The following is a 122,436-nucleotide window of genomic DNA, read 5'->3' on the forward strand; positions in this document are numbered from 1 at the left end:
TTTAAAATAAAAAAGAATGTTTTCTTTAGTGAGCCCTTTCTGTAGGATCCTGCAGTTTTGACATGATAATGTGAATCAAAAAAGGTTTTACTTTTGAACACATCCACATCAAGAGTCATCTTATTACCACTTGGGTCAAAATAAGAGAAGGGATTTGTTAAATATGAAAATATCAGATTTACAGGCTGTCTGCCTATAAATCAATAAATCAATAAACTGATTCTACATCCTGGCGGGCTCATCTTTGAGGAGTGGTCATTGTGACACAGATTCACCATCAACCTGATATAAGTTCAAACCTGAGGTAGGTCAGTTATGTAATTGTTATCAAAGGAACAATTAATAACGTATTGAGTTTATGGTGTGCTTATTAGACACCATTGAAAGGTTTACGATCAAGGAGCGGAGAGAGTCCTCACCGCACAGATAAAATCTTAACGTTAAACTTTCAACGGCACGGAACATTCAAAGATCAGTGTGACGTAAGAGATGATCCAACTCACACTATTGTCAGCTCCAGGAGGTCCGAAGGTACAGGACGCCTGTTCAACTAAGTGCCATTTAATCATTTTTCTGAACACCATGTCAACTTCGTGTTGGTTTGTAGCTTGATTTAGCCTGAATACTGTCTAATACTGCGTATTTCTCGCTTTTGCCACTACAACAGCAATGACCCATTAAATTACAGACTCCATCGAAGCTGTGAAGAAGTGTTATGGTATAATTTGCAAGGTGGATCCCCAGCCAGTCAAATTGGTTTATTCAGTGTGTAAAAGTACAAAAGCTACCAAAGCTCATTCCAGATCATTGCTCGTTGAAGAAATTCCTACGGCCTTCTGAGTTTTCGTGGCAAAGCAACATACGTTCATGGCTGAAGGTTCACCTCAGCCTTTGCAAAGTCTTGAATATTCAGTACTGCAAACAGAAAGCAGGACAAATGGAAATTTCCAAAATAAATGACACATGGCGCTTAAAGAAGTGGTTCAGGCACAGACACACACACACACACTTGTATTACTTGTTTCACTATCTTTTATTAATAAATATCTATAGATTTTACAAATATGGCTGAAGGAAAAACACTGGTCTTGACCTGAGTTGACTCTGATCATGTACAGAAACACACTGCTGGGTTACATTGTTTCTATACCATAATTTATATCTTATCACCTCTCGTTATTCTAAACTGTACTTATCTTATCCTTCTCTGCCCCAATCAGATGCTTATAATAATGTCCTGATTTTACGTCCTTCCTACACACAATGACAGTCAGCGATATGATGTATATAAGATGTCGCACATTGCTTTGGTTCAAATCTGAGATCCTGAGGTAAGTCTGAACTTTTCTCTTATGCCGAGACTTTAAATGTTTCCGTTGCGCATTAAAAGCTCTCCGGTAACCAAGATATTGCACGCCAAAACTGTATATTATTTAAAAAGAGAAATGTGGAAGTATATTTTTGACTTTTCAGAGAACAGTTGATCACCATGATGTGCTGGAACACTGTGAACTAACAATATTTAAGGAAATCTAGAACATATGTGGTTCTAGGTTAAAGGGTTAAACCTATAGATGGTTTCCTAAAAAAATGTTTCTTTTTTCTCAATACATTTTCTATACTGGTGTTTGTCTAGAAAAAAAAAATTAAGAAGAAGACATCGTGAACTTTGACTTCAAGATGACCAAGTTCACCCTCCTGGCAGGTAAAATATGCTTTTATCATCAATCAAGAAAGATATGATCGTACCAATATGAATCCAGTTGGCAGACGTTACCAAGGAAACATGATGATATACTGCATCTTTAATCCTCAAGTGAGGCCTGACTTCAGTAGAGTCGGACTCTTGAACATGAAGACTCACTAATTCCGAAATAGCAGTCATCCGCTAGTATTCCACTTTGTTTAAACTGACACACACAACACTCCTTAGTGCTAAATCGGACAATATTGGACTTAACAACAGTCTATCACTGCCACTTTGAACAAACTGTTTAAAAGTCAGTATTAGAGTCCAATCTGCTGAGCTTGAGTTTTCTTTCAATATCCTCCTGAGGGTTTTCCAAGTCTTCATCATTCTTCACTAAAGCTGTCCAATCAAACTATTTTACTCAGTAAACGCCACTAAATGCCTTGTCTGTCAATCAAGTTTTTATGTCTCTTTGTTATTACATGTCTCCTGTGCGAGGACCCTGTATATTTATAACTTGAATTTGTCACTCGTCTTCATGAATGTGTTCTCTTCAGCCCACAGTGCTGAGCGTTTACCTCTTGTTTTTTGTCATTGTGTCTCTTCAGGCCTGTGCCTGGTGATGTGCCAGCTTGGTAAATGACTTTTCATGAGTTATTTTGTTCCTATGTTACAAAATTCTCTTATTATTTCTGCAGAACTGCTGGAAACATTGACTTTATCCCTGCTTTTTACTCTCATCAATCTGTAGCTACTGCTTCCCAGATGGTTTGCTACTTCACCAACTGGTCCCAGTACAGACCTGGAACAGGCAAATTCATGCCCGAGGATGTTGACCCCTTCATGTGCACTCACCTGATTTATGCTTTCTCCATAATAAACACCCAAAACGAGTTGGTGACATACGAATGGAATGACGAAACCCTTTACAAGTCATTCAATAACCTGAAGAGCAAGTGAGAACCTTTTACTAATATCGTCATAGATGTTGAGAGAGGTGCTTTGGTCGAATCTTGGATTTACATCATTTCAGCAAAGATTCTTGGCTCTGTTCAACTTTTCCATGTACAATATCATGTGCATATCAATAATTGACCTAAAGATATCTGTCACATAAAGGAACCCGGGTTTGATGACTCTGCTGGCAGTCGGTGGATGGAACTTTGGCTCAGCACAGTAAGAACCGCATCACTCTCTAACACACCTAATGTTGAGTATGAAAATGGTAATAAGCTCATCATTTGCATTAAATGGTAAAAAGGCGTTAACTTATTAGCTTCTCATAAGTTCAGCTTTAGATACTTAACATGTGTTCCACAGGTTCACCATCATGGTGTCCACTCCCGCCAACCGTCAGACATTCATTCAGTCTTCCATCAAATTGCTGAGGACCCATGGATTTGATGGTCTGGATCTGGACTGGGAGTACCCCGGATCCCGTGGAAGTCCCCCAGAAGACAAACAGAGGTTCACTCTGCTCTGCAAGGTGGATTATGAACTTGTGGCATCTATCATTTATAAAATTGTGTCTTAGAAAGTGTCTTATCGATCGTGTATGATTTGCAGGAGCTTGCTGAAGCCTTTGCTGCAGAGGCAAAGGCCACAGGCCAGCCTCAACTCTTGCTTACGGCAGCAGTGCCTGCAGGAAAAGGAAACATCGACGGAGGATATGAGATAGCGAAGCTTGCCAAGTACGATATCCGAGTTTTACACTGTGATTTTGATCCTGGTTGCCACGCCAGCTACTCTTTATCGATATTTCTGATGCATTTACAGATATCTGGACTTCGTCAATGTGATGACCTATGACTTCCACGGAGCTTGGGAACGATTCACTGGACACAATAGCCCACTATACCGTGGTGCACATGACAGTGGCGACCTCATCTATTTTAACACTGTAAGTAATGTGGGGATCTTTCACTGCGCCACTGCACCACGGCGCCATTGGTTGGTTTATTACAGAATCATCACATAAGAATTATCTGGGATATTTATGTTTGGAGCTGCGGGCATAAGGTTGGTCAGCGCTTGCCAGGGCAACAACCTGGTGGACCCCAGCAGTGAGGGATTCTGTCAAACTGAAAAAGGATCTATCGGGCCTTTTTGGCCTGTGGGGCTTCAGAGGTAGTTGACGGGTACCAGCAGGCCAAGCGGCATGCGGCTTCAGTGGTCGCCAAGGCAAGGAGTTCAGGGAGGCCATGTAAAACGATTTCCGGCGGACGTCGAGGAGATTCTGGTCCACCATCCAGCGGCTCAGGTGGGGGAAGCAGTTCTCCGTCGACACTGTGCACATTGGGAGCAGGGTGCTGCTGACTCCAAAAATTGTAGATCGGTAACAGGAATACTTCCGAGACCTCCTAAATCCCATCGAAATTCCTTCCAATGAGGAAGCAGGGCCAGGGGACTGTGGAGCGGACACACCTATTTCCGGGACTGAAGTTCCCGGAGCTTTAAGGCTCTGGATGCGTGGATCATTTCATGGATGTCGGGGACAGTGCCACTAGACTGGCAGATTCTTTTTATCAAGGGGGATTGGAGGGTGTGCTCCAGCTACAGGGGGATCACATTCCTCAGCCTCCCTTGCATGGGAGTTTGCCAGTCTATATATGTTTTGTGGATCAGGAGAAGGCATTCGACCGTGGACCACGGGCAATCCTGTGGGGGGTACTCCGGGAGTTTGGGGTACCGAACCCCGTTATACAGGCTGTTCGGCCCCTATATGATTGGTGTTGGAGCTTGGTCTGTATTACCAGTTGTAGATTGCACCTATTTCCAGTGAGCACATACAAGGTCTACAGTTACATCTTGTACTGACGTAAAGGTAGACGACTGGAAAAGAGGATATTGCACTTAATACCAAAATACAAAGTGCAAAGTACACTTTCAGTTCAATGCATTCTTTTTTTTCCTCTTTTTGGACAGGAATCTTTTTTCCTAAATCATTCTTTAATACAGCTTCTGAGAACTCAAAATATGTTATTTGGACTCACTGTCACCACTTGTTTTTTCCCCATTATTTATAATTTGGTTATATTGTAAACTTAAGTAATGGAATGACCTTTTGGAGCTTTATAAAAGTTTAGGTTTTAGTGTATGCTATGAAGTTTCCAAGTTTCTCTTGTAGGGCTCTAAGACGGGGGTCCCCTGTCCCCGGTCCCTGGACCAGTACCAGTCCGCAGATCATTTGGTACCAGTCCACAAAGAAAATCTTTTCTGGTACAAATTAGTTTTTTCATTAGACCTTCCGGATCTTATTTTGATAAACGATTGTTTACGCCTTCGCCTTACTGCTGCACTTAACTCTGTCGTGCCATTTCACACATCAACTTCCACAAGCCAGCCCTCGAAAAAATGAGCCAAAAGAAAGCTGCATTTAAAAGAAGATATCTAGATTCCCACCTAAGTTACAGGTTCATCGCAACAGGTGATAGACAAGCTCTGCACCCACTATGTATTATTTGTGGTGAACGGCTAGCCAGTCAGGCTAGCCAGGCTAGCCAGTGTAACCCTTGAAACTGGTTAGCGACATTCAGACAAAATACTAAGCGTTAAAAGACAATGTCTTGCAATTTTGTTGAAAGAAAAAATCTTCAACTTGAAGAACAAAAGCAGTTTTTGAGGGTCTCCACTTCAGCAAATGTGTCTGCCCTGAAAGCGTCATTCCTAGTTGCAGACCACATTACTAAAGCTTAGAAGCCTTTTACTGTTGGGGAAGAATTGATTCCGCCTGCTACGAAGGACATTTGTAAAGGTTTTTATTATTTAAACCCCCGCGCCTCTAACTGATCCTCGGAAATCTTTCCATGCATAAAAACTGGTTCCCTGGTACAAAAAAAGTTTGGGACCGCAGCTTTAAGAGACTTCTGTATTTCTATGCCAGGACTTTGCCATGAGGTACTGGAGAGACAACGGCACCCCCCTGGAGAAGCTGAGGATGGGTTTCGCAGCCTATGGTCGTGCCTTCCGGTTGGCATCATCAAACACTGGAGTCGGGGCCCCGGTCAGCGGCCCCGCATCTGCTAAACCCTTCACACGAGAAGCTGGGATCATGTCTTACTATGAGGTAAAATTGTAGCATGATGAAAACTCAAACAGTTTTATAGAAAGGCTGGGATAATGCAATAATGTTATGAATTTAATCTGGTCTCTTAGATATGCACTGTCTTAAAAGAAGCCACAGTTCAGTGGATTGATGACCAGAAAGTTCCCTACGCCAGCATGAACAATGAATGGGTGGGATTCGACAATAGAGAGAGCTACGAAACCAAGGTGGGTTACACTCCATGAAGAAATCGATAATTAGATCACGGACTGGAATTCAAAGTCCTGAACTTTTAGGGAACTACAAACTTGATCTGTCCTGTCCCTCTTTTTTTTTTTTTTTTTTTTTTTTTTTTTTCAAACCAAAGGTCCAATACATGAAGGACATGAAGTATGGCGGAGCCTTTGTGTGGGCATTGGATCTAGATGACTTTAAAGGACACTTCTGTGGACAGGGAAGCTATCCTTTACTGTCACATCTACGCAAACTACTTGATAATGGTAAGTGTTTGTTTTTGCTTTTTTTTAATAAACAGACATATTTCATAGTGAGGGTCACAATGTAAAGTTAAAAATTCCGCTTAGAAGATACCTCACTTACAGTAATGGAGGACTTTTAGCAATTTCAATCCCTTGACTGAAGTTCTACATGCAGAGGGGAAGCCCCACACGACTAGCTTTATTTTTTTCAAACTCTTCTTGTCGTGATGGTTCATCCATCATCCGAGAGGCTTCTTCAGACAGGTGAAAATAAATTCAAAATCCAGAACAACTTGGGTCGTCCCCTGGCGCTCCTCCTTGTGAGGCATGCCTGGAACACCTCACCATGGCGGCATCCTGAGACACCTCATCTGACTTCTATCAACTCAGAGGAGCAGAGACTCTACTCTGAGCCCCTTCAGGTTGGCTGAGCTTCTCAAAGAGAAAAAAGAAAGAGCCCGGATACCCTGCTACGTGAACTCTTTTCGGCCACTGAGTCCAACCCTCAATGGAAACAAATCCAATTTAACGGCTACAATACAGACCAAGCTGTGAGAAGGACCAAGCAGCCCATATTAGGGGGGTACCCCATAATTCGCCAGACCGCCTCAAAGGACTTCCAGAGAGAAATAGTTTAATGCCCCTTTCAGGTGCACAAAGTGTGGAATAGTTGGGGATCTGAGGTACAATAACAAACCTCTCCATGACCCCTGAGTAGACGTTATCAGGGAGGCTGAGGACTGTGAGCCCCCCCGTAGTTGGAAGACACCCTTCAGAGACAGGAGAGCCCAACCTCAGTCCCTAGGATCTGCTTCCTCATTGCAAGACATATTGGTCAGACTGAGGAAAATTTCAAAAAGTTGGTGGTGGAGGATGTCGGTCAGACCTGGCAGACATAACGCGAGGGTCTGATGGGAACTTCTGGCAGAGTCCCCCTATTAGAAGGAGTTTCAGCTCCCACCTCCAGCAGAGCTACAACCACATCCCGAGGGAAGCAGGAGACACTGAGATCCAGAAGGAGCAGTGTGGTTTTCATCCTGGTCATCCATCACAGTGAAGTCAAAGGACCGCCAGATGTGTCATGTTTTGAAGTTTCAATGTGATTTATCCCTTCATTTGCAGGCACACCTCCACAGCCAGCAACCTCAACCACCAAACCCGTTGTTACGACGCAAGCACCAGTTGAACCACTTGAAACCACAAAAGCACCACCTGTTACGGCAGCCCCCATTCCTGTTGATTCCACACCAGCACCAAGCACCACCACCACGACCAAAAGACCATACCCAGGACATGGAATCTGCAAAAATCAGCCTGATGGCATTTATGCCAACCCCGAAGACAACAGCAGCTTCTATATATGCGCAGGAGGCCGACCTTACCTGAGGATGTGTGGCGTTGGAACTGTCTTCGATGACAAATGCAAATGCTGCACCTGGCCAAGGGAAGTGACAGGTTAGGGTTTGGGGGAGTTATAAAACAGCCAATATTGGGACAGTGGTTCATTTGCGTGGGTTAATATATGACCTAAAAGGATGAAGTAGATATCTTGAACAACAAAATGGTTTTATTTGACCCCAGCTATTCTTTCCTCATTGGTAGACAGGGCTTATTTATTGAACAATATCAGTATAAGTAGTTCCTTTGCACATCATGAATCTGGAAGTCCATCATGAAAGTGGTTGGCCGTGAGTTCAATCATCTGACCCATTTGGGAAGATTCTTAATGGTAAAATGACATATTCATAAGTACATTTTAAATGAAAAACACAAGCTATTTATGAGTTTTCCAGCTAAAAATTTGTTTTGTAAATATGATCTTCGGTAAAGATTGAAAATAATAGACCATGTAAACTGAATTAGAGAGCATTATTGACACCAGCCTCGACATGAATGGAACTTTGAATAAAAAGCTGATCCTGTAATTTTTGTCAATTTATTTGTCAGTTATTGAGACCAGCAATAGAATTGTAAGATAGATTTTACATTACAGTACAAGTCTTAATGTTAATTTCTCAACACAGCAACAGGAGTTGAATGTAACAGCCGCTGCTTCTTTGTGCTCTTTTTAGCTGGATCATGGATCATTAAGATCATGTTTCTATGGTGACAGCAGACCCTACAAAATATTCTGCGTGGTTCCGATATGCTCCATTTTACTTAAGTAAGGGTGTTAACAGTGTAAGAGATATCTATTTTCCTTCTGCTGACTCAGTCCCACTCTGTACACAAAGTGCCACGAGGATACTTTACATGAAGAAGGGGTCACGTGGGGGAAAACATTATAGCTGCTTGTTTGTCTGAGCCACTCATTGAGCCAGACATTATTTCAGCCACAACAACTTATTCCACCAGCGCTTGATGTCCATCTCACTCTGGGAGCATTTGTCTCTCCTTCAGTTCTGGAGTGATATAAAAGGTGGTGCAGTATTTTACCATTTAGATCAGTCTAATTTTTCAAAGGTCAAAGGACAGAGGAAGGTTGCCTATCTTTTTTCTCTCAGCTGGGCCAGGGCCCAAATAGCGGTAAATTTGTTTTCTTCAACTACTGTGCACAGAACTAGAAACGGGAGTCACCCAAAATAGTTGTGAATCCAGCCATAACAAAAAGGCTATTCTCAAAGGCTTGGCTGCCAAGTTTATCCAAGTATTTTATTTTATTTTATTTTATTTTATTTTATTTTATTTTATTTTATTTTATTTTATTCTATTTTACTTTTGTCACTGATTAAAAACTGAAGCAATATAAAAAGGAGTGACCAAAAAGGTATGTGGCTAATTCAGATAAGGTGAAGTTAAGATTCACAACTGTAATTAACATATTGTGACTGTTTAATGTGCATGCTATTTTTTCCAGAAATGCTTAGAGGTCATGCTTGCAAAAGGAGGGCAAGATAAGATTTGGATCTGCTATCATTAGACTATCTTTGTTTACATGGCAGAGTCTTCCAAGAGCACAGGTCGCAAAGGTTTAGATGGCTTTGTATGTCTTTTCCTGTCCCATTTATGTGCTGTTTACTTCTTTAAAAAAGTGGGTCACATTAACTTCTTAACTCTTTTCTATGAAACTCTAGAATGGTGTTGCGCTCTGGAAACTTAGCTCAATCGATTTCCCTATGGGTGACGAGACAGTCAAATTAAAATGTACATGTAAAAGCAACATTTTCAAGGTGGAGCGTTCCCTCAGATTCCCTGCCAATGTTAAATGCAGTGCGAAATTAAGCAAAACTGCAATCTGAATTGATACTTGAAAAACACAGAGAGATTTCTGAAGAATGAGTAACTTTAAAAAAAAAAATTCAAATGCATGTTTTGTAAAAAAAAAAAAATCACACAAATCCATCCATCCATCTATCTTAGTCGCCAGTCAATACAGAGACAGACAACCATTTGCGCTCTCATTCCATTCATCCCAATATTTTCCAATTAACCTGCTGCATGTTTTCGGACTGTGGGAGGAAACCAGAGAACCCAGAGAAAACACAGGGAGAGCATGCAAACTCCACACAGAAGGTACCCTTGTCAGAATCGAACCAGGGTCCTTCGAGATGTGAGGCCGAAGCCAAAACTGGATAACTCCCCCTAATTTGCATATACAGGTGGTCCTCACTTCACGATGTACTTGGTTAACGACGACTCTGAGTTACAACGGTCTTTATGATAAAATTAAAATCGATTCGGAAAGCACTGGCAGGGAAGTTGTGACTGATTACGTATTGCACATGTTTACCAGCGCTTCTAATTGCCCTATATTCATGCAAATATAACATTACATTACATTACATTACATTACATTGCATTTGGCAGACGCTTTTATCCAAAGCGACTTACAATAGAGGACATAGGGACTGCAAATACACTTGCAAATACACGATGCACAGGAAATATAAACATTAAAAGATATATATGTATGCAATTACTCTACGGTAGTGCGGTAGAAATGCAAGTGTTTTGTTGAACGACAAAATCGCTTAATGATTGACTCCTTGGAACATAACCCCGTCGTAAGTAAGGACTACCTGTATTGTTTAATGCTGTTTAGGTGTGAGTGTGTCACTTAGGTTGCCCTAGATTTAACCATTTCCAGCTTCAGATGGGTATTTGCATTGAGAGTTGATTTCAGGTCAATGCATTTAAAACGATTTTACTATATTACTCACAAAACCAGTTATTTGATACACATAAGGTAGCCTCAGCTGGTTTGAAAGTGTAACCAGAGCAGTGAACATGATCTGAGGGGTTTAGAGAGAAAATCCTGACGCCCTAGTTGACGCAATTCGCCCTCTGTCATGTTGACAGTCCCACCTTCGGAAAATACAAATATAGAACACTTACTTTTGTAAGAAACGTCGGATTATGTGTGTAATGAAAACCTGCAATCATACATAATCAAGGGCAACAAAAAAAAACAGGAATATTCATTATTAGGTTGGAGGGTTGGTCGTAGTCGGTGGAGCCTCTGTCGCTACAAATCGGTCTGATTCCAGGCTTCTCCTGTTGGGTGACACTGAACCACCACTTTTCTCTGATGGTTAACACCTTGCATGGCAACGCTGCCACCATCGGTGTGTGAGTGTGTGCATGATTGGGTGAATGCAATCCTGTGTAAATCTGAAGTGGGACCATTTACCGGAGCGCTGCAACGAAATGTCAATTCCAACCATTGCTCAGCAGCTACTCTAAGAGCTACATCTATAAATCCTAATACTGTAGTTTGGGGCATTGGGGGAGTCGAAGCCTGTCCCAGCTGTCATTAGGTGATAGGTGAGGTTCACCTTGGACCAAGCAATCGCAGGAGCTACAGAGAGCTATTCAGCCACTCACACTTCTGGAACTTTATATTTCAGTGACATCATGAAATCCGCTTCAATAGCATTCACATGCGGTCTTAACGGGACATGATGTTTTTATTGGCCCCGTCTGCTATAGTGTAAATAGAAAACAGTATTTATACCCCTCTTTTATATCGTTACTCACATGAAGTCAACCTTTGTCTGTTGTGCTAAAGAAAAGCAGGCATGTGGATTTCAAAAGAGGGCGTTCTCCAAAACATCAGATCTGCCCGAGCCAAGAATATATTGGACTATATCAGAATAAATGGATAGATAAAAAATGAATAGAAAAATTCCACGCTAACGGTTGGATGGTGTTGATTTGGTTTCATTTTGACAATCGTGACCTTTCAGGTTACCTTTCCTGCGAAAACATCTCGATCCATTCGAGGGAGTTAATTTAAATTAGGGCGTCATCGGAAAAATGGGACATGCCATCTCTGCAGATCAAACAACACTCATCTGAGACAAACTATCTTGTGTTCTTACTGATAAAGCAGTGTGTGTCATAAAGGATGCATTCAAATATTCTCCTTTTACTGCATCTGCAACAGGTCTCTATCTTCTCTTTCCATATACTTCAGGTCAGGGGTGTCAGAACAGTACAGTTTCAGTTCAGAGAAAAAAGATAAAGGGGAAATATGATAAATGCAAAAAACCCGTAAAATGTCAGTTGATCATGGAGCGATGTGAACTGCTCATTCTAAATAAAGTTGACATCAGCTGATTTTGATTTGTTTACAGCAATGTGAACTTGTGTGTGCAAAACAAAAATGTATATAGAATCAAGAATCAAGATTTATTTGTCATTGCGAAGGCACAGTAATGCAGCCTCAGGGCGACACGGGCCAGTGTCTCGCTGAGCCAGCCCTAAGATTGGATAAATGCAGAGGGTGGCGTCAGGAAGGGCATCCGGTGTAAAGTTTTTGCAAAAACCAAACATGCAAAACAATCAGTCGAGGCCCGGGTTAACAGCGACCGCCATTGGTAACGATGATCTACAGGGTATCAATGGAAACCGGGCTACTGAAGGCCAAAGAAGGAGAGGGGGAGGGTGTGTTCGGAAGCAGAGAGAGATGAGGAAAGGCAAAAGTCTGAGACTGAGAGTAGGATTTTGAATATCCGGACCATGACAGGAAAAGGTGGTCGACATGATGTAGAGAAGGAAGGATATACAGGACTGTATCAGAAAATTAGAATATTGTGATTAAGTTCTTTTACAAAGCAAAAATTTCATACATTCTGGATTCATTATAAATCAACTGAAATATTGCAAGCCTTTTATTATTTTAATATTGCTGATTATGGCTTATATCTTAAGAAAACTCAAATATCGTATCTCAAAATATAAGAATATCATGAAAAAGTTATTTTTGTTCTTTTTAATTGCATTACAGAAGATAAAGAACTTTATCACAATATTCTAATTTTCTGAGACAGTCCTGTACTGTGTGTCCAGGATACCAAGTGGAAAGGTAGTAAGGCTAGAAGCTTAGGAGCAGGTTTCTGTATTGCTTTACTGTAAATGTTTCACAGATCCATTCAGACGCACGTTTGATTTTTGATTCGACTAACCTCATCTATATTAATTAATTTATATTAATATTCACTGAATATTCTTACACTTTCTGTTCCAGAGACGCCTCTCAGCCATGTTAAGCTCAATCTGTTTCTAAGTATATCAAGTGAACCAAAGTATCAGCACATTCAAACTGATAAGTTCATGACATTGCAAGATTATTCACGCTGTTATATAAACACAGGGTCTAATATCCTTTTGGAAGTGAGATAATTTAGTGTGGGATCATCAGGAATCAAAGAATAGGCTTTTCTTCAGATGCTTCCCGAAGATATGTTTATAATCATATCTCCAGTAGCATCTGAGAAAGAGCCTCATTTTTCGCTTTAAACATCATGCAAAATAAATCATCTTTTCTTGACAGTGCATTTTTTGGTGTGCGGATTTTCTCAAAAGTCTACTAAGTCAAACTTTTTTTTGATCCAGCACCCATCCCTATCTGGGCAGGGGGATTTGTGTGTGTTTTTCCTTTCTAACTCTTTGACAAGTCAGTTTAACGTACCCCGGGCGTGCAAACCCGAATAATCCCATCCAGCCCCGTGCTTTATCTCCAAGTGTAGGACATCTTGATGGTCAATGGTCACCGCAGGCATGATAAGACAATCCCGACTGTTAATGTTGAACAGGAACGCTTCAAGCTGTTCCTCACTTATTTCACAAACCACTACATATTCTGATCAGTTTTCAAAAAAAAAGAAGGAATTTCTTTTTATTCAACAACCTTATTGTAACCAGATGAGTTTCAATAAAGAAGTAAAGTATTCATTTGTTCTAATAATAATCATAAATAATTAACTGACTCCCTTCTGGTGGTTTTCAACTCGCTCTTTTTATCTTGACATATCCTGTGATATTATATAACAGGAATATAAATATGTTATCTAACCATATTGTATGTCGCTGAGAATGTACGCTACTGTATAATTTACTTTTATAAAACTAATACACACACTAGTTTGTGGCTTCAGATTGGGACGGTTGCCTGTAAAACCAGGTTCTGACCCGAGTAAATTATTGTCCATATGCTTTAAACGCAGTGTGTTCTTATCACATGAATATTCATGATGTTTATCACTCCGCCGCTATCGATAACACTGATAGAACAACTAGTGCTGTACACTGTATAAAAGGCTCGACCATGCAGCCGTTTTTTGGTCTTCCATCCGATCCAAGGGTGAGTATGCGTCTGTAACAGCAACCTGCCGCTGATGACATACATCTGGATTATGTCGTGAGACTATTTAAATGTGCCGCTTCTTCTTGTTCGACAGTTGTCAAAGCAACACGTGAAAAAGTGAGGTCAAGATGACGCGTCTCACAATCCTTGCAGGTATGACAAGAATTTATCTCGCTTTTATTTTCAAACGGTAATGTTAAACATCAACGAATTTCATTGCGTACCTGAGTTTTTGAGACCTTTCCACAAGGTGATGGATTGATGGACAACTGCAGTGCACTCACGATCCTCTTGGCCGAGGACAATATGCTTTTAATTTTACCGGAATACTTTGGTCTTAATTTGAAAATAAGAAAGTTATGAAACTGCACTTACTACTGCAGTTTAAACTCAGTCATATTCAGTCCTATTCATATCACCCTTCATGCCATCCGCATCATGTATATAACTACGCACTATTGTCTGTCTATGTATTTAAACTAAAAAAAACCTTTACATGCTCCGAGCCGGGAGCTCTCATTGCAAAATTTCACTGAGAAATCAATAGGAATACTTTTGTGAAATTATTCTGGAGACATTGAAAAAAACGGAAGGCATGTATAGAAGATGCTGTGAATAACAAATATCAAATAAATATTCAGGAGGCATAGAATACTCACCTAAACTCAAAATTGTATTATTTTGTTAGAATGTCCAGCAAACACTCCTGTTTCAAATTCTATGCAATTTCGATAAATAACTAGATTTCAGAGACCGGGGTTCGATGGGGGCAGATGATTCACGGTGGTGAGCCCTGAAGGGAGCGGAGAGGGAAATAAATCTATTTGTGTTTTTGTTTGTTCATTTATTTTTCATGTAAGGATAACGCGTCTCTTTGGCCATTATCAGTAAACAAAGGCTCCTCTGACTCCTCCCTTTCTGTATTTCTCAGGTTTATGCCTGGTGTTTTGCCAGCTAGGTAAGTTTGCATAATATGACATCAAGCAGACCATTTCATTTCACTTACATACCACTTTGTCACAACTTTTTGTCAATTATTCTTTTGCACCCACAGCCTCTGCCAACCAGATGGTGTGTTACTTCACTAACTGGTCCCAGTACAGACCTGGTCAGGGGAAATTCATGCCACAAGATGTGGACCCCTTCCTGTGTACCACTCTGATCTATGCTTTCTCCATGATCAACCATAATAATGAAATCGTCACATTCGAGTGGAATGACGAGGTCCTGTACAAATCTTTCAACAGCTTAAAGAACAGGTGAGTGAAGATCACGAGAAACCCAACTTGGGTTTCCCTTAGGTTACCTAAGCACAGCCCGGAACGGATCAAGATGCCTCGAAGTGTTTGCTTAAATAAGGAAAGAATGATGAAAAAATGCGATTATTATGTTATTTGCATTCACGCTCAGTCTTTTTCTGTGGTTTCCAGGAACCCCCACCTGAAGACGCTGTTGGCTGTAGGTGGATGGAACTTTGGATCGCAGCAGTGAGTCACATTTGAAAGAATATAGAAGGAAATTTCACTTTCCCTGACTGAGTTTGAGGGTTGGGAATAACACTATCTAATCAGCAGCGTTCTACAACCATCTCCATGGGCTGATAATAAAAAAAACATGACGGTTTTGCCTTTAACTGACAGCTCGGAGTTTTTTAGCAAATACAGAGGCAAAAGTCGTCCGTTTAAGGAGCATCATTTGGATGACTAATGCATGAAAAAAGCCAATGCACAACTCAATTTCTGTTTTTTATTTGGTTTTTAAACATATAAATTAATAAAAAAAACACAATGGTGCAATTTCAGAGTTGGATGTCTTCATACCCTTCCTTCTTGGCCAATAACAGCAGGGAAAGGTTTCAGCCCTCTTGCAACCCTGAGTGCAGAATAAGCTGCATAGATACCAAATTAAAGAATGACTGAAATGCATGCAAGTGAATTGTCTGACAAAAGCGACTCAAGACAGTTTGATCTATTTCTTCTGATGATCATGGAAAATGTTTAGTATTAACAATGTGAACATTTAATGAGGAACTATGGCAACATTGAGGTTCAGTCAATCATTCAAGTCCCATCCTTCTTTCCCAACCTGCCTCTTAACTCACTGGCTTTTCTTTCCATTTAAACGTTTTCCCAGGTTCTCCATCATGGTGTCCAATCCTGCCAACCGTCAGGCATTCATCCAGTCCACCATCAGATTCCTGAGGACTTATGGATTCGATGGTCTGGATCTGGACTGGGAATACCCCGGCGCTCGAGGAAGTCCCCCAGAGGATAAACAGAGGTTCACTGTGCTCGTCAGGGTGGGTATACATGTATTTTAGTTGTATTTTGGATGACATTGCTCTTAAATCTTGGCCTCTTTCTCTTCATTTATAAAAACGGCTGCACACAGATGTGACTGGTTGGAACTAAAGCCAGTCAGAACCATGGAAAGGGCAGCATGTTGATGAGAAATACTACCAAAAACCATATGCCTTTAATTAGTCAATATTTGTAGAGACATATCCATTTTGTATTGTTTGCATCTGTATTTTTGTATCTGTATTTTTTTAGCCAGCAAACATCTCTGTTTGTTACTCCTCAGTGTTTTCGACTCAAACCTTTTCTGTCGACGTTAAATCCACAATTTTGGTGGGTTGCTATGCAACCCGAGCTGCTCCATTGGTTACACCTGCTATTTTTTAATTCATACCCACAGGAAATCGTCACTGCCTACAAAGCTGAGGCTGCTGCTTCCGGAAAGCCGCAGCTGATGCTGACTGCTGCTGTGGCTGCAGGGAAGGGAACCATCGACGGCGGATATGAAATTGCAGAGATTGCCAAGTGAGTGCAGCGCCTGCGGATTATTCTCAAGAGAATCACGACACACTGGGTTTACACACACAAATGAAACTCAGCATTGTGGTGACATACATCCTACACGGCGTATCATTTCCCCAACAATTGGTACACGATATTACATTTTCCTCACTCATGCATTTCAAGCAACCCACATCCAACCAGAGCTCTCTGTTAACAATGGAGTTATTATACGGTTAACATACTAATCCAGATAACGGTTTATAGAGAACCTAAACAGAAGTCACCTTAGGAGACAGTATTGGAACCCAGATGTGTAAGTGTAGGCCATCTGAATTGATAGAGGTATAAGCCAAGCGTTGGCCTCTATTATGGATTTAAGTGATACTCCTGGGTTTGTCTACCCCGCAGAGAGATGGACTTCATCAATGTGATGACTTACGACTTCCACGGGACATGGGAGCAGTTCACTGGGCACAACAGCCCTCTGTATCGTGGCTCACAGGACTTCGGTGACCTCATCTACTTTAACACTGTAGGTAGCATTGGGGCAAATATTAACATGGAAAATATTTTGACAGAGAACCCGGCTTCACCTTTTCCATGTAATTTTGTAGGACTTTGCCATGAAGTACTGGAGGGACAACGGCGCCCCCGTGGAGAAGCTGAGGATGGGTTTCGCCACTTATGGTCGTGGATTCCGCTTGACATCAACAAGTTCTGTGGTGGGGTCTCCGGCCAACGGCCCTGCATCCGCTGGACCGTTCACACGAGAAGCTGGGGTCATGTCATACTATGAGGTAGAAATGCTTTATCTATTTCAGAGACATCCAAGGCCCCAGGGATGTGAAAATCAGTGCAAACCCTCTGTTCTCATCCCTGATTCAGATCTGCAACTTCTTGAACGGCGCCACTGTTGGATGGATTGAGGACCAGAAAGTTCCCTATGCCACCAAAAACAATGAGTGGGTGGGATTTGACAACAAGCAGAGCTATGAGATCAAGGTACCTAGAGCACCAACTGAGTTTGTTTTTTTAGCACATTCGCTCTGTTTCCAAGGTAACAACCCAAATTTCTCTTCTTTTTTTACCTAAAAGGTGCGCTACCTGAAGGAGCATAACTTTGGCGGCGCCTTCGTGTGGGCCCTGGACCTGGATGACTTTGCAGGACGATTCTGCGGGGAGGGTCCGCACCCACTGATGGCTCATCTTCGCAACCTTCTGAATATTGGTAAGCAACATTTATATTTTGAAAGAGTGACCTGCTTCTTTGTGGAACTTTCTCATAGTTCTGGAGACTAAAGCTAATTCAATAATCAGTCATAACAGTGACCTCAATGAGGGCCTGCGAGATATGTGAGAATTCAATTCTACCTTGAGGTACATGAAAGTTGATCCAGTCCTGTGGATCAAACATGCATGACCAAAGTGGTTTCTTATAATTGAAATGACAAACGTTAACTAGATTTAAACACCAAACAAACGTATTTGGAGTTTGCCACAAGAACTACAGCGTTTGATTTCTAACACAAATGCATTTAAGATACTAAGCATGGAAAAATCTTGTTTAGTGTAAGTTGATCAATGACCTACATATAATCCATTTTTAGACACCCAGTTTTGCACTTATGTAATTTAATGTATCAGCAGAGTATCTACATACATGAAGGTACATGTGAGGGGTAGATGGTTTGGTGTCAGTCAGTATAAAACAAGAAGTAGCACTAAAACACTTTCTATACTTATGTTGTCTGGCCCAGTGGTTATAATCTAATTGATGATTTACACAAGCATTCAAAGATATTCACTTCTGTGCTTCGATCAGTAACATACATTTCCCATCCATCGACCAAATATAGAGCTACCGCCACTTCCCCCAACTACAACCCGCGAACCCGGTGCGAACACCACCAAAAGTCCAACCACTACCACCACCACCACCACCCATGCACCAGGAAGCGGCTTCTGCAATGGCAAACCCGATGGCTTGTACGCCAAGCCTGACAGCAAGATTAACTTCTACATGTGCGCTGCGGGCCTCACCTACGTCAGACCCTGCGGTACCGGAACTGTCTTCCAAGAAAGCTGCATGTGCTGCACCTGGCCATGAGCGTCGAGACAAGAAACAATCTAATGTGAATGTCATCTATCAAAATACTTGTGTGTCTTTGAGTATACTGTGTTTACAATCATTCACATCAATGTGTTTGTGACTATGGTTGTATAGATAACATTTTGTTATCAGTTTTAATATAGTTATTGATGGTTGTTATATTTAATATAGGTATAGTATTTTGGTACAAAGTTTTAATTTTTTCTGTACGTATCTCAACACTGTATAACCAATCTCTTGATTTTTTTTTTTAAAGTACAAAAGCAAACAAAAGATACAGGGCATATAATATCAGTGGGATGGATAGTAATAATAGGTTTACAAATTCTCAAGGATCTTGTAACATCTTTGTGACTCAGGCCGAGGTTAAGAAGTTGCACTTGTGATTTCCTGGCAATGAACACGTTTACTTCAGCGTTACAGTCATGGAAGGATGCCGTGGTTACATGGTTTGGCAAAATGAGTGCTTTCACAGTGTCTGCAAATAAATAGGATAGATACAAAAATAAAAAGCCATAATGAGGTCACCCAACTTTTCCGCACAATGTTCGGTATGTCAGCATGGGTGGGCGCGTTCAGGCATCCTAGCATGTTACACGGCATGAATTTGTTGTAAATTTGCGAAGTCAACCTATAGATAATTTTTAGAAAATTTATAAAAAATGTTAAAAATATTTTGCTTTTTTTTCGCTCTCTCGATCATATCTCATCTGTTTGGTGCCGACTCTTATCATCGCTTTTGTGACCGTCAGGAGACGCACGGGAGAACTAGAGTTTTTGCCGGATTTGTATGCTGGCCCTCTTACAAAGGACTCTAATCTTTCTGTTTGTTTATTGATTACGACAATAGAAAGAGTGTCGGTTGAAAATGTATTAAAAAATTATGTTTAAACAAACTTTTATTGAGTGAAACAAGTCTTCGAAATTCCAGCTGCCCGTGGGGCACATAGCTGTCCAAAGTTAAAAAATCACCAATCCTCCCTATCTTAACTCATCATGTGTACAAAGCACACCTGTTCAAGGATTCTGTTTCTTACAATCACTAAAGACCAAAGAGCTTTCAAATGCTGTTGATATATACTCTCAGTTCCTCTTTCTGAACTCTGCTTAGTGAGTTAGTGACATTGCAACAGCGTGATGACCAATCACGTATTACTTTATAAGCCACTCCCGAACAGAAAGCAAACATTGTGACATGTGGTCTCCCATTGTTCTGACCCCTGTTCTGTTTGTTATTGGTTGTGGTCCTGGGAATGCCGTCTTCCTCTTCTTCTTCTCCTTTCGGATTTTCCTTTCAGGGGTCACCACAGCAAATCAACATTCTCCATCCAACTTTGTCCTCTGTATCCTCCTCTCTCACACCAACTACCTTCATATCCTTGAATGCAGTAATGTACCGAAATCTTGGTCCTGCAATGTCGCCCCCAGCTCAACAGGGTACATGCACAGCCCCACCTTAGGTTTGCCGTGATTCAGAGAAGGCTTGGGAAAAACTCGAGCTGCTTGGCATCGACTCGACTTGCAGTGTTTGGGGGATAAAAAAAATACGAGTGCAAGCCGAAGAAGACAGGGTGGGTATACATGTATTTTAGTTGTATTTTGGATGACATTGCTCTTGAATCTTGGCCTCTTTCTCTTCATTTATAAAAACGGCTGCACACAGATGTGACTGGTTGGAACTAAAGCCAGTCAGAACCATGAAAGGGGCAGCATGTTGATGAGAAATACTACCAGAAACCATATGCCTTTAATTAGTCAATATTTGTAGAAACATATCCATTTTGTATTGTTTGCATCTGTATTTTTGTATCTGTATTTTTTTAGCCAGCAAACATCTCTGTTTGTTACTCCTCAGTGTTTTCGACTCAAACCTTTTCTGTCGATGTTAAATCCACAATTTTGGTGGGTTGCTATGCAACCCGAGCTGCTCCATTGGTTACACCTGCTATTTTTTAATTCATACCCACAGGAAATCGTCACTGCCTACAAAGCTGAGGCTGCTGCTTCCGGAAAGCCGCAGCTGATGCTGACTGCTGCTGTGGCTGCAGGGAAGGGAACCATCGACGGCGGATATGAAATTGCAGAGATTGCCAAGTGAGCGCAGCGCCTACGGATTATTCTCAAGAGAATCACGACACACTGGGTTTACACACACAAATGAAACTCAACATTGTGGTGACATACATCCTACACGGCGTATCATTTCCCCAACAATTGGTACACAATATTACATTTTCCTCACTCATGCATTTCAAGCAACCCACATCCAACCAGAGCTCTCTGTTAACAATGGAGTTATTATACGGTTAACATACTAATCCAGATAACGGTTTATAGAGAACCTAAACAGAAGTCACCTTAGGAGACAGTATTGGAACCCAGATGTGTAAGTGTAGGCCATCTGAATTGATAGAGGTATAAGCCAAGCGTTGGCCTCTATTATGGATTTAAGTGATACTCCTGGGTTTGTCTACCCCGCAGAGAGATGGACTTCATCAATGTGATGACTTACGACTTCCACGGGACATGGGAGCAGTTCACTGGGCACAACAGCCCTCTGTATCGTGGCTCACAGGACTTCGGTGACCTCATCTACTTTAACACTGTAGGTAGCATTGGGGCAAATATTAACATGGAAAATATTTTGACAGAGAACCCGGCTTCACCTTTTCCATGTAATTTTGTAGGACTTTGCCATGAAGTACTGGAGGGACAACGGCGCCCCCGTGGAGAAGCTGAGGATGGGTTTCGCCACTTATGGTCGTGGATTCCGCTTGACATCAACAAGTTCTGTGGTGGGGTCTCCGGCCAACGGCCCTGCATCCGCTGGACCGTTCACACGAGAAGCTGGGGTCATGTCATACTATGAGGTAGAAATGCTTTATCTATTTCAGAGACATCCAAGGCCCCAGGGATGTGAAAATCAGTGCAAACCCTCTGTTCTCATCCCTGATTCAGATCTGCAACTTCTTGAACGGCGCCACTGTTGGATGGATTGAGGACCAGAAAGTTCCCTATGCCACCAAAAACAATGAGTGGGTGGGATTTGACAACAAGCAGAGCTATGAGATCAAGGTACCTAGAGCACCAACTGAGTTTGTTTTTTTAGCACATTCGCTCTGTTTCCAAGGTAACAACCCAAATTTCTCTTCTTTTTTTACCTAAAAGGTGCGCTACCTGAAGGAGCATAACTTTGGCGGCGCCTTCGTGTGGGCCCTGGACCTGGATGACTTTGCAGGACGATTCTGCGGGGAGGGTCCGCACCCACTGATGGCTCATCTTCGCAACCTTCTGAATATTGGTAAGCAACATTTATATTTTGAAAGAGTGACCTGCTTCTTTGTGGAACTTTCTCATAGTTCTGGAGACTAAAGCTAATTCAATAATCAGTCATAACAGTGACCTCAATGAGGGCCTGCGAGATATGTGAGAATTCAATTCTACCTTGAGGTACATGAAAGTTGATCCAGTCCTGTGGATCAAACATGCATGACCAAAGTGGTTTCTTATAATTGAAATGACAAACGTTAACTAGATTTAAACACCAAACAAACGTATTTGGAGTTTGCCACAAGAACTACAGCGTTTGATTTCTAACACAAATGCATTTAAGATACTAAGCATGGAAAAATCTTGTTTAGTGTAAGTTGATCAATGACCTACATATAATCCATTTTTAGACACCCAGTTTTGCACTTATGTAATTTAATGTATCAGCAGAGTATCTACATACATGAAGGTACATGTGAGGGGTAGATGGTTTGGTGTCAGTCAGTATAAAACAAGAAGTAGCACTAAAACACTTTCTATACTTATGTTGTCTGGCCCAGTGGTTATAATCTAATTGATGATTTACACAAGCATTCAAAGATATTCACTTCTGTGCTTCGATCAGTAACATACATTTCCCATCCATCGACCAAATATAGAGCTACCGCCACTTCCCCCAACTACAACCCGCGAACCCGGTGCGAACACCACCAAAAGTCCAACCACTACCACCACCACCACCACCCATGCACCAGGAAGCGGCTTCTGCAATGGCAAACCCGATGGCTTGTACGCCAAGCCTGACAGCAAGATTAACTTCTACATGTGCGCTGCGGGCCTCACCTACGTCAGACCCTGCGGTACCGGAACTGTCTTCCAAGAAAGCTGCATGTGCTGCACCTGGCCATGAGCGTCGAGACAAGAAACAATCTAATGTGAATGTCATCTATCAAAATACTTGTGTGTCTTTGAGTATACTGTGTTTACAATCATTCACATCAATGTGTTTGTGACTATGGTTGTATAGATAACATTTTGTTATCAGTTTTAATATAGTTATTGATGGTTGTTATATTTAATATAGGTATAGTATTTTGGTACAAAGTTTTAATTTTTTCTGTACGTATCTCAACACTGTATAACCAATCTCTTGATTTTTTTTTTAAAGTACAAAAGCAAACAAAAGATACAGGGCATATAATATCAGTGGGATGGATAGTAATAATAGGTTTACAAATTCTCAAGGATCTTGTAACATCTTTGTGACTCAGGCCGAGGTTAAGAAGTTGCACTTGTGATTTCCTGGCAATGAACACGTTTACTTCAGCGTTACAGTCATGGAAGGATGCCGTGGTTACAGGGTTTGGCAAAATGAGTGCTTTCACAATGTCTACAAATAAATAGGATAGACACAAAAATAAAAAGCCATAATGAGGTCACCCAACTTTTCCGCACAATGTTCGGTATGTCAGCATGGGTGGGCGCGTTCAGGCGTCCTAGCATGTTACACGGCATGAATTTGTTGTAAATTTGCGAAGTCAACCTATAGATAATTTTTAGAAAATTTTTAGAAAATGTTAAAAATATTTTGCTTTTTTTTCGCTCTCTCGATCATATCTCATCTGTTTGGTGCCGACTCTTATCATCGCTTTTGTGACCGTCAGGAGACGCACGGGAGAACTAGAGTTTTTGCCGGATTTGTATGCTGGCCCTCTTACAAAGGACTCTAATCTTTCTGTTTGTTTATTGATTACGACAATAGAAAGAGTGTCGGTTGAAAATGTATTAAAAAATTATGTTTAAACAAACTTTTATTGAGTGAAACAAGTCTTCGAAATTCTAGCTGCCCGTGGGGCACATAGCTGTCCAAAGTTAAAAAATCACCAATCCTCCCTATCTTAACTCATCACGTGTACAAAGCACACCTGTTCAAGGATTCTGTTTCTTACAATCACTAAAGACCAAAGAGCTTTCAAATGCTGTTGATATATACTCTCAGTTCCTCTTTCTGAACTCTGCTTAGTGAGTTGGTGACATTGCAACAGCGTGATGACCAATCACGTATTACTTTATAAGCCACTCCCGAACAGAAAGCAAACATTGTGACATGTGGTCTCCCATTGTTCTGACCCCTGTTCTGTTTGTTATTGGTTGTGGTCCTGGGAATGCCGTCTTCCTCTTCTTCTTCTCCTTTCGGATTTTCCTTTCAGGGGTTGCCACAGCAAATCAACATTCTCCATCCAACTTTGTCCTCTGTATCCTCCTCTCTCACACCAACTACCTTCATATCCTTGAATGCAGTAATGTACCGAAATCTTGGTCCTGCAATGTCGCCCCCTGCTCAACAGGGCACATGCACAGCCCCACCTTAGGTTTGCCGTGATTCAGAGAAGGCTTGGGAAAAACTCGAGCTGCTTGGCATCGACTCGACTTGCAGTGTTTGGGGGATAAAAAAAAATACGAGTGCAAGCCGAAGAAGACCTTCCCCAAAGTCAAGCATTGGGGTGGAAACGTTATGAGTTTGGGGGGTTTTCTGCAAATGGTACAGGATGACTTCACTGCATTGGGGGGCCAATGAATGGAGCCTTGCACCGTAAAATCGTGGATGAAAACCTCTCCAAAACTGTCGACCTTTAAATCCGATTTAATCGCACAGTTGAAATGGATTACTTTAGATTAATCACTATTATGACTCATACATTCTCAATTGTGTTTCATTTTGTTGGGGCTAAAAGAATCATGTCAGAAGGCAATATCTATACAAATATAAGATTAAAAGGATATTTTTCACATGACAATCTGCTCTCTCAGGAGAGCATAAACAATCCTAAATGGATTTGCCGCATTTTCATGACATTCGGGGATTCATGCACATCTTGATAGATATGTGATCGCAAGAAACAATGAGAATTTGAATTTGTGCGGATTCATAGATATGACAGGAATCACTTCCAACAGGCTTTGAATTATAATAATATCCCAGCAGTAAATGTAAGATTGAATTATTAGGCATATTTTCAAAACACCGTATCCGCAAGGATAGCAGCGGAAAACCTAAACCGTCCCTTAAGTAACAACATCCTTATTTTTCTACAAAGCTCCCAGAGGAAGATAGGGGGATTTACGAGGCTCATTCCCACTCGACAGGATGGGACGTGATTGAAAGCTGAGATCTCGGATTGAGGCTCGCAGCCTCAATTCTCATATGAGGACATATGAGGTCTCATCTCGGCATTCCGTATATTTTTCATGGCTTGCACCATCGGATTAAAAACCAAAGAACTGGATATCAACTAGTTAGTGTCACTCATTTGAATTTAACAAAAGGACTTGTTTGAGCACGCTTGATATAAATCATGTAACCGAGGAGAGCCGATGCAGGTGTTTTGTTTTCCTCTCTCTCCCTGGATCCTGTTGTCTATGCTGTTTATCCTGAAAAACTGCAGGCCGCTCCCACCGCTCCCCACCCCCGAGGGGGAAAAACACTTCAGTCCGACACACCTTTTGTCTCGAGAGTCTAAATCTGTCAATCACTGCAAATGGTGTGATATTATCATGACCTGGCTGGATATTAAAAATACAGCCACGGCTAGGATTTGAGTTACAGGTACCTCGGGTGTCGAGCCAAACGAAATCGGAGCACAAAAATTGATCTCGCTCTCGTGTCATTCTTATTAAAAGAAAGCGGAAAAAAATCCTCGATCGTAATTTTCATTCTTACAGATGAAGTTATTTTCCTCCGGCATGAGAAAGATTGGCGATGAACTTGAGTGTTCAACTGGAAATTTAATTCAGTTACATTTGCCAGTATACCAATATGGCATATTTGGGGAAGTGTTAAAATGAACATGCGATTGAAAACGCTATTGATCCAGATGCAGAACCTCTTTTTACCTTAAAGGTATGGGAATTTACAGACGAGCTATTTGGACGAATCCAAAATATATAATTCAAAATATCCAGATATTTTAAGTACACTAAAATTATTTTTTTCATTTATTAACTGTCATTTCTGAATGCAAACCAATTGCTGTTATTACATAACAACAAGGCAAAGGTAACCCCACCTGGACCTCTCAGGTCTATTTCAGGTTCAGGTTCACGGCTGAAAGACCACGCCTTGTGACTCGCGGCACTATGGGAGTTCATGTGTGTGTGTGTGATGTCACACACTCGTAGCGTGTGTGAGCCGGTTGCATCTTTTTCGGTTGTGTCACACTAGCGGACATGCCAAGGAGCATCAGCAGCTGCCATGAATGCAGGAATTTCAATTATAACCGGTGAATGATGACTTTTTATCAGTTTTGTCTTTGACTTTAATATATAAGGCCTATCATAACAATTTGACTTTTTATGTTTTACAGTGGTTTTGCAACTCATTATTCAAACCTGTGAGTAACACACTTTGAAAATATCACAGTTAAAGTGATGCTGCTCTGCAACCAGTATTTATTTACTTTTCTTTTATCTCTGATGCAGCAACCATGACGACACTGGTGTGCTACTTTAGTAACTGGTCGCAGTACAGAGGGGGTGCCGGGAGATTTCTGCCCGCAGACGTGGACCCCCTGCTGTGCTCTCACCTGGTTTACGCCTTCGCCGTGATCAACCACGACCATGAGATCTCAGAGTCCGAGTGGAACGAGGCAAACCTCTATGTCTCAGTCACCGAGCTCAAGAAGAGGTAACAGTAAGGCCAAGTGACTTATCATAATGTCTATGTAGGTTTGAAAAACACATTTTGAATTCAGGAGGACGCTGCAATCGTCCTAATGTTTTTATAGTTTCATATTTATTAATAATGTTATTTGTTAAGGAATTTTTATCTTTTTTTCAAAGTGGTTCCATAGATTGACTTCTTTCACTGATACAGCCATTTGTTTTACATTTGTTTCCTGTTTTTTGTTAAACATAGCTCACCTTAGCTCATATTAAACAACTAAGATCTGAAACATCTTCTGGACACAATCTGAAACTATTATTTACTTGAGACATAATTAGAGCACTTTTAAAGTCCATCAGATAGCTGGACTTTAGGGTCTATTACATTTAAGGGGATTCATTTTTTGTTGGTTCATAATAATCGGCCCTGCTGATTCTCCTTATTTGTCTTTTGAAATTTGAAAAGTAATTTCTTCATGATCCTCAGCTGACATCTTGACTGAAGAAATGTCTTTTTAAGGTTTTTCACAGGATTGTAATTCCCTTCCTAGTTACTTTCTTGTTTATTTCTCATCATCTTATCATGTTTTTGCAAGTATCTGATCACAAATCTTGATCTGAATTTTTTTTGGAGACATCATTATTTTTTTACAAAAAGGATATTAAAACAAACATCTTTTTATTATTTTATTTTATCTGTTATATTTTAGCAACACTTTGCCTCCATCAATCACTCTCCGGTTTCTTGACACTTTCATTGGCTCCGGCCTGAAGGTGTTGCTGTCAGTCAGCGAGGAGAACACTGGACCAAGGTGAGTAAAAATACATTACATACTGCTAGTCTGAAAATATACAGAACACTGAATAAAAATACATTTGTGAATTTCAGATCAAATGCATTTCAAAGCCATTTTTAAACCTTTTTTTTATTTCCTTATATTCTTTGGAAAGGAAGGAGGAGATTCCTGTTGTGGGCTCTATTTTCTGCCTGGCAAAAATCCTAAACAGGCCAAACAGGATGTCCAAATCCAAACTCAAATTATGAAGAAACGTCCTGAGCTTAATCCTGTGCGAGAAGAGGTCGGGATCAGCTATCATGATAATGTGATCAGTCAGGACTGACACATATATACAGAGTTTTTAACCTGTGAACAAAAGGGATGGTCTGTTCAGGCTATTTTTCCTGAAGGGCGATGTTGTTTGTCTTGTGTGTCGGTGTTGCCATAACCCACCTTTTAAAAAAATAGATTTCCTTCCTTGTCACAGTGGCAACCACAAATCCGTGTCACAAGATCACCTACCTCTCAAAGGGCACAGGATCTGTACTTTTTTTTTTTTTCTCAAAATGATTTCCCAAGCATTAGGATGACACTTTGAACCAGGCAGTCGGACCAGGGGTCTAACTATCTACTTTCTTGATTCTTTGACAAATTAATGAAAAGCCACTACTTTTTCTGGGTTATGTGAAATTTTAAATTCTGCCCCATACTTACTGACATGACTGGCTGTAAAAAGGAAATGAGTGATTTTGAAAGAACGTGGTATGACTGACAAATACACCATGCTTATTCTGAACATCGTCCACTGTAGATTTTCCGCAATGGCATCCAATCCGGCAACCCGTGGAAAGTTTATACAATCCTCCATCAAATTTCTGAGAACTTATGGTTTTGACGGCCTGGATCTAGACTTGGACCATCCTGGATCCCGTGGAAATCCTCCGGAGGACAAAAACAGCTTCACCCTTCTGTGCCAGGTACATAGGAAGATGATTATCAGCATCCTACTCATTAATGGCTTTCCTGTTTATTTATTTGTTATCAGCACAACAGGAGGATTGCTTTAACAGGGATTGTAGCTGGATTAGAAAAGTGAAATAGTTTATCATACTTGATCAAGCAATCTTTGAAATACTATAATGATCTCTTTGATGATTTATTACTACTATCACCAGGAGGTGCTGACAGTTCAATGGTAATACCTGAAATTCCAAAATCAAATCATTAAAATGAACAAAACTTGTGGAAAATCCTGTGACAAAATCAAACCTAAATAAAATTATGTAAATGTCCTGCATGTATAAGAATTTGACTGGATGTTGGGGGTGAAACCCTTATGAGACAAAGGACAAATTCATTATTTCACAAAAATTAGACTCCTTAATTAAATCAAAACTCAGATTCTTCTTGACAGCTTCAGACCCCTGGCTCTATGGTTCCCCTGGAACATGCATGTGGCAAAATACCTGATATAGCGTGATTTTCCTTTAAAAAATGTAAGTTTACATTTGTCACTGAGAATATCTGTGACGTTCCAGGAGCTTCGGGTGGCCTACGAGTCCGAGAGCGCAGGACAGAAGAGCTCTCGTCTGATTATCTCCGCTGCTGTGACACCCCAAACAAACGCACCTGATGCAAGATACGAAATCCCTGAGATGGCAAAGTTAGTGCCCAGTTCACAGTATTCTCTGCTATCAGATGGCAGTTGTCGTCACATTCTCAATATAGATCTCAATACACATCGCATGTGTATTTGCTGTGTTTCGTTAAGGTACCTGGACTTCATTAGCGTAAAGGCATTTGACCTCCATGGAGGTCAAGACAGAGTGACCGCCCACCACAGCCCGCTCTATAGCAGAGACAGTGCCAACATTGTAATTATCCGTTCCTCATTTGTGATACTGGTCAAGTATGATCCTAATTTAAATCAAAATTTATTGATGTTGTTGATGTCAAAGTCAAAGTCAGTTTTATTGTCAATTTCTATGCATGTACTTGACATACAGGGGGAATCTAGAAAACTTTTCTCACAATCCCAGAGAGGTAGAGGTTTTTTTTGTGTACAGTTTAGTGCAAAGGTTAGTAAGCAGTGCCAGAATGGTATATGCTACAATAGCAGCATGAAGGTTTTCTCAGAGTAAAGTAGCAGTAGTGCACGGTTACTCAGACACAGGGTTTATTTTACTGTCCAGTTACACTAAACTATTCAAGTGCTGACCCCCTTCAGATGAGACTTCAAGTATCCCTATATTGTTAAATCCACATTATGCTTTTTGGTTTGTTTTTCCCTATGTTTCTATCCAATAAGCATCATGTCATGCAGTACTGGCTGGAGAAAGGTGCTCCCCCAGGGAAGTTGCTGCTTGGTTTCCCCCTCCATGCCCGTTCCTTCACCCTCTCCACCACAGCAACAGGTCTAGGGGCTCCGATCACCGGCCCCGCCGTCCCGGGGCCCTACACCCAACAGATTGGCCTCTGGTCTTACTATGAGGTAAAAGTCATGCGTTCAACAGTCACGGATGAACAGCTGAGACCCAGAAAGATTAGCATCTTTTTGCTGCCAATAAATTTTATAAACAGAATAGTTTTGTTTATGAAAAAAATTGGCGTGATCAGGATTTGCTCCAGAACTAAAACCCGAGAAAGGCTTCATTCTTTTGGAATGAGGCAGATTCACTTGAATATTTTGACCTCTTTCGGGCAGAATATAATCAAAATATCCCCCGCACATTTATGTGTTTTTGAGAACAAGGGGTCTTATCTTATCTTATCTTATCTTATCTTATCTTATTTTATCTTATTTTATCTTATCTTATCTTATCTTATCTTATCTTATCTTATCTTATCTTATCTTATCTTATCTTATCTTAGATGAGCCATCCTGCCATGGAAACCAAGATCACTGACATCATAGTCTGTCAGTTGATAAATCAAAATTTGGTCCCAAACTAGACATGTGTAATATTCCCAAAAATAGATAATGTTTGGGTTTTAATGGAGGCCCTCGCCTCAGCTGTTTGATTGTTATGAGGTTTGGTATGACCTACAACAGCAAATACAGAGAGATGGGACTGACCGGGATTTATCCGTGCATCTTTTCCAGACATGCGCTTTCCTGCAGGGCACCTCGGTTGAGTGGACGGACAGTCAGAAAGTTCCTTTTGCTGCCAAAGGCAATCAATGGGTCGGATTTGATAATCAGAGGAGCTACGATGCCAAAGTATGAACGAGCCTTCAAATGTCGGGAGGGTCAGATACTCTGTCCAGATTCTCTTTATCAGTGAGCTCTGCATTCCAGGTGGACTATCTGAAGAGCAGGCAACTGGGAGGGGCTGCTGTCTTTACGATGGATATGGACGATTTCTCTGGAAAGTTCTGTCGGCAGGGCAAATTTCCACTGATATCGCATCTTAAACGTAAACTCGACGGTGAGAGAACCCCAACTCAAAAGTGTTTTGGGCAATAACAGAATACAACCTTGAGTGGAATTAAAGTGGTCTACTTCAGTTGTTTGGATACTGGTAGGATTCGATGAATCCTGTGGAATTCGTCAAAACCAATAATCTGTTAACGAGTCAAAAAAAAAAAATACACACAGAATCAGTTGTGTTAGGACTGAATCACAATTAAGGCATCCTCAACAAGACGTCAAATAGTTGATTATTTTCATGTCATTGAACATTATTGCACAAAGGTAGTTGACTTTCAGACAAATCCTCAAGAAATGTTTGCTATCTTTCTCCAATATGAGTGTTTTCTTGTAAGTATTAAAGTATACTTTAACGTATATCATGACAATAAGTAATGGCTGAAAGTCCATTTTGACCACAGTGTTTTGGTTGCCTGTATCTTTTGAGTATATCCGTCATATTTTGCAAATCACTTTGCCATGTTGGATTTAATAGTGCTACATAAACTGATCAGTTTATCATTACTTGAGTCACCCTTTGCCCCCAGCAAAACTTAATGGAAAGTATGCATCATCATCAGTTCTATAATTCCCTTCCATAATGAGTAATAAAGGATTACTTCACTTTGTTGTTCGTTATCTAAATCTTTGCTGTTTTGTTTTGTCTAGAGTGGGCAATACAGAAAACAACCACTGCTGTGCCTCCAGCCACAATCTCTGCCACGGAAGACACACAACACCCACCGGTCCATGTGACCACAGCCAGCATTGGCGTGGTGGCAACAGCCAGCAGCTGCATCCAAAACATCACCATTGTGTATCCGCGGAGTGACTTCTGTTCACGCAGAGATGATGGACTGTACACAAAATCGGACAACCCGCAGACTTTCTACAGGTGCAAGCGTGGAAGGACGTACATCACAAGATGCCACAGTCCGCGTCACAGCAGTGCAGTGCAAATGAAATTGTCAAACTATGCATGGATTTTGAGCTCTGTGGTCAACATTTTAACCTTTTTTTATTTTCTTTGAATGGTGTGTGATTTTACTTGATCTCAAATACCCCCCCCCCCCAAAAAAAATAAAAAAAATAAAAAAAATAATAATAATTTAAGAAAATTAAAATAAAGCTCAGTTTTAGTATGGTAGAAACCTTATCTCATTATGGAACAATAAAAAGTGTGACTCTTTTCAGTATGATATTAAAAATTAAAACAGCTATCATCTGAGAGAATTTGATCAGATATTTCATGTATATGACTTGATTTTGACATCAAATCACGTTTAAAATAAGCGAAACAAATTATTATTTGAAAGGACTCAGTGATGGGTTATTCTGGCGTGGCAATTTGGCCACTAAGCTAATCTATAAGTTGTTTACAACTTCAGTTGTAACTTACAACTTCACAGTGTTTAAAGATGATGCTTAATGGTGGTAGTGGACAGTGAGTAATATTCATTTAGCTACATTTACATAGTTTAACACATTTGTTTTGAAACTCGTTGTTCAAGCATAACAATACAACCCCCTTTTTACATCTTAATTTGTTCTATAAAATTTGACCATTTACATTTGATCGTGAAATAAGTTATGAAATAAGTTTTTAAAAATGGTTCATAGAGTCGTTTGGGGAAAAATACGTAACAGAGAGAAGAAAAGAAACATAAACAATGAAAAAAATCAAGAACTGGAGGAATTAAGTAAATATATAAGTGAATGAATTAATATAGAAATATATATGAATGAACGAAGGATGATTGAATACATGCATAGTTTACATACGTTTGAGTTTAACGCACATATCGATATTTCTGGGAAATGTAGTCTTATTGGAATCTTGACCGTTTAAAAAAACCCTCCAATCGTATATTGAGCACTACATTTCCCACAAATCATAGCGTCAAACTTCCTGAATATGCGACACGAAGTGTCACTGTTGTACTGGCCGGATCTCAGGTGTGAGGAAAACAGCTCCAAGCGACGACCTTTACATATGCTATCGTTTATTTGTGCGTCAGAAATTCCTAACCCATCTCTTTTATCGCAGTGAATCAACGGCGGCTTGCGTCGCTCTCGATCCAAGAAGGAGCTCAGACCTAGCTAGTAGTCGTTAGCAAGTGCTCGAGTTGTTTACAATCACCCCCCCGACTCCCACCCCACGATGTATACGTTATTTTCAGGTTTATATAAGTACATGTTCCAAAAGGACGAATACTGCGTGTTGATCCTTGGACTGGATAACGCCGGAAAAACCGTAGGTGATATTTAAAAAAACGCTTTATTCCACACTGACAGTGTTACTGGCTGTGTCCTGTTGCTGCTTGCCTTCAGTACCCTTGTTTTTCATCACACATTCACAGTGTTTGGAGCTCCATTTTTTAACACAAAATATTCCAGCTATCTTGAAAACTTAAATGTATTCAGAACTGGATTCTTTGCTGTTTTGTTCACTGTACATTTGTACAGTGGGGCTAGGCACTGTGTAAATATACTTTTGTGATCTACTTTAAAATTCCAGATACAGGCAGGTCAACTCTGTGTTTTAATAATTCTGTTTTTCTATCAGCCTTAGGAAAGAAAAAAATCGAGCTATTCCCTGAAAAATCACCAGCTGAATTAATTTTAAAACAGTGCTTTAAATAGATCGTAGTTTCAAATCAAAACGACATTTGGGAGTAAAGACACAGGAGTTACTTTAAAACTAGAAATAAATTATAGAAAATTACCATGGGGCAGAAGAAGTACTTGCTTTGATTTTTATTTTAACTTGATAACTTGATGATTTGATTTAATTTCATATGTATAAGATTTGTAAGCCATGCAGTGATAAACAGTATATCTGTGTCAAAGATATCCAATTTTCCCTGGCCTTTTTTTTTTTTTTTTTCACTTCACTTTTGTCCCTGCTATTTTTGTCTCACTTTCATCACATTGTATCACTCTCAAAAGTCAGATAAACTAGTTCCACTTACCCACTACTATCCCTCTTACGTTTCTGCAGACCTTTCTTGAGCAAACCAAAACAAAGTTCAGCAAGAACTATAAGGGAATGAATTTATCAAAGATCACAACCACCGTTGGCTTGAACAGTAAGTGACCCTGTTCTTAAGGAGAGTTCTGGATGTTGTTTGTTTGCTTTTTCTCTCAATGAAGTCACAAGGTGGTGATAGTATGTGCAATGATGCGTTCAGCACCACATCCTGTATTGTATCTGCTGGCTCTGCTGGCTTGTATCTGGTGGATTAACCTGGGCGTGTAAAGAGCTTTTTTTTTAAAGTTTCTACCGCCTGTTTCCCATCTCAAAGTTGGTACGATAGATGTGGGCAAGGCTCGTCTGATGTTCTGGGATCTTGGAGGCCAAGAGGAGCTCCAGTCTCTGTGGGATAAGGTGAGTATAAACCAACATGGGTGTAACATCCTTCTAGATCAGGGATGGGCAAACTGCGGCAGGAGAACAGGAGATTATTTCATTTTTGGAGCTGTTTGAGAATTTTGCTGAGCTGAATGACACAGATCGGGTTTGTGATTTAGCATGGTGATTTTCAACCAGTGTGCCATGAGAGATCATTGATTGTCGTAGAGGTCAATGTTAAGAGTTAGTGCTGTGCGACAGTGGCAGTTTGGGATCACAATGGACTATTTTGTACGCTTATATACAAACATTGAGAAACGGGCAATTTTTTGGAGAAAAAACACAAAAGTAAACGAGAGAGCCCTCAAAGCTAGCTACCTTGTTGCTGAACTCGTAGCTAAATCAAAAAAGTCCCACACTGTTGCAGAAAAATTAATACTGCCAGCATGTCAAGCTTGAGCAAGAGCTTCGTGTGTCTTTTTACCATTACTGCCAGGATATCCATGGTGTGTTTATCGAAACAGCCCCCGTCTCACACTTAGTATAAATACATTAAAAGCTATATTATTAACAATATGTATTATATGCACTGTGTTAGAGTGTCATTTTGTGTCATTTTGGTTGGTGGTGTGCTCCAGGATTTTGCAAATGTAAAAAAGTGCCACGGCTCAAAATAGGTTGAAAATAGCCTTAAATGTGAACATACTGACACACATGAATGAGCAAGACATGAAGCTACAAGGAAAACACTGGTTTGTCCATGAAATGCAAGCAAATGCCAGAACCTTCAAAACCAAGCCAGTTTTATTTTCAAAGCAAATGTCAGATAAGTCTGATATGTACAGTTTACAAATGAGTTTTTTTTTTTTATATGTACCACATCTTGTGCTGACCCGGCCCATCTGTCATATTTAAAAATTCAATGTGGCCCCTGAGCCAAAAAGTTAGCCCACCCCTGTTCTAGATGCTCATGTGCTGGAAACACAAAATTCTTATCTGCTCTTTTACCATTTGACTCTGCAAGATCAACTTAAAATTGGAAAACATGAGGTTTTTTTTTCTGACTGAGATCAGAGCATAAGCACAAAGTAAATAAATATATTAAAAAACATCATTTGTATATTGAGAAAAGCCCCCAAAATTGCCCCCAATTACTAAAAAAAGGATTTGAACTAGATTCGGACAGAAAAGACATGTCTTGTTGAATTAAAACTCCATGCACAGAGAGACCTTACAAAGGTCTTTACAGAGTGCAAGCAGTCTACAAAGTAATGAGCATAATATTGGGGGAAAGCAGAGGTTTTGAATGCAAGGTCAGTTGGGCGGGTTGGACGTGAGATAAGAGAACATGGGAATCAGTGCTACTTTAAGAGTCTCTCCCTACATAGCAAAAACTTTTAGTCCTTGAGATCTGAATGTATATTTAACAGAAATACAGATGGCGAGGGCTACATGATGTGAATTAGGCTTAGATGATAAGAAAAATCTACTTTGCAACCACTTGGAAAATATTTAATAACATAGAACTTCCCCTAAGGGTGTAATTACCGAAATAAACTAATGAGAAATCAGTTAGCAAGAAAACTGACTGATTTTGCAAACATTAGCAGATAAAAAACAATGTATTAGTATTATGTAAAAAAAAAACAAACAACTTGAACAACTTGGCTCTGAAAACCCTTCATGTGGCATGGATAGCAGAGTGGAACCAAGAAGACATGCGGTGTTATTTATTTTTCAGTACTATGCTGAATCGCACGGCGTCATCTATGTGATCGACTCAACCGACGAAGACCGGCTCTCAGAATCCAAGGAGGCTTTCGGTGAGTTGCAGTGGTCGCCCTCTGTTGCAGTGCCTCTCGACCAATGACAGCTTGGATAAGCCGCAGTTCCTGATCCCTGGCTTTCAGTCTAGTTTGAATGACAGGTGGCAATTCACAAGAAGTACAGTCATTGTACTGGTTGGAAGATGTACAATCCGAAAGCCTGGCAACTTACTTTTTTCAGCCTTTTTGAAGGAGAAAAAGATCTATAAATTTTAGGCTGTATTGTTATTCAATATTAATATTGGTTTTCCCAGAATTATTTTATGTCATATAAATGCTAGTTATTATGAGTGATGTGTTTTTGTTGAGAGGTGGTAGGTGAATTTTTTTCAAAATAATTTTGAAAATCACTTTAAAAGCACACTTTGCACAAATAATGTAACTTTCATGTCCCACAGAGAAAATGATCAGCAGTGAGGCGTTAGAAGGCGTCCCGCTCCTGGTGCTAGCCAACAAGCAGGACGTACCGGTATGTCGACACGCACCTTCACCACAACACGCAGCGGCCAACATCTGCATGCCTCAAGCACCCCAAGCCCGAGTTACAAGGATAATTTAAGCATTTTCAAAAGATACCTACAATGAAAACAGAGAAGATTTGAAAGTATGCCAGTGATAAAGATGTTACTCGTGCAATATGAGACAGAGATGTGCTGATCAGCCGGGTCATCGGTGGCAACACTCCTCCCATCATTGATCTCTGTTGTCAAAACTTACCAGCAAAGAGATGTTGGGGCTTAGTTTTTTATGTTTGAGCTAATATTTAAGCAGCTTCTCCATCTCCATCAGTATTCTTGTACACAGAGTTTGTGACCGGCCAAAGATACTTGACTATTTGCTCTTTGCGACGTTCGTCAATTTGACTCATTTTCATTGCCATTGTGCCACGTGTCTGCTATATCTTACAGAGCTGTCTCTCGGTGCCGGACATCAAAACAGCTTTCAGCGACTGTGCGCCCAAGATCGGCAAGAGGGATTGTTTAGTACAGCCTTGTACTGCCCTCACAGGGTAAGTGCCAGTTTATTGGTATTAAAGGATAAATTGCCTCAAGACTATCAAATGGGGGGGGCAGCTTTTTTAAATAGCATGAAACGGACAGACAGTCTTGTGGCTGGAGACTTGGCTGAATGATCTCTGAAAAGCTCTCGGCTCTGCAGGGACGGAGTGAATGAGGGCATCGAATGGATGGTGAAGTGCGTGATCAGAAACATTCACCGGCCTCCCAGGCAGAAGGACATCACATAAGGAGGACATCATTGCTGACTTCACCCCGAGGACGTCCCTTTGTTGACCCTCTCGTGTTTGTTTACTCCGAACACTACACGACCCCTGCCTCAAGGACAGGACTTTTTCTATCACTACACAAAAACAGATGCGTTGGGATCGAGGGGGCAGCGCTCAAGACTTTTTTGGAAAACAAAAACTATCCCTTTGATGTGATTTCACTCCTGTTTGAGTTCTCATTTTCAAGGCTGCAGCTGACTGCTGCCTCAGTAGAGTACAGAAACTTTGCCCATGTGAGTAAAGGTGTTTGCCACAGCAGCACTTTGAACAGCCCAAATTTCTCAATGTTTTTTTTCTCCCAGCAGCCACTCAGTTGAGAGAACCTTAACTAGTGCTTTTACAATGGCAGCTGCGGGTAAAGTAGAGGGGAAAAAAAAAAAAAAAACTTTAAGGTGACAGTGCTCCTCAAGTTGCAGCACCAGTTCAACCTCCTCAGCGGAGATCAGGTTCATATAATTGAGACTCCTATGCATTTCATTAACCATTTGATTGGCAGTTTGATAACTTCCATCATTGATCTGGGGAAACTGAAAAATTAGTTTGAGGTGCAAAATAGAAGGATGTGACCTGAAGGAGTCGTGAGAATCACTTGGCCTGTCTGAAAAGTTACGTCTACAAAACCCAGTAGGATGTGCCTGACACAAGATTTCAGTCCACATTGCTTTCCCCTCATTGTAGCAGAACTGTGTTCTAATACTTGGGGGGGGGGGGGGTCACAGTCCTTCAAGGTCAGACAGCACTTACTGAAGAGCCAGAGACAAGTTAAAGCCCTAGGCTTAAAAAGTTAAACCACCAGGATCTGAATTCCATGTTTGGGTGCCTTTGTATTTAAAATAAATATAGAATGGGTTTTCAGTTACCTGGTGGACCTTATTCCACCTTTACAGAATAGAAATGAGACTTGGGTGGCCGAATATGAAGTTTTACCTCAAACAAACAAAAATTGTAAATCTGTGTCCTGCGCAGGGACTGTTGAGGAATCCGAAATTGAGTTTGTCGCAGCAGTGTTGAATGCGCCTTTACTGGTTTGACAACTTGATTTGATGACCTCTGACCTCCCCCCCCCCCCCCCAGTTCTTAATGTTAAACTGGCAAGGAATGAACCAAACTAACCACTGCTTTAAGCTTCAACTCCCATGGAATTAAATGGAAAAAAAAAAGTTTCAAGGTCTTTATTGAATCCAGTCACCTTCATGATAAGCCACCTAGTACTGGAGTTGCTGATGAAACAAAAAAAAAAAAAAAAAAAGTTGTAAATATCAATATTTAAAGTGTAATTCAGATGTGAAATGCCTTACCTGGTGACCTGCAGCAGTCTCTTCCCCCTCAGGAGCAGCATCTTGAGAAGCACTGTATGGCACATAGTGGTCATCGTACCAGTGGTCCTTCCCCCTCTCATAGCGGCTGCCGTAGATGGTGAAGAGGCCTGGAGGATACTGGCCATTCAGGAGCTTGTAGTTATAAGGGTAGTAGCCCCACTGGAAACCTGGGCTGGACTCCTGCAGAGGTTTGACATTTTGCAGAGATTTGAGGAGTAGGCCTTCGTCTTCGGTCTCACGCTGACTATGTCCCTGCTCATAAACATCCTCGTAGTGAGTCAACTCCCCAGCTAGATACTCTGGTTCAGTTGAACTTTGGCCCTCCGGTAGCACCACCCTGCTTTCCTCTCCCCTCTCGGAGAGGCTGGAAGGAGCAACAACCCAGCCAATATCTGGGGAGAAAGGAAATGTGAGTAACCAAAGCAAGAATTTGTCCACTTTGGTTTTGTGGACAGAATCTGAGTTACCTCTTTCAGCTTCAGGCTGGAAAGCCGTTGCCAAGGGTGTCAAGCTGGCCAGGTCTGGATTTCCAAAAGTCCTTTTGTAGCTCCATCGCATTGGCCGGTTAGTGATAGGTGGGCCTGGTGTGACTTGTTTGTTAGGGTCAGCAGCTTGTTGACCTCCTCCCCCCACAAGAGAAAATGTAAAGTTCAGATGGGTGTTTGCACTTTAGATCTACCCTTCCATGGCACGCAAGAAGAAACTCAAACTGCCAAATTGTGGCCAAAACACTTAATGATTTGGACTGTAATAATGAACCATGAATAAGGAGCAGGTGTAGCTCAGCGTGTCGAGTGGGCGTTCCTCCAATCAGGACTGTTGGCAGATCTTTCTCCAGCTTCTGTCTGGACGTGACGTTGCCCATGGGCAAGACCCTGAACCCCCCTCCCCCGTGCTCCAGATGGCCTGGTTAGCTGCTCCACTGCAGTCAGTGTGAGTGAATGCGAGCCAGTGTAAAGTACTTAGGAATCACCAGGTGACAAATGCATCAAGTAAAATAGGCACTTATGCATTGATGTTACACTCAGCTTTCAGTCTTAAAGTCAAAAATCTGTTTTATACAGATTATTAACAGCAGTTCTACACATTGGGTTCCGAAAACCTCAATGTTTTGAGGAACTTCCCACTGAAGATCACGACTGTTTACCTTGCTTCACAGGTGCTCCACAGATCTGCACGATCAGCAAAGAAAAGAGCAGAGCCCTAGAAGGTCAAAGAAAGAAATTAAAAAAAAAAAAAAAAAAAGTTGTCAAAGAGCCGTCAAACTACTTACCCTGAGAGTAAACTGGAAGTCTTCATGTTGTAAGTTGGCAGTAAAGTGATGGGATGGAGTGAAGGGTTAAATAAGGTCAGCTTCAGCCAATTGGAAACTTGTACGTTAATGGCCTGCAGCTGCCACCGAAGGACTCCCACTCTATGGGCAGTGTTCAAGAGGGTTCGTTGCACCAGTGAGGAAAATCATAGTAAAAGCTTGATCCTGAGACTATCTGTAAAGGTAATATTATTCTCCGGTAAAAATTTTTACACATCTAAATGCCTAAGAATTTGGAGCGTTTGTTTTTTTGTTGTCATCCAAACAGACAGATCAGAATTTGTCATTTTGAGTCACATTTCTTGCCATGTCAGAGAAAACAGAAATCATACACAAGCCAAACTTTTTGCTTATCTTTGATCGTGTCTAGAGCTATTCTGCGCATCCTAAATGTTCTCAATGGTGGCAGACCTGCTTGTCACAAGTTAGCTGTGAAAAGGTGGCTAAAGGAAATAAATGACTAGTTTGTGTCAAGCATGGGAACTGCAGTGGATGATGCCATGATGCAAATGCATTTAAAAGATCCCGTGTCAAGTTTATATTTTTGTTTTTTTCGGAAGCTTCCGAGGGACAGAGTCTTTTCCCAATGCTGAGTTTAAATGTCCCAAACTCGAAAGCCACGTTATCCCTTCTGTAACATATGGGTATTGGATTTACACCTAAAAAGGCTATGACACCCAAAAGGAGGAAAAAGACATTTTTACACACCAAGGCAGCCAAAAACTAGATGATAGATAGCAGTGGATACATGGCCCCATGGTGTTTGTCCTTAGCGTATGACAATGATTTATGAGGGGACAAAATTTAGATGGAGTCAAAAACACTACAGTAAGGGGAGACAGAAAGTAATGTGCAAAGTGGCATAATAGTTTCTTGTTTAATGTGACTTCACAACTCAATAGCCTCGGGACATTGGAGCCACCCAGGCTCCAACACAGAAACCATAGCACCATCACACACTAGACCTCCCTTGGCTTGACAGCTCCAACTCGCTTTTGTTCGCTATAACAGTGACATCTGTCAAGTAGTGATCAGACACCAGAACTTATACGGGTTTTGTTTGTATATTGCAGAGAATGTAGTCTAAATAGTGACTGCACAGTGGTTGTTGGCATTCCAACCTGACAATAAAATGTCTGAATGGCCTCTCTCCTGTCATCTCCGTTGGTAGGTTACTTAAAATCTCAAGTGTACGTTTCCCCATGTTACCAATATTAGGTGGGATCAGCTTTAGCCAACCCCCGCAATAGAACGCATGATGCTGCAACCTTCATAGTTCACTTTTTAGGAAAATGAAGGAAATAAAGTATTGGAGTTTATTATTTCAAGATCGAGTTTATACTTATTGTAAAGACAGGTGACGATGACACAAAACAAGGCTTTTGGAAGAAACGATTCATATCAAAGTATAGCGACAGCGCTGAGGGGATGTACATTGAGTTTGTAAAGACAACTGAATGTCATAAATTCCGATTGAAAGCGATGATAATTGTTGTTTTAAGATGGAAATTGTTGAAGAAAAAGTAGAAGACAGTTTGGAGATCATACACACTGGGTCCAGTAATGCTGTGGAATGAGTCTACAAAGTTCTGTTCCTGGTTTAGAATGTCCCTCATGACATCAATGGGGTTTGGTTAAAAATCCGTAAGACAGGCTTTAAGGTGATATAGCTGTTGCTGTGGTGGGATGGCACACAGTCCGTATCAAGCTGTGATGTCATAAAGAGCAGGCCAGATGAACCAAAAGTTGTGATGTCATAAAACACATGAAACTGTATTAGACCACGATAACACCCAAAACCGATAGATTCGCCTTCACCGGTGAAACCTAAACCATTAAGACAGATTAGCCATGCATCCACTGATGTACGTCAGCAGTCTGTGGCTGCTCTACTCGGCCGTGGTGCAGAAAGGAGCCCCATCAGTGGATGGTGTCCCTCGTAGAGAACTGCTCTACCATGGTAAGTGTTTTCCGTTCGACTTCACAATGATCAAGTGGCGTTTGGACTGTCGAGGAAAGGAAAGACTTTATTGTGTTCACACCTTTTAGGGGATAATGCTCGCCTGTTTCATGAGGAAGGCGTTTCCAACTACACCGCCCTGCTGCTGAGGGAGGACCTGGGCCTGCTAATAGTCGGTGCCAGGGACGCAGTGTATGCACTTGATCTTGTTGATATCTCCAAGAAAATTGCATCTGTAAGGACACCTCTGTGAGAGAAGTTGAAAGGAGTCTCCTTGGAATCATAAAATCACGCATTTCACATATTTCTAATGTTTTCCAGGTGCAGTGGGGAGTGACACAACAGATTTACCTTTCGTGTGAAACGAAAACGGAACAAGTTGAGGTGAGTACATTGAAATATTCAGTCCCGATTTATTGCGCCATTCAAAATGGAATGCAAAGCAAACAAAGCGGGATTTCGAATGCTTGTGCAGGTCTGCCGGAACTACATCAAACTCCTACACAAGATCCAGGACAACAAGATGTACGTGTGTGGAACCAGTGCTTTTAATCCGCAGTGTGATTATTTGGTGAGTCAAAGTCAGATTATATTCCACATGACATCAGCTGGTGATGTCTACCGGGTTTGTATCACTAATAGGTAACTTTCTGTGCAGTTGTATTCAGATGGCCGATTGACTCTAGAGAAGAACATAGAGACCGGGGTTGGGAAATGCCCATTCGATCCTTTCCAGGGATACGCCTCCATCATGGTTGGTGAGTTACATAAAGGAGAGATGATGGAAGATTTATGTAGATATATGTATATATAAAATCCATTCTGTGTGTATCATTTGCTTCTGTCTTTCTAGAAAACCACATGTACTCTGCTACTACCCCAAACTTCTTGGGTACTGTCTTTGCTCTGATACGTAGCTCCATACCAAGGAAATCAGATTTTGTCCCGTTATCAACTGAACATGGCCAGCACTGGTTTTACGGTAAGATGTGATATTTTTTTCCAAGGTTTGTTATTCATGCGCAATTTACTTTCTGAGCTGATTCAAGGCAAAGATTTGTGAGAACATGAAGCAAAAGGCTCTTGATTTTACAATCTCATTGCCAGAACCGGAATTTGTGTCCTTGAGTTACGTCCCAGAAAGCGTCGACAATGATGGAGACGACGACAAGGTTTACCTGTTCTTCCGTGAGAAACCTGTTGAAGATAACTGCTTTGACAGTGTTGTTTCTCGCGTGGCCCGAGTCTGCAGGGTGAGACGAACCATAATGCCTCCATTCTTTTGTGACATGTGGATGAGAATTCATTGATGATGGAGATCTTGTTTTGTTTTTTTTTTCCTTTTTGATCGTACTTGTAATTTCTATTCACTTTTGGCTTCATCCACGAGTCATCTGACGTCCTATTGTTCTCACAGGGAGATCTTGGAGGCAGATTTATGCTTCAGAGACGATGGACAACTTTTCTCAAAGCCAGGCTGGACTGTCCAGTGCTAAAATACTTTGTACCATATATTATCCAGGATGCTTTCCTCCAATGTGACCCCCAGGAACCCAAGAAGCTGTGTTTGTTCTATGCCATCTTCACACCCCAGTTGTAAGTTTTGATTTAAAAAAAGTTTTTCTTTTTGTGTTTAACGCCACGCAACTTGTTCCAACATCTTTTGCGCGTTTGCATTTCAGCGGCGTATCGGACCAATCTGCCGTGTGTGTTTTCAAATTGTCCGACATTAACAAAGTGTTCGACGAGAGTATGTACATCATGTTGTTAGCAACGGGAGACGCAGAGGAAAAGTGGGTGAGAAATTTCAAAGATGTCCCCGTGCCCCGGCCTGGAGCTGTAAGTCCCTCCATTTAGTGTCATTGTTTAAGAAAGAAAAAGTCAAAGTACTTCTAAATGACATTTTTAATTGGTTTGTCTCGCTTCTCTCCCTCGCTTCCTCCATCAGTGTATAAACAACGAGGCTCGTAAGCTGGGCATAAATCTGACTTTAGACATCCCAGCAAGTAACCTCGCATATCTCAAGAATTCACCCCTAATGGCCGACGTCATCGAGCCAGTAGGACTTGCACCGTTGTTAACGCAAAGAGGGGTGATGTTCACACGGATCGTAGTCACCCAGGTGCTGGCTGTGGATGGCAAAAAATACCACGTCATGTTCATAGGCACAGGTGTGTGGATGCAGTGCTTTACTGAAACAGGCTGCGGGCATCGCGTAGCTACAGCTAATTTGGTTTTGATATTCACTTTACCACATCAACAGCTTTTGGCCATATCTCTGTATTTTTCTATTGAAACAGAGGATGGTGCCGTCGTTAAAGCCGTGACCGACGGAGGAGAGACGTTCATCATAGAGCATGTTCAACTGTTCGAGTCCCCGGTGAAAATCAACAATCTGATATACTCCAGTGTCACGGTAATGGTCAGATTTTATAGCCAAAGCATGACATTTTATGTTCAATCAAGCGATTTTTCATGTTATATCACAGTGGACCATCGTCATTGCATTTACTGTTGATCATCCAAAATGTACAGGGTCAGATTTATGCAGCCTCCGATAACGGCGTAGCACAGATGCCAGTGGCCACCTGTGGGAGGTCCTCCTCATGTCTGGATTGTGTTCTATCCAGAGATCCCTATTGTGGGTGGGACAGAGATGAAGGGAAATGTAAAGCCCTTTCTAGCGCAGTAAGGTAGGGTCACAGTCCCAACATGTCCATAAGTAGATAGTGACACCAATCAAAATGTTAATTTCATCATCGATCGCTGTCTCTTGCAGAGAACTGATCCAAAGTGTGCGTGATGGAAATGCAACTCTGTGCCCTGAAGCTGGTGAGTTACATGCTGACACACAAACATGCATGTTTGAACACCACACACGTTTACAGATCAATTCTTTCATTCTTCGATCGTTTCTTAAAATCTCCTTAAACTCGTGCGAGTCCAAACAGAAGTACGTCGTCTAAGCAGACGTGAAAGACGGCTGTTCTGCTTTCAGACCCCGTGACTCCTGTCAGTCAATTCACCTCCACTGGTGAGATGCTGAAACTGGACTGTTTCCCACCCAGCAACCTGGCAAACACCAGCTGGGAGCACAACGGGCAGGCCATAAGCTCGCCGCGCCACGTGGTTCAACAAGATGGGCTGCTGATCCTCTACACCCTGGAGTCCGACACTGGCCGATACCGCTGCCTATCAATGGAGCGCACAAAAAGTAACTGGTACACATCCACCATTGCAGAATATCAGGTCACTGTGTCTCCTGCAATTTTCACCAGAAATTGCACAGCACCTGCTCCCAAGGCTCAGCATAATACGTCTGTGGAGAGCAGCCTTAAGGTTCTTGTTTTACTGCTGGCAGTTTTTCTCGGAATTTGGACTTGGAACTTTTACAAAGGCTACATACTTTTGCCCTGCAGAAAAAGGCCCCCCGTCAATGAGCCCGTTTTGCCCCAGACATAAATGAGAGTAACTTGCGCCGTGGCGTACTGAGGCCTATGCTTATCAAGGACAGGAAAGGGGCATGACGAACCAAAACAGTCAAGAGTGTCAATAAGGCTCTTTGATAGCAGCTGTTTGGTCAAGTTTACTGGAGTAATTCTACATAATGACCCAAATAGTACCTGTCCATCTCTGCAGCAAATTGTTAATAAAGTTTACAAATGTTAATAAGGGCACATTATGACCTCAAATGGAAAGTCCAAATTGCCGTGCCTTCCAAGCTATTGTTTTTTTTTGTGTGATTACTTTTTTTTATACACGGTATATGTTTTAATATTTGCTATGTAAAATCTATGGGAAACCTCTCACTGAATCTATATATAGTGTTGACTTTACCACAACTGATGTATTGGGTCCACATCCTTTGGAGGAGGTTTTTGTTTAAGCCTGTATAAACTCTAGGCCTTTAAAGTCAATTTCAGTAAAGCTATATATTGTAAAGAGCCCCTCACTTTACTACGAGGTTTCAAGATTATTTTTCAAGGAGTAGCAACTTTTTTGTGCATGATGGGTGGATGATGACAGTGAAACAGGAGACTAAATTGTGAGACTTAATTTGAAATTGAGTCACATGTTTGGAAAAAACTAAGTGAAGAGAACCCTAAATATGAAATAGAGAAGCCTAAATATGCACTACTACAATACAACTACTACTACTACTACTTCAATCAACAATAACAACTACTAGACTACTACAACTAATACCACCGCTACTAGTACTACTAATAGTAATCGTCATTATTGTCATATTTTCATGATATAAAACTAGTTAGCAGATTCATTGAACGACTACTACTAAAAAGAGTTTTTATTAGAAATGTTTATGTATCTAGTGAGCTGTTTTAGTGTGTGTGTGTGTGTGTGTGTGTGTGTGTGTGTGTGCATGCGTTTGTGTGTGTGTGTGTGTGCATGCGTGCGTGCATGTGCGTGCGTGTGTCTGTGTGTGCGTGCGTGTGTCTGTGTGTGTGTGTGTGTGTGTGTGTGTGTGTGTGTGTGTGTGTGTGTTAGCTTACATCTAAAAGTACCTGATTATTAAACAGGTAACATAAGTTCATGCATATAGAGCCAATATTTAACATGACATTTATTATGGGATATCTTTGAGTGATTTAAGTATTTCAAAATTATTGAAGGAAAGTAAATTTACTTAACTTTCAAGGGTGCAATATCTAGGTAAGATGTTTTGTCTGCTTTCTTAAGAGACAATCCAGTAATGTGCATAGTGAGATCATATATCATTTTTTTGTTGTTTTCTTTCCTGGCTAGTTCTGTTCAGGTTGAGTAGACTGGAAATATTACTGGAGCTTTCTAAGCAATGTGGTTCTTAAATAGAGGATCCTTAATCAAATTGGCTCTGTGTCAGCTATGAACTGAAAAATGAATATATATGATTGCTGTTGGCAGATAGACAAACAATCTGGATGAAGAAAGTAAATCAATTGAAAAAAAAAATCATCCTGGAATAATTACCCTATTCCAAAATAATACAATGGCATAAAGTATTCATAGCTTGGAAAAAAATGAAAACGTGATATTCTGGCATGTGTTCTATTTTAATAAATATAATTTAAGTCACCATGGCAACTCCATCTGAGCGAGTCAGTAACTTTGAAAGTAAAGTGGTATTGACTTAATACTCCCACACCCAAACTGTAATCTACAAAGGATCCCACCCCTAACCCTCAAACACACATACACACACACACACAAGCGCACACACAGACAAGGAAATTTTTCATGTTGGACTTGTTTGAGCAGCAGAGATAGCCAGGCATGCAAGTTACTGATAATTTTGATATATTGTAGCGTGTGCTTCGGGAGACCAGCCGGCGGAAACTCAGGATGCTTTGGTCATCAAGGTCATCAAGTTATGATGACCGTTGGGAGCTTCTCATGGTTCTGTGTTAGAGAACCCCATTCTGAATAGGGTTTCCCCTGTTGTTGAATTAAAATCCCGTTCTAAAAAGCAAAATCCTGAGAGCAGTTATCCTTGACTGTGATTGTTACAAAATATACAGGTCAGAGAGGTCCCAGTACCATTAAAGATGATTTAAGATATTGGTCTGCATGTACTTGCTGATTTAAACACAATCCCGTGAGTTGTGTGCTTCCAAAGTGAGAGATCGGAATATTTCTTTAGGTTGCCTGTTATTCCGGCCCATTGTTCATTGTTCCTTTTATTTTTGTACTTCAAGGATAAATTTTTGGATCCATCTGGATTTCTGACATGTTGTTGCCGCCTATATCGTATCACCCAGGAGAAAGGATTTGATTGTGTGTGCTATATTTGGGAAAAAAAACACATGCTAAATTGATAATGTGGCCTTGACATGTAATGTCATGTAATGAGATAATTCTTCAAACCACGCGACACTTGTTAAAACCGGTCAGTCCTGTCACAGAAATGCATCATGGAGTGCCAGGTTGGGCTTCAGATGCACCCTGCACCATATTGTCATTGTTATTGTTAAGGTGGCGTGCACAGTGGGTTAGACCAGTCGTCCTTGGAACCAAATATTCCTGGTTCAATTCTCCTTGCAGCCCGTCGAAGTGTTGTTGAGCAAGACGCTGAACCCCTTGGTGTTCCCCTGGCGCTGTTCCTTAGCTGCCTTCTGCTCATGTTTCATCCATGATGGGTTAAATGCAGTGGTGCATTATGTATAACTATGTGACAATACCTGGCTAAGAAACCCGTGTTGAGTTTCCACAGAATGGTTTCATCTTTGAAGACAGTACCGGCAGCCGTGGTGTGAAAAACAAACAAACAAAAAAAAACACGGGCTTGTTTGAAATGGTTTGTTTCGGATGTTAGATTTTGACTGGAAATTGTGTTTTCAAAAGACCTCTGCCTTTGCCCTAAAGAAAAATAAAAAAGAGGGAGAGAAAAGTAATATTTCATTCACGGTCATACAAGTTTGGACAACAGAGAGCCAATTGCTCAGTTAATGTGAGGGCCTTTGTTGAGGTATAATCAGTGACATATTTATTGCATCCGGCTGATAAAAAGCCCTTGAGGAGTAAGATATTGGGTAACCTGAACATCCACTCACGCGGCAGAGACAATCTCTCCGACCTATTAACTCCTCCTTAAATGAGTAAAGCAACAATGTTAACAGACAGTATATATACAGCTGAATGCAAGTGTCACACCCTTCCTCCGTTGTCTATACATTCCATTATCTCAGTTGGTATTACTCGAATCTCATCCTGTTTATTTTTGTCATTGTTATCGTCACACTGTTTCTGTTCTTATCCCCGTTGTTGTTGTCTATATTTTCGCCCTTGCTGTGTTTATTTTATTTTTTTATCCTTGTTCGTGTCACTCCACTCGCATCATCAGTTGTCACAGTCTGCATATCTGCTAATCTTGACTTGGTTTCACTGCCTTATTCACCTTACTTATTCGAAACACCTGGTATAAACTCTAGTATAACAACACCGGCTTCACGCTCACCCGGTTGCTAGACCACCATCTTTGCCAAACTTACCAGTGTTCCCTCTGCCTGATTTTTGTTTCTGACCTGACCTTTCCCTTGACTGTTCGCTACCCTGATAGTAAAAACCTCACCTGTTTTGACAATAACTCCTTTTTTGCTTGTGCTGCAGACTCATAGCAAGATATTGCAAAAAACATTCTGTGGCTCTGTTGTGCTGTAAATTGGATCCTAAAAACAAACCCCTTACAGTCGTTGTCTGTCATGGGAGCCAGTAATGGGCTCACTGGTGAATGTCGGGTCATGACAAGAATCAGGGAACATGTGGACAATGAACACCTGCCTGAGTTTGTCAATGGTTGTGAGGACTGTGGTGTTGCCCCTGATGTGGGCCTGAATCCATTTAGAGTATATATCCACCATTAGAAGAAACATCTGCCCCTTAATGTAGGCGAAAATGTAGTCTAGACATTCCAAGGTCTCCTTGGATGTGAAACACAATTGTTGTGACAATGTGTGCTTTCTTTTACCTCGTCCACCAAATCCTGATCCAATCTTGACCACCAATACAGATTCTCGCTTGGCTTTTCATCCAGAACACACCTGGATGAGACTCACGTTGAAGGCAACGATGCCGTTCACCCCTCACTGCTTTGCATTTAATGCAAGATCCACTACATCCACCACACTGGGCAGCCCTTGTAAAAAGAAAGTTTTAAACTTGGAAAGGGCGGCATCCCTCTCTGTCCAATGCTTGACCCTTGCAGTCTCACAGGTATTTTAAAGTTCATCACATGTAAATGAATTCCGATCAATGCTATTTTATCCCGTCACTCAAAATTCTCCCTAGTTCCTTTTTTTTTATTATTGGTTTCTTGGTTACTTTTTGGCTTCTTGAGTCATTTAATGTCTTATCATTGGCAAATAATTACAGATGGTTTTTAGTCCATGCAATTGTGTGTGTGTGTGTGTGTGTGTGTGTGTGTGTGTGTGTGTGTGTGTGTGAGGGGATTAGCAATACTATGAAATCCACACTCTTGTACCTTTTACTATGTGGCAATAATCCAACAAATGGAAATCGATTTTATGTCCTATTAAATATTCTTTCTGATGTGGTGTGAGAATCCTAGACTTCCATTTGGTCTCACAACCCTCCGCACTTGGGAACAATAAGCAATGTGAATAAACAATAGTGGTTCACTGTTATTTAGGTTTTCACATGCTAGGTTTCTCTCCAAGTGCAAAAAAGTGAAAAAATAACAACACACACGCATGTCAAGTGACTTTGACCAGCACAGAGCTACAGGTGTGAACTTCCTGTATAATACTGTTACCAAGATATTTGACCATGAAGGGCCACACCTTTGTGAATTCTCTCAGTAATGCTATAATTCTTGGTAATTCCTGTTACCAAGTTGTAAGGGGACACCAAGAGACATCTTGGACTTTACCCTGAAGCTGCTGAAAAGGTGTCTCACCCAACATTATTTCAATATAATCCTTGTCAGTCACATGGAGCCCCGCCTTTAGTCATTACTCTTGACCCCAATAGCAACAAACTTTACACTGTTTTTGTCATGAAATCAGTAAAAGCACCATAAATGTACACTAGGTCCCCAAGATGTGTTGTGAAATGAGAACGTTGCTGTGATTGAGACAATCTGAATGTGACTCGAAGAGAAGCTGCTAGATTTCATATCAAACCAAATTTGAGTGATCTTCATTCAGGGCCTGCAACACGAATCATCCACCTCCGTCTAACCTGTGCTCTCTATAACGATGGCAGGAAATTGCAAAAAAAAAATAGGGTCTCATCTTAGAAACGAATAATTGCAAATAAACTGGTGGGTATATGGATTTTTTTAAGTCTCAGCATCCTATAAAAAACATCTTTAATTAGCAGTATTTAAGTGCCATTCATCAAATCATTTTCACAATGCTTAATCTATTTATTTTAAATAATATTTTCTGAGAATGTATAAAAGCAAGTTAAGAATGGACTTCGGCAGCCGAAGACGACTCGAGATGAGTTGGCGTCGCTGTCATTCCACCAAAGACTCAGCGTGGTAGAATTTGGCCTCTCTCCCCATGTTTCAGTCTAATACAACTTATATGTAAAAGACATAAATATTCTTTACAGAATCAATCTTTCCTTTATCCCTTTCCGAAAAAGATTTAAACCTTCACAATGTACTAACGGTCGTCACCCTGTCATTATGTCAATGATAAGATTGGATGAGTCCAAAGGTAAATTGGTGTTGACATGGAAGTGGATCTTGTTATCCAAGAAGATCTGTTCATTTTCTTGTCAATAGAAAACTTGGAAAGCTGGATTTTCCTATTCCATCTCAAAATCCTTGGGTAACAGCTCAACCTTTAATTTACATTAAAATGAAATATAGAGTAGTTGGGGCACTAGTATGGGGAAATAAATAGATAAAATAAATAATAAATGAAAATAAAAGCTCAAGGCCAAACTTTCAGCATGAACTGCTTCAGCAGGTCACCGCAGCCCGGCTAGTCATCCCTTTCATAGAATTGTTATAATAATCAACACAATTAAATGAAATACCAATGAATGAATGACAATGAAATACAAAACCAAGATAATAGTCTAATTATGTTGTAATACAATTTGATGAACGGTGAAACATTTGCAAATGACAAAACAGTGCGTGTTTGTAATATGCAGAAGTAATCGAAACACAAGTTAGCATACAATACTTTTTTTATTGAAATTGGCTAAAAAGAGGTGTCTTTTTAAAAGGTGGTACTTATCGTGATCCCATATAAAACTTTCAACTCTAATTATGTCTCTTATTCTAACTCTAAATTAGATTTTAGATGATAGACTAAAATTCAAGCACAAAAGAAGACCTATTTGGTTGTCAGAATTAATCCAGCCACTCAAGTGTTGTTAACAATAGCAGCTAGCCATATTACGTGAGTACCCCGCGATGGATTTGACCTACATTAGCTAGGTCTACATTCTCCCCTGAATGCTCCACACCTACATCGTTGGTGTTTTTGTACAATACTATCTTTTCTCATACCAGAACAATTGGCCATTTATGCAAAGTTGAGCTTATAGGACTCGCACTTGGTGAGGGGTAGAGGGTAAAGGGGTAAACGCTTCACGGGGGTCTTCAGGTGGGCACCCTCCTTCATTGGGGTTTTATTGAAAGGCCCCCTCAGTGGTCATTCAGTTTAACTTTTTTAAAATCTATTTTTAAAGCTAACTAGGGTCTTGACATAACTTGAGGAGAAAATTGCTCTGAAATAAATGCTATAATTATGGTGCATCTTTCCAAAGAGGCTAATTAGCTTGTGTCACTTTCCTATATTTATTCTTGAAATATTTGATATAAATCAGCTTTTAACACATGCTTCCAATGTCTAAAAGAATGCATTGAAAACAATTATTGCAGTTATAAACTTTAAATGTACATTTTTTTTTACTTATTTTCCCTCTTAGTCAGGCATGTATCACGATTTGTGCCACTTACTTGCCTGGGGCCAGACTGGAGCTACATCCGAAGCCCCTATGCTAATGTAAACAACTGACCTTTTTCGCAGGGAATTTTCTCTACGGTGATATACGTATTAAATTTTTGAACAAGGATACCAAAAATATCGAGTGTTTCTTAGCTTGTAAAAGGAAAGTTTAAAATATTGGAGATAATACAAAACAAAACCAAAAAATCATAACATTATGACTAATAACATGGTACTGCCTAATAGCGATGCTAGGAGAAGACTAATTTGAATACTGACAAAGGAGATTAAATGAGATAAAATGAATGAATTAATAATATTTAATTCAGTTTGTTGTTTCTACTAAAAAAATAGATTTGTTTTCTCACATGATAGATACATAAACTCAAAAAACAGAGAAAGGGAGGGGAAGAGAAACAGAAGGGAAACAATGGTATCCAACTACAATGGCTGAACACTAAACTAACAAAACAAAAGACATAAGGCATTTGCGTCACATAAATGATAATCCTTAATCGTTTTAATTTTTATAGCTTTTTTTACAAATTAACAAAAAGCTACACAATATGGATGGATGGATGGGTGGATGGATGGATGGATGGATGGATGGACAGTAAAGAAACAGACTTTATTATTTATGTGTCCGAGCAGCCAGATACCTAGAAATGTTATGAGAGAGAGCATAACCTAAAATAAGGATATATACAGTATATCAGATGTATTAATTTGTTAGTGTACTCATCATATAATCATAAACATCTCTGAAACACATATTTATCTAATATTTGTCCTTGTCTTTCTAAAACCTCTCAAATTAGGATTCACTTATCTGCCTTTAAATGTACTTTGAATACATACAAGGAGGCTTTTGTTCACCACTCTAAATAGTATTTCAAATGTTTTGATCACACAATACCTGGAAACAGTAATACTGATAATTATTACCATCTACATGTCTGGAGGTGAAAGATACTTTGCATCCCTGTGTGGTCGATTTTTATGGATTTTTTATTTTTTTTTTATTGCTTTTGATTTTTCGCCAACACTCGAATAATATTTTGGTGATTTATTCAAGATTAATTATAACATTGGCTGATTTTTTTTTATAGTCCCGCATCAATGTTAGTTTGCATTGTAGTAGTTGTCGTTTAATACATGATTTGATAGATTACACAACCATACTGACAGAAGCCCCTGTATTGCTTTTGGCCTTCTGCCTCTAACAATTGACCTTTCAAAAGAATCAACCTCTCAAATCGAAATTTAATCCGAATTTTAGTGGAAATAGAAAGTGATGATAATAGAAGGGTGTGTTGGTGTGGCGGTATAGTAAGGAAGTAAGGGCTATTAAAACAATCGGCTGAGACTTTTCTTAGGAAACCGAAAGCCTGGGGAAACATAAATTTGTATATTGTCGCAGGACTGTAGGGGGTGGACTTTGGTTTCATTTTCTTGAAAAACCCTCCCACTGATCATTAGCGCAGAAAAGGAACTTGAACTCAGCCTTCACCTGATAGCAAAGAGGAAATTATCTGTGATGTTTATTCGTTTGATTTTCAGAGCATGAAAAGTGTATTTTGCATAAAAGGAAATGCGGACAGCGTGGACAGAGCATCAGGTTGCAGTCAGTGTTTCGTTTTCCTGCAGGAAGACTACATAGGTGTTGCGTGTGTTTGTCGTTTTACGTGCGTGTGTCGTGGAGGAGCGTCCCTTTGCAAAAAATAAAAAAATGCATGTGTGTGTACGTACGTGCGCGGGGGGGGGCGGGGCTCCATGGTGACGTCAGTACGAGGAAACGAAAGTTACCGGACGGAGCGAATCAGTTTGATGTGGCCGTTATTTTCCTAATCGCTCGGATCGTAGAAGCGACACCCAGGATCGTAGACTTCAGAACACCAGGGATCGACCTTTTTCTTCTTTTAAATCTTCTTCTGGACCCCTTGAGCGGTGAGTGTAGGCGGGCGGTGTGATGCTGCTGAGCCGGGATGTTTCCCGTCCGCGTCGGCTGTCATGGGCGCGTCTTCCGGACCCGCGCTGGTTGGAATCCACGGTTGGGATGTTATTGTATCGATGTTATTGCTTATAACAACTGGATTAATTTCAGTGTTTACCTTCGTGTAATACTCATGTATTTCTTTTCTAGTAAATTATACTACTTCTATTACTACTACTAATATTACTAATGATGCTATTTGTCGTTCAGCGGATGAGAGGGTGATGTTCGTGACGACGGGGTAAAAGTACTTCACTTCCTTGTGAATATGTCATATTACATAATAACTAAGTAGTAGTGATCTTTTACTGTGCGAGAAGCTATTCAAGTATTTACAGTTGTAATTTTAATCAAAAAATACCTGTTTGTTGTTGCGTTGCATCTTAGTAAAGGTGTGACAGCAGCAGGCCTGGGTATAGTTATTGCCCCAATAACTATCAATCTATTAATATTTTTATGGTTAGTGTGTATTCCAACACTTCCACCGTGGTAGCTTATCAAGTATCTACCTACATATACTGGAAAACAGGTGGTATAAAATAAGAAGCCTTAATGATTGATGAGAATGTGAGTCTGATAACTTCTTAATGTTCAATCTACTATTCACTTCACTCACAGAGCCAGATGTTGAATGATGATGTTTTATTTGCAATATAATTTTATTCTTTTTCTGTGCTTTATTTTTTCTCTCTTAGACCCTGGGGCAACATTGGATGAACATTTTAGAAACATTCAAACACATTTGCCATTTGTCTTCGAAAACCTTAATCTTAAAATCTTAATCTTAACTTGTGTCTGACTAAAACCAAACCTGAATTCTCAGCCCTTCCGGCTATAATGAACAGAGTCATTACCACTTCCGTTTTCTGATCGGTAAAATATGTATTAAACAATATGTCAGCTAGTAGCTCTAAACTTGCAGGTATTTTATCAACTCATGACCTCAAACTTGTCTGTCCGGATTGTGCTGTAAGGAAGGAAGAGATCACATACCAGTTAAAACCATGTTGCCATCAATGTCCACGCAATATCTTGCTATGCAGAGCCATAGGAGGAGACAAATGGAGGCCTGTGTTGAGGCGTCCAGAATTTCCCACTCCAAGCAAGTATGCTGTATGTTACTTCTTTAAGGAGGGATTTGGATGCTCAAAGCATTTAAACCGATGCACCTTTGCAAGAAGCAGTGAGGAAGCAGCAGTGTGGAACTTTGAAAAGACTGAGAAGTTAAACCACCTTTCTCTGTTATATCTTATTGCTCAATATGAGGGAGGATCTGTTGAGAGCGCTACCCCCGAAGCTATCAACAGCCTCCTGAAGATTTTGGATTTGAAGGTCGTTTGTGACATGTGCTGTGTAGAAAAGGAGGAGATAACATATGCCGTAAAACATGTTAATCACAAATGCAAAAGAGATCAGATTCTAACAAAAGGCAAAACGTCAGATAAATGGAGGCCTGTGTCTGAACGGCCTGTACACGGAAACTTTGGCCGAAATGTCAGTTATGAAGTGTGTCATTACTTTTCGGAGGGAAAAGGTTGCACACAACACGGGCAGAAATGCACTTATGCCAAAAGCCATGAAGAGGCAATTATATGGAACTACCTTAGAGAACACAAAATAGATCAAGACAGCTTGATCGAACTCATAATCGAAACCGCGCCATGTGTTGCGGAAACACCAGAAAGCATAGCGCAGAGCATACTCAAAGAGTTTACCGGGGAGTTCATCGAGCTTTGCCGGGACTGTTTCCATGAATGTCCACAAAAGCTGACACCTAAAAGGTGGAATGATACGTGCGCAGCAGATGCCGCTCACACCTGGGTCCCGGTCTTAGTTTATCACCTGTCCGAATATAGCAGGAAACACATCTACAGTCAAGTTCGCCCTCTTCCTCAAAACTGCCAGTTTGACTACTGTAGGCATGTCCATCAAAACAAGCCCTGCTGGCACAAGGCAGGACACTGTAAGTCAGCGCAGAGCGAGGTGGAGATGGCGGTGTGGAAAGCAGAGCAGAGCGGGCCCTCCATTCGGTCCCACCTTCTGCAGTTTAGCAGGCGGGGGCCGATGCAGCCCAGACAGACCACTATGTACTGCAAGGTGTGCCTCCTTGTCCTGAACTCTCCAGAGAGCTTCTTCAAGCACTGCTCCTCTTCTGAACACGCCCAGTTACTCTCTGATGACACCACCACCAAGTGGACTGGACGGCAGCCTCCACACAACCGCAGAGCTGAGTTCTGGATGTGTGAAAGGTAAACACAGCCCACAGTTATCTTCATGTTTTCTGCAGCCAAACCGTTGATTCATTCATTTATCGTACCTTTTTTTACCAAACAAAAGTTCTTTCACCGCAAAGTTTTTCTTGCCTATAATCAGGAGCAACAGGTCGAGCAGTACAACATACACATACCCAGCCCTAGTTGTCAACAGTCATTGTATGATATCAAGAATATCTTGTTGGAGTGGAAGAGTCATTAAAAACTGGACATGCCTGAATTTTTGCAGTTGCTCACTAAAAAAAGAACACTAACAGCACAAAGTCCAACATATGGCCACCGTGCCCGGTTCCATGTTCAAAGGATCATCCCAAGTAAGCCTTATTAAGTAGGTTTTTGCTGTATACTGGGGTGTTAAATGGCATATTTGCTAAGTGTCTTGATGCCGTGGTACTATAATGATACACTTATCTGTAGGCAGACATCATCATGTTTGTTTTTTTAGAGGTGCTTTTTGAGAGGTGGGAGTTTGACGAACAACAGTGCAGACTACAAAAACATACTTCAGCATTGGATCAGGAACAGGAAACTCAAACTGAGACTCACATTCATCTGTTCTCTGCTTGGGCTTTGATTGTTCTTCGTGATGGATCATGGGTCCATGAGATGACGAGAGTTTGTCTTCCTGAAAACTCAAAAGGGCAACCTGTCCTTAACTATTCATCTTCAACTGTTCAAGAAAGTATCTTGTAGCAGGAAGGTTGTCATACTTGGTTACTTCTACCATAAACTGTCTGGATGGAGTTTCCTTGTAAATCTTTCAGTTTCATTCTCCCAAATCTTCCCTAAATATTGGATTTATTAGGTTTAGTGCTGACATACAGCAATCCCTCAGCCTAGGGGTGGGCAAACTACGGCTCGCGTGCCACATCCAGCCTGTTGTCCTTTTTAATTCGGACTGCCAAAGATTGGTACAGAACTCGTGAATGATTGAATGATTGGATCAATATGGGAGCTCAAACAGGAGATTATTTCATTTTTGGAGCTGCTTGAGGACACTTGAGAATTTTCTTGAGCTGAATGACACAGATTGGCTTTGTGATTTAGCCTTTACTGCGGACAAACTGACACACATGAATGAGCTGGACGTGACGCTACAAGGGAAAAACTGGTTTGTCCATCAAATGCAAGCAAACGTCAGAGCCTTCAAATCCAAGCTGGTTTTATTTTCAAAGCAAATGCCAGACAAGTCTGATATGTACTGTTGACAAATGCGTTTTTTATATGTATCGTCTCTTGTACTGAGCCGGCCTGCCTGTCAAATTTTAAAAGTCAATGCGGCCCCTGAGCCAAAAAGTTTGCTTACCCCTGCCTTAGCCCCTTATGATGGGTCTTGTTTTACCTTCTAAAATCAACGCCACAACATTTTTACTTGAAAATGTCTAAATATGATACTTTCTCACTGCATCTATTAAATTTTAGGACAGTTACTGAACTACATCAATGTACATAACTGTGAGGAATCTACTATGCTTCACAACAGCAACCTTGCCAATGTCCATAAATAGGTAACATAGATAGGCATCACCATGAATTGTATAAGATATCTTTGTCACTAATATTCACTGGGTATAGTATACTTCACAAACCCCCCCATAGCTTTGCTTTGATAATGGGTATTAGAAGTCATTTTCAGTTACTTCTTGATATATTGCTGATGAGGTTTGGCAAACTAGAAAATTGTCTCTGAAGCAGCAGATGCCTCCATGAAACTTTCATTTAAAGTGAAGGCAATCCCCAAATCAATCCATGTTGCCAAAATAAATGTTTCTTTTCTCACTTGTATTCATTCCTTCTCTGCCAATATCATAAAATCTCTTTAGTATACTGTACAACATACAGTTATGGGTGGTGTTAAATATGAGTTGTCATAGCAATCCAGCAAAATACATTTACAATTATCTATTGGCTTGGTGCACAAGCCCATTAAAGGGAGTTCTCAGAGCTAATGCGGCGGGGACAGGCTTTTTTTTTTCTCAGGCAAAAAGCAATCAGATCCCATCTATACTGACAGATATGCTGGTTCACTTGCTAATATAAAAAGCATGTTGTAGGATGGATGTTCTAGTCTTGACAGATGTTTTGTTTTTTTTTTTTTTCAAATGCTGTGCTTGAGATCGGGGGCAAAAGTATTGACCAGTCCTAAAGCCTGCTGTTGGTTCATTGAAAACCCTAGATTGCCCAGATGTGTGAATGATGTAATGAATGGTTGTGTCTCTACATAACTGACTTGCAACTGGTGAACCTCACCTCTCACCCAATGGCCGCAGCCCCCCCGCGACCCTGAGTGCAGGATAATGGGTGTAGAAAATGAATGGATGAATGAATGAGTGGTTGGTTGCAAACTTTTCAAAACAGAAGGCGGCCCATCACATGCTGTATATTTGAGGACCACTGTGCTACACTAATCTTCCAGATGAAGGGGGGGGTCACCCTTTATTTCTGTTAAAGCTGTAACGAGACGTCCTTTAAATCCCAGGTTATGGAGTTAAATTTTATGTCACGTATCGCCCTGCCTTTTAATGGGGGAGTGGACCTTCAATGGTAGTAAGTTTGCATTTACCGCAGATTGATATGCTGTTTTTGTTGTGACAAAGAGGTAGTTTCTGAAACTGCTGTATTAACTGGAATTGTTATTTCATCCTAGGCCGCAAACATGTGAATATGGTAACAATTGCCTGAAAGCTCACTCAATGGAAGAACTGCAGGAGTGGATGATGCGTGCTAAACAAGAGGAGGAGCACAGACACAATGTTGCAGCAGAGGGTCTCATGGGTTACAGTGACAAGCTCTTGGAGGAATACAAAGACAGTGCGAATGAAGTGTACATTGTGAGTACAGCTTAACAGTTTGTTTTTTTTCAGCATCAGTTTTCCTTGATGATTTTTCATAAAGTAACGTGTTTATTTGCAACAACTGTTACGTTGTTTCTCCAGAATTAACCTTAACTCTTCCTCAAAGTCATTGCTATGCAAAAGTGCATCTCATCAAGATTTCTAATCCCGCTGTAGACCAACTGTTTATTATTGGTTTGACTTCAGTTTCCTCCTGGACACTTGTGTTTTGAGTTACACAGGGACACCTGACGTGGGCTAAAATTTTCCAGTACAATTGGAAACTGAAGGGTTCTTCTGGTGGTTTGATTGTGCAGCCTTCTAAAGCACTAACCAGCAGATCAGGGCAATATCTACTGTGCATTTACTGGACCAGACTTTGTTGTCCCGGTGTTCAGATGTGATCCAAGAAAAATGTCACAGTGGTGAGGAACTGATCAAGCAATGAATGGTTTATTTAAAAATTAAGAAAAACTCTTAGGAGATATCCCGGGCCCAAATTAATGTCACCCCAGGGGGATTGTTTGCCCTCCCTAGACATCCTCTGATGCGCATCCAGTTGTATTGTCAGATGAGGATGTTTTGGCCCCGCTCTGAGGGACAACGGGTGATATATACCACTATCTCGATGGTCAAGGTTACTTCCCAATAAGGAGTTGTTTTTCACACTCTTTGGAAGTGGGCAGCCAGGTGTGCCAGGCTGCGTCTAGGACTTGGCCTTGAGATACGTCATGGATAGTGTGCGATGGTTGTTAGTGGAAAAATAGAGTTGGGTGTACCTTTGTCATCACATGATGTGTTCCCACATGTGAATTTTAACAGTACTGATATACAAATGAAATGTGATATTAAATTTGCTTCAAATGTCTTTGTATATAACACGATAAGATAATGAGATGGTTGAGCGAACCCTACCTCTTGGTGATTTTGACAGTGGGGACTCATGTGGAGTCATTGCAGCACTTGATGCACAGAACATAGGAAGAACTGAGTAGAACAGATGGTTTCGAAAAGAGGGCGTAATTGATGCAAATGGTGCGGGATCTAGCATGTTTGTTATTCCGCCAGACGACTTGCATACCCTCACCTCTATAAAAAAACGTACTGAATGAAAGCAGTACGGATACCAGATGCAAGGAAATGCTGTTCACTGTTCAATGCAATGAGACATCCCATAGCATGGTGTGTAACCTATGATTCCAAAAGAAAAAAAACAAAAATTAATTAAGAAATATATATATATTCAAAGAACCATTTCCATCTAAGTGCTGCAAATGTGAGAAGGGTTAAGATGGGGTGCAAATGAAACAATAGCACACATTCAATTCAATTTTTCTGGTTATTGTGTTGAGAGGGAAGTGACGGGGTTAGAGCCTTCAAATCAACCTGCTGCATGTTTTTGGATTGTGGGAGGGAACAGGAGAACCCGGAGGAAGCCCGCGCAAACACGGGGAGAACATTGAACTCCACAGGGGAAGGCTCTTGTCTAGATAAAACCGTAAATCTTCCTGCTGTGAGGCAGAAGTGCCACCCAATGCGCCAATACGCACTATTTAATCGTCTTGAAAGATCAAATACTGTCTCACTGAAGACAAAGGCTGCTCTTATTTCAAATAGGTTATTAGTTATGATTTATTTCTTCAACTGCAGAATTAGTCCAAGCAGACATGAGACCTTTTTAAAGAAACCAAGGGCTCACTCTTCTTGGCTAGTGCTACCATCTAGTGTTCTTACATGCCTATACAGTATATATATATATATATATATATATATATATAGATAGATAGATAGATAGATAGATAGATAGATAGATAGATAGATATACATACATACATACATACATACATACATACATACATACATACATACAGATATACAGTTCATCCACACCAGACTCTGACATCTGTGTCTTAGTGCGCTGGTGTTCAGACATGTTGGAAAAGGAAGGGGCCAGCTCCAAACTCTTCCTACAAGGTTGGGAGCATGGATTTGTCCAAAATGTCTTGGTATGCTGAAAGACTTTCTCTCACTGGAACTAAGGGGCCAAGCCCAGGTTCTGAAAAACAACCCCACACCATAATCCTCCCTTCACCAAACTTCATACGGGGCACAGTGCAGCCAGACAAGTACCGTTCTCCTGGCAAATACCAAACCCAGACTCGTCCATCAGTTTGCTAGATGGAGAAGTGCAATTTGTCACTCCAGAGAACGCGTCTCCTCTGCTCTTGAGTCCAGAGGCGGCGTGCTTTACGCCACTCTATCTGACGGTTTTCATTGCAATTGGTGGTGTGTGGTTTGGATGCAGTTGCTCGGCCATGGAAATCCATTCTATGAAGCTCTCTGTTCTTGAGCTAATCTGAAGGCTCATGAAGTTTGGAGGTCAGCAGCAATTGACTGCAGAAAGTTGGCAACCTCTTTGCACTATGCGCCTCAGCATCCGCCGACCCGTCAGTATACGTTGTCTACCACTTAGTGGCTGAGTTGATGTTGTTCCCAAACACTTCCATGTTCTTATGATACAGCTGACAGTTGACTGTGGAGTGAAGAAATTTCACGACTGGATTTGTTGCACAGGTTGCATCCTATCACAGTTCCACGCTGGAATTCACTGAGCTCCTTGGTGCAACCCATTCTTTCATTAATGTTTGTAAACAGTCTGCATGCCTAGATGCTTGATTTTATATACCTGTGGCCATGAAAGTGATTGGAACACTTGATTCTGATCATTTGGATGGGTGAAAAAATACTTTTGGTCATATAGTGTACATGTATATACACACACACACATATGTGTGTGTGTGTGTGTGTGTGTGTGTGTGTGTGTGTGTGTGTATACAGGTGCAGATTTTTTTTGTGAAACACTAAAACATTTGTAAAATTAAAAAGTACAGGAAATTTGAAAAGTTCACTTACAGATTCATACATACTGCTGGCATTGAACTGTGTCTTTTGCGCAGGATGTTCGTTGACTTCTTCTGTCCTCCTCTCGTTGCCCGTGACCATTAATGATACCCCTTTTCCCGTCAAACATGTATGATTGGTGGTTGGTTTACATTATTTACTTCCTTAGATTGATGATTAACTGTACCAAATTTGTGTCTTTCACTAAATTTGTGGTTGGAGCAGTTGTCAGAACAAGTGGATGATGTCATCATCTCATGCAATAATGATTTAACTGTGGAATGTGAAGAGACTCAGGCAGAACTGCAGTGGACATTCACAGTTGAGACAGAGGTAAGTTTTGCATTTATATGTATTTGGCGAAGGCATGAAAATTAATAGTGTTTGCTTGTGAATTCCTTCAAAAAAGGTCAATGCCCTAATATCAAAATTATTCAAAATAATAGGTATTATTAATTTAAAAGGGGAACTAAATAAATAAGTATATATATATATATAAATTAAGAATAAGAATTAAAGATATACATATATTTCTTTAATTCTCTCTCTCGCTCTCTCTCTCTCTCTCTCTATATATATATATATATATTTCTTTAATTTTTCCGTCTACATTAGGCACCCTTTTCACCATTAAATATGGTTGATAGTCTTTAAAACCATTGGAAAATACTATCGTCAAATTGACGATGGATACTTTTTTCAGGTAGCCATTAACTTCAAATGAGGTAAATATATCACAATCAGGGGCAAAACTAAAACTTTTTTCCCTACATTTTGTATTTTTCCAAGTTTCAAAACTTCAACCATCAATGCTCCTTTGTGAACTCTGGGCACTGTAGGAAAGTCCTTCTTTTTGTCCCTAAATTAGCTAGTTTCTCTACCTCATAGACTTCATCTTTGATGAAAAAAATCATCAAACATTGTTTAGGTTTGTTGTTTTTTTTTTATAGATTTTGTTTTTGTATATACTTGTCTATATTTCTTTATCTTATAAGTTCTTATAATGGCCTCTTGACAACCCCTAGTGGGTTTTATTGGCTCCTCCTGCACATTTCTTCTATATGAGTAATTATTTTTTCATTATTTTTATCCACCTTTCTTTCCCATCTATTGGTGCCATTTTTGCAACTGTACTGTCGGGAACTTTAAATCCAAAAGGTCAAGGATCAACTATTATAAGCAGTAAATAGGATTCAGTTCTGAAAATCACATTTCAGTTACGCGATTGTATGGACTATTTACAAAATATTTCATGGGCCCCCTCAAATAAGATATTCAGCTTGTCTCTGGAATTTTTTGGTGGAAAAACTAACCTGGAATGAATTATTGTCATCTTGCTTGACTCTAGAACTAAAAATAAGCTACAGACATTATGTGATAGTTTGCTTGACTAACATGGTTGTGTGTGTATGCAGAGACAGCTTTTGCACGTGGCACTTTTGAAGCAAGAGCCGGGAGCATCCTTCTCTCTTGATGACCACAGCTCTATCCCCTGCGTCTACTCTTCAGGTGGATGTTTTCGCAGTGGTGACACAAGCTATGACATCACTGTGTTGTTCGCATGCATCAACCCAGGTCAATATGAGCAGTGGTTAGTGCTAGATTTTGATATGAGGCCAGTCCTTTTACGGAAACTCAGAGTTAGAGTGGGCTTGCCCCTTTTGGATGACACTGAGCCACCAACTTTGAACCACGCTGTTGCCATTAAAAATGGTACACGCTGGCATCGTGGAAACAGGATTCTCATCCGATGTTTAACAAGGACAGAAGATCATGAGATGCTACTGAAAAAATACAAGCCACCTCAGACAAACATTCTGTATACATCTTCGAAGAACACTGAAACACAACTAAATCCAACGACCTACAAAGAAATTATGCACCGCTTTTTGTACAAAGAGGAACAAGCCGAGGATGAATTTATTTCAAGGTAATGTATTTATGTGTTTTAGCTTTTCGAATATGGTTCGGAAATTCCATTTATTCTTCTCGTTTCTTTTAGACTAAGTGTCTGTGGAGAAATAACGACATTGGATGAACAATGTGACATGACAGGAGGGCTTACCTGTGCTCTGTCAGTGCCCTATAGCCTCACACTGGACTCCTCTGGGGGACAGGCACTAAAACGAAGTGTTCAGTCAGCTCTCATAGCCCCCGCCTCGACAAGTGACCATAATACAAAGGTCTATGAAGCTCGGATTCTGCATGACAAAATGTGTGAAAACCAAATGTTTTTGCACCTGTCGAAAAAGTGCTGCATGGATCTTTCTCTCAAAAGCAATGAGACCTATCAAATGGAGGTTCAGTTTCAGCTGGACCGCGACAGCTTCTGCATCATGCACAGGGCTATAGACATGCTCCCTGATACAAAAAGAGTGCTGCCAGACCTCCAGACTTGTGGGGTTCCTGAGTACAGAATCACCCATGAGAAGCTGTCTACCAAACAGCAGTCAGCTGTTAACTTTATCCTGGGGAAAGTTCAGAAACTCACAGCACCACTTCTCATTTATGGACCTTTTGGAACTGGGAAAACATTCACACTTGCTACAGCAGCTAGAGAGCTTTGCAAGCAGGCTGGCAATAAAGTGCTAATTTGCACACACACCAACAGGTGCGAACTGTTTATACTCTAGTTGTGGTTGTGTGCATGCCTGCATGTTATGTGTTTGCATATATACACATTATTTATACTATTAAAATCTTTTGTTTTTTGTTTTTTTTTTGTTCCCACTTAGTTCTGCAGATCTCTACATCAGAGACCACCTCCATCCATTCATTGACAAAAACAATGATGAAATCAGACCAATTCGAATCAAAGCCGGAAAGCAAGGGAGAGCTATCTTTGCCACAGATGAGATCACCTTGAAATACTGCCTCCTTTCCAAAGATTGCCAGTCTTTTCAGCTACCAACAAAACCTGTGCTGGATCAGCACAAAGTCATAATAACTACCACAAGAATGGCACGACATCTTCAAGACCTTAAGCTACCAGACGGCTATTTCACCCACATTCTAATAGACGAAGCCTCCCAGATGCTGGAATGTGACGCTTTGATACCCCTCGGGCTCGCCGGGCCAAACACAAGAATTGTTTTGGCTGGCGATCACATGCAAATGGGACCCAAGCTTTTCTCAGTGGATGATTATCACCGTTCAGACCAGACAATCCTCACTCGCTTGTTCCACTATTATCAAGGCCAAAACTGTGAGGCCGCTCAAAAAAGTAGAGTGATTTTCAGTGAAAACTACCGCTCAACCAAAGAAATTGTGGACTTTGTATCCAAACATTTCTACATCGCCAAGCATGATGTTGTCAAAGCTGTCGGCAACATTCCAGCTCCTACAAGTGGCCATTCCCTTCAGTTCCACTATGTTAGGGGAGAATGCGTCTTGGATTCTGCGTCTCGATCTTGGTATAACAAAGCCGAGGTTTTTGAAGTTGTTAAAGTGGTGAAAGAAATACTTGCACTGTGGCCATCGACCTGGGAAACCAAGAGCCAAGACTCAATGTGTGTTTTGTCTGAGGGACTTCAGGTAAAAACTCTTTTCTATTAATTTTCAAACATACTCAAAAGTGTTGTAGTATTCTTATTTGACTTGTTTATTTGTTCACAGATTCATCACATACGAAGAGCACTTTTAAAAAAAAATTTAGGAAACATCTCTGTGGAGAGTCATGCAAATGTGCAGGGTGATTATTTCTTTTTGTCACACATCTTTGGCATTCACCTCTCATTTGTGGTTTGTTTTAAGTAATAACAGTAATCCTTGTCTCGATATGTCAACAGGCAAACAGTTCAGGGTAGTCATAATAGCGACTGTGCAAACACGCGACAGCTTAAAAAGTTCACACCTACATGGTCTGGAGATGTTCAACGATGTTCGCGTCCTAAATACTACCATGACAAGAGCTCAGTCCCTGGTAGTTGTTGTCGGAGATGCTGCGGGCCTTTGTTGCTTTGGGAGATGCGCTGCAGTATGGAAGAGCTACATAGACCACTGTATCAGCAACAATAGTGTTGCACCAAAATATTTCTCCAACGATTTCTTTGAAAGAGATATCAAGGAAACAGCAAGGTTTCAAAAGCCGGAGCATGTGGAGGAGGCCAGCAGCCACAGTGATACAATCCTTCAAGAGATGAAAGATGCGTACGAACAGATGAAAACGGAATATAGTTCCGATGAAGACGGGTTGGATTTTCAAGACTCTTATCACAGAACAGGAGAATCATACAAAGCCATAGATGCTGAGAGAAACCTTTTGGAGTTGTGCCAAAAACAACCAGATAAGTTCAAACAGGGAAAATTAGTTCGACAAACCTTCAACAAAGGTTATGTTATACCGGTTGATAACCCAACCAAAAGCATTGAAATCAAGACCATGGCCAATCTGGGCCAAGCCTTCAGTGGAGATAAGGTGATCGTACAAACCAGTCCAATAGCAAAGGTGCTAAGGGTTACTGAGATAGCACAATCTGCCCGTCTACTATTATGCAATCTTGAGGATGAAGATTACTGTAAGACGGAGAGAACGACATCCGAGTCACATTTTATCAAAAGAAAGATGATACCCATTATTAGGAGTGCACCTAAAATATGCATACTGATCAGTAAGAAAAAACGCTCATCCATTCCAGTATGGCACCAAATGGACAATTACTGGTTAATTTCACATTTTCATTCTTTGAATCAAAATTCCAGCAAGTCATTTGTTTTTCAAGTTCAAGTGATTAACTGGAGAGAAGACTGTGTGTATCCACTGGGGAAGGTCATGGATGTCACTAAAGTTGATTACTCCCTAGATGCTGGACTAAGACTCCTGAAACATGAATTCGAAGTCAAAGAGTGGGAGTCAGATGATTCAGATGATTCAGATGACTGCCGTCTTGAAAATATCAATAAGGAACTCAGAATAGACGAGACAAATGTTATCACTTTCACTGTTGATCCAGAACAATCAAAAGACCTGGACGATGCCATTAGTGTCAGGGACGTAGGAGACCACTATGAGTTGGGAATACATATTGCAGATGTGGCCAGCTTTCTCTCTCCATCTAGCAAATTGGACAAGTGTGCCCAAAAGCGTGGCACTTCTTACTACTGCCAAAGTCAAGACCCAACGCATATGTTCCCCTCAAATCTGAGCACAGGGAAGTTCAGCCTTTTGGAAGGCAAAGATCGTAGGGTGGTTTCATTGATTGTCACGGCAGAAAAGAACACCCACAAAATGACTGAGAAGCCATATTTTCAGCTTTCACTGATCAACTCAGACAGCCAGATGTCTTATGAAGATGCAGAGAAAGTAATCACTGAAAGATATAGAGACAGAGACAGATTTGATACAGTCAATGACTGTGTTGCAGTGGCTTATCATTTTGCAAGAGAGCAGAGGAAACTGAGACTGAAAGAGTGGCCGTATGCTCAGCCTGATGATGACAGAGTGGCTGGGAGACGCAAAAGCCATTTGATGATTGAAGAGTTGAATATGTTCTTTAACATTCAAGCAGCTGAAAGACTGACTCATTTTGAAAAAACAAGGAATTACACCCCCCTTCGCTGTCAGAAAAATCCGGATAACAACAAACTGATGGAATTTAAAAATAAATGGGAAAAATATATCCCACTGTCTTTTTGCGTGCGACATAGAGTCGAACATGAAAACCAAATCCCAGAACACAAGAACTTCCGCATACTTAACGAAGTGTGGAGGGATATCCAGTCAGCCATTGAAGCAGATGACATGGACAAAATGTTGGACCTGATCGCTGCAGATGATATTCACCCTCTGCTGGAACCAGTTGTGGAGGGTTTCAGAGGGTGTCTCAGCAGAGCTTATGTCACTCGAGCCAACTCTTCACCAGAAGAACCCGTAGGCCACTATTCTGTGTGCAAGAAATTTTACACCCAAGCTTCCTCACCAATCCGGAGGTACATGGACATCGTATTGCAGCGATTGTTACATACTTTTATTTCTAACAGCCATATTGATTATAAAAGGAAAGAAATTGACGCATTGTGCAAAGAATTTCAACACTCCCTCCAGAATGCCAAGAAATTTGAACAAAGCACTGAGCAAGTTTACTTTGCAGTGAGCATGAGAAAACAAAATGCTCCAAAGCTGGCAGTTGTTTCAACTGTAGATCCTGCTGAAGACAGTTTTACCCTTTTTTTCCCTTACAACAAGAGCCTGTTTCCGAGGGGTGTAGCAGTCATGTACAAAGATTTACAATTAGAGGATATACCGACTTGCGATCAAGTAAATCTTTGCACTCTGACGTGGAGGAGAAGAATCTATGCAGCCGATCAAATGCAAATAAAGCAGGAAATAAAGAGGCTGCAAAGATGCGGCCCCTTCATTGAGCTACCGATGGTTGAGTGGAAAGAAATCATTGACGCACTTGATGAAGAGGACTGGGAGCTTGCAAAGATGCTCTTGAGAGAAAAAATGCAACAAATGGAGAACCAAGATCCCCATGATGCTCCTCAAGCCAATACTGCATCACCGGACACAGAAGATGACTTTGTTGACATCGCCCTCATGTTGCAGCCCGGCGACACACTTGAGATACAGATGACGTGCAAAATGGACAAACGATGCCACATCGTTCCCGCTGTTCAGTTGTTGAACATCACACCCATGTTTCAGATTTGTGTGGACCATGTACAAAGTCCTGTCCTCTGCTTCTCTAACATGGCGAATACTCCGACCAAATATTCTTATCATACCACCAGTGATTACATTAACATCTGGAAACCACTGTGTGAAATGGAATCAGTCTCAAATGCAGTGGAGGACAGTGAGAGCATACTGATCGAGAACCTGGAGGTAATCTTCAAGAAAGGTGAGAGGGAAGACATGCTAAAGGGAAGTTTCTCTTTACCTCAGACATGGATGGAGGAGTGGGAAATTGAGTGGAACCTTTCAGGGTCTTTACTGTGTATTCGGAAAAGAGGTTTACAATCAACTCTGGAAAATTCCACACAAGTGGACCCGAAAGAGTACACCTGGGTGGCCCACGGAGTCATAAATAAGTTGGAAAAAAGTAAAAGCCCTAAAAATGAGATAACTAAAGTGGAGTTCAACGTTAAACACCTCCCAATGGAAACCATTCCTGACTGTGTATTTCAAACACAAACGTGTTTCGCAGTTGAATTCATCCCCAAGCTCGTGCCGGACATGTAAGTGTTCACAGCGTCGCTTGACTGATCAATTTCCTCAAACTGGAACTTAACAACATTTAACTTTTTTTAATTTTCCAAAGACGGAAAGAAATTGCTGTGAGCAGCTTGAGTAAAGCATGTGACCTTGTCAAGAGAATAGCACTTGGGGAACACATTCCAGGGGAGAGTAAGTCTATAATTGATGACTTTTCAATTCCATTCTGCATTCCTTAATAGAGCTTGCAAAAAATGACCATGTATGACATCATATATTTGTTATTCCCCTCACTTAGGAACAAAATGCAGTGTTGGGAAATGGACAATCATGAAAAAAGAGCTACCAAAAGGACTGCCAAAGCTTAATGACAGTCAGTATCGTGCTGTGGAGAAAGCTTTAAACAAGACTTTCACAATCATACAGGGACCACCCGGTAAGCGCGCTAACTTTTTTTATACTTCAAATGTCCAGTCGTAGTTTTGATTAAAATTATTTGACAATGTTTACTAGGCACTGGGAAGACAGTGGTCGGAGTGTGCATAGTGGACTGGTTGGTTGAAATGAACTCCGAAAATCCAAGTAAATCTACCGATGCAACCGACAAGAAGGATATTGTTCTATACTGCGGCCCATCCAATAAGTCTGTTGATGTTGTTGCAGGCAAGTTACTCTGTGCCTAAGATTTGCTTTCTTTGTTATTATGTGTTGAACATGTGCTTGATGTTTGTCCAATCGTATTGTGATGCAGAGTACTTGTTGAAGTTTGGTGACAAACTGAAGCCTCTAAGGATCTACAGCCAACAAGTTGAGATGATCGACTATCCATATCCCAATTTCCACCTTCATTCATCCTCAAGGACCCTCCGAAAAGATCGCGCCAAAAAAGAACTTCTGTAATTGCCATATCAACTTTTAGTGTTCTCTTTGAATGTGTCTCCATCATGGTTTCTTAATGTTATCCGGTTTACCTGGTTTTAGGAGCATTACTCTACATCACCTTATGCGAAAGGAGCAAAATCCTCACTCACAAGAGATAAAACAATATGACGAACGTATTGCGAAAAAGGAAAAGTTCACCGCTGAGGAGGTGAAAACGTGAGTAACTATGCAATTTTGATTTAACAGATGCGAAATATGAAAGTGAATATTTAGTGCATTTATTAAATGTATCCTACTTGCAACGCTATGCATAGATAGGACTATTCAGTTGTCTCATTAAAACAGTTTTACTGTAAGTACCTGTATACTTAAAAGGAGCATTAATATTTCTCTTAATCTAAAATATAACCTATATAAAATAGTAATTATTAAGTTATTGTATCAACAAAGTCAATGATTCCTTTGTTAATCATTTATTTTTTTATTATTGCAATGAAACACTTATACAGGGATGCATATTCAGTGGTACAATAATTGAATAGTAGATTGCAAATATTGTAACCCTATGGACTGGTTTTCTTCCCAGGTACAAGACGCTTCTCAGGGACGCCCGTGAACATGAACTCAAACAGCACAATGTTATACTGTGCACTTGCACGCAGTCGTCCTCCCCAAGCTTAACCAGGACGGTCAATGCCCGACAGATTCTCATTGATGAATGTGCAATGGCCACTGAACCGCAGACACTGATTCCACTCGTATCCAACGTCCCTGAAAAGGTTTGCTCGTCATTTCTCTATCAGTATTCCATGTCCACATTCCACGGTACTTTCCTTTATCGTTTTCATAACGTAATATTTCTCAAAATTAATTCCAGTTCAGTAGCTCTCCTGATACTTCTCAGCATATGCTTTAATTTACAAAAGTGCAGTACTTTCATCTATTGATGTGTTTCAGTATAAAACAATTAAGCAGTTAGCCCAAAACATATTTTCATGATTTTTCAAGAGCATTTCAAAGGATGTTATGCTCTACAAACTTTTCCCCACAGGGCTTAGCTTTGAAAATAAAAGGTACATTTTTGGCAGCATGAGGAAAGATAACGGACGCGATGGCGGGTTCAAACTTTATTCCTCCACTCCTTAACCAAACTAACAATGGAACACATTGTGCCGGAGAACACATGGGACATAAACCATGTCCCTTGGCTAACAGTCCTCTCGGCTGAGAGGCACTGCCCTTACTGTCCGCCTCGATGCCTCTCCCTCCCCGCCAAACACCCAGAAGGAAACAAATGAGTCTCTCACTGGAGGCTTGAGCAGCCTACCCTGCCGACTGTGACTGTGTCATCCATCCAAAACAGTAGGAGAATCAGAATGTTGCAAATGTGGAGGCACTACCTGGGTCCTTGAAGAAAAACGACCCCAACAGGGAACCTGGGCTGGAAACACAAATTCATCTGCCACCCTGTGCGGCGGTTTAAGGCTTGCCAGTATTATCTCCTCCCTATACCCGCCCATATCCAGCACAAAATGCTTAGGGCCTGTCTCAAGAACCCGTAATGGGCTATCGTATGGGGGGTAGAAAGGTGAGCGGTTAGCATCATGTCGCACAAAAACCAAACGAGCTGACATGAGCTCTGCAAGCACAAAAGACTAGTGAATGGGGCCTGGAACCCGAACGCTGTTGGTCAAAGAAGGATGAATTACTGGACGAGGTGGAGATGCTGCGCTCTAAGGCACAAATTCTACTGGAACACAGAGCAGCTGACTGAGAATGAGCTCAGCAGGCGATCTGTCAAGGTCCATCTCGCCAAGTCGCGAAAGAGTGACCTTCCAGCAGCAACCGTAAATGACAGGTTGCCCGGTGCAGGCCAGCAACTCCCGGTCAAAAACGCTGTATTTGCACTTACTATCTCGTAGCTTGCTGCTAAGAAATGGAAGTGGTTGCCACGCCTTCACCACCCACTGATCAACCAGCACCCCCATGGCCATTCAAATATTTCAAATACTTTATTTGTCCCCCGGGGGGATTGCTTGGCAAGGAGGGCTGCGTTAGCCAGGCCGTGCTCAGTCCCATCAAAAGCCTGGACACATTCAGGAGTCCAGGCAACAAGGTCATCTGCCTTCTTAAGGTGTAGAGCCTCGTAAAGTGGCTGAAGGAGGTGGGCGGACAAGGGAGGGAAGAAATGGTTATAAAAATTCACCAAGCCTGAAAACTCCTGCAATTCCACCACCGCTTGCACCTTCGAGGGCAGTAGTACTGCACCTTGCAGTGACCCAAGAAGTCAATCACTGGCAGTCCAAACTGAAACTTGGCCAGGTTAACTATCAGACAGTGTCAACCTGTGTCAGACTCTGCAGATGCTCTTCAGATGACAGGCTACTTGCCAATATGTTGTTGAGATAAATAAACACAAAGTCAAGACCACGTAACACTGAGTTCACCAGCCTCTGAAAGGATTGTGCCCCCTTCAAGCTAAAAGGCATGCACATGAACTCAAAAAGCCCAAATAGGGTGATCACTACAGTCTTGGGCACATCCTTTGCATGCACGGAAACCTGATGATAGCCGTGCATCAGGTCCACCTTTAAAAATACAGTGGTACCTGCCAGCCATATGGAGAAGTCCTGTATGTGGGGGATGGGGCCGCTGTCATCCCGGTCACGTTGTTCAAACGGCTAAAGTCAACGCCGGCCCACCAAGACCCGGCAGCCTTGGGCACCATGTGAAGTGACAAGGCCCACGGACTGTTGGACCGCCTCACTATCCCCAGACACTTGATGGTGGCAAACTCCTGTTTAGCCGTGGCCAATTTTACTGCATCGAGGCACTGCGCCTGTGTGAAAACTGGCAGTCCCACAGTGGGAATGAGATGCTCTACACCATGTTTAGCAACTCCGGTAGAAAAGGCAAGTCTTAGTGAACAAGGAAAAATCTGCCAGAAAACGAAAAAAAAAATAACACGATGCTAAAAAATTAGCGTGTGTTAGCGGCCTGACTCCCCCTGTCACACAAGGGAAGGTGGTGAAAGACACCGCATCAATAAAACGGTGGTTTGTAACAGCCACAAGCGGACCATCAGCACACAGAAAAATCCGCACTGATAATTGGAACAGTAATGGAGGTGAATACCAAAAGAACCACCACCTTCATCCGGTTCTAGCCGGGATACCATTTTGTCCACGAGATCCATGGCCATCCCGTTGCCAAAACTGTTCAGAGAAAGGAAGCTGTCTGCCCTTTCTGTTGCAAACAGGAGTCGTTTGAGGGCAACGTATCAACCTTGTTGCCGTGGGGGGGTTGCAACAGCTGCATGGTGCGCCGTATGGCCAGGACAACCGAAAAGTATCTTGAGTTGTCCGGGAAAATTCTACAAAGGTGAAAAAGGGTTTCAGTATGCTGGAACCCAGAGGCCGGGTCGCAGTGCCAGAACTCCAGAAGCTTCACAGCTGTGGTTATAACGGCCAGCTTGGGAGTTGGAGCGACATGGCTGAAGTAGTGGATTCACATACTTCGTCTGAGTCAGACAGGTTCAATACAGGGTCACAGATGTGGCAGGACAAGGAAAGATAACAGAGATGAAGGCAGGTTCAGACTGACACCAAACTGACAAAGGAACACATTGTACCAGAAAACACCAGGGACACAAGCCACACCTACCGGCTAAAAGTCCTGTCGGGTGAGAGGCACCGCCCCTAGTGTCCGCAACATTTTCAGGGTTTTTGGTTTTTGTTTGGTTTTTTACTTCAATTGAGATCTGAGTCGGATTAACTGTCGCAGGATAAATTAAAATTCTATATTTAGCTTGATTGATGTCAAACTCTTATCTGCCTTGTCGCTCTAAGGTTATCTTGATAGGTGACCACAAACAACTGCAGCCTGTCGTGAAGAATGATCATGTGAGGAAGCTGGGGATGGCCAGATCATTGTTTGAGCGCTATTATAAAACACATGAAAAGACTGCAGTGATGCTGGACACACAGTACAGAATGGTGAGCATACTGAATACATTTTTAATCATCTGATAAGGCAGACATCCTCTACTTTTTTAGAGTACCGTTTGAGGTTCTATACCACTCAAACTTGAAAACACTTGGTGTGTATCATTCTCCTCAAATGGGTTAACAGTATGGATTTATCATAGCTGCATCAGCAACAGGATTTGCACCTGTTTTCTTAGCTGAGTGGGTTAAAACTTGGCTTTGAAACCTCACTGATACTTTTGCTAGTTGAAAAATAATGGCTTTAGCTTTGTTCTCGTACAGAAATTCCAGGTTCGCTAGGGTTAGGAAAGGGGTTTAAGGGGTTAAATCACCATCAGCAAAGAACTGATCCTAAAAATTGTATATCTGAAGTACTGTAAGAGATAGAGCAATGGAAATTAGACCTACGCCCACAATGGCTTGGATGGGCTCCCAAGCTTGTCCAACCTTTGGTTGGAGTTTTAGTGCAAGGGTTAGGGTTAGGGCTAAAGCTAGGTTTGGGATTAGGATCAGTTTAGGGTTCGGGCACTGGTAAATGTGGGCTTTCCATTAGTACCGGGACCAAGTTTTTGCGCCATTAAGTAGATGTCACTAGTTTCCCTATTTCCTAGTTGTGTGTGCATGCCACAACTGCAGAAATACTGTATTGCTATTAAAAATATAAATATATTTCATCACCCCTTAGCATGAGCAGATATGCGAGTTTCCGTCAGAGACCTTTTATTATGGAATGCTGAAAACTGGGAGGGAGCAACCCAACACCGTCCTGTGTATTGAAGGCAGAACATCACCAATTGTTTTTGGCCACATCCAAGGAAAGACCATATGTCAGGTTACCAAGACAGCCAAAGGCAACTTCAACTCCAAAATAAACAATGAAGAAAGAGACAAAGTGGTACAGTATACACTCACATCTGCTATGTAACACTCTTTGATGGATTTCATTAGGTGTTTTGATTACTTTCTCGTTTCTTTTGCAGATTGAATTAGCTGAAAAGCTGGTGAAGAATGCCCAGGTCAAACAGCAAGCCATCGCCATTCTGTCACCCTACAATGCCCAAGTATCAGAAATCAAAGCGGGGCTGGAAAAAAAAGGCTTGACTGAAATTAGTGTTTCCACGATCACAAAAAGCCAAGGTAATTCTTAAACTGTCCTTGCTTTAACAACCACAAACTTGCCAGGGGAACACACCCCTGTGTGTGATACTCAGCTCTTTGAATATCCAACATCTGCCAATGCAAATTTGCCAACTCCGCAATTTGCAAAACTTTCACACTTGTTGCTATCACAAGCGAAAGATGAAATCACTATTACAGGGAGTTGGTTGACAAACTGTCAAACGTTCCTGGTTTAGTGTGGCTTCATTTAACCGAGATGTTCGTCCCCTCAGCACAAAGCAACCTGAATTTTTGATGAGAAAATGAATTTGATACCATGATAGATTAGCCACGGTGAGCATCATTGGCTGTTCTGATGACAACATTCACCTCAACAAGCCATTTTCCAGCAGCGCTGCAATCGCGTTTGGGAGAATCCAATTAACTGAATGACACATACAGAAATGACAGATGGCTTTTTCAGTCATGTGGGGTACATCCTCGCCCCTGATTATCTGCATTGAAAGCCACTGAAACCAGCTTGTAAGGCTGCTTGTTGTTTAGAGGAATTAAAATGTATTGCTGCTGCGGTTTTTGGAATGAATCAGCCATCATACAATATTCCAACTATCCTGTCCCTGTTTACTCGCGACATCTGTGGTACGTGGTATGAATTAATTTGATATTTTTCTCATCATATCTTCACTGATACACCAGCCAACACAGTGAGCAAATGACTCATGGGCAAATTCAATAGAGTATTGAAGCGTTAAAAATTTATATTTTCCTTATTGCGTTTTTTTATAATTGTTGGGTTCGACACAGTGTATTAAACGCAGCTCTCAGGGCACACTTGTATCAAAAGCCTCTGGGTTATTGAATAAATGAATATTGCCTTGATAAAAGAAAATGGACATGTTTATGTAACAAGAACATTTTGCCTTGCAGGAAGTGAGTGGAAATACGTCATCATATCTATGGTGTGTTCACTACCAACTGAGGAGATTAAGTGTGAGCACGAAAGTGGTTGGATGTCCAAACATCTTGGCTCTGTAGCTTATCCAACCCAGATCAACGTGGGCATCACGAGGGCCAAAGAGGGACTGTGCATCATCGGTAGGTAGCATCAAAAACATGGTTTTGGTGAAGGGGCGGGACATTCGAGGGATGAAATACTGCCTGAAAGCTGGTGTGTTGATTTACAAGTCCATGAGATGGGGTTTCCAGTTCATTGCAAGGCAAAAATAATGCTCCATTTGCACAGAAGGGACTTTCTGCAGTTTCTAGAACCTTTTCAGGAATAAGGCTGTTTCTTAGTGCATTTGGACAGCAGAGGAACCAGGGACCATGGACCTCTTAGCTCCATCTCTGAAGCAGGGCCTTTTTACGGTTCCATAGGAACTATTTGCAAATGACATTGTGATCTCTGATGAGAGCAGGGAACAGGTTGAGGAAAATCTTGAGAGGTGGGGATATGCTTTGGAAAGGAGAGGAATGAAGGTAAGTTGTAGCAAGACAGAATATATGTGTGTGAATGAGAGGAACCCAGGTGGCAGGGACAGGGAGTGGAGATCAAGAAGTTGGGAGGATTTCAAAGACTTACGGTCAACAGTCCACAGCAACAGAGTGTGGAGAAGAGGTAAAGAAACGGGTTCAAGCAGGTTGGAATGGGTGGAGGAAAGTGTCAGGGGTACCATGCAATAGAGGACTATCAGCCAGAATGACACGAAAGACACTGGTGAGACCAGTGATGCTGTTTGGTTTAGAAACAGTGACATTGACAAAAAGACAGAAGGCAGAGCTTGAGATAGCAGAGATGAAGATGCTGATGTTCTCTTTATGAGTGACAAGAATGGATAGGATCAGGAATGAGTCTATCAGAGGAAGAGCACTTGTTGCATGTTTTGGAGAGAAGGTCACAGAAGCCGGACTGAGATGGTTCGATCATGTATAGAGGAGGGATAGTGAAAATATTGTTAGACTGATACTAGAATTGGAGCTGCCAAGCTTTATGGACGTAGTGAGAGAGGATATGAAGTTAGTTGGTGTGAGAGAGAATAGGGTTAGATGGAGAAGTTCGATTCACTGTGACGAACCCTGATGGGAAAAGCCCAAAGGAAAAGAAGAATAAGGTGACAAAAGGTGCCAAGTGATTGGTGAAATCACATGTCCATTACCAGATACTTGCGGGGTGTAGAGCACCATTTTTAAAAACAATTGTGGTCACTGGTCAGCTATTTTCTTCCAACAAATGGAAAGAACAAGTGAGAAATGGGCAGAAGAGAGGTCCAAGCTCTTCTGGCCTCCTACACCACAGAGGGGTCTTGAAGGCATGCAGCGGAATATGAATGTTTTCAGTATACTGAGTAAAGAGTTAGTTATCTGTGGGGGTTTTCACACAGCGAAGCAGTGCAGGGGCGAACTTAAAAGCACATCAACCCATTTGAAAGTCCATGGTTATTATTCCCGCTATGTATAACATGAATGCTGTCGTAACCTCTCTCTCCATGTTGTCCTTGTCTTCCTCTTCTTTGATTTGTTTTTGAGCATGGGGATTATGGTACGCATCACAGAAGCGTTTGTCACACCGATCACAACCGTCTTTCCTTACTGGCAATGGAAAACAAAAGGTTACCCCTGTAGGACGGTAGTTCCCGAAACAAAAATTCACACCGGACAGTTCTTAGAGCTGTATTCTAAAGAGACTTTTCTGGCGCTGTCTGTAATAAAGTGGCTGTTGTTTCTGTTTCATGGTGATTTAAAAATCATTGTAAATGTATTTGTAAATGTAAAAAATGTAAATGTAATCTTGTATTTTCTCCCCAAGGGAATGAAGAGTTGCTGACCTACTGTGAGACTTGGCGGAAGCTCCTACAACATTACAGGCTTCATAGGGCTGTTACAGATGCAAAAAACATTTCCATTCTTCGGTCAAAAAGCTGATCTGCCTCTGGATTTAAACTGATACCACTGCATTAATGTGACAACATTTACAGTGTTTTTTACCCCCTTCTCCTTTTTATACATCAAATATATTTTTCGTTGTTTTTGTAGCAAATGTTTTGTATCATGTGATAATATAAAGATACTGGTCAAGCAAGTCGCTTTTCTTGTACACAGATAGCATCAAGTTTTTAAACGTGTCCCTGTATGTGATTTAAAATTCTGTCGGACTTATTGCTCAGAGTATCGGAGCCTCCACAAAAAAATATTTTTTTTATGTGATGTTAGTAAAATGACATGCCAATACAAGGATAAATACTTTGATAAAAAGTCTTAATAATGGAAGCTACAATGGCTAAAAATAAATGATAAAAACTTGAGAACATTTGAATTGCTTTGATTGATTTTGAAAAGCCACCTAAATCAAACCGCTAACTTCCTGCTCCTTTCTGCATCACATACAGGAAGTAGTTTTGCCTTTTTGCAGTGCATCAGATCAGCGCTGGCACTGTCAGAATCAAAGCTTTGAAGGCATGAAATTAAAATGAAGTAAAACCAAACAACATTCCACTCCCGTTTCCTCAATTCAACACAGATGATGTCTCTCAATAAACACATTTTGTTGACATTAAATCACCACCTCAATCTTTTCTTTTCCCTTTTAAATGTATGATTTCTCTCTGTACTGTAATTTTAATTCACATGGGATATTTTTTGTGAGATCTTGATTAAAATGATAATTATAAAAATTTAATTAACGTGGCACTCTTGTCAGTACAAGGGCTTTATCTGAACTTAGTGAGGAAAAAAATATTTAGTTAGCCACCAATCGTGCAAGTTCTCCCATTTAAAAAGATGAGAGGCCTGTAATTTTCATTTAACCTACACAGTAAAAAAAAGGGTTGAAACGTTTTTAGTTATACCAATCAACAGCAGAGGGCAATAGTGTCCCAAGTTTTTTAGAGCAAAAGGATATCCAATTAAATGCAGCATTCAATCCGTTTACCAAATGTCTTCAATGTGACGCAGTACTATTATCATTTATATACATTAAACTTATTTATCTAAACATATGATCGTCACTGTCCTTTGAATGGATAAATTAAATTACTATATTTTAAATAATCAGTTGAATTTTTGTTTTCTTCTGGTACAAAATTGAATCCAAATATTATATTGATCGGTACTTTTAAACTTGTTAAATTCGAAAGTCAGATTATAGTCGCTGATTATTTAAGCACTTTCAATGCCTTCATAGAAAGAAATATATATTTCTATATTTCCTTCTTATGGAATCACATCTGCGTTAAAGGCGTTGAACTGAAATAACTTTTACTCCTGAAACTAAAAGACAGAGATTCTTTTAGATTTGTAGACAAACAATCTCAAACAATGGCTTAAGATTCGGTTTTAGTCATTTAAAATGTCATTATTCTTTCTTCTTTTATTTTTTTCTGATTCTTGTTGGTCATCTTGTACTTAATGATATATGTATTTATGTTTGTATGTATGTACACACAGTGCAATTTTTTTAAAGTAGGATCTTAAGCCATTGTTTAAGAGCGTTTGTCGTTCCCTCGGCATGACGTCATATGCGCAGAGCGCATGCCACAACATGTGCCCGGGCGTACGAGGACGCACGCACGTGAAGTACCACGCTGGACGAGAACAGATGGGAGAGACCATCAGCTGGCATACGGTGGGGGGAGAGAGGTAAATACATCGCAATGAAATAAGCGTCTTTTGAAAGATTGCAATGCTGGGTTCATATTTTGCTAAATTATTGATAAATGATGGTATGTTAAGAAAAATGTTCAATCTTATGTTGAACCTTCGACGAATAAGTCTTATCTGGTTTGAAAGAAGCGAATATTAGCATTTACGTCGCTCATGATAAAAGATAAATCATTTTTCCCCAAAATTTTAAATATCCTATATTAATTCTTGTTATTAAGCGTTGAAGAACGTCCTCCCCGTAAGCAAAATACTTTTGCATTTTTCAAACCATACTTCGAAACCCCATGTTCTTTAGACATGGTGCGGCTGAACTCTGCCACCCCGCGCCCTTTTATTATGTCAAGCTGTCGGAAAGCGACCGGAAATTGGTCTTAATCCGAGTTACACTAGTCAAATTTAGCAATACAAACCTCCTCAACGAAACGTAACTCGGTTCCCAAGTTGAACTTTGACGATTGTCAAAATTCAACTTGGGAACCGAGTTACGTTACGGGGGGGGGTTACAATTAAAGCTGATCAATTACTGTTGTTAGGGTAATCATAAACTGGTTTCACGGATGTAATAGTATATTTTTTCTTTTATTTTTAATTTTCACTTGCTATATCCCTCTCGATGCAGACCACAGAACTCTATCCGGCGCAGTTTTCTTTTTGGGAGGATTTTTTTTTTTATTATAAAAGAAAAAAAGGGCTGGATAAATTTTAGCAAAATCTTAAAATTCAATCTATTTTTATGTACCACTGTTTTAAACTAATTTTTTGTTGTTCTATTAAAATTAGTTATTCAGATAACGTCACTCCTTTTCTTCTTGTATAGTTGCCATCTATTTCAACATAAATTGTATGATAAAGTATTCATGATACATTTGGAATTTGGGGTCTAAACAAATCTAATGGATCATTCAAAATAATGTTTAACTTTAAGAAATATGATGGAGTTTTCAGAACATAAACATTTTTTCAGGCAATGTCAATGTCAGTTTAATATAGGTTGAATCTTTGTTCTTTTTTATTGATAGAATAGCCTCTATTGACATTGCGCAATACAACAAAATTGTAATGCTACTCGTTTTGTGTAGAAAACAAAAAAAGGAAAACAACAATACTCAACACAATATGATAGTAAAAAATGTGAATAAAAAAGTAAGTTGATTGTCAAAGAAGGTAATGTATCAAATATTTTAGAATTATAAATCATCACTGATTTTTGTGACATAAGTTACATATTGTAGCAGTTCATTTTAACTACATAACTCACAACTTTATATTCCATCATACCTTAAACCACCTCTCTCCCTTCATTGTTCAAGTACTATTACCCCCACCACTTGATTAAGTAAAATTATAAGTGAAAATCACTTATAATTTTACTTAATCAAGTGTAATGTTCCTCATCTCAGCATGTTTACAAGACTTCTGTTTACAGTAGCATTAATGATTGCTCCAGTCACTCATGTCACTTTATAGTATAGCTTTTTATTCATTATTGATTATAATATTGTGGACATATTGATGCATTTTTCTTCTCCGTTTGCTTTTGTTTCCTCCGCCGTGGAACAGCATTCAAAGATCGTTTTTGTTTTTATTGGGTTTTTTTTAACAGTAAAGGCTATTATACACTATTGGGTGACTGAAGGGTTAACCGCAGCTTTTATTTTGAAAATACAGCGACATTAACCTTCCATGTTGACGCACGCTTTACAATCCCGTTGCCTAAGTTTGCCCTCCAACTCCTCCTCCTTCTTCCCTGCGTTGCTCAGCAAGTTTCATAACTCGGTTTAAAAACATATAAGATTTGCCAGAAACCTCCATGAATACCGTCAGCGGGGACGACATGCGGACGCGGCGCCGTCTCACCTCCGGACGGTGACGGATTCGAGATGACCACCGCTGGCGGTGACAACTGGCGGAACCGCACGAGGAGCGCCCAAGCCTCCTGTAAGCTAACCGGGGCACAAGCCGATGACTCGGACGTGTTGCGGGTTCTCGACGTGGGAAACACGGCGGGGGAAGGCCATGTCATGGAGATGGACGACGACCTCTTCAAGCACGGCAACGCGGGCCGGAGGCTCATGGCCCCGCGATATAGCCTGATCCGGGAGGTGGGCAGGGGAACCTACGGCGTGGTTTACGAAGCACTGGCCCGAAGAACCGGTGCCAAAGTCGCCGTGAAGAAACTGCGTTGTGACGCTCCCGAGAACGTCGAGCTCGCCCTGCAGGAGTTCTGGGCGCTGGCGAGCTTAGAGAAGCGGCACCAAAACGTGGTCCAGCTGGAGGAATGTGTGCTGCAAAGGAACGGTATGGCCCAGAAAATGAGTCACGGGAACAAACGGTCCAAACAGTACCTACGACTCGTGGAGACCTCGTTAAAAGGTAACAGCCATTAGCCTCCAAAGCGGCTACTCAACATTAGCTTTTTCAACTGTGTCACTCCGACGTACATTCATATGTCCGACCAATAAGACAATGCATGCTCTTTTCGCCAAAGCCGAATTTTAAAAACCCAAATTAAAATTCTGAATAACCCACGTTTGTTTTCCCTCGCGACTATGTACTGACATTCGAGGCCATGCAACGTAAATTCCGTGATATTCGCAATGTAGTTCCGCGGTTGTGTAACCTGACAAAAGCGGCGAGGGGGGAGGGGGTGGATCAGTGTCGACGCCGATTTACTGTTCTAGCAACTGCTCACTGTAGCTAGTTGATACTTTCGTTTTTGTTATAATACTACAGCAATATCACTCCGCCGTCCCGATACACGTTTATGAATCTTTTGACGTGCTTTGATTTAACTAGCACGATCAACCGTTTCGTCGGATGTTAAACCCAATAACACCAATGCAGTTTCATCGTCGATCAGAATCCTGTTCAACACTAAGATCTCCTAAAGAATAAATGATCGGTCACAGTTCCCTAAGGTTTACCGAAGAAACACTGTCCATAAGTGGAATTGTTGTAGCCATGACAGACCCATGGCGTGGAGTGGGGTGGGGGGGTTTGTCAGGGAGCTCCCTGGCTCAGTCACTAAAATGGAGTCCGATGTCTTGGCTGTATTTCAGAGAGGTATTTATTCCAAGCCTACCAACAGCTGTCACACCCCTGCAAAGCCTGAGACGTAAAAAACAGGCTTTGTGTGTACACTTATTATGAATATATACACCACAAATTCATATTATTAGTGTACATGAATATCGCAATTTGCAATCTGTGTCTGCACCGGGATCAGGTTTTTCCCAAGACTAATACCCCAGGTTAATAATGTACTTTATTTTTCAATTAAAATTATTTGATTTGGTAAAAGTACACAGAGATTAGGGTCAGTCAGATGGAGAAAGCTGATTTGTCGCAGATGACCATTGAAGGGAGCAACTGAAAGGTAGAGTAGTTTTTGACTTTAAAAGGAAAATCCAGAAATGTTTTTTCTTTTTTAATAAAAGGGTACAATTTTTGTTTGTGTGTGTCTAGTATATCAATAAATTGGTGTTATTTTTTGATGATTGGTACAAAATGTTCAAGAGGATCCTTTTTTTTTTATTATTTCCTGAAATTATTTGTATGCGCTGCAATTCCTTCACCAGTCCCAAATTGTCAAAGGCCGGAACTTAGTTGTATCATATATTTGTGTCTGTTTGATCATTGTTTGTTTTGCTCACAGGAGAGCGAGTGCTCAGCCCACCAGAGGAACCGTGTTACCTCTGGTTTGTCATGGAGTTTTGTGAAGGCGGCGACCTCAACCAGTTCATCCTGTCCCGGCAGCCTGACCCTCGGACCAACAAGAGCTTCATGCTTCAAATGACCAGCGCCGTCGCATTCCTGCACGAGAACAACATCGTGCACAGAGACCTGAAACCCGACAACATCCTCATCTCGGAGAAGTCCGGCGCACCGGTGCTAAAGGTGGCAGACTTCGGCCTGAGCAAAGTGTGCGCAGGTTTGGGGACTGCAATCAAGGAAAAACAAGGTGAAGACAAGAATAAAAACGTCAACGTTAACAAGTATTGGTTGTCGTCGGCATGCGGCTCAGACTTCTACATGGCCCCTGAGGTGTGGGAGGGTCACTACACAGCCAAGGCTGACATATTCGCGCTGGGCATCATCATGTGGGCCATGTTGGAACGAATCACATTTATTGACGCCGAGTCGAAGCGGGAGCTCCTCGGAACGTACGTGCGACAGGGGGCGGACATTGTGCCGGTGGGCGAGGCGCTGCTAGAGAATCCAAAGATGGTGCTGAACATCCCTCAGAAACGCAGGTCATGCATGTCTGATGAAGTCAAGAAGCTGCTGCACGACATGCTGGCCGCCAACCCTCAGGACCGGCCTGATGCTTTCCAGCTGCAGGCCAGAATGGACAGGGTCATGTGTGCTACATGACCCCCCTCCATCACCCCAGTTGTGTTACAGGTAAATATGTCTCATCTTCATATAACTGCTGTGCATGAACCCATGTGCCAAATATTGAAATATACCAAATATCATTCAACTGATATTGCTGAAATATTGCCTAATCAGTTCTGTATCATAGATTTTTTTTTTTTTGGTGTGTGTGTGGGGGGGGGGGGGGGGTAGTGTTTAAAGATGTTACTTTTTTCCAAGTTGAATAATCCCAGTTAAATCATAATCATGTAGGAAAATGACAGAGCAAAACATTTTAAAACCACCAAAAGAATGGCCGGTAAACCAGATGAAACCACTCTTATTGGATCAGCTAACAAAACCACCTTTGTGCAGGATGTGAAACTAAATGTTATTAGTGTCAGATGTGTTGATAGTGTCGTGTCCAATCCCTTGGAATCCCAACTCCTCATGACGCTGGATGCACAGTTTAATGCTCCGTGTTTGTGGCTCAAGCATGGCTATGTATTCTGCATGACTGTAGATGCTATGGCTGACTACTGATTTTCACATTTCAAGCTGTCGGTGTCAGTGACATGTTACTGGGAGCGAAGGGTGAAGAGGGGGGTGTGGCCTTTCTGTCTGTGTTGACTAGAGCAGCTCTTATGCAACTAAATCCTCCACTGGCCTGGAATTGCCTGTGAGTGTGTTTTTTTTCGGGGGTGGGCCGCTTTGAGAACTCTTAATTCTTGTAACGGGGACGGAGGGATGTGTGCTTCTTAGTGGTTTGTGTGTAAATGCTTTCTGCTTTTGAACATTGATGAAATCTAGTTGCTCCTGTTGGCTTTGTTTGTTCTTTCGTCCCGTGCCCTGCCCTTGCAGGGGGGAGGGGAAGCAGTGTGTATTATGGCAGGGTGTCTGAGACGGCTGGCCAGAGAACTAGTTGATGGGCTGTAAGTGATGGAAATGTGGGATAAATGGGTGTCCATGAGGAATGGAGAAAACACAACAGGAAACAAAAGAACGAAGCACTTCTGGTTTCCAGGGAGGGGCTACTTCCAACCACAATTTTTTGGGGTCAAATCAGGAGCCCTGAACTTAAACACTGTATTTGCCACCTTCTCTTAAAATGGGACTTTCCCCCTAATCGTAACCCCCCCCCCCATTACAAGCAACATAAATAAATATTGACAAGCTCATATTGAAGTAGAAGCAGGTCACATGTCACAATAAGTTAAACAAAATGAATGTTGGCTAACTGCAAAAGCAGTGCAAATGTGCATCAGTACTCCAAATATTCCTTTAAAACTAACGGCCCAGGCAGTAACCTGATCTAAAGTACATTTCTTAATAATTCCTGGCCAATAAGGATGTTGTTTCAATGCAGGATTAAGTAATATCTGTCAATAACTCGTGTTTCAAGTTGTGTGGTGGAAAGCAACTTACAGCAAACCAATAGCAATGGAAACAACACAGCTGGTCCTTTTTCATAGCGTGTCTGCTGCTTGCAGTTCCTGGAAAAAATGGGCAATTGTTTTTGCATTCATGGCACCAGGTTCACTGCTGCTGCTGCTACCATGAAAATAGCAAGATGTTAAAATTGCCAACTAAGAACCAAGATGAATTCAAAGACAAAAGCTTTAGCTTGAAAAGCAAAGAGAATGGACGCTATCACAGGTATTTGTCATGCACTGGAACAGAAATGGACCTTGATTAGCTTCCACAATGGATGGTTGGTGGCCCCGACATGAGCCTGCTGAGGTCCTTTTTAGAAACCCCCTTGTAAAATGGAGTTACGGTTTGCCACACACCCATATTAACAATGTATTAAAGGCTGCTGAAGTATTCCAGAAGTCTGCTCTTTGCTCCATTTTATTTTGAACCTTTCCAGAGAGCAAAGAGCTGTCCATGAACGTTTATCTTTTATTCCTGTACCTTTGCCCCTCAACATACCGAGTAAGAGGCTGGGCTGAAGAAGGGAAAAACAGAAAAGGAAAGCATAACCCAATGGCTTTTTTCCTCCAGATCCAGACGTGCTCTGGTTTGTCTTTTTATCAGTTTCCACCCGTAGCATTCGACGAGCTGTTTGTCTGCAGGCTTTGTGATTTGATTCGTCTTTTATGAGTTTAGTCCTTCCATCATTGATAAACAGCTTTTTATTGATAAATCCATATTATATGGTTCTCATATCTGCCATTTCCTGTTTTGCTGTGATGGTTCAACATGCACGCAGTTCAGAAGCGCCAGTGTTTTCTTAACTTTCTCAAAAGTCATTGGCATATCAGCTCAGAGTACTCTTACCCCTGGATTTGTTTTTCATCTGTTGCAGCAACATTGAGGCAAAAATACACAGGTAGCCTTTCGAGTGGTCGCCCAATGCTGTTCCTTATCAGAGCTAAAGAAATATGATTCCAGTCTATTATTTGGTGTTGGTATATCTGCGGTTTGCCAACTAATGATAACTTTCAACCTCCCACCGGCAACACAACAGGGAACAACACGGAGTCAATTGAAATTGATTTTGCCAAAATCGTCAGTGTGTGTTTCCTACCGTGATGGTCTATTTTTGGTAACTATAATGAAGAATAAAGCAAAGTATGTGAGATTGTGTCATTCCAGAGACAATGATGCCGTCGTAGTTCTTCTTACAACTTGGTCAGAAGAGTGTGACTGCAGGGTAAGAATGCCCCAAAATATGTCAGTCCTAAGTTTGTGTTTGTGTTAGGAGCAGCTGGGGAGATATTAAATATTAACCATGGGCCCATTCGCAGATTCACTGTTCCTATGTTGATCCTTTCACTCAAGGGTCATGACCTGCGTTTGATTGATCTGTACAAAATGACCTACATCCATATAACGCCACGGAGGTACTTGTTTGATTCAGTTCTGCACATTGATCTTGCTGTCTGCACCATGCAAGTATTTTACTTGTCCAAAGGTCTACGGTTGCATGGCACAGTGGTTCTTGTTCACAACGACAGATATGATCCTTTGGTAGAGGCTAGAATGGCGTTGCAATTCACCAACGCTGCTGCATTGACCATGACACCAGTGGCCACCCCCACCTCGTGTTTGTTCGTCCCTTACCACCCCCACCCGAACTACAAAAATACAACCCTGCGAACAATTGCACATGTCTAAACCTCTTGGGATCCTGAGTCCTCTTAAGATACAGCATTAAAGTTCCCTTCAGCTGTCAACATGCACAGACTTCTGTGCTGCATCTAATGGCGGTAACAAAAACAAGGGATGTGCAATGTGCCGTTCCTCTACAGCTAATCCTGACATTTTGCCTCCATTTATAGTTTCCTTATATTAATGTGTGTCTGGTTTTGTTTAAAAAAATATTGGCTATTAAAATGGGTCTCAATGCTCCTATTTAGGAAGTACCTGTTTGAGGACGGTAAATTAACTCTTTTTCAATAAAGGAGAACACCTGTTGTGCTAACACCACCTTATCTTGTAGAGACAACTGGTTTCATTTATACTTATTTGGGTCCCACTTATCCAAAACCAGCAATGCATAAAAAAAAAAAAAATCAAAGCTAGAGTTTGAAGAGGTTAAAGTTGTATAGAATCAACCCTGTTCACGACACAATGGACCTGAGTTGATATGAATTCCTACGCTGTGTGAAAGTGACAAGTCAGCAGAATCCAGTAAAACTTGTTGTATTAAGCACTAAATCCTTGCTCAAAGCCCTTTGCATTATATAATGGCCTACATGGGGAAAATGTGTTGAAGCGTTACCGCTTTTAGTGACAAGCCGAGCTTCTGCACGTCAACACAGCAGGGGTCACACGAGTACTCAGGCCAGACTGTTCAAATGATCCACGACAGCACAGCAGTTTAGATTGACATTTGAAGCCAAATTCTGGCGCCCCAAGGCCATTGAAACAGTCTGCGGGCCAACAAGCTTGTGACGGACAGCAGGCCTGTGACAATAAGCCCATGCCGACCCACATGCCTGAGCTGTAGGGACCTTCTGAGCAGTGAATTCTAAACACCAAGCTCCAACTCTGTTGAAAGTCAAGGCAGTGCCAGAAATGACTGAGTTAACGCAGAGCAATATGCCCTAATCAGCAGTGTCATTTCCATGCCCTCCATGAAAATTGCGATATTTGCAATCCTGATAAATGCAATCCAACCGTGTGTGCTTGCGTGCGTGTGTGCGTGCGTGCGTGTGTGTGTGTGTGATTATTAATTCCATTAGAAATAATAACAGCAATAATAATAATGGATGTTGAATTCTGATAATTTACCTTGCCTGTATTTTTTCGTAACTGCTTATTGAAAGAAACAAGATGGGATTTGTTTGACAACAGAGCAGAAGTTTTTGCATTATCCTCACACTACTTGTTTTTTACTATTGCTCCTAAAAATCAATCAAATACTTTTTCATTTTGCAGTTCTTGTCAGGAAAACTGCGCAACTATGAGATCCAGCATGTCTCAACATATCACTATTTAAAAAAAAAAAAAAAAAAAAAAGCAGATGAGCATGTATTTTTTTGCCTTTTTGCCAGTCGATTTAATAAAATATGCAAGGAATGATCTGAACTTGTGCATGAAGTTACCTTAAAAAGCCGCCAGAGCTAACATGCTTGCTTGCTTTGTCTGTCAAGAAACCGATCAGATGAAGTACCGTTTTCACCTCCTTGGCTAATTGTGGCTGGTGTCTGGACAGACGAGTATTCTGTTGACCGAACAGCAAGTTCACAAAGAAATCACTTTTTTAACGCTAAACGATCAACACTTCGCACACACAGGCAGACATGCGCGCAAGAAACCTGGAAATCCCTAGCACGCGTCTAGATAGCCAGACGCTGGTGTGCTATTTGGGATTTCCATAATTATTATAAATAACGATCTTAGATGTTTTATAATCACCATGTACTGTTGGCAGGGTTTTTCTAATCAAGTGTGTTTTTTTTCTCCACAGACACAAACATGGCTGCAGCTGCTTCATCAGCAAGGGTCCCTGTTTTAACCTGTCGTCTGTGAAGGTGGAAAGAGAGGTGTATTGTCTCCTGCTCATCCGGATGGCAGAATGGATTCGGTTGGAACTTGTTAATAGTGGAAGGCGACAAATCCACAGCTCGTCTCGCCCCAGTTATCGTAACAACGTGAGCATCTGCTGCTGCCTAGTGGGTCGCTCGATAACATTGTAGAAACGGGAATGTCTCTGTACGCGCAATCTTTCACTCACACACACGCTCTCTCACACACACACACACCTGATCCTCAAACATTTTGCCTACAATCTCAGTTTCCCTGCACTGATATTAGAATTGTGTCCCCATGCTTAGCTGTATTCTATGGTCAATCAGTGCCACATGTTGCCCAGGTGAGATTTGACAACTGTTTGTATTGACCAACCTCACGGTTGACGCCTTTCTGTTTTCCTGAAGTGCAGAAGTGGCCCAAATCACCCATTTCAGAATGATTCTGCTGCAGTACAATGCCACCGATGATAAATTGCACATTCACACCACAGCACACAGGCCTGAACACGGATGTACACGGAACCTGTAGACAGATGGAACCTGGTGGTGTTGATCTAAACGTTCCTACTTGACAAACCCTTGAACTACAAGAATGACTTACAGAGAGAAAGACGTGGCTGTAAAACACTGGAGGTGTTTTTTTTTTGTATGTTTTGTTTTTTTTCTTTGAATCTGTGAACAGGTCCATTTCCCTGTCCTCATGTCAGTCATTTAGTTGTTGTTTTTTGTCTTCTACCTGATGCCTAGAAGTGCAGGAGCAGTTTAGCACCGTCATAGCAGGGGGGGAAGGATGTTAGTGATGAACAGTTCTAGTCTGTTTCACAGACCCATGTTGCTGAAGACTGTACCTTTTTCTGGCGTTATTTGATACTGTGCAGCTTTTCACAGCAATGAATGCCACTGCATTCAGTCCTGTCACGTGTCCACCGTCTGAGACTCAGACGATACTGAAGGTCATCATTTGCCAACGCTTTGTCAGTACAATAAATCGTTGAGCTGGAACGAACTGGAACTGTCGTGAACCGTGCACAGATTTTGCCCACACACTACTCAGCTGATGATGTAGGAAAGTAGCGAGGTGGGTGGTTTGGTGGCAAATGTAACTAGTACGAGCTGTTATGAGAGGCAGAATATCAAGGTGTTGATCTGCAGGAACATGCTCTTATGATATCACATTAGCTGTAATTGTAAACAATCATAACTTTATACCATTCATTTGACAAAATGCCATTTCCAAATCAAACCATTTTTATGTTCGTTCTTATCAATATTGGTCTTTACATCTACAGTATTGTCAATATTAGATAGTGATGATAGTGAGCTAACTAATCTGTTCGGCCTAAACAGGCAGCATTTATGTTCTCCTCATACACTGTCTAGCCTTTTTCACACACCACCTTTGTAAGGTTTCGTGTGAGAATCTAAAGAATGTTTCCCAGTGAACAGAATGTGAGGACAATGTTAAAGATGAGCATTTGAGACTGCAATGAAATTGCAAGCAAGATTAGGTTTTGTTCTGTGAGTCTCATGGGCTCTCTCGTCGATTCGTTCCAATCAGTGTGAGCTTTACTCAAAAATGGGTTAAATGGTCTCACTTTATCTTCAAGAAATGACCTATAGTTGTGGAATTACAAATGGAACCTTCTTGAGAAATTTCCAGTAAATAATCAAGAAATTACTGAAAAGGAAACTGGTTTCTGTGGCTTTGACCAGAAACCCCTGCGTTTAAAGCTTTGAAGTAGATGCTTCGCTCAGTGATGTCTGGCAGGCTGCAGCTCTTCACAGTTGACATAATTTCTTTGATTTTGCACTCCAAATACACAAGTTTGTCACTGAACATACAGCGTTTAGTTACAAATAAAGTTCGACCGGTTTTTCTGTGGATAACATTTTAAAGGGAACTAAGGCTTAACAACATCTATAGCGATTACTGTGACACAAGTTAAATTTCCCTGAAATTAGCTGGTAAGACTGGCTATCTTTTATCTGCAGTATTTTTTCATCACTTGACAGTAGGGAAGTCTGTTAAAGGACGATTTGAAGGAGACTGCCTCTACAGAAATGTGATATTACCGCTTGGGGTTGTCTCGTCATCAACACAACCACTACATGAAAATGTCGGGTTTTGCTTCTGCTGTGGATGATTTTTAGGCCGAACGTGAAACCGCTGTGGGTGAAAATGTTCCTTGTCAGTCCACTTTTCAATTAACATTACTTCCGGCATTGTTTGTGTAATTACAGTTCTAAATGTGTCAAGATGGGATTTGGGACATGAAAATAGTTTTAAAGACTCCCTAGTTTTTATTTACTCTCACACACACACACACACGCACACACCATCTTTCTTTCCTCTAATTGTACTACCTCATATGTCTGCTTTGGTTTTCTTTTTATCTGAGCCATCGTTTTGTTCTCCTCTCGTGAAATACATTCCTCATTCTGAGGCAAAAGTAAGAGATTTCAAAGCATTTTATTTAAGTGGCAGTGTTTGGGGAAAAAGGAGTGTAAATGTAAAAGGAATAAGCAGCAGAGCTTGAAATATGTTTACATACCTTTAATGTCACCACATTGTACTTTTGTTGCTAATGTACCTCCATTCTCCACTAATGTATGAATATTGTATGAAGCAGGGTAGAAGTGATTTCTTGAAATGGAGATGAGCCCTAGGGGCAGCCAAGTTTATTAAAATCACCTCCTAGTTTTTAATTTTTTTTCTTTGCTATTCTCATATATCTTTCTACAGCAGTCCTGGGCAATATAGCATTCAGTAAATAATAAGCAAACTTAGCTGATCCTATACCATGTATTTCTCATAGTCTTAATATATGATTAAATAATTTGAACTTTCTACATCCAAACATGCATCGGCAATTTTTTTTTTTAATCGTTTGACCCCCTTTTTCTCTCTACCTTGCTGTAAACGTCCATATTCTGTTTTCAGAATATAAACCAATTTAATGTCAACATTTAAAATAAAATAAATAAAATAGCCAAATTTACCCAAACACTAGCATGAGGATGAGGTTAAAGTCATGTGAATTTACTTGTTGATTAACCTGGATTTAGGTGAAAATTAGCAAAAAGAGTGATTTATTTTAGAGATCATTTATTAATATGATACAGTGATCTTAATGTTTCAGTGTAAACAACGCCTGGGCGTAAGTGTGGCCCCATGCAGCCCACCGCGTGGGGGTCCTCTGTGTGAGGGAATCCACTTCACCTGTCTGGGGGTGTCAGTGTGAACGTTTGTTTGTTTGTTTGTTTTTTCATTTATTTGTTTTTTTTCTTTTTGTTAAATATGCAACACTCAACTATGCAATCTCACCGAACTCTTCCCCAGAAAACATGTTTTTAGGAAAACTCCATCTTGGTTGTGTGTTGATGGACATTGTGAATTCAGTAGTTCCCGGGCTGAGCTTGTTTTTACTGACGACTTTGTACATATGAGAGTCCTGGTTCAATAAAGCTTAAAAAAACCAAAACGTCCCTATGTGTTTTATCCAGTGAATTATTTCAGCTTCACAGGCTGACTGAGGAAAGCCCTGCCTGTCTCGATGAGGCTACGCAACTGCAAGAGACATTTTCAAGAAGCTCTTTCACCTCGAGTATACGGTCTGTTCAGATTCGGCTATCACTAATTCATGTCTCCAAAGCCCATTACAGCCAATGGCGGGCTAATAATTACAATGTATGCTCAGTTGTGATGTTAGCAAACATTGAAATGGCCTGCTAACATCACGGAGATAAAATATGTCAACTATAGCAGGCTATTATGGGGCTACACCTGGCTGATAATGGTTCTGTACATTTTTATGTTTCTAAAGTAAGACTAGTATTTTAATAAAAGGTCTTAAAAGTACAAATATGTTATTGTACTGGTCTTTAGTGACTGCAAACCAATACATGAGGTGTTGTTGCCACATTGTCCCTGTAAGATGCTAAATGTGATATTTGCAGAATTGTGCTAACATTAGGCTAACTGCCACTTATGGTATTTGATTGATTGCTAGTTAAATGTAAAACTGTGAACCAGTGATAAGATAGGCGACAATTAAGTAAAACACATCAATAGTGCAGGTAAAGACATTTGGTACTAGTACATAAGATAATAGAAATAAGTCACTGAGAGAAATGACATGTTGAACAGATGCTAATATGCATAATATGCAGTATAGTAAAGATGAGCTTAAAAAAATAACTTGAAAGATCATATTACATATAATTTAAAAAAGACACAGCAGTATTTTAAATATATAAATGTAGAATGTTGAATTTTTCTTATGCAATGGTTAAAGTGATTATGGTTATACAAATTAAATGTCTTGTATGACTGCCTATTAAAATAGGTCTTTATTTGTCAATATAAGTAGTCGCCCATGGCCACAAACAGTCACTTAACCCTTTTTCAATTGTTTTTTCTTTAAATTGTCAGTGGTTATTGTACTCTCTGTTTTATTGTTACAGGATATTTAGATCAACATGTCCCCACCAAGATCCTGAGACGACGAATAATAATGTAACACTTTCCGTCATGCAGAGCACAACAGGAAAATGGGTAAGATAGCAATATTCGCATAAATCTGCATTTGGTTTAAATCAAGGATTTATCAATATGTATTTATCATAATAACATATACGCAGAACAGTAGTATAAATGCCCGTACCATTCCTGACAGATTTTATTTTTCTCTTTGGCATTTAGAGCTTTATGATGGTGTTGAAATCAAAGTGTAATAAATAATTCATGAGCACAGTGACGGAGGATAAAATCAATTCAGTATGACTACAAATATCTGTGAATCCTGATCAACTACCAAAAATTTGGTCAGAACTCTTAACTGTTAACATTAAAAAAACAATGAAAACGTTTTGTGAAAAGAGATTATTAAAAGCAAGATGCAAAGGTTCGGATTTAAGCAAAATATACCCTGCCGATTGTCGTAAGGGAATTTAGTGATGGACATGCATTTGTAGATGACAGTGTGGAGCAGCTAAAATCTGACAACAAATAGGATAAGATAAGATAAGATAAGAACAACTTTATTAATCCCAAAGGAAATTGTTGTGCCAGAGTTACAGAAAATATAAACTAATTTCCCCCAATTTGTTTATCTGAGACCTAACAATGCATTTTTAAGTTGCGCAAATCTAAGAAACAGAGGAAGGCGACAGGCAGTCAAAAGAAAGGAGATGTCTTTAAAAAGGATCGAGGCTAAAACACAAATTTCTACCAATGTTATGTATTAGCAGTCACGTTTTGCCTTTGAATTCCAGTAAAGTTGTTGACCCGTTTCCAGTCTTATGGAACCTCCTCTGTGTATCAAACCGGTACATTTATATAACCACGATGTTGTCAGCATTGCTGTTCACTCCTCTGACGAAACATTAGTCGGTCGGAGGATGATTGTGCGGAACATGCCTGTGCAGGGAGTTCACCTAGGAGCGTCTAGGATTCCTTTTAATCCTGCTGAGAGAGATCAGGCCTTCAGCAACCCAAATGATAAAGCAAAGAAAAGAGCATGGCCAGAGGCGGTTTCTATTATGTTGGATTTGAAAAATGACGTCAAAACCTTGGCTCTTTCACCCAAAATGCAAATTTTCTACTTCCTAATTCTGAATTCGAAAAGCCGGTTCATATCGAACAGGCGTTTTCACCGCATGCGTGCTATTGATTCCCAGTGGGTTCTCTGGCTTCCTAGATAAAGACATCTACTTGTCCCTAGGTTTTGAATTCAAAAACGACGTCTCCATTTATGATCACATGACTGTCTGGCAACCAGGCCGGGGGTGAAGTTCACTTCCCACCTGCCGCAAGCTGGGATCAGCTTGATTCTACTTGACTCGGACTTATTTGCGCCTCCTACGGATGTCAACAACAAATGCTTGAGTTCATCTACTCGTTTCATTTGTTCTCGATGTTTATTCATTTGATTTTTTTATCATATGAATTTAAGAAGTATGCTGGAGAGATGGTTAGAGTCATTTTCATAGTTTGGTATGGCTATAATAAGGTAAAATAAACCCACTACCTCCAGATCGGGGCATGTTTTGAACGTCACGTCAGGTAATGATTATAAAAGTATATTTATTTAACCTTTACTGATCCTAAAAGACATTTATGTGTACATTACAGATGAAAATTCACAGCCGGGCAATGTTTCAAGTGTTGAGAAGAGAAGAGATGGTTGGAGGGATATTTCAGGGACAGGATGGGTGTGTTTTTTGTTTTGTAGTCCATCAAGACAGCTGATGTGGTAAATAACACATGGTTTAAGCATTACTTTTCGAGAGACCATTGCAGCGTGAAGTTCTAGCGGATCATGATCACGACAGAATTAGGAATGAAAGAGTCTCCTGGAATAAAGCACAAGAATATTATGAATTTATATTTACAATATTTCACTGGTCAATTGAAAGGGAGTGTGATCAAACACCCGCCACAGCCGAAACAGGAATTTACTGGAAGGAAAAAATACCATGACTATAGCAAAATACATTGAAATTACAAGAATGACCAAACAACCATTAAAAAAGAACACTAAACCAGAAATTAAAAAACAGATTTTCAAACTCAGTTTTGGAAGCTACTAACTAAGCATTTCAGTAGGAATCCACCAAAGTCTGACGCTGACAAGTCTTGATGTGTGTAATTATCCGACAATAACCCATCGGCTCGGCCCGCCGTCATCCCCAACCCTCCAAGGTCCCCCACAATGACAGGCTGCACACCCGGAATGTGACAGAAAAATTGATCAAAATAACCGCATCACTTTTGTTCATTTTTATTTATTTATATTTAAACTCTACGCTAAGTTCTAATTTGCCAGATCTTTGAGTCGTAGCACAAACCAATTTAGGGAATCAAATGTAGGTTTATTAGCCCCCTTTTTTAATTTTAATTTTCTATTCTTGCATTGCTAAAAAATGTTTTCTGACCTTTTTTGAGGAGGGTAACATTTTGTCTTTATTAGAGGTTTATTTTTTATTCTTTGTCTTGATATCTTAGACTACTTCTGATTTTTTTTTTTAGATAAGCTTATGATCTTATTGCTTTTTGTATCAGTCACTTATTCTGTCAGGATTTTGAAAGCTGTTTGCTCTAAAGAATTTTAGAATTTATATTTAAGGAAATTCAATTTAAAGGAAAACTTTTTCAGTTGTTTTTTTTTTTCAGGCACTAACTGACAGATGAAAAACATCTTTTTAGTGATTTTTGGATGAATGTAACTTTGCCACAAAAATGAGGCATCCTTTAGGGTACAAAACATTTTCAATCAGTAATAACGTGATTTCTGTTACTTTCAATTATACTGGATGTAATATCTACAATATGTATTATTTTCTGATAACTAGTGAAGATAATACACACTGTGGATGCATTTAGAATACCATGTGGATATATAAAAAAACAAGAGGCTAAGGATTTTAGCTGGGTGAATTATATTGATTCCAGTTTAAACAATGTTGCAACAGTTAGAACCTGTGATACTTTGTGGTAGGAAGAAAAAAAAATGCATCCAGATGTTTTGAAATGAATTCAGCTCTGGCTTGCAGATGGAAATGTTACTAATAATATTTGTTTTTATTTAGGTCAGGTCAGGGCAGAAAGAGAAGGCAGTCTGGCACTACAGCTTTTATACACCACCGAAATGTATGAACAATTTTTTGGCTTGTATTGACTATTTTAAGCCCAGTTTTCTTTTATTTTTAAAATATCTTTAAAGTTGCCTTACTGAAGAAGTCATCTTTTCCCACGATCTTGGTACATCCACTGGTGAAGCTCAGATAAGCTCAGGCCTAAACCTTGGCAATGCTGTCCTCAAGTGGTTACAATTGGATAGAGCAGGGCTTCGATAGATGTCGTGTTATAACAAATTTATTATCTGGAATGATTTACCTTCTTTCAAAGAATACTATGCTTCAAAAGTAAATTGTGTCGGTTAAGGGAAGGCTTTATTCCCCAGATAATTCACCATGTGACTAATGACAACTGTTGTTCTCAAGTTCACCACAGGGTAGAAGTAAAATCACAATTCAGCTGTGTTTAGTTTTAGTTTGGATCAATTACAAACAGTTCGAAAGACCAGGCGAGTGGACCTGAATCAAATCATTTGAAATCAAACAGAGTTAAACACAAAATAAAACAACTGGGGTGAGAAGTGGGTCGCTGTTTTCCACTTTTAAGCTTTTCTTTTCCTTACGGCCTCTGGCTCGAGGGGTCGCCCTGGCGAATCATCCGCCACCATCTAACCCTCTACCTTCTATTAATCCTCTTCTCTCACACCAATCAACAGTTCCTTTTTACTCCATCCATAAATCTTCTCTTCCATCTTTGGTCTAACGACCAACATGTGCGCCATCCCTCCTCTGTGCATGTCCAAACAATCCTAGACTGGCTTCATCTCTAATACGTGCTGTCCCTTTGTTGGACACATTCCTGATCCTATCCATCCTCTTCACTCCCAAAGAGAACCACCATCCTGATCTCCTTTTCAGGTCATACCTCAACCGCTGTAGATTATCCTACGCCCGCTCCCTGCTATCACTACGGCTCAAAGTGTCATCTGCAAACATCATAATCCAGGGAGATTCCTGTCTAATCTCATCTGTCAGCCTGTCCATCACCATAGCAAACTAATATAGGCTCAAAGTTGACTCCCACCTTCAATTCCTCTGTCACTTATTGTCGCCTTTGTAAAATAATTGCCTCAAACAGTTTTTTTCAAGTATTTCTGAAAAAACAAAACACTGTGCCATGTGTTGAATAAGGAGTTGATTTGGGGAAAAAAATTAGATATTATATGGGGAATTATTTTTAGAAAGTGACAATATGCATTTATCCCTTTTATGCCAAAGCATTGAGGATTTTAATGATATGATGTTATCCATCCATCCATCTTCTGCCGCTAATCCTGCACATGCTAGAGCCTATCCCAGCTGTCACTGTGTGAGAGGCAGGGTACACCCTGGGCTGGTCGCCAGGGCCGCATACAAAGACAGACAACATTCACTCACTCACTCATTCAGGGCAATTTTCCCATTTTTTTTTCCAATTAACCTGCTGCATATTTTTATACTGTGGGAGGAGACCGGAGAAACCACACAAACACGGGGAGAGCATACAAACTCCACGCAGAAAGGTCCCCTTGGCGGAATCAAACCAGGGTACTTCATGCTGTGAAGCGCTAACCATTGCACCACCGTGCCGTCCCTATGAAATTATATTACACATAAACATTATGACTGAAAGAGTTAAATGAAAAATGCGACTCAAATAACCGTAACTACGCTGTACTCCTATGATGTAATGACTGAAAGACTGCCTGCACTTCTCACTTGCCTGCACACATTTTTGTTGACAAAACTCACTTTGGCAACGTCATGTTGCAGGAATCCCCAGCTCTGTTGGAGAGATGAAAGTTGCAGACAATTCACGAGGAAGGGTACGCACAGGCCAGCTTCCTGGGTTTCTGTGGTTGTGACAGCCTGCTCGATCATATAGTTGCAGTTTATTTGCATTCACTCAATACTAGTCGCTGATTTATTTCCGTGATGGATGATTTAGCATACAGGGGTTCGGCTGTCTCTGTCTTTTGAAACTAAATCTTTAAATTTCTGAAAGGGATGAAAAAAGGTCCTTATCAAAATCAGCCATAAATGTTTTGTACATTGTCATTTTCCACTTTTAGCTACTGTCATCTTATCCTGATAATAGGAACAACTGTATGCATTCATTCATGGTATCTTTCTTCTCACTTTTTTCCTTTTTAGCTCTTTTGCTTCACAACAAAAGGTCCTCTGGCTCCATTCCGACAGTGGCACTTTTTGTGTGGAATGTTTGTGTTCTCCCCAAGCCTCTGTGGGTTTCTGCCAGATTCTCCAGTTTCCTCCTGAAGTCCAAAAACAGGCAGTAGGTTAATGGGAGACCTTTGATTGATAGAATGAGAGGGTGAATGGTCGTATGTCTTTATATTTGGCCCTGCGATCGACCAGTGACCGGTAATAAACACGCACAACAGTACCAAACAAAAACAAAGACTTCCAAACCTGCACAAATGATTTCAGAATCCAGGAAAAGATTTTTCTTGGCAAGACAGGACTAAAATTGGGGAAAATAGCTGAACGGATTCCAAACTTTGGTTTTAGACTGAAAAACTTCAATCAGCGGTGTAGTTTTATCTGTGGTAAATTGAAACAAAAAAGCTCTCCTTAAAAGTCTAAAGGGCATTTTTTTTCCTTCTTCTGAATATATCAGCAATCCTGAGCGCCATTCCTGAACCCAAACAAAAATATGCATCATTGCTAAATAATAAAAGATCCCTTGGACAAAAAGAGTTGATGCCTTAATCTTAAGGGGTCCCACTGGATATGTGAACAGAATCATCTGACCCAGACAGAGAAAGGGAAAAGAAGGGAAAAATAAGGTGCAATAAAAGTAATGTTTCCAATCATTAAAATCCAATATGGGATGTTGGCGCTGGGACGAATGGAAAGTAGACGGAATGTGGATACGGTCCTGGGAAATGTTCTTCTCCTGTGACTGTTTATGTCAGAGGAACACATGGCATCAGACCTGGACCGTAAACGCAAGGAGGCGGGCAGCTCCGATAAAATCCATGACGAGCAGAAGGGAGACCAGAACAGAGGAGGAGGAGGATGGACAACAGAAGCGTGATGAGGCTCTGCTCCCTTGTGTTGTGTCTCCTGACTCCCCAGGTGAGACGTCGGTATCTTCTGCCCTTACCAGACGTGTGGAGGAGGTACAGTAACAACGGCTGAGAGTGACGGATCTCCTTCAGTTCACTGTATAGAAGATCCTTTAAAAAAAAAAAAAAATCATAGTCACCTGTTTCTGGGTTATTTCAGGGTGAACATTTTGGATTTTATAGTATTTTATAGTATTATAGTATATAGCATTATAGTTATATAGTATTTTATCCACAATTGAAGTTTATTTTGACTCAATTCCTCTCTGTTATCGGCAGTATAATCTCTTGCTGAGTGTGGCGTGATATCTGGAAAATCTATTTGTATGTTTTTGCACATTTTCAGTTTTGATCCTTTTTTAAGATAAAGGTTCATTTGGTGGATTCTAATCTCACCTCTCTGAAATTTTGACTTTAATGCAACTTCTTTCTCTGTTTAAAGTTTGTGATGTCAAAATAGCCTCCTCCTAATTTCAAAGATTCCTTTGACACCTCTGTTTTCTTCGTTTTTTTTGTTTTTGTTTTTTGTTTTTTGTTTTTTTTTTTGTTGATTTTGGCAGATTTTGTAATGGTTAATATGTGATTATTTTTTTCTCTTTTTAATTTATTGAGTGATTAAATTAAGTAATTTCTTGATTATTTGTTAGTCATTATTTGCTGAGGTCTAATCTTATTTCAGTAAAATTTGCATTGACATCTGGCGTTTTTCCCTATGTAGTATAGATAAAAAAATTGGATCTAAAAAATAATCTTTCGTAAATAACATGTTTTTAAATATGGACGGCGGGTGAACGAGTGACTATATCCACATGGTCATCCAGACCAAAAGGTACTTTAAATCGTAAAAATAAGTAAAATCGAAAACTGCAAATTTTGGCAAAAAATATTTATGAAAACAGTCAACGGGAGATTCTGTTTTACAACAATTTAGGGGTAAAGGAGGCAGGTGCTTATTTTGGAATTTTGTATTTTGTCCACTGGATGCCGCCATTTAGACACATCAGCAATTCTGATGTTGGTAAATCAGAGGAGCTTTAGTCATCGAAGCAGAGCTACTTTCAAAATATTATATTTTTAAATTTGTGCCTGGACATTGATTAAACATCAGGCAGACTTGAAATCATCAATAATAATAAATGTCACAATAAGATTTCAATCTTTTTCTCCTTTTGGCTTTTCCCTTCAGGGGTCACCACAGCGAATCAACCATTTCTGTATCCTCCTCTCTCACACCAACTACCTTCATTTCCTCTCACTACGTCCATAAATCTTCTCTTTGGTCTTCCTCTAGACCTCCTGCCTTGCAGCTCCAATTCCAGCATCCGTCTACCAATACATTCACTATCCCTCCTCCCAAACCATCTCAGTTTGGCCTCTAATAAGATGTCAATATAAACTAGAACAATAAACACAATGGGAAATTGGGAGGATTTCATTCCACAAAGACATCTGTTCAATATCAGAAAGAGGCAAATAAACCATCAAAAAGACCTCAGATCAATGATTATTTAACAGCAGAAATATTTTAATTCAGATTTGAAAGACTTCAGTTCAAACATGATTAATGTGTTGGCATCAGTTCAAGGTCAGGTCACGTCTACCTGATGGTGAACGCGTTAGACGTGACCAAAACATGAATCAAACCAGAAAAATGTGTTACTACAAGCCCATCAGATACTTTGATTGTTTAAAACGTATGCTTCCCGTTCATTGTCAGACAATGAACCTGTGAAAGACTGATAACAGTCAGATGACAGAACGTGTTTCCTTTTTTCATGGTCCTTCATGCTGCTCCATATGATTGACCTGAAGCGAAAACTAGGTCTCCTGAGAAGGGCCTTTTTCCTGTGTGTTTCTTTTCCTTTCTTTTTCAGTCCCCGGTCTTGCTGAAATCTCTCATATATGTAACGTAGCTTCAAGTTTTATTGCAAGAATTAAGACGTATCTGCATCATTATGTTATCTAAAAGGGATTTTTTTCAGAATATTCAGAACCATATTGTTTACCTAAAATTGATTTTTTGATTTATTTCCAGAAATTTTACTTTGATTGTTCAATTACTTTATTTAATCATTTATTTCAATTTTCTATACATCCCTGTCAACTGATTTGCACATCATCTCTTGGTCATTTTTATTTTATTTTATTTTATATTGCTGCATGTGATTTGATTCCTATAGATTTTGAGACTTTTTTAAACTTTATTAATATATTCTATTTCCGTATTTATATTTCTAGATTTTTGCTTTTATGATATTTGCCACAATTCTTTAACTGAATTTTGTGTCACATCTGTGACGCTTTTCCAATTTTTTTGACTGATTGCTAAAGTTGATTTTATGAACTGACTTATATTATATATGATATTTTCAGATTGCTACCAGACGCTTATGTATGTATATGAACTACAATTTTCATTACTTAAATAAACAGCAATACTTAATCACAGTTCAACAAAATACCTCTTAAGTCAAAGTCAAAGTCAGTTTCCCCACATGTACTAGACATTTCTCACAATCTCAATCTCTGACATGAAATTAACAAAATGATAATAATAGAGTGCAAATTAAACAGTAAAGTGCACAATTACATTAACAGTTAAAATTAAACTATAAGGTAGTGCACACAGAAGCAAACTATTGGTAAGGTGAGAAGATGACGGACATTTGACAGCATGGAGACTGGAATGTATAAATATATGTAATTTGAATATAGAGTAGCAGCAGAGGGTTTTTTTTATTGTTTGTTTCTTTGAACAGTTTAGTGCAAAAGGCCAGCATGTAACACCATATTGGTATGTGGCACAATAGCAGCATGATGTTTATGTTTTGTTTTATACAATGGCAGATGTTAGTGCAAAAAAAGTGGTAATATTGCAATATAAGTTGATATTGTGTCCAACCATTAACTAAGGTAAGTATCTTTTTACCAAACAGTATCAAAAGTTTGTCTCAAAAGGCTTCACAATCTGTAAGACACACAAGGAGAAAAAAGGAGGAAATGCGGGGTAGTAGCTCAGGGGAGGATAGTGTTCTGGAACGGACTAACTAATGTGTAATCCATGCTTCATGTACCGACACATAAACTGGGATGTAAAAAATAGTCGGTGAGGTGTTTGGAGTTGAACAAAACCTCTCAGAGCTGAACCCGCCATCGGGCTTGTCTACACTTAATGGAAGTGAGTCACTGCAGTACTTATGTAACTGACTTCAGGTTTGGTGCCAGTTGTGTCCCGGACCGTGTCAGTGCCCACCCACCGTGCCACGCTGCCCGCCGGGGATCCAAGTGGCATGGGACAGCTGCGGATGCTGCCAGGTTTGCGCCAGGCAGAGGGGCGACTCCTGCAGTGACCGGATGCCCTGCGACGCTCAGCAAGGCCTGCAGTGTGACTACAGCGCGAGCTTCCCCGGGGATCCGGGCTTGTGTGTTGGTGCGAACACACCCAGTACAGACATAATTATTATAATTACTATTAACATCACTATTTGTTTAAAATGGAGCCTGAAAATACAGTGGGAGAAGTGCTAAACTCCTCCACTGCAGTAAAAATACCAAAACTCCACCTGTTTTCTACCAGATTGTTAGGCAATTCATTGCTGGAAAAAAAGCAAATTTGTTCACTAATTTCTTGCAAAAGTCTGGAATTTCACACTAATGTCTTTTAGATCACAACTGACATGAAAATATTCAACTTTACTTGTGGTGAGGAAAGTTTTGTTTCTGCAACATGTTGCTTCAAGTTCTCTCGCCAGACATTAATGACTATTCATTTCGGCAGGTTGTGGAGTTCCAGAGAAATTCTAAGACAGCACTTGTCATGTGACAAAGCCTGAAACGATCCTTCCTGCGTTTCCACCAGGCCGGGACGAGCTGGGCTGCGAAATGAACGGCGTGCTCCTGGAGGAGGGTCAGCTATTTCAGCCCTCTTGTTCCCAGCGCTGCCGCTGCCTGGGCGGGGGCCTAACCTGCGTGAACCTGTGCAGCGACGACCTCCAGGTGCCCGACAATTGCCCGAACCCGCGGCTGGTGCGGCTGCCGGGACGCTGCTGCAGAGAATGGAGGTGTGGCGGTGCAGACAACGGTATTCCCTCCAATCTGGCCTCAGGTAGCACGACTGATTGCTTCCATAGCAACACAGAGAACCCGCAGACAGAACATCTAATATCAGTGATTGAATGCTTGCTTCAACATGTAGGCCTAGAACGACTCACGAAAGGGTATGAAATCGTACCTCGCGTCTTCTGCATGGATTTATTGCTGGATTTTCACCGTATGTCCACCCAATATTTGCCCCTGATAGCAACCGTTAGCTTGCTCCATAGGAGTAGATAGTACGTTAGCTTGGTTTTATGAGCAGATTAATCATCATTCGCAGTATGAATATGCTGGTTATTCTCTGTTAAATCATATTTCACACCCTCCGTAGATTCAGCAGCTATTCTTCCATCTCCAAATGTAAATACTCCATGAGATATATTAAAAGGTTTATCTTTTAATATCTGTAATCCCCACTCTTGGTTTTCATGCACAACTGAAAACCTGTATCATCCTAAGACACCCTTCACAGATGCCTAAGAAGTTATCAAATCCTTGCATCTTTAAATCAGGTGTGTTGAGGGTTGTCTTGAGACAGATTTTAAAGTCGCAAAAGTCGCCTTTTGATGCGAATTAAAAAACAAACGAAACCCTTGTGAGCATTATTTACAGTTGGCTGACCTCAAACTGCAGTTTACATCCAGACAGCCTGAACAAGTCGTGTCAGATTTTATTCATGTGGTGCTAAATCACAACAGTTGTCTCATGAAACTTTACACGCAGAGCAGGTCCGGACCACACCCTTTAAAATGATTGACAGAAATCAAATATTCTCGTATGAGCAAGCACTTGGCGACAGCGGTTCGTCCAAGAAAAACTTTACTCTGAAGACAATCCCAGCTCGATTTGGACGGCCTTCTGCCGGGGTACAAGCCGGGGTAAAAAGAGAGAGATGGAAGACAAGGATGTGAATATGAGGGTTGAGGGGAACAGGGGTCTGTTACTTAAAATACCATTCGCGCTAACAGTTACATGGCGATAGCTGAAATGCTATGAGAGCAATGTGCTGAGTTGGAGATCATATAGTTAAGTACAAGAAAAGCATCTTATATTAACAATGAAGTGTTCTTTATTTGCCCTACCACAGAATTTCACTGAAAACTTAACACTGGTTAACCTCATAATTAGTTTCATTTATTGGACAAACATTGCAGTAATCCAATCCAACCGGTCTTTAAACAGGGGCAATGTGGATTAATGCACCGCACCTATATGAGAATTACATACTTCAGTAAATTAGATCACAGTCACAGGCGAATAAAATCGAGGTGTTTAAGAAAAATCCACCCACCAATTTGCCCAACATGCCACAACAGCTTTAATATGCAAAAAAAAACAAAAAACAATGGTAAAGATCTGAGTGGGTGCGAGTGTTCGATGAGTTCTTCCCAGAGCTTTATAGTCAAGTCAAAGTCAAATTTATTGTCAATACCGCCATAGGTTTCATAAATAAAGAGGATTTAAATAGCGTTTCTCTAGGATCCACGGCACAGAAGTGCAAAAACTTTATATAATATCACACCCAACAACATGTTATGACAAGGTAACAAGGTTATTTTAAAGTCCATAAAAAGAGTTAAGGTGCGGGGGGTTTTAGAGTAACGGCAGATATGATCCGTATGATCTCGTATTAGTTCCCCTTAGAACGCGGGGGGTAACAGTCTGCTGCGTAAATACCACTTTCAACACATTTCGGGATGATTTAATTTTTTCCCCCTTATCCAGCTATAATATATTCCTTTCCAGCTGAGCAGGTGCGTCAGGACTACAGCGGCGGGCTGTCCAGCCCGATATCCAACTGTATCGAGCTGACCACGGCCTGGAGCCCCTGCTCCCACAGCTGCGGTCCAGGTGTCTCCACCCGCAGCTCCAACAGGAACTGGGCTTGTCGTCTGCAGACCGAGACCAGATTGTGCCACGTCAGACCGTGCCAGGCCGCGCCGCCTGGTTTACAGAGGCTCCAGATGGTCAGTCACAGAGCAATCGCCCAAACACACAAAACACATGTACCTTTTTTATCCCCTCATCTGAATTTTAAGATCTGCTTTATTTGGCAATTAAATGGTGGTTTCAGTTAAACTGCATTCACAAGCCAGTTAACGGAGACCGTTCGTGTCAAACTTTACACTCATCATCACGCGAGCCAGGCATACTCACCCTGTCTTGTCCCGGATGAAATTGGAAATACATAGGGCTCAAATTAAAAAAAAGGGAAGAGAAGTATCTGGAGCTGGTGGTGTCAGTCAGGAATAGACTGACCAGTCATATGTTCCATTCAAACACTTAAACCCATGTCATCAAGACTAGGGGAAAAGATTATGGATTTAAAAAAAATAGCATTTTAAGATTATCATATGTGTTATCTAATTATACTATATATAATCAGGTAAAGTATATTTCATGTAAGGCGACTAAGAGCCAGAGTCTAATTCTGAATGCAATGATCTCATAGGCAGGTAAAATATAAATAAGCCCATTCGAACAGGCCGACCCGCCATTTACAGCTATTTCCAGACTGGATGTTATTCCTCATGTAAACAATGATCAAGTTATGAAGCACAATCGCATGTACTGTGTGTGAGGCTTCATAAATCTGTGTGCAGTCGCAATTTAAACTGTTTCCTGCGTATTATGGCCCCTACAAGAAAGACAGTGATGCTTTTCTTTGCTATGTGAGAGGGCACAGCTGATACCAGATAATAACATTCCCTCCTTTGTGTGTTGCAGAGGTCTGGGATGTGCGAGAGCCACTACATCTCCCCCGTCCCCGTTAAGCTGGAACACCGGGGCTGCTGGAGCACCAGAGCGTACCGGCCCAAGTTCTGTACCCCCACCTGCCCCGACGGCAGTTGCTGCATCCCCTCGCACACCAAGGTGGTGCGGATTGTTTTCCGTTGCCCTCAAGGCGAGTTCATCCTGCAGCAGGCGGTGATGGTCCAGTCGTGTTCCTGCAGCATCTCCAACTGCCGCCCGCCCCCGGCCAGGGCCACAAGGAGCCCCCTGCCCAGGATGTGAGTGCGCGGAGTTGGAAGGGGGAGTCCCGGCAGGTATATCCAGGCAGGTCCTGTCTTTTGGGGGGGGATTTGGACATAAACGCACTCATATTAGTGCGCTAGTGCAGAAGGATGAGCCAGTGTTTTTAAATAATCAGGATGTGAATCTTGATTTTTTTTTTCCCCTATAGCCATTGGTTTGAAAATGTATATCTAAATATGCAACTATACATTGTGTGTGTATTTTCAAGCATGCACTGTTGGTGCATGTTCAACTTTTCAAACCGTCCTCTGTACGCCTTCCTCTTCCCTTTTTAGTCTGCAAAATTAGACTCATAAGGAGATATTTGAATGTGGCTGCTGGTTGTACTGTGTTCCAGAAATTCCAGAGATCATCTTGTCCAGCGCTCAATTTGTAGCCTTTTTGAAAATTACTATATTTTTTCACAAAATATATGAGGATTATATATACGTGAATCTCATTTCTAGATTTTATTGCTGTATATTTATTCTTGGAATACATTTTAAACCAACATTGGAAACCGGCGTCCAGGAGGACCGATCACAGCGTCCTTGTCCGAGGTTGTGTTTTAGTTTGCAGCTCTCATCTCACCCTTTGCTAAGTCCTGTCCCTGTCTGGGCAGGATTAGCCATATATGGGCCTTAGGCAAAGCCGACGGGGCATCAGCCAACTGGCGGCACAAAGTGATCTGGACAGGGACTAGAAATTAAAAGTATTTTTTCATTTTTTAAATTGAAGCCAACTTGAAAATAAGCAAATAGATGCTAAATGAATAGTCGCTCTCATAGAATGCGCAAGGCCTGTGCACAGTCATTACAGAATGATTCCCCTCCAAAACATGTTTCTCTAATTGCACCGGAAATACCCGAAGACTGATACAGATCGCTCTATAGATGATGCACGATCAAGGCAAAGCATCGTGGTTTTTTTTTTTTCTTTCCTTGATTCCATCAAAGGTCAGTGTTTTTCAAGTTCTACAACCAGATGGAGAAATTATCCCTGAAAAAGTTTTTGTGCATGATGAGTATTTAGTCCAAAATGTTCTGTTTTTGTCAACGGCTGTTGAATTGGACCATGACACAGAAACGGTATTAGCACTACTTACTGAAGACTAAGAGCATTGGACACATGGACACAATGTTTACACTCTTCCATTCCAGATCTGTGTGTGTGTGTGTGTGTGTGTGTGTCTGTGTGTGTGTCTGTGTGTGTGTCTGTGTGTGTCTGTGTGTGTGTGTGTGTGTGTGTGTGTGTGTGTGTGTGTGTGTGTGTGTGTGTGGTCCTGAGAACACAAACAGTGGCCATGAGGCCAATCAACAACTCGGTAGAGTCCACGTATGGATATTTCATTTTAGTGGTCCAAAATTCTAGGTTGAAACCAAGTCTGGTGTAAACTTGCAGCAGGAGATGGCTGGTTGGCAACCAGTCCAATCTCAAAAAGATGGGACATTCCTTACTAGCGGCAATGCTACGCTTTTCTACTCTGTAGTGAAACAAATATAATGAATCAAAAAACATTTTTTATACACTTAGACCCAAATTAAGCTTGTTACATACCAAACTTGGGCCCAAGTCTTGAGTACTTATTTTCAGAAATTGTATTACTTTGAAACGCAAGCGCTCTAACAGCGGGTGTTTCTTCCCATCAAGATGTCAAGTCATGGAAGTCGAGAACGAGTTTAAGAAAAATTATGCAAATACAAGAAAAATAATTCATTTAACTAGATATTGTACGGTGCCACATCATATGAAATAAGGGAGACGGCGCTCTTACTGTGAGTCCAATAATGTATTATTTATTAATAACTCCAACATTTTATTCAAAGCACTTCCCAACTTTATGCTCTGAATAATTATCTTTATTTTTTTCCATTATTATCGATGATATTACGTCTGTTAAAGTCTGACATATGTCTATATTGCGGTATTAATCAATGCTAACGCTGCTTGGCGAGACTTGAGTAGATGTTATTTCTGCTGTATTGTGGTGTAATAAATGTCAGCCATGGCAGTAAACTTCTTTGTCAGTGTCCTAAGCAGTCTCATTGGCAACTGTGGGTCGACGCAAACCAAATGTATTTGCTTGCCAGATTCCAATACACACGAAAACTCTATACAAGTCAAAGCAAGTCAGATTTTATTTTCATGGCACCAGATCACACTACAGTTGTCTCATGAGCAGGTCTGGACTGCACTATTTAAAATACTCGGCAGAAATGCAACATTCTCCCAAGCTCAGGTCACAATCGCTTCCATCTCCACTGAGGCAATCGAGGCTCCAAAGAACAACATCACGAATTCCACTGGAGAATTTCCCGGAAACTGACCTTAACAAAACAAAGCAAAACAAAAATATAAAGCCTCGTGACTCGGGGAGACAGCGCTGTAGGCGTTTATTTCTGTTTCGCCAAAAAATTAAAATTGTTTACGTCAACTCAATCTCCCAGAAAATCCCAGAGAATTGACAAAACTAGTAGAAATCATCGTTCTTCCCACATGGTGCACGGCAGTGTCATAAATGAGGATCTCCCCTACATTCTTGAGTGTCCAGGTTCCTGAATGCATGTTCAACCCTTGCATATGTTAGCCATGATAAAATAACCGAAACGCTCACTTTCTTTAAATATTCAAAGTATTATAGCGAGTCACGAATGTCTGGGTTTATAGCGATGCTTGTTTTCTGTGGAATTTTGGGGTTGCTGGGAATTATGTGGGTGTGGTTTGGGCCACAATGAATTCTGTTGCTTATTTTTACCTGGAATTGAGCGTGAACAGTTAGTTGTATTGCATGCTCCTGTGGCGGCAACAACTATTACTCATTAAACAGACGTTTTACCGTCACCCGGGTGTTTCCCTGACTAAAGCGTTACAGTAGTCTAACAAAATGTATTAGTATACATCAATAAATGGGTCTTTTTTTTTTTTTTTTTTTTCATACACCTCAAAGTAAGTGATTTGAGTCTACAGGTCCGGGTCAGATGGTGGTACCGGGCCTGCAATTTCACAATCTGCCCACCAGACGCGCTCAAAACAATGCCCTGGTCTTTAGGGGTTCAGACTCCGACTGCCAGATTCCACATTTAAGTGCAAGTCTGACTTCTGCAAATGTTTTACGCATTTAAAAAGCCGCACATTGTGCAGGGAAACAGTGGCAACAAGTAAGACTCTGGAAATGAGTTGCACAAAAATATGACTCGGTTGACTGTGGGAGTTGTCACAGTTAAGATAAGATAGGAGGATATCAGTGACGCGTCGCGAGTGGGCGGGGACGCGCCGCGTACTCCGGAGCAGCGCGCTGTCTTTATCGCATTTCCCAGCCCGACTCGCGTCGCCGCGATTCCACGCGAAGGTGTGAGAACCCCACGGGCCGGGACGGGACGTCCTCTGAACGTGGACATGTCCGCGAACAGCAGCGGCGTGGGAGACGTCCCCGGCACCTGCGGCTCCATCAACCTCGGCTTCACGCACGCCTTCCTGCCGTCGGTGTTCATCACGGTGTTCGTGATCGGCGTCCTGTCCAACGCGTGGGGTCTGCGCAGCGTGTACGTGGGCTGGAAAAACATCGGGAACATCAACGTGTTCATGCTGAACTTGGGCGTGGCGGATCTCCTCTACCTTTCCACGCTGCCCTTCCTCGTGCACTATTACGCGCAGGGCAGCAAGTGGCTGTTCGGCCAGACCTTCTGCAAGGTGACGCGCTTCTTCTTCAACCTCAACCTCTACGGCAGCATCGCCTTCCTGACGTGCATCAGCGTGTACCGCTACCTGGGTATCGTGCACCCCATGCGCGTGAACGGCAAGATCCGGACGCGATACTCCGTGGCCGTGAGCGGCGTGATGTGGACGCTGGTGTGCGCGCAGATCCTGCCGGACATGTTCTTCGAGAAGCAGGACGCGGACAAGCCGCAGTCGTGTTTCGACACCGCCTCGAACAGCCAGGTGAGGAGGTACCTGTCCTACAGCGTGGCGTGGACTGTCACGGGCTTCGCGATCCCGCTTCTCGTCACGCTGCTATGCTACGGTCACGTCGTGTTCGTCCTGGCGCGGAACCCCAACGTGGATCCGGTGTTGAAGCAGCGCTGCCTCACGCTGGTCGTGATCCTCGTGATTCTTTTCTCCGTGTGTTTCGTCCCGTACCACCTGTTTCGCAACCTCAACCTGAGCGTCAGGATCCAAAAACTCGACGGCGTGTGCCACGAGAGGTTCACGCACGTGTACGTGGCGCACCAGGTGGGCAGGGGCCTTGCGTGTCTCAATAGCGCGCTGAACCCGCTCATCTATGTCGTGGGCAACGACGCGTTCGTGGAGCGGCTGCGGCGCCTCCGCGTGGGTCTGATGCGCCGCAGGGGCGCCGTAGCCTACTTCAGACCCACGGAGTCGAGGCACAGCTAAGTGGGTGCCGAGGTTGGACCCCAATATTGATCAAAAAAATTAAGATTGCATCAAATTATCTGAAGGGGATGAAGAAAAAAGTGCCAACGAAATGACTCGGTATTTAAGTATTTTTGCAGTTCGATGACGCAAATACGTCAAATGGACATTGGAAAGTGGAATACAATTTTTATTTTCATCAAGGTATTTATCGCGTTGTTTAAAAAGCGCAACGCTGGGGGAGCGCTTCCCCCAGGGGTCAGAGGTCACTGGGCAGTGAAGAGAGGTGACTAACAAAAAAAAAGACAATTCCACTATCTGTCCATTAGGGGAGTTCAAAAGAATACCCTGGGCTTTGGCGGTTCGGACTCCGATGCCAGATTCCACATTTCGGTGCAAGTCTCGAGTTTGGCAAATGTTTTACACGGTTAAAAAAAAGCCAAATATAGCAACGAGGTATCTGCAACAAGTAAGACTTTCGAAATGAGTAGCACAAAAATGTGAGTCGACCGAGTGTCGGGTAGAAACAAGTAAAAACATGACTTGTGACGTAAATAGATAGATAGTGGATGGATGGATGGAAAGATAGATAGAATCAGAATACTTAATTGATCTCCGAGCAGGAAATTGCTCTTTGTTGCAGCTGCTCCTACTCACAGATAAAAATAGTAGCATTGATAGAAAATGGAAACAAAAATAAAAAAATCAGGGAAGACCGGGATATTGAGTATAAAATAACTGAGATTGTATTAAATTATCTCAAAGTGATGAAGGGGTTTCATTAAAAAAGAAAATGCCAATGAATTGGCTTGCTATCGATGTACGTTTGGAGTTATACGAATGTAATCTGCAATGCGAGGTAAGCACGATGTCTGGAGGTGGAATACAATTGCTATTTTTTTCATCAAGCTATTTATTTACGTTGCTTCAAATGTGAACCGCTGGAGGAGCATTTGGGTTCCCCAAAGGTCAGAGGTCATGGGCGTTGATTAGGGGCGACAAAAACGAGGTGGCTGATTCTCCGCTGGACGCTGACGGCCTGACAGACTCTATGGACCTCATTCTTGGAACGCAAAAGACAGAAAAGACTGAAGAGATTCTCATATTATTTGGACCTTTTCCAGTGTCATCTCAAGTGAAAATATTATTTGTGTATATATATATATGAAGAGAGAGAGAGAGAGAGAGAGACTATATACCAAAGACTATATAGTATATGGTATATACTATGTAGAATGTAGTACATACTATATACCATATGCTATATAGTATAGGACTGTCTCAGTAAATTAGAATATTGTGATAAAGTTCTTTATCTTCTGTAATGCAATTACAAACACAAACATGTCATACATTCTGGATTCATTACAAATAAACTGAAATATTGCAAGCCTTTTATTATTTTAATATTGCTGATTATGGCTTACATCTTAAGAAAACTCAAAAATCCTATCTCAAAATATTAGAATATGATGAAAAAGTCATTTTAGTATTTTTTAATTGCATTGCAGAAGTTAAAGAACTCTATCACAATATTGTAATTTTCTGAGACAGTCCTGTATATACTATATAAATATATATATATGGTCCTGCTTCCTGCTCTGAGTGGCAGGTCAACTTTGCACTCCCACTGCAAATGACATTTGAACCTGGATGCTCCAGGAAAGTTTGCACTTGTTTGTGTTTTCTATTTTTTTATCATTGTTATCTTTATTGTCTGAACATAATTGCAAAGCACTGGATGATAATAAAAGACTTGCAACTGCAGCCCTAATGTGAGTGCAGTGATTGAATGTCCTCATGATCATAAGCAGATTTGTGAGTAATTGAAACTTGATTTTTAGAACAGATTTAAGGAGTTGTTTCTGATTTTAATTCTGTTTAGTAACAGATTAAATTGTTTCGAAACGATAAATACATAAAAACTAAAAATCACAAACACAGAGTAATTAAATGAGTAATTAATTCACAGAGTAATTAAATGAAAATATTGTAAAAGAGTGAAAAGTGAAAACTTGCAAAGCAAACACATAGACATCGCGATAAAGGAGACATCAGAAATCTTAGTTCAAAAACCATAAAATAAGTGAATAATAATCTCAAAATATAAGAGAAAAAGAGGCTGAATGGTAATTAAAAAAAGACCCTAATCTGCAAAAAAAAGTAATTTTATTATAATAATTGTTAAACATATTGTCACTTAAGATAATTATTTATTCCGCATATGGCTCCATTTTTTTGTGTGTTTTCTGAATAACTTGAAAAAAATGACTTGGGCAGTTATGTATTTTAAGAAGTCGGCAACAGTAACTGCTAACATAGATGTAAAAAAAAATACACATTAATGTTTGGTTTCTGTCAATCACTTGAGAGTTTGGTCTGGACGTGCTCTCCATGGCCCCATATAAATTAAATCTGACCTCACTTCACCTCACCTTATCATAACTTACCTTACCTTGCCTATCCTTACCTGAAGTATAAAGGTCAACACCAACAGTTTTCAGTGCTCTACTGTTCTTTACCTCATATGAAATGTATTTAGTTCATCTTTCATGTTTCTGTAATCATGGATTTGTTCTATACAATTTACATTCATTATTATTGAAGTAATGATATAAAATAGACACCTCAGACAAACTGTCTGATATCTCTGCACGTCTGTGTGTTCCTTCATATTATGGATGATGTTAATGTTCAGATGTTATCATATTTTGAGCTGTTTGAGGAAAAAGAAAAGCAGTAGTTGTTCATTTTATTTGTCTAAATTTTCTCATTTCTATGCTATCTGTTTAATGAGGGAAGCATCCGTTTTTATCCTGTCCCTCTATGAACCCATAAAATGAGAATAATGGATGGCACTAAATGAATTCAAGATTCTAAGACAAAGTAAACACATTTCCTCAGAAGTATGTCAGATGCAAGCCAAAAAAGTGAAGAAACCACAATATAGTTCACCCCCTTATTCCTCAACCTACTCTGTCACATTGGTTTTTCACCTGCGTGCTTTTCTGCATGTTGACTGAAGAGGCTCCGCCAGAACGTTGAATTAATTTTTAAAATTCATTTTTCCAGCTATTTATTTTTTATTTACACCCCCTTTTTTGACTGATTCCACTGACAACTTCTCCGCTCTCATCTATCCTTTTCAACTGAACCCAGAAGGGGCAAATGGTAAAATACGAAAATGATTATATTTGCTACATGTGTTTTAAGGTATTCAGCAGATGTTACGCTGGGTTTTATTGAAGGACAAAGGATTCAACTATGTCAGTAAACGCCTCCCCAGGGAAAATCGTGCGTTTGTATTTTACTCCAAGACAGGGGCAGGTTGTTTGTTGTGTTCTGGTTCTCCTGCTGCTTAACTTTTCACGTGAGCTGAGCTAAATAGCGAGTTTACTAAGACCTGAAACATCTAGGTTTCATTATCCCACAGTAGTCCGAGTTGCAGTTCAACTGTTGGGAGAAAACAGCACATGTTTTGTGGTGAATTGACCTTGAAACGTTTTGCATACACACTGAAAAATGAGAAAAATTTCCCGTAAGAGATTAATAAACTACAAAAAAAAAAAAAAATCACACACCATTTTTATGTAAAATTTTATGTAATATGTACTGATCAGATCTAATGGATCTAAATCAAACTCTTGACGGTGATAATAAAAAAACTCAAACAGGTTTCACACCAAAACTTTGGTTCTCTTTTTACAGTAGCAACTACAGATATGTGGCTGTGGCTTCTGAGGTGCACCTGTTGGCCCAGTATGCAAATTTCATACTGGCCCATCACATGAGATCATATCAATCATATGAGATATTTAGCTTTGATTTGCACATTTTGTTTTGGCCATAGTTTTACGCTGGATTCCCTTCCTGATGCAAGCATCTGAATTTGTCCAGGCTTGGGACTGGCTCAGGGAGACCATGGGCTGTGCTGCCCTGAGGTTGCATTAGGACAGCGATATTGTACATTTAACAATGTACAAAAAAAAAGGGAAAAGGGAAAAAGGGAGACACGTCAACGCAAAACTAATCTATAATCCTTTTAGAGCAGACCTGGGCATTTTACGTCCAAGACCTGAATTTCTTCACTTCAGGACATCACACCCCTCATCCTAGAGGCTTCTTCAGTTCTGATGACCTGTGGGGAGTTTCCGAATATAACTGCCAGGGTTTTGGTCCAGGTTATGATGGCTCATTACGCGAATGGAAGAGTTGAGCGGCAGAAACTCGGCCTAAGTTATCTTGTTATCTTATTATCTTGTTATCTTGACAGGGGTGTCGTTCATCGACGGCAAAGAAGCAACTTTTTCAACAAGATCTCACCACAACCTGGGTGTCTGAGAACCTCCAAAGACAATGACAAAAAATGTGTTCTGTTCATGTTCCACACATGACTTAATTTCCTGTTATCGTTGTTTCGGCCCTCCAACAGCATTCGGTTTCTCATATAGCGCCTTGTAACAATTAATAGCCCACCCCTGCTTAAGAGAGTAGAATTCTGAGAAATTGAACCGTCTTACTGTTAAAACAAGAAGCGGCTTAGGTGTGCAACCGTTTCACACATAGGTTTATCAAGCAACAGTTTCCCCGGTGCAACACCACGTTTCAACATGGGATTCACTTTTCGTGGTTTCTACCACCTGTGGTTTTTTGCACAGAGTATGCATACATATATGCGATGAAAAATTGCAGGAAAAAAAATGATTGATCTCAGAAAATCACGTGCAGCCAAGATTGTCATTTTCACTCTGATACCATTAGATGTTCATGTTGTGCCATAAGTGTGTATCTTTGACAAATCCTTTGTTGGCAGAACTTCTTGGTCCTGATTGATAAGTGAAATAGTTCCATCGCTTCAAGAGTACATCACTCAAAAACAAAAGAATGATGTACCTCATACGCAGACAACAACTGGGGATTCTATTTTGACTCCAGATTTTTCAGGATTCGTGCTTCCTACTGGAAAGGTCAATTGAAATTTGAAAGAGTTTGAAAAGGCGTGATTTATGACACGCCATAAACAGGAACATAACACAATGAACATTTCTTCCGGTCAAGGAAGTGATCCCATTAGGTTGATATATCGATTTTACTTGGAAGTTTGGGGGTGCGCCAGGATAACGTGGACAACATAGCAAATCAACATGGCTGTTGAAAGATCTAAGGATTGCTCAATGGAAGGCCTATTTTTCTGAGCCAGATTTTTACAATTTTCTGCAGTAACTCAGATCTCTGTCAAAAGTTAGCGACAGCCTTGGACCGAGCACCGCTGGCAAAGCCTGCAACCAATCAGACACATAACATTCTGTGCAGAGTGACTTTGAACTGAGAATGGCGTCCAAACCCTGTCCAATGACAATCCTGTCCTCTTCATGTTGAAACATCATCTGGGTCATTCCATCCACTTTGTTGGCAGCTATTGTGTTTTTACACAAATGTTTCCTTCAGTGGCCAGTGACTCCACAGGCATCCTGATAACCCGGTTCTTAACTTTTCTTGACATAACTTATAATGATTGCAGCGTGAAGCCGGATGGGAAGGAAACAAAAGTGAAACGGCAACTGGCAGATTCATCTGGCGACCAAGCTTTGTTTCAGAAGGACACAAATAGAAGAATGACTCGTGTCTGCAGATCAACATGTATCATTTTCTTGTTATTTAAACAGTCTGGTAGGGGAGAGTACAGAGAAGCTTCACAAAAGAGCGGGCGTTTCTGATAAACACCAGACAGCATCAGCTGCGAACATCTGCTTTAGCCCTCTTCGCTCGAATTAATAAATAAATCTCACGATACGTTTAGACTTTAAAATTCTTATTGGATCAAATGAATCAGATTGAATGGTAATTTCATGGAGTATAACCTTTTTTTTTGTCTGTCAGACAAAAGACTTTTAAGGCCCACATATGAGTGCCAAACATGCATTTCCACTATTTGTGGATGTGAGTTCATCCCACCCAAGACGCTTCCTAACCTGGAGAAAAAAGTTTATATAAACAAGACAAATCTTGTTTCACACCCCAGCGCCGCACACATCCATAAAGCTCCCTCTATGGAGAACATGGACTCAGTTCTCCTCACCAAAGCAACTTTACATTTCCTTTATGCTGGTTGAGAGTAGCTTCACATTTGAATATTAGGATGGCTGAATATATAGAAAAAAATATACATATATATACGGATACATACATACATGACTGTGTGTATATATATATATATATATATATATATATGTGTGTGTGTGTATATATATGTGTGTGCGCGTTTGTGTGTATTGTATATATATATACATATACATGTGTATACATATGTATATATATATACACACACACACACACACACACACATATATATATATATATATATATATATATACATAGAGAGAGAGAGATGATATGAGGGTAAAAAAAATATTTTTTTTTTTTATTCCCAGCTTTTCGTTTTTTCAAATGTATGGATAAGTTATGATCCTCACCCACAATGGCCTCTCAGACCGCTTTTACACTGGATCGTATTTACCCATACACATACTCACACACACACATACACACACCAATGATGGCAGAGCTGCAATGCAAGGCGCTAAGTAAGCCATCGGGTGAATCCTTGCAGACAGAAAGAGCCAGGGGATTGAACCACCAACCCACTGGAGAGACGCATGCTCTACCAACTCAGACACAGTTGCCCAAATCCTGGATGAAACCATGTACAGAATTTGTAATATCTAATTGTTTGAGTTGTAAAACAATTATTGCTGTTCTCTCTACCTGTGTGACACATTTGGACCTCAGTACTGTAGAAGAGGTCTCGTGACAAAACATGTTTGTTATCATAGCCACTGCTCGGAAGAACAATAATCTGATAACAGAGCTAATCTTCAATAACCTACAAATGAAATTAGAAAGAGAAAATGAACCCACCTCTGTTCCTGCTGATCATCATTCCAGAGAGGAAAATCAACAATAGTCTAGAACTCATTGACACCGGATTAATATGAGTTTCTCCACCAAACACTGAGCTAATGAAAATCCGTGGCAGATGCCCCAAAGATCGGAAATGTAGCAATTACAGCCGAGCGGATGAGTGGCAAGGTGCAGCATTGCTGCCATTTATGTTTCTGAAGCTAATGTTGGGAAATCAGGTAGGAACAAGGTTCAATATTAGATTACCAAGTTAGATCAAATGAAAAAAAAAAAAAAATATATATATATATATATATATATATATATATACTTCAATAAGGTCAACAAAATGTAGCCCTGTTTTTTTCCTTTCCATTAGCAGAAGCTAAAAAGGCTCAGTGACACCCTTGTTAATGGTATATGAATCTATCAAATGCATATTTAATTGAATTAAATTGTCAGAATAATAAAATCCTGAAATTTTGAGCTGTGGCCGTCTAGTCTGTGTTAAATATACTTGCAGGTAATGGTAACACGTACACTTTTGAATTACTGTATTAAATGCACTTTAGTATGAGGTGTTGTATCATAGGGTTTGCTAGCTTGAACTCACCATCCAAACAGGCAACAATGATTCATCAAACCACCTTACAGTTTGTTGTGCTTGGTATCAGCATATTTCTGCCAATTGTGCGTTGCGTCACTGTTGAGTTTGATTGAGTTTACTCTGCAGACAGAAAGAGAAGCAGGAATTTTAAGCATGAAAACTATTATCAAACAACTAATATAAAAAAAGTATATAGTTTTGCACTGTCCCACAGAAGAATAGATAACATAGCAGAGGTTGATAAGAGAAAGGGCATGGAACTATGTACTATAGGGATGAATAGAAAATCAAGAAAACTGTCCAAAACTATGTTTTTCACTCAATTCCAAAAATGACCTGTGTGGGACTTAAACATTCAAAACAGAGTCAGGGACCAGATGTTGGTGTTTATGCAACTGGAAACAGAAAAATGTAGAGCTTCCTGGATGTTGCGGTAGATCACTGAGCTTGTGCTTTCACGTTTCAAAGCGTTTCACACTCGAGTCGCATTAAAATATTCACATTCACACACACACACGCACGCATACGCACACACACACTCACCGATTGCAGAGGGAGGTCTGCTCTCCCGCAAAAGAAAGAACTAAGTCCAGACTGAAGACAAAAATATAAATATCGGCAAGCAAAGTTTGACATCATAAAACCAAGCACTGGAGATTGGTGTTGCTTCACGTTTTGACATTAAACAAAAAGTAATCTTTTTTTTTTTTTTATTTCCAGTTATATTTTGATGCTCTGATTTTCATTGGTGCTATAGTGCATTGTTATAAATGAGGAAATCATCATTCATGCCTGCTCTCCTGAACAAAACATATTTGTCCATGGCTGGACTGCTTAGATAAAAAAAATATCAATGCACAGAAGAGGACTGTTCTTCGTTTTAGAAATTAAAAAAAAAAAAAATTAAGTCTTTTTCAGAAGCTCACTGAGAAGTAATGGGCTTGCGATTTTTCTATGGGCCTTCAGCATGAATGACTGTTACCGTCCTGCTGCAGAATTCCATTTAAATCCATTTGTACATGAAATATTTTCAAAGCAAACAATAAATCAACTGTGAAGTCGGAGCAATGACGTCATTGCATTACGTATGATATAGAAACTGAACGACAAAATGCATGAAGAGACGAGACTGCACAAAATGAGCCAGAGGGAGGAAGGGAGGTGGCTTTATCTTGCTGACAGAATAGGGAACTTGCCACAGATCAGTGACTTAGAAGGGAACAACAACAACTAGAACTCACAGAGAAAAAAAGTAGGGCCAAAAATTACTTTCCAAAAACAACACTTTTACAAAACTACATGGGAAAGGGGAGTTGGTATCGTCAAGTAGGATCATTGAAAAGGATAAAAAAAAAAAAAAATGTATAACCAAGGCCATTTGGTTCCTCAGTCTTTAAGGTGTGAATTTTAAATTTAAGAAGGGTAACCGAGGCGAGGTTTCAGCCTCTGTCCTCACAACGTTTGTCATTTCTGTGGTTGTGGGGTGACAGAAAGAAATCGAAACATGACTTTCACTGAAAGAATCCTGACGTCACAGTCATAATTGGTTGCAGCATAAACAGCTGACAGCAGCTGCTTGTGCTGCGATGGGCTGAGGTACTTTTGCGATACCATATAACATGACTGACGGTTAATAACCCCCTATGACCTCACAATCTTCCTGATAATCTCAATACATTACCCAGCAATTTTGGTTTACAATTTCTCTGCATATTTTGACGCACCTAGTAGCAAAATTCTGCCTCTTTGTCTTCTTGTGCTAGCTTCCTTTTTTTCCCACTACATTTATAAACTAGATGAAATTCTGACTGATAAGATCCATGAGAGTATCCCTCTGCTCACCTAATGTAACTGAGCATGTGAACTGAAGTCGGTCAATAAGAACTGACATGACTATGGAAACATGGAAAACCATGGAGAAAAGGACTGACGGGACCTGCGGGTTGTGAGACTTAAAATCACAAACCATTTAACTCCAGCAAAAGCAGGTACATTAAGATAATTTTATCATACATCCATCTTTAGCACTCATATATCCCCTATTCATATGAATTAAATTGCTTTTTTTGTACATTTTAGGACACTTTTTAAAGTGTGACAATATTCGATTTCAGGAAGACAGAGGAGAATACCGCCTCTTCACGCAATGCAAATATTCTTTAGAAGCAGCAGCAATACGTTTGAGACAGACGCACACGTAATGACGCAACTGCTGATGGTTCAGTAACAGAGATATATGACGTCCATCGTCTGATCTGATTCACACCAATGAGGAACATAAAATAAGCATATTCCCAGAGTCAGCACATTTACCTCGTAGAATTATTTACTAGGTCTCTGGCATCTTTTTACTGATGTATTGAATTGAGTAATTTTATTTTTCCTTTGTTTTTTTTTAGTTTGTTCATTTAACAGAATGCCAAATGGATGAGTATAACGCATTTGAACTGGATAGATTACGAATAATAATGAATTTTCAAAGGGACATTTAACAGGACATTTACTTAAAAATATAGGTAGGAGTTGTCATCTGATGTTTGTATGTCTGTACGTACTGTTAAAAATCTTTACACAATCAATTAATTTTGTCTTTATAGATCTATTATTTCTTGTAAAAAAAAAAAAGATAAAAATAACATTCATATAATTCAGAATGATCAGAATGAGACAAATTAAAAAAAAGGTCTAAACAGCACTAAATTCTGAATATACAGTCACTCCATCGCTGCCTTTTGCAGTAAGCTGCTTTCGGTTAGAAAGCAGGAAAGCCTTCCCTTACGCACTGGATGGATGTTGTTCTCCCATGTGGTTTGCATTGCTTGCATCTCTCCTGCTCCATTGTGTCGGCTAATGTCCTTGGCACCTTATCAAGGGATCATGGGCGAGTGCTGCCCCTTTTCCCTAACAGTTTGCACAGCGGGTCCTCTCTCATTCCCTACTTGTGCAACTTCGCTGTGGTCGGAATTTTGTTGTACACTGATCGCAACAGAAAGAGATGTGGAAGGGTTCGAGTTTCCATAGGTCCATGGGTGATATTCCTTTTGTGGGGGGGGGGTCTCATTTAGCCCAACTCCCCTTGATCTTCATGACTTCCTCCTCAAGGTTACGCACTTCCTCCTGGATCTAGGTTCTTCTTTCTTGGGTGTTGCCTTATCCTTCTGTTGGTGATGTGAGGTTCCAAGGCCCTGTCTCCCTGTCCAGAGGAACACAATGATGTCATGTAACCTCAACATGCTCTCAGCTTGAGCAACTCATGTACTGGCTTCCCACTTGCGTCTTGTTGC

At 40.7% G+C, this 122,436-nt stretch overlaps 10 protein-coding genes across 11 annotated transcripts; all 10 read left to right on the plus strand.

Moving 5' to 3' along the window:
- Positions 1–1,680: 1,680 nt before the first annotated feature.
- On the plus strand, positions 1,681–7,674 carry LOC147222245 (acidic mammalian chitinase-like). The gene is made up of 11 exons (XM_086168942.1): positions 1,681–1,705; positions 2,299–2,325; positions 2,442–2,646; positions 2,810–2,866; positions 3,011–3,176; positions 3,257–3,381; positions 3,467–3,590; positions 5,574–5,756; positions 5,846–5,962; positions 6,103–6,235; positions 7,337–7,674. Exons 1-11 carry the CDS (start codon positions 1,681–1,683, stop codon positions 7,672–7,674), a joined length of 1,500 nt encoding a protein of 499 aa, XP_086025068.1.
- A 6,256-nt stretch (positions 7,675–13,930) lies between these two features.
- On the plus strand, positions 13,931–18,710 carry LOC147222246 (acidic mammalian chitinase-like). The gene is made up of 11 exons (XM_086168079.1): positions 13,931–13,955; positions 14,734–14,760; positions 14,857–15,061; positions 15,233–15,289; positions 15,936–16,101; positions 16,500–16,624; positions 17,012–17,135; positions 17,218–17,400; positions 17,489–17,605; positions 17,699–17,831; positions 18,460–18,710. The coding sequence occupies exons 1-11, from the start codon at positions 13,931–13,933 to the stop codon at positions 18,708–18,710; spliced, it is 1,413 nt and encodes a 470-aa protein (XP_086024205.1).
- A 521-nt stretch (positions 18,711–19,231) lies between these two features.
- On the plus strand, positions 19,232–22,893 carry LOC147222247 (acidic mammalian chitinase-like). Its single transcript, XM_086168943.1, has 7 exons — positions 19,232–19,264; positions 20,683–20,807; positions 21,195–21,318; positions 21,401–21,583; positions 21,672–21,788; positions 21,882–22,014; positions 22,643–22,893. The coding sequence occupies exons 1-7, from the start codon at positions 19,232–19,234 to the stop codon at positions 22,891–22,893; spliced, it is 966 nt and encodes a 321-aa protein (XP_086025069.1).
- Positions 22,894–28,235: 5,342 nt separating this feature from the next.
- LOC147222248 (acidic mammalian chitinase-like) lies at positions 28,236–30,650 on the plus strand. The gene is made up of 5 exons (XM_086168945.1): positions 28,236–28,401; positions 28,963–29,087; positions 29,196–29,298; positions 29,733–29,915; positions 30,546–30,650. Exons 1-5 carry the CDS (start codon positions 28,246–28,248, stop codon positions 30,648–30,650), a joined length of 672 nt encoding a protein of 223 aa, XP_086025071.1. The 5' UTR covers positions 28,236–28,245.
- Positions 30,651–32,749: 2,099 nt separating this feature from the next.
- On the plus strand, positions 32,750–39,484 carry arfrp1 (ADP-ribosylation factor related protein 1). The gene is made up of 8 exons (XM_086168435.1): positions 32,750–32,789; positions 32,881–33,087; positions 33,835–33,922; positions 34,139–34,221; positions 35,927–36,008; positions 36,410–36,480; positions 36,920–37,020; positions 37,170–39,484. Exons 2-8 carry the CDS (start codon positions 32,995–32,997, stop codon positions 37,255–37,257), a joined length of 606 nt encoding a protein of 201 aa, XP_086024561.1. The 5' UTR covers positions 32,750–32,789; positions 32,881–32,994; the 3' UTR covers positions 37,258–39,484.
- A 2,294-nt stretch (positions 39,485–41,778) lies between these two features.
- Positions 41,779–50,012, plus strand: LOC147222250 (semaphorin-4E-like). The gene is made up of 14 exons (XM_086168947.1): positions 41,779–41,887; positions 41,977–42,122; positions 42,209–42,271; positions 42,363–42,458; positions 42,546–42,645; positions 42,741–42,869; positions 42,995–43,140; positions 43,305–43,483; positions 43,570–43,726; positions 43,836–44,058; positions 44,188–44,303; positions 44,423–44,580; positions 44,667–44,719; positions 44,886–50,012. The coding sequence occupies exons 1-14, from the start codon at positions 41,779–41,781 to the stop codon at positions 45,347–45,349; spliced, it is 2,139 nt and encodes a 712-aa protein (XP_086025073.1). The 3' UTR covers positions 45,350–50,012.
- A 9,225-nt stretch (positions 50,013–59,237) lies between these two features.
- On the plus strand, positions 59,238–78,763 carry LOC147222251 (3'-5' exoribonuclease HELZ2-like). Its single transcript, XM_086168189.1, has 18 exons — positions 59,238–59,414; positions 62,544–62,651; positions 63,734–64,248; positions 64,321–64,929; positions 65,054–65,852; positions 65,934–66,009; positions 66,107–69,497; positions 69,581–69,666; positions 69,773–69,910; positions 69,988–70,137; positions 70,226–70,370; positions 70,456–70,572; positions 70,943–71,135; positions 74,205–74,351; positions 75,028–75,237; positions 75,323–75,479; positions 76,389–76,556; positions 78,268–78,763. Exons 1-18 carry the CDS (start codon positions 59,277–59,279, stop codon positions 78,381–78,383), a joined length of 7,263 nt encoding a protein of 2,420 aa, XP_086024315.1. The 5' UTR covers positions 59,238–59,276; the 3' UTR covers positions 78,384–78,763.
- A 2,802-nt stretch (positions 78,764–81,565) lies between these two features.
- Positions 81,566–92,940, plus strand: LOC147222252 (serine/threonine-protein kinase 35-like). Its single transcript, XM_086168191.1, has 3 exons — positions 81,566–82,493; positions 83,776–84,524; positions 89,395–92,940. Exons 1-2 carry the CDS (start codon positions 82,001–82,003, stop codon positions 84,492–84,494), a joined length of 1,212 nt encoding a protein of 403 aa, XP_086024317.1. The 5' UTR covers positions 81,566–82,000; the 3' UTR covers positions 84,495–84,524; positions 89,395–92,940.
- Positions 92,941–100,056: 7,116 nt separating this feature from the next.
- Positions 100,057–109,290, plus strand: LOC147222253 (CCN family member 5-like). 2 transcript variants are annotated; one of them, XM_086168757.1, is made up of 5 exons: positions 100,057–100,174; positions 103,378–103,594; positions 104,024–104,269; positions 106,006–106,226; positions 106,987–109,290. In XM_086168757.1, exons 1-5 carry the CDS (start codon positions 100,115–100,117, stop codon positions 107,272–107,274), a joined length of 1,032 nt encoding a protein of 343 aa, XP_086024883.1. In that variant the 5' UTR covers positions 100,057–100,114; the 3' UTR covers positions 107,275–109,290. The 2 variants fall into 2 exon arrangements, with proteins under 2 accessions (XP_086024883.1, XP_086024884.1); XM_086168758.1 differs by having other exon boundaries at positions 104,024–104,245; positions 106,987–107,387.
- Positions 109,291–110,596: 1,306 nt separating this feature from the next.
- On the plus strand, positions 110,597–113,408 carry LOC147222254 (P2Y purinoceptor 1-like). The gene has a single exon (XM_086168305.1). It carries the CDS (start codon positions 110,671–110,673, stop codon positions 111,664–111,666), a length of 996 nt encoding a protein of 331 aa, XP_086024431.1. The 5' UTR covers positions 110,597–110,670; the 3' UTR covers positions 111,667–113,408.
- The last annotated feature ends 9,028 nt before the right edge of the window (positions 113,409–122,436 follow it).

The sequence above is a fragment of the Fistularia commersonii genome, chromosome 21, assembly GCF_037954325.1.
Source record: "Fistularia commersonii isolate RoL2024-O1a breed Wild chromosome 21, RoL_Fcom_v1.0, whole genome shotgun sequence".
Lineage (NCBI taxonomy): Eukaryota > Metazoa > Chordata > Actinopteri > Syngnathiformes > Fistulariidae > Fistularia > Fistularia commersonii.

What these genes read in the sequence shown, in the direction of transcription:
- LOC147222245 (XM_086168942.1), top strand. Translation starts at nt 1,681, where the DNA reads ATGACCAAGTTCACCCTCCTGGCAG. An exon ending in GAGATAGCGAAGCTTGCCAA is followed by an intron (nt 3,382 to 3,466) that starts GTACGATATCCG and finishes ATGCATTTACAG; the next exon opens with ATATCTGGACTTCGTCAATG. An exon ending in GGATCATGTCTTACTATGAG is followed by an intron (nt 5,757 to 5,845) that starts GTAAAATTGTAG and finishes CTGGTCTCTTAG; the next exon opens with ATATGCACTGTCTTAAAAGA.
- LOC147222246 (XM_086168079.1), top strand. Translation starts at nt 13,931, where the DNA reads ATGACGCGTCTCACAATCCTTGCAG. An exon ending in GCGTCTCACAATCCTTGCAG is followed by an intron (nt 13,956 to 14,733) that starts GTATGACAAGAA and finishes TGTATTTCTCAG; the next exon opens with GTTTATGCCTGGTGTTTTGC. An exon ending in TCGCAACCTTCTGAATATTG is followed by an intron (nt 17,832 to 18,459) that starts GTAAGCAACATT and finishes GACCAAATATAG; the next exon opens with AGCTACCGCCACTTCCCCCA.
- LOC147222247 (XM_086168943.1), top strand. Translation starts at nt 19,232, where the DNA reads ATGAGGTCACCCAACTTTTCCGCACAATGTTCG. An exon ending in ACCTCATCTACTTTAACACT is followed by an intron (nt 21,319 to 21,400) that starts GTAGGTAGCATT and finishes GTAATTTTGTAG; the next exon opens with GACTTTGCCATGAAGTACTG. An exon ending in GGGTCATGTCATACTATGAG is followed by an intron (nt 21,584 to 21,671) that starts GTAGAAATGCTT and finishes TCCCTGATTCAG; the next exon opens with ATCTGCAACTTCTTGAACGG.
- LOC147222248 (XM_086168945.1), top strand. Translation starts at nt 28,246, where the DNA reads ATGGCATCCAATCCGGCAACCCGTGGAAAGTTTATACAATCCTCCATC. An exon ending in GAAATCCCTGAGATGGCAAA is followed by an intron (nt 29,088 to 29,195) that starts GTTAGTGCCCAG and finishes TGTTTCGTTAAG; the next exon opens with GTACCTGGACTTCATTAGCG. An exon ending in GCCTCTGGTCTTACTATGAG is followed by an intron (nt 29,916 to 30,545) that starts GTAAAAGTCATG and finishes GCTTTCCTGCAG; the next exon opens with GGCACCTCGGTTGAGTGGAC.
- arfrp1 (XM_086168435.1), top strand. Translation starts at nt 32,995, where the DNA reads ATGTATACGTTATTTTCAGGTTTATATAAGTACATGTTCCAAAAGGAC. An exon ending in TGGATAACGCCGGAAAAACC is followed by an intron (nt 33,088 to 33,834) that starts GTAGGTGATATT and finishes ACGTTTCTGCAG; the next exon opens with ACCTTTCTTGAGCAAACCAA. An exon ending in AACCACCGTTGGCTTGAACA is followed by an intron (nt 33,923 to 34,138) that starts GTAAGTGACCCT and finishes CCCATCTCAAAG; the next exon opens with TTGGTACGATAGATGTGGGC.
- LOC147222250 (XM_086168947.1), top strand. Translation starts at nt 41,779, where the DNA reads ATGCATCCACTGATGTACGTCAGCAGTCTGTGGCTGCTCTACTCGGCC. An exon ending in ATACGCCTCCATCATGGTTG is followed by an intron (nt 42,646 to 42,740) that starts GTGAGTTACATA and finishes CTGTCTTTCTAG; the next exon opens with AAAACCACATGTACTCTGCT. An exon ending in CCGTGCCCCGGCCTGGAGCT is followed by an intron (nt 43,727 to 43,835) that starts GTAAGTCCCTCC and finishes TTCCTCCATCAG; the next exon opens with TGTATAAACAACGAGGCTCG.
- LOC147222251 (XM_086168189.1), top strand. Translation starts at nt 59,277, where the DNA reads ATGGAAGAACTGCAGGAGTGGATGATGCGTGCTAAACAAGAGGAGGAG. An exon ending in CATTCACAGTTGAGACAGAG is followed by an intron (nt 62,652 to 63,733) that starts GTAAGTTTTGCA and finishes GTGTGTATGCAG; the next exon opens with AGACAGCTTTTGCACGTGGC. An exon ending in GAGTCATGCAAATGTGCAGG is followed by an intron (nt 66,010 to 66,106) that starts GTGATTATTTCT and finishes ATATGTCAACAG; the next exon opens with GCAAACAGTTCAGGGTAGTC.
- LOC147222252 (XM_086168191.1), top strand. Translation starts at nt 82,001, where the DNA reads ATGACCACCGCTGGCGGTGACAACTGGCGGAACCGCACGAGGAGCGCC. An exon ending in CGTGGAGACCTCGTTAAAAG is followed by an intron (nt 82,494 to 83,775) that starts GTAACAGCCATT and finishes TTTTGCTCACAG; the next exon opens with GAGAGCGAGTGCTCAGCCCA.
- LOC147222253 (XM_086168757.1), top strand. Translation starts at nt 100,115, where the DNA reads ATGGACAACAGAAGCGTGATGAGGCTCTGCTCCCTTGTGTTGTGTCTC. An exon ending in GGATCCGGGCTTGTGTGTTG is followed by an intron (nt 103,595 to 104,023) that starts GTGCGAACACAC and finishes CGTTTCCACCAG; the next exon opens with GCCGGGACGAGCTGGGCTGC. An exon ending in GTTTACAGAGGCTCCAGATG is followed by an intron (nt 106,227 to 106,986) that starts GTCAGTCACAGA and finishes TGTGTGTTGCAG; the next exon opens with AGGTCTGGGATGTGCGAGAG.
- LOC147222254 (XM_086168305.1), top strand. Translation starts at nt 110,671, where the DNA reads ATGTCCGCGAACAGCAGCGGCGTGGGAGACGTCCCCGGCACCTGCGGC.